Genomic DNA, 121896 nt, shown 5'->3' with positions numbered 1-121896 from the left:
CTACAGGACCTTTTGCTGGAATATTTTTCTTGGGGCAATTAAATCTTCAGCTGTCTCCTCCAAGGGAGTGCCAGTTTGCATTTTAATTATCCTCAAAAGAGGGAAGTAGGGGAAAGGACACAAGGCAAAGAATGAAAAAATAACAACCTGCTTTATAAACACAGTGGTTTCTCCCCCATCAACTCCACCGTGCCCTTGACCTTTAGACTCCTGCCTCCCGATACCCGTGGAAGAGCCTCTTTAAGGGGAAGAAGGGAGAGGAGGTAGGAGAGAGCATTCCTTGAGTGTGACATAAGTGTTAGTGCAGTGCATTATGCCTGGTTAATTTAAAAATTTTTGTTGTTGTTGTTGAAGAGACAGGGTGTCCCTATGTTGCCTAGGCTGCTCTCAAACTGAGCTCAAGTGATCTTCCTGCATCAACCTCCAAGTAGCTGGACTACAGGTGCATGCCAACGAGCCACTAATTTTTTAAAAAAATTTGTAGAGACTGGGTCTCCCTATGTTGTCCAGGCTGGTCTTGAATTCCTGGGTGCAAATGATCCTCCTGCCTCAGTTTCCCAAGGTGCTGGGATTACAGCCATGAACCACTGCTCCCAGCCTCATGGAAAGTTCGAGAACCAGCAAAACTCATCTCTCGGGTGCTGGGAGAGAGAGAAGGAATTGACTAAAAGGGACAAAGGGAACGTCTAGGGGCCTGGAAATGCTTATCTCGATTGAGGTGGTGCTTACGTGAGTGTATATATTGGTCAAAACCCATCGAACTCTGCACTTAAAATGAGTGCATTTTGTTGTTTGAAAGCGAATACTTTAATAAAACTGATTTTAAAATAAATAATAAATACGAGTTAATATTTATCTAGACCTTACTATGTGCCGTCCTAATTGTGCTTCCTACGTGTTAAGCCCTTTATCCCTCACGATCAATCTGTGACATAGGCACCCAGATGAGGAAATTGAGGCACAGAGAAGTGAAGCAACTTTCCAAAGTGACGCAACTAGTAAGAGGCAGAGCCCGTGTTCAGATCCAGACAGGATGTGAGCCTACAGCCTGAACAGCGAAGTCCAAGATTACCCAACTGACTAGTGCTAGAGGCAGGATTAAATCCCGGGTCTTTCCAAAGTGGTGAAACTGGTGGAAGAGGAAAACGCATTCATTCATTAGGGAAATATTTACCCAGCCTCTACTGCAGGTCGAACTGTAGACACCAAGAGCGACAGACAAATCCCAGGCCCTTGTCGGGAAGGAAAGGGATCATGAAATAATCAGAAAAATAAACGCGAAATGCGGTCAGCGATGAATGCTCAGAAGGCGAGCTTGCCCCGGACCAAAACGCGCAATACTAACCGAGAGTGTGCGGAGGCCACGCCCTCCTCGCGTATTTGTGCCCAAATGAGCCGCCTCCCCAGCGTGCACCAAATTCCTGAGCCACCTGCTCCGAGCTCGATTTCCCTTTCAAGCTGTGTGTTCTGCGGGGGCAGGGCGAGCTGCAAGCGCTCATCTTTCAGAACATGCCGCAAAGGACTTTTGAAGTCATCCGCCCTGCTCTTGGCACCTGGCGCCTGGAGCTGCGCTCTTCCGTAAATGACCCCTGCGCATTCCCCTGGCCCTGACGCCCATCCCAGGCAGTCGCGGTCCAGAGCAGGGCAGAGCAGCAGCGAGGGCGACAGCTGAGAGCACTGGGGTCTTGAGGGAGGATCCTGCGTCAAGCCAAGCCACCAGACCCTGTTCCCCCACCACCCTGCCGTGTGACCCTGGCGCGAGGAACCGGGACTGGGCTTTTAGGCCCTGAAGGGCAGACCTGCTCCACCAAACATTCCCATCGTTGATGGGGGGCCCCCCAAGCTGGGCTCCATGGGTACATTATCCAATTTCTTTCTCTCGGTAGCCCTGCACCATCGCCTCTGGTTCCCAGGGGAGCACAGAGAGGCAGATGACTTACCCAAGATCACACAGTACTGCAGAAATAGAATTGACGTCTGGACATCTCCCCTAATATCCCACGGCCTCCAGAATCTCACCTCAGCCCCTCTGCAGGCCCTGAAATAAATACTCTACGCCATTTAGTGAATATTCTTTCAGAAGTCAGACCCTATAAATTTATTTCCTCGCTTCTCCATTTCCTGGCTGTGTGACCTTAAGCAAGTTTCTTAACCTCTCTGTGTCAGCACCTTCCTCTGTAGAATGGTGCCAAAAACTGTACCTATCCAGAAGGTTGCTATGAAGATTAAATGAGCCAAGACAATAAAATGTAAAAGTGGTTAAAACTGTGCCCAGATGATAGTGAGCCCTCAAAAACTAGTCACTACTCTAATTTATAGACTCGATTCATTTCTGGGTTTTCATAAGTGGATTTATATCTACTTTATACATTTAAGACACCTTTCCAGGTGAGACATACAGGTCTACCTCATTGTTACAAGCAGCTCCATAATGTTCTTATGTTCATTCATTCATTCATTCACCAAATGTGTAGAGCAAGCAGCTCCTGTACACCAGGCAAGGGCACACAACACACTCAGTCCTTGCTCTGAGTTCTGGTGGGAGGGATAATTGACAAATGCGTGAATAAATAGCTGAGAGCATTTCACCTTATGCTGAGTTCGAAGAAAATAAGATGGGACCAGGCACCGTGGCTCATGCCTGCAATCCTCGCACTTTGGGAGGCTGAGGTGGGCAGATCATTTGAGGCCAGGCGTTCAAGACCAGCCTGAGTTTTTAGTAGAGAAACTCCGTCTCTACCAAAAAAAAAAAAAAAAAAAAAAAAAATTAGCCAGGTGTGGTGACGCATGCCTGTAATACCAGCTACTCGGGAGGCCGAGGCACAAGGATTGTTTAAACCTGGGAGGCAGAGGTTGCAGTGAGCCGAGATCTCACCACAGCACTCCAGCCTGGGTGGCAGAGTAAGGCTCTGTCTCCAAAAAAAAAAAAAAAAAAAAGGAAAAGGAAAAGAAAAAGAAAAGATGGAGAGACATGGATTGGGAGAGGGAAGACAATTCACAGTGTGTGAAGCCCCTGGGGATATGGCATTTATGCTGCCACCGGCAGGAAGAGGAGGGAGGAGCATGGAGCAGTCCAGGCAGAGGGAGCAGCCAGCGCAAAGGCTGGGAGGCTGACTACGCTCCAGCGTGGCGATTCGACTGCAAGTCGAGAATGAGCATTTTTGAAATCAGGTAGGAGAGTCAGGCCAGGGCCCGATGAGGCAGCACATGTGGATTTTATCCGGAGAGACATGTGAAGTCCCTGAACCCGGGGTTCTGCAGCTCTATAGGAATGGATCAGAGAGGCACGAGTGGAGGAATGAGGAAGTTTGTCAGGCCACAGAATCCAGAGGCCCAGGCAAGAGGCAATGGTGGCGGGGACCAGGGATGCAGCCTCCAGCCTGGAACATTCCTCGGTGACGGAGCCCACAGGACCAGCTGACGGGGAAGACGGAGTTGAAGGAAAAGAAGAAACAAGTTGCCAGGGACAGATGTCACCATAATAATTTAATTAACGAATTCCCTATTGATGGAGAGCTGGATTGTTTCTATTTTTTCCCAACTTGCAAACAGTTTTGTCTTAAACATTATTGCATAGATATCCCCAGATGTGAGATGCTTGGACCAAAGGCGCGAACGTTTTTTTTTATCATATCCAGATGGCCACATTGCCTCCATTCCACTTGTGTCCAGCATGAGGAGTTCCAGTTTCTACCCTGGAACTTTCTCCTCCTGCTGTGCTCCTGGGAACATTCTGCCCAACCCCTCCGCCTCTGGCACAGACCTGTTCTCCAGTGCATTTGTATTTCTTGCTGCTATCTGGAATTACAAGTTGTTAAGAAAACCTCAGAACCAGGCTAAGTGGCTAAAAAACTGCCCAGGGGCCTCTTTTTCCAGCAGGAGGCAGAGAGAGGCTTCCAACACCCTGAAGAGGGCCAATTTACCCCTATTCTTCCAAATACAAGGAATTGGGCTTTTTTAAAATTTTTATTTATTTATTTATTTTTCCTGTTCAGCCTGAAAACAAGCCAGGACATTGAGATGGCCATGAAAACAAGGGGTGAAAACAGGCCCTGCCGTTACAGGAAACCCTTCTCCCCACCACTCTCTGAGCAGCGGGAAGGATGGGAGCTGCTGTCCTCTGGGACCTCTGCCCTTCAGCCCCTCTGGAGCCCACTGGCCCTCCCCATCTCACATCTGATCAATGCCCCCTGGTTGTGGCCACCACCTGCTGCCTGACCCCTATTCATGCCAGCTTTTGCTACAGGGGTTTCCTTTTCATAAGTGGCCTTTTTAAAGGAAGTGTTTTCTTTTAATCAGCAGTCACTGTGTCTGCAACAGTGCTGAAGCAGAATTTTGTTATTTTCCCATCACTTACAGCTTATTTGCTCCATTTATTTGGGAGAAGGGTGACTACGATTTCAGAGATTCATAACTGGCTTGTGCACGATATCTGATTTTCACTTTGGCATTTAGAGATGCTCTTGAAGAAGGTTTATGTTATCTTTCCAAGACTTACCTGGTAAGTTACTTAATCACCAGAGGATTTGGAAACATACTGCTTCTTAATATCTTACCTTTTGTTTTTGTTTTGTTTTGTTTTGTTTGAGACGGAGTTTCCTTTAGGAGTTTTGCTCCTGTGGACAAACTTTTTGAAACAAGGGAAACTATGTTATAGTTAAAACTTCAAGTCAATTTCTAATCAGTGCTCTTTGCCAAATTTCTTATAAGATGACAAGAATGATAAGAATTTTTTTAAAAAACAGAGTTTCACTCCTGTTGCCCAGGCTGGAATGCAGTGGTGCAATCTCGGCTCACTGCAACCTCTGCCTCCCAGGTTCAAGTGAATCTCCTGCCTCAGGCTCCCGAGTAGCTGGGATTACAGGCATGTGACTCCTGGTTAATTTTGTATTTTTAGTAGAGATGTGTTTTCTCCATGTTGGTCAGGTTGGTCTTGAACTCCCAACCTCAGGTGATCCACCCGCCTCAGTCTCCCAAAGTGCTGGGATTACAGGCATGAGCCACCAAGCCTGGCCTGTTTTGTTTTGTTTAGACAGAGTCTCGCTCTGTCACCCAGGCTAGAGTGCAGTGGCATGATCTTGACTCACAGCAACTTCTGCCTCCCCGGTTCAAGTAATTCTCCCACCTCAGCCGCCCAAGTTGCTGGGATTATAGGCACACACCAGCACATCTGGCTAATTTTTGTATTTTTTAGTAGAGATGGGGTTTCACCATGTTGGCCAGGCTGGTCTTGAACTCCTGACCTCAGGTGATCCACCCGCCCCCACCTGGGTCTCCCAAAGTGCTGGGATTACAAGTGTGCATTGTGCCCGGCCTATCTTGTCTTCTAAAACAAGTGACTTTTTTTAAAATAGAAAATGAACGGATAGCGACTCTTCGACATCACTAGTAACTATCATTAATCGGCTGCTTAGGAAGTGTCAGCCGCCAGGCTGGGCTCATTCCCACTGGATCTTCTCCGCACCTCGCTCAGGGAGGTGTGAGGTTTTGTAGACATTTTATGTGAGAGGAAATCAAGGCATGGAGAAGTTGGCTATCACTAGTAACTTACCCGAAGTTCCAGACCAGGGCAGAACTGGGGTGCAGGTTCCATACTCCCCAGGGCCCTTCCTTTGTAACCATGGTTACAAAGCCTCTCTGAGGGCAGGCTGCAGGCTCTCCTGCAGGTCACTGTGGCAGTGACATGGGTGGGCGTGGCAGACAGACACACGTTTCCCTTTGTCCTTACTGTTGTCCGTGGCAGCTCTTCCTTCCTACTGCTGGTCCAGCCGACCCATGGGCCTTCCAGATCCACACTAGAAGCAGACTCCCTTGTTCTAGATGACTCATAAAGGCTCTGTATCTCTGATTCTCTAATGGGGTGCTGACTAACACTCAGGCGTTTCCGTTCTATTTGGGAAGTGACCTGTTCCCTTCCACCTAGACAGGACAGATTTCACAAATAAAAATACAGGAGCCCCAATGACATTTCAATTTCATAAAAATAATCACTACGTTTAGTATACATCATGCAGTATTTGGGATATAAAAATTACTTGCTGTTTGTCTGAAGTGCAAATGTAACCGGGCATAGGTAGCCCGTATTTTCTCTGTCAACCCTGTCTCCGTCTCCCAGTAGATGCCCTTCCAGAGGGACCTGCCAGACTAAGCTCTTCCATCAGCCAGACCTGAGAATAAGAGCATCTAGGTAAGTGCTCGGTCAGCATGGAAGAGCCTTGGGGCATTGAGTGGGACAGGCTGACACTGAGCCTTGCAGGGCCTCAGTTTCCCTGTCTTGGGCTACAATGTGGAGCTCAGCAATCCCACTGTGCACACATTGATGGTCACTGCTTTTAACATGAAGTCCAGCTTCCTCAGTTAGGTATTCAAAGGCCCTGTCTGACCCCTCACCTTACCGCCTGCCCAGCTCACACAGCCACCTGGAAGGACTTAGAGTCCCCCCAAAACAATCTCTTCTCACCTGTACCTTCACTCTTCCCCCTGCCTGGGGAACCTCTCCCTCCCTTGCGTGCTGTTATAACTCCTATTCACCCTGTATGCCTTTTTTTTTTTTTTAAATGGAGTCTTGCTCTGTCGCCCAGGCTGGAGTGCGGTGGTGTGATCTCAGCTTACTTCAGCCTCCGCCTCCTAGGTTTAAGCGATTCTCCTGCCTCAGCCTCCCAAGCAGCTGGGACTACAGGCACCCTCCACCATGCCCAGCTAATTTTTCTATTTTTAGTAGAGACAGGGTTTCACTATATTGGCCAGGCTGGTCTCGAACTCCTGGCCTTGTGATCCGCCTGCCTTGGCCTCCCAAAGTGCTGGGATTACAGGTGTGCGCCACCTTCCCTGGCCCTTTATTCCTTTAGTGCCATCTCCTCCCAGAAGCCTTCCCTGACCACTGCAGGAAGAGAAGTACTTGCTTTCACTTCCCTGTCTCTTTGGGCCTCTTGGACAGTTTGATCACACTAAAGTTACAGCTTATGCAAGTTTAACATGCTCTTCAGACAAAAGAAAAAAATACAGAAAGAAAGACAAAAAGAGAGAAAGAAAATAAGTAAGGGCCACGTGGCCCAATTGGCACACACGCTAAGTGTTATGAGATGGAGGCAGAATCTGCTCTCTGAGGCTCAGTCCCCATAGGCCCCTTATCCCGCAGCTACCTAAGGACACATCTTTAAAGAGAAGCTGGAAAGAAAACTTGCAGTACAGTGGGAAAGAATGAGGGATTTGGCAGACCGGACCAGCCTAAATTCAGACTCCACCCCACGCTTCCCAGCTGTGTAACCCTGGACCAGTTGCTGACTCCTCTGTGCCCAGCTCCTTATCTGCAAAGTGGGCATAATATCCTCAGAGGTTTGTTGAGAGATAAAATGAGCTTAACGCCTGTGAAGGGCTCACAGCAGCTCCTGATACACACTGGCATTAGGTGGTATTACGATCTAATACTACCCCAGCCAGTGCCCTCTGTGGAAGGAAGAGGAACCTGCTCTGGGCTGCAGGGAAGCCAAGCTGTGCTGGACTCGTTAGAAGACTGAGTATCAGTCCTCAACCTCGTGTCTCTGAGGATTTGCCAGGGGTACTTTCTATTACACTTGATTTTTGCTTTCCAAGCTAACCTGACTGAGTAGCACCCTCAGAGAAATCTAACCATCAGATAGATAGTCTGAGGTGAAAATTCCCATCCACCAATTCTATAATAGTTGTGTGACCTTGAGTCAGTCGCACTTTGCATGAGCTGTGCTCACTTCACCTGTCAGAGGAGACATGATACCCACCCCCAGGGCATGAGGAGTTAACACCTTTGCTGATGCCTGCTACCTGGTAGACACCCAATACCAAGACTTCTGTGACTAATTTACTCTTTCCACAGCAGCTGTGGTTACACTGTGTTTCATTTTCAGTTCATATGCTCTTCACCCCACAGCCTGGGAACCCTCGAGGACAGGTATTAGTTCCAAGTCAGCTCAGGCTTCCATGGTCAAGTCTACACGGAAAACCAGGAGGCACTCAGACATAGGGAGGGTGGGGCGGAGGGAGGGCGGAAGGAAGGAAAAGGAAAAGGAAGGAGGAAGGGAGTGAGAGAGAGAAGGAGAGAGAAGGGGGGGAGGAGGAAGAGGGGAAGAAGGAAAGGAAAGAAGGAAGGAGGAAGAAAGGGAGGGAAGAAAGGAGGAAGAAAAGAAGAGAGGGAGGGAAGAAGGAAGGAAGAGAGGAAGGGAGGGAGGGAGGAAGGGAGGGAAGGAGGGAGGGAGGAAGGGAGGGAGGGAGGGAGGGAGGGAGGAAGGGAGGGAGGGAGGGAGGGAGGGAGGAAGGAGGAAGGGAGGGAGGGAGGGAGGAAGGGAGGGAGGGAGGGAGGGAGGGAGGGAGGGATACAGAATTAAACTCTTCATCCTCTGGCTCCAGGCTCGTCTGACTGATCAGAGGAATGGATCAATAGCCACCACTCATTCTCTATCTCTTTCTGGAATCACAATTTAAGTTTGTAGCTGTCTAATTTATTATTATATGGTGCAGTGCAGGGTAATTATACACTGTGGTATAATTTGTTATAACTTGGGCTGAGGCCTATAACTGTATAATTTATTATTATACAGTACAGTGCTGAATAATACGAAGAGTATATAATTTATTTCAGGCTTATGAGCCTAACCTGTAATCCAAATGCAGCACGCAGCCTATGCAGATGAGTTAATGTTTCTACAGAAACCTCAACTTAGGTATTTCTTCATCGCTAGCTCCTTTCTTTGGGCTTCTCAGAACACCTGTGTTACCAAGTTCCTGGTACTTTTTGTTTGGTGCAAGGCTGAAATGTTGGGTGGCCCTGGCCGGGGCTGAACCTGTCTCCCACATTGGGTCATAGGAAAGAAGGGCCCTGAGCTGTCACCCTGTCAAGTGATAGCTGCCATCACAAGGAGGCCACAGCTTGCCAAAGGTATTGCTGGCAGCAGATACAGAACCATGACCAGAGCCCCCATTTCTGGGTCCTCTGGAATGAGGAGGCTTGCAGCATCTCCATTTATTTATTCGATAACTATTCTTTGCTCTGTTCTCAGCACTGGAAATCTGTCGTTGGACCAGGTCCCTCGCGAAGCTTGCATTCTGGAAGTCAATAGCCTACATCTCTCTGGTCTCTTGTTTCTCCAGGTGTGGACCCCAGACCAGCATCATCAGCATCCTCCGGGAATGCAGCATCTTAGCCACAAGCCCCACTGAGTCTGCGTCTTCACAAGACCCCCTGGCAATTCATTCATGCTGGAGAAGCACTGCTGGAGTTGTATATGACTTAGGGGAGTCATTTTCTTCTCTACTTCCCTCCTACCCAAAATATATGCCCTCTCATGGAGTTTTCAGGCAGAGTTGTTCCTCCTCCTCCTCCTCCTCCTCCTCCTCCTCCTCCTCCTCCTCCTCCTTTGTTGAAACGGAGTCTCTTTGTGTCCCCCAGGCTATAGTGCAGTGGCACAATCTCAGCTCACTGCAGTCTCCGCCACCTGGGTTCAAGCAATCCTCCCGCCTCGGTCTCCCCAGTAGCTGGGATTACAAGCCTGTGCACCACACCTGGTTAAATTTCCTATTTTTAGTAGAGATGGGGTTTCACTGTGTTGGCCAGGCTGGTCTTGAACTCCTGACCTCAAGTGATTCACTCACCTCAGCCTCTCAAAAAGTGCTGGGATAACAGGTATGAGCCCCCACGCCTGGCTCCTTCTTATTTTTCTTAAAGAACATGTATTTTTTCTTTTACCTTGGTCACAGAAGTTTATTATGTACCTTTTGGAATTATAAAACAAGAAAGAAAAATATCAAAATCACCCAGAACCCCATTATCCAGAAGTGACACTGTTAATACTTTAATAACCAATCCATCAGACTTTTAAAATATATATCTATACTATTTTTCTTTTCAAAATTTCAAGAAAAGATGCAAGAATGTTGTGTTCAGGCTCAGAAAACAATACTCCAGAATCTGGTGCTTTGGCATGCTGTACTGAAGACGTGGGTTCAAGGTCTTTCTCTGACCTTCCCTTCCTCCCTGTCTCTCTGATGCTCTTACGTTCCCAAAGCACCAGGAGAGACCCTCTCTGGAATTTCCTTATCTGCCTAAGAAAGCTTCTTTCTAAGAGAAATGCAATTTCTTAAAACTCCCCCTTGCCTAGGAATCTCATAAAATAACCTGGAGAGATTATCCACTGGGAAAGACACTACACGTAGTCACCATGCTCAGGCAGACTTTCATCTATTTTTCTGAGAGCAGCTCCTAGAGATTACATAGGAAGCTTTATCTGCATAGTAAGACAACCTTTGTTTACAGTGCAGTTCTGCCCCTCACCTTCCCACCGCCTCCCCAAGAGCTCAGAAGAATTTTGTCTCAGGCCTGTCGTTCTTTAAGCTCATCCATTTCCCCTAAAAGTCACTTACTCCTTTACCTCCCACTTCTCCTTCCCCAGTGATGAAGGGCGTGTAAGTAGCCCGAGCTCACTGGGTTATTGGGTAATCATTCTCCTGCACTTTCCCTGTGTTTTTCACATTAAATAATTTTATTCTTATTTTTTTGGAGACAAAGTTTTCCTCTGTTGCCTGGGGTGCAGTGGCACAATCATAGCTCACTGCAGCCTCAAACTCCTGGGTTCAAATAATCCTCCAACCTCTGATTACCAAGTAGCTGAGACCACAGACACACATCATCATGCCTGGCTAATTTTAAAAAAAAAAATGTAGAGACAAGATCTTATTTTGCTATCCAGGGTGGTCTCAAATTTTTGGCTTCAATGATCCTCCCACCTTGGCCTCCCAAAGTGCTGGAATTACAGGCATGAGCCACCAGGCCCAGCCTCATTAAACACAATTTCATATGTCTTTTTCCTCTATTAATCTGTCTATTGTAGGTCATTTTCAGCAAACCTTCAGAGGACAGAAGGGAAGATTTCCTTTGGCCCTTATAATTGCACAGTGGCTCTCAAAACTGAGGTGCATTCACCTGGAAGGGTCGTTCAAACATAGACTGCTGGGCCTTTGCCCCAGAGCTTTTGATCAGAAGGTCTGGGACCGGGCCTGGGATCTGGCACTTCTAACGAGTTCCAGGTGAGATAGTGCTGCTGGTCCAGGGACCACAGCTTGGGAGGCACTGGGTTCAGTGTTCTAAGATTTCCTAAGCATCAGTGGTTGGAATCCAGCTCCACCACATACTACCTGCCCATGGGGAAGTCAGGTTGCCTCCCTATGATGCAGCTTCTGAGTCCACAAGAACAGTACCTGCCTCATAAGGTTCTTATTATTATAAGGATTATATGAGCTAATTAAATTAGTAAAACACAAAGGAAGTGTTAATGATGATGAATATGCCTATAATTGTTTAATCAAGATTTCTTACCAATTGTTCAAAAACATTTTCATGTCACTATTCTTCTGTGTATTTGCTTTCAAAGACTGTGGGCTTATCCTTCATAGCGATGCATTTATCTAGTGCACAGTCTTCCACTAAACAGTGCAGCAATGAGCATTCTCACGGATAAATCACAGTGCACCTGTCTGCTTATTTCCTTAGGATATAATGCGCTAAATGTGAAATTGCTAAGGCAAATTACATGAACATATTTAAGACTTTTGATAAGTTTTGCTAAATGGCGTCCCAGAAAAATTATACTGATTTAAAATGCTACCAGCAGCATATGAGGCCATCCTTTCCTTACATTCTTATTAATATCCCATGTTATTGGTTTTTAAAAAAATGATGCCAGTATTTTGTTTGTTAATTTGAATTCCTTTGATGAATACTGAAGTTGGATGTCCCCACGCCAATATTTCAGGACTAGAAATCCCTCAAAGCTTGTGTTTACAGAATGTTAACCAGCCCTTTTCTCCTCTAACGAACCAGCTCTCCGTCTTGACTTCTCTCTTGCAGGAGCAGAGGCATCATCTCACAGGTAACAGCTGCCTGATTTAAATCCCACCTGTGCTGCTGGTAACATACCTCCCATTTAATAGACAGGTGTGGACTAGAAGAGGCATGAAACTTTCAGAGAGCAAACAGAAGGAGAGAAGTTATTTGTTTGGCAAAAACTCCCTCACCATCTCCCACGGATCAGGCCCTCTGTTAAACTTCGGGGATGCAAAGGTCCAGGGCGGTGGGATGGCGAATACACACAAAATCACCTGAAATGTAACAGTGCAAATGAGAGCAATGGAGTAAGAATCTCATGTAAGAAATGATGGTATCTTTGAAGTCAGAGAGGACCTGGGTTCAAATCTGGTTTCTTTCAACTTTGGGCAGTAAAATGCAAAGACTATTTATTTTAGGCTTAAACTAATTAAAATAACAGATAAAAAAAAAATTCTGGAAACAGATAAGGCTTCCTGTTTCCAGGAATCTCACAATTCAGCCCGAGGGCCAAATATGGCATATAGAAGGTCTTGTTTGGTGCATCCAGTGTACTTGAAAAAATTTCCTAGAGGAATCAGGATGGCTTAGATCAATAGTTCTCCATCCTGGTTGCCCAACTGAAATACCTGGAAATATATTGGTTCCTTGAGAAGAGATCTGGCCTCATTCACTGACTTCTTTTGGCCGAGATGCAATAACAGAGAATGGGTTTATCCTCTTACCCGAAACAAAAAAATCTAGGGAAAATATATGAGTCAACAGTTTTCAAGACATTGGACATCAGGAAACACAGAACAGTGATACCTGAGAGAGAGAGAGAGAGAGAGAGAGAGAGAGACAGAGAGAGAGAGAGACAGACAGAGAGAGACAGAGACAGAGAGAGAGACAGAGAGAGAGAGACAGAGAGAGAGACAGAGAGACAGAGACACAGAGAGACAGAGACAGAGAGACAGAGAGAGAGACACAGAGAGACACACACACAGAGAGAGACAGCGAGAGAGACAGAGAGAGAGATAGAGACAGAGAGACACAGAGAGAGAGACACACACACACACAGAGAGAGAGAGACAGCGAGAGAGACAGAGAGAGAGACAGAGACAGAGACAGACAGAGACAGAGACAGACAGAGACAGAGAGACAGAGAGAGAGAGAGAGACAGAGAGAGAGAGAGAGAGAGAGAGAGAGAAAAGAGAGCCTAGCAATTGCCTCTGCTTACTATCTGGAGAGAGTTTGCAGGTCATGGCACAGGACAGGGAGTCCAGGTAGAGCCCAGTGGTCTTCCTGAATTGAAGAGATAGAGCTGGGCAGCTGCTATGGTTAGAATGCTTTTATCCACTGTAAAAATTCATGTTGACACTGGATTCAGTGGCTCATGCCCGTAATCCCAACATTTTGGGAGGCCAATACAGGACTGCTTGAGGTCAGGAGTTCAAGATAAGCCTGCACAACGTAGTGAGATCCCATCTCTACAAGATAATTTTTTTAAATTAGCCAGGCATGGTGATGCACACCTATGGTCCCAGCTACTCAGGAGGCTGAGGTGGGAGGATCACTTGAGTCCAGGAGGTTAAGGCTGCAATGAGTCATGATCACACCACTGCACTCCAGCCTGGTTAACAGAGCAAGACCCTAGCTCCAATCAATCAATCAATTTATGTTAAACCTTAACCCTTAATGCAGTGGTGTTGGGAGATGGGGCCTTTTGGTAGGTGTTTCAGTCATGAGGACTCTGCTCTCATTAATGGATAAATGTTGTTATAATCTGCCTTCTGCCCTGTGAGGACACAGCATCTCTCCCCTCTGGAGGACACAGCATTCATGGTGTCATCTTGGAAGCAGAGAACAGCTCTCACTAGACACCAATGCTGACATCTTGATCTTGAACTTCCCAGCCTCTAGAACCATGAGAAATCAATTTCTGTTCTTTATAAATTACTCAGGCTCAGGTATTTCTGTTGTAGCAACACAAACGCATTACTCCAGAGGCCAAGGTGTCTGGAGTTCACAGGGCAGAGTATCACGGAGAAGAGAGCTTGTGGGGAGGACCAGGTACAAGAGCACAGGTGAGCTCTGGAGATCAACAGAGAACCCCTCCAATCTCCTGAGTACTAATGAACATGAGCATGTATGAAACCTACCTGAGGCCAGCAAAGAACCGCCTGAAAGGATTACAGGGAACAACCCCAGGTACCTACACAGGGCTGGAAATAGTCTCTGTTCTTAGAAGCCAAAGTGAAAAACCTCAAAGGGCTTTAGGCAGAGGATTCATTTGGTTTTTCTTTTAGTAGTTAGACAAGATTTGCCCTAAACTAAATATTGATATGGTCCCATCTAAAAATGTTTAAAAGCAAAGATTAAACTAATTCTAAGGAACTTAACTGTGTCCCAGAAAAAAAAATCAAACATATTTATAGAAACACACACAAAAAACCCTAGCACGTGGTGATGTAAATTCAGTGTCTGGTATCATTAAAAAATTGCCAGGCATGCAAAGAAGCAAGGAAATTCAACCCATTAATGAGGAGAAAATTCAATCATTCAAAACTGACCCAGAAATGACACAAATGATAGAACTGATAAATAAAGACATTAAAATCGTGATTATGGCTGTATTTCTTATGTTCAGGAAACTAGAGAAAGAACTGAGTATACTAAATTGTGCCATGGAAGACAGCAAAAAGACTCAAATAAAAAAGATTCGTGAACTTAAACATACAGCAAGAGAAACTATCCAAAATGAACTATAGAGGGAAAAAAAGACTGAAAAAAAAAAATGAACAGAGCATCAGTGAACTTTGGGACAACTTCCAGTACAATACACACATACACACACACACACACACACACAGAGTCATACATAGATATGTATATAACCAGATAGATATATTTATAAGCAGATAAATATATACGTGTGTGTGTGTATGTGTGTGTGTGTGTGTGTGTGAGAGAGAGAGAGAGAGAGAGAGAGAGAGAGAGAGAGAGAGATCTTGAAGGAGAAATAATGGTTGAAAATTTGCCAAATTTGATGTAAACAAAACTCACAGACCCAAGAAACCCAATGAACCCCAAGCACAGTAACTTATCACAGTCTACCTCCTACTTCCTGGTGCTATTATACCACTTTGCCTCACAAGATTATACTTGAGAATCTCACATTAGACAAATGACACCAAGGGCCATTATAAAATTACTCAAAACTAGACATAAACAAAATATCTTAAAAGCTGCCAGAAAACAAACAGCAACCCAAGTGATAGAGAGGTTATATATACAAATGAACAAATATAAGGCCAGCATCAGGTTTCTCAAAAGAAGCAATGCAGGTAAGAAGACAGCAGAGTAGCATCATTAAAATGCTTAGAGAAAAGAAAGTTCACCTAGAATTCTACATCCAGAAAACATGTCTTTTTAAAAATCAAAGTCTGGGCAACATGGCAAAACCCCATTTCTACCAAAAAAAAAAAAAATACAAAAATTTTCCAGGTGTGGTGACACATGCCTGTGGTCCCAGCAACTTGTGAGGCTGAGATGGGAAAATCACCTGAACCTGGGGAGGTTAAGGCTCTAGCGAGCCAAGATTATGCCACTGCACTCCAGCCTGAGTGGCAGAGTAAGACTCTGTCTCAACATTTAAAAAAAAAAAAAGAATCCAACTAAAGATGTTTTCAGATATCCAAAGGCAGACAGAATTCATCACCAGCATATTTGTATACAAAAAAGTGTTGATTACTCCTTTAGAAAAAAAATAATAAAAGCTACCAGATGGGAGTCTGAATCTACACAAAGGAATGAAGAGTGCTGGAAATGACAACTACGGATAAATAAAATCCCCTGTTTCTATTACTTTAAAAATCACTTTAAAAATAAATTTGACTATTTGAAGCAAAAATAACAATAGTGTACTGAGGAGTGTAGAATATATATAGCAATACTATGTCTAACAACAATTACACAATGGGAGTATAATGTCGTAAGGTTCTGGTTCTATAAGTGAAGTGGTATAATATCACCTGAAAGCAGACTGTGGTAAGTTAAAGATGCGTATTACAAACTTCAAAACGACTGCTAAAATAATTAAACAAGAACTTATAGCTAATAAGCCAACAAAAGAGATAAAATGAAATCATAAAAAATATTAATTTAAAAAAGAACAGAAAAGAACAAATAACAAATGGAACAAACAAAAAATAAATAGGGTGGATGGATTTAAACCCAACCATATCAGTTATCACATTAAATGTAAACGGTCTAAACACTCTCAATTAAAGAGGCAGAAATGATCAGACTGGAACTTGTGAGGCCACCTCCTAGACAGCGGTGGGAGTGGGCAGCCCCTGCAGCTGTGCTCTAGCATCTCATTTTGCTGCCTCTTGGACATGTAGTCCCTTCTCTGTGGGTCCAAATGGAAGGCAGGACCCTTTGTGCCAGGAGCAGAGAGTACGAACTTCCCAGCATGTGCTGTGGTAATGTCAATGCAGAGCAGCACTGAGTTAACCTCAGAAAGCAGCTGCTAGCACCTCCGAATGAGTCTTCGTCCACCACCACCTTCTCCCCCAGATCATTGGCTCTGATTCCACGGTTCATCTGACTACCATAATCCTAGCAGCTGGGTAACCTCTGGGCGGCCCATCCCACCCTCAGGACAGTGATCTGCCAGCCAGCATTAGAGAGAGGATCTCCCTGTGAAGACAAACCCTTGGAAACCAGCCCTAAATGCCTAGCAACCAGCTTGTTTTCCCCACTTGATGTCATGTGAGCCTTTGTCCAGTGTCTGCAGAGCTTCTCCCATGGCAGGGTAAGTGGCCAGGCTGGACACACAATCTCAGAGGACCCAGGAAGGGTTATTGGTTGAATCTAAACCCAGACATCATAGACGTATTGTGTTCATTCATTCATTTGTCCACAGAGTGTTTATTGAGTGAATATCTTCTGTATGTCAGGCACTATTTTAGACACTGAGAAAGCAGTGAAGACTGTGAAAAGGCTTGTACCTCCCAGGGGCTCAGGGTCTAGCAAAGTAAGACAGACAGACATGCAATAAAGTATGATGACTGGTAAAATAGCAATCCTTACAAGGTCTGGTGGATGCACCCAGGCAGGTTTTGAAGGATGAGCAGGAGTTTTCTGGGGAGACAAGCCAGGGAAGGCCACCGCAGGCAAAGGTCCAGCAGTTACAAGGTGGGAACGGTGAGTAGAAGTGGGATGTGCTGAGAACGCCTTGGGCTCTGGTCTGCATGGACGGTGCATGTGAGGAGGTAACAGCCAGGCAAGCCTGGAGAAATAGCATGTGCCGGTTGATTAAAAACCCGAATGCCTGGCCAGGGAGGGAGTTTGGACTTGACCCCCTGGCCTGGAACAAGGTGTCTTTGAGGGATTGTATGCAGGCATGAGGATATTGGTGCTTCAGAAAGGCTACTGTGGAGGCAGAGGAATGGGCATGTGGGAGCTGGAGGAAGCCGCTAGAGGCAGAGAGGTGGAGACAGGGCTGCTAGGGAGAGGCTGGCATAATGGGGGCCAGAGTTAGCAAACGTCTGTCTCGACGACAAGGAGGAGGTGACGAAGAGGGCCTGGAGGCCTATCAGACACGGAGGAGGCGTGGAATTTGGGGAGGGCTGTGCTGGAGCTGATCTAGAAGATACTTCTGCGGGGGCACCACAGCCCCAGGTATTAGCACAGAGGAAGCGGAGAAGCGGGGGCAGTGTTCCCTTGTATCACCACAGGGGAGGACGGGGCGGGGCGAGGGGCGGGGTTCTCTTCTCTTTACTATTGGCTCTGACAGTGATGGGGAGAGGTGGGCCCAGTTACCAAGGACACTATGAGTAGCCTGGATTTCTTGCAATCCTATGGGGCTGTCCTCTCAGAGCCGATGGAGGCCAGCTGGGGACTGGGGTAGACAGAGCAGCAAATGTGGCCATCCTCACAATACATAAAGCCAAGAGTCTCAGGAAGCAATGCCTTGGAGAGTAATAGGTATGATCTCTCCACTGCCTCGCCGCCCTTCCTGAGCTCCAGCCACCCTTGCCTGTCCCGATCACACTGTGCTCGCTCTGCCTTCAAGCAACGTATATATGCGATTTCCTCTGCCTGAAACTCCTACTGCCTCCATCCTGCTCAATTTGGCTCACTTTTCCTTTAGGACTCATCCTGGATTTCCCAGCCCTCAGGTGACTTCGAGTTTCTCTGTGCTACCCTCCCCCAGCCCTTGGTCACATTTCTAATCACAGCGATGCGGTGGCCTTTCTTCTTGTCACTCACCACTACTAGATGGTGAGTGCCTTGGAGGTTGGAATTGGGTTGTATTATTTCTTCATGTTCAGGGTCAACATGAGGCCTGAAAGAATGGAGAGGCAGATGGAGGGATGGATGGAAGGAAGAAGGGAGGGATTGATGGAGGAGTGATTTGAGGAACCAATAGATGGAAAGAGAGAAAGAAGGAAGAGAGGGAGGAAAGAAGGGAGGGAAAAATAGAAGGAAAGAAAGAAAAGACAGGGAGATGGGGGTGGACAAAGGAATGGATGGGTTTATGAGGGACTGATGGATGCATAGGAGGAAGGAAGAAAGGAAGATGGATGGACGGATGAATGGACGGATGGAGAGGTTTACAGACACATGAGAGTATGACTTAGTGAAGGAATGAGTAAACGATTGGTGGAGTAGGAGAGTGAGCAAATAATGAGCAGGTGAATAAATAAATAAATGATCAAAAGAATGAATGAGCAAGTGAATTGATGTTTGAGTGGATGGATGAATAAGTCAATAAGAAAATAAGTGACAGAGAATGGATGAATAACTAAATAAGTCAGTAAACTCTTTGCATAACATAAAAGAAAAATAAATAGATTGGTGAATGAGCTGATAAACAGAAGTAGTAAAGAAATAGCATTGGTAACCTGAGCTTCCCTGCCCAGCAATATTTGTAGCCCTAATTTCTTCAGCCTGTCGTGGACACGGCTGTATCCCCAGTGCTTATAACTCTATCTGGTGCATGGTAGATAGTCAATCAACATTTGATGAATAAATAAATGTGCGAATGAATGTGGATAGACCAGTTGACCCAGTGCTGTGGCAAACACTGAGGTTGATATTAGGAGATGGGTTTCTAATCCTAGCCCTTTGCCTTTCAATGATGTCACTTTGAGCTCAGCCCCTTTCTTCTCTGAGCTTCTGTTTCTCTATCTGTAAAATGGAATAATTGCCTTTTTTCTGTCAAGGATATGGTAAAGATGTAATTGTGACCAGAAAGGGGTCCTGATTCAGACCCCAAGAAGGGATTCTTGGACCTCAGGCAAGAAAGAATTCAGAGGAAGTTCATAAAGCGGAGGCAAGTTTATTAGGAAAGTAAGTAGAGCAATGGCATGGGCTGTGCTTAGTTATTTCTTGATACAAAGGGGTGAATTATTCATGAGTGTTCTAGGAAAGGGGTGGGCAATTTCCAGAACTCAGGGTTCCTCCCTGCTTTAGACCATATAGGGCAACTTCCTGATGTTGCTGTGACATTTGTAAATTGTCACCGCACTGGTGGGAGTGTCTTTTACCATGTTAATGTATTATAATTGTGTACACTGAGCAGTGAGGACGACCAGAGGTCACTTTCATCACCATCTTGGTTTTCGTGGATTTTGGCCAGCTCTTTTACTGCATCCGGTTTTATCAGCAGAGTCTTTGTGACCTGTATCTTGTGACACTAATCCCGTCAACCTATCTCATCCTGTGACTAAGATTGTCTGACATCCTGGGAGTGCAGCCCAGTAGGTCACAACCTTATTTTACCCAGCCCCTATTCAAGATGGAGTCACTTCTGTTCCAATCCCGCTCATGCAATAAGAGCCACACGGCAACAATGAGAGCTCAACAATGTTTGTTCACTCCAGTCCTCCCCACTCTTTTGTACTACCTCAAATCCCTTCTGGATTTTTTTTTTTTTAAATTATAAAGCCCACGCTATGTGTCTTCTCTCACGGAAGCACACTTTCTCATTTGTACATCTGAGCAGCCGAATTTCACCCATAGCACCTCCTGGGTTTGGTCAAAGGAGACAAAGATTCCCTCGGACACAAACTAGTCTGTCTCCTCTGAGTCCTCCACTTGACTAGGCATCTCTGTCCTTGTCAACTCCAGCTGGAGCAAGAATCCGACTAAATCAGTTTAGCAAAAATCCCCACTCTTGGTATCCGACTACTGTAGATATCTGATCAGCTTGGCCTGCCTTCAGCAATAATCCTATCACGTTAGTTTAGCCAGAAAATCCCTGAGGTTTCCTCCTAGTAAATTTTCCATCCATGAGCCCCTGCCCTGCTCCTTGGTTATAAATTCTCACTTGTCCCTGCTGGGGTCAGAACTGAGTCCCACCTCTCTCCCCACTGTGAGACTCGATTGCAGCGATCCCCATACCTATCGCCAGGGCCCCTTGAATACAGTTGACCTCACCACTTTCAGCGAGTGCCACAAATAACGTTTTTTGTTTGTTTGTTTTTGTTTTTGCCCGCGAGACAGAGTCTTGCTCTGTGGCCCAGGCTGGAGTGCAATTGCGCGATCTCGGCTCACTGCAACCTCCGTCTCCCAGATTCTAGTAATTCTCTTGCCTCAGCCTCCCGAGTATCTGGGATTACAGGCACCTGCCACCGCACCCGGCTAATTTTTCTATTTTTAGTAAAGACGGAGTTTCACCATGTTGTCCAGCCTGGTCTTGAACTCTGACCTCGTGATCTACCCGCCTCGGCCTCCCAAAGTGCTGGGATTACAGGCATGAGCCCCCGAGTCCGGCCATAAGGTTTGTTTTGTTTTGTTTTGTTTTTTTAAAGAGGTCTGGATTCATGAAGAGCCCTTCGTCTCGACGTTCCAACCTTAGTTGAGAGCCCTCAGCATTTATAGGTTACTATTTTTGCTTTTATCATCATCATCATTATTGAAAATTTCTCCCAGAGCTTCAGGCAGAGCTAGGTAGACAAAATACTTCGGGCCTGTTTTCATCTTCGTTTTTAATTTTAAATTGAGAAAACATGGGATGGGTGGAGGAAGCAAAAGTGCTTTCTACTCGATTGAGGTTTACATTTCTGAACGCCACGATCCAAGCTCCTTCCCCACTGGTTGCCAGGAGAGCTGAAGCAACCCGTATTTCCCTTTCTTTGCAGTGAGGAAATTGCCTAATCATTGGCAGGCTAGGAGAAAAGACCGCACTGCAGAACAACATGTTTTAATAGGAAGCTCCAAGACTTCTCATCTTAATGCTAACGACCGTCCATTTATATTAAATGGACCCCTGAGCGCCCTCCTTAAATGCTTGTTTTCTTTTTGTCTCCTTGAGTTTGAACCTTTAAGACCACCTGGACGGTGGGGACATCCTCCCTCAACGTGCATTGCTCATCTCGCCACGAGGGGGCGCTCCCAGATCAGAGACAGGCGGCTGCCGCCCACCTGCCTCGGGCCGCCACCTCCTGTGCAGGCATCAACCTCGTGCACCTGCCCACAGGGCGGGGCCGGCGGGGGGTGGGTGTCTTCTACCCCATTAAGACTTTATGAAGTCCAGGTGCAGCCCTGAAAGCTAGAGCAAGGTCACTACCGAGGAACAAGATGTTCCTTGAGACTTCCTGGGATCTCTGCGAAAACTCTGGACCTCCGGGAAGTCAATGGGACTGCACTGAGGGCCTACTGTGTGCCAGGTTTTATTCACTCCACAAACACTGAGGGCCTGCAGAGGCGGCTGTTCAGGAAGGGGAGGAAGCTGAGGGTGAAGAAGGGAGCCTGACCCTCACACCCTGGCAGCCAGCAGAGCGTTCCACAACGTGTTGCCAAGCCAGCAAGTGGTCTCAGCTGTGGACTAGCTTCAGCCTGCTCCCAGGGGAGCTCTGGAGTGGGAACTGTAGTTCCACGAGGTGAGTGACTGGTCTTTTGCACCCCAAGATTTGGAGTGGGGGGTATGACAGCCAAAATCAGGGGCCTGGGTGTGGCTCCCGTAGCATCTACGCCAAATGCCAGCAATGATTGTTTTTGGGTTGTGGTTATGTTGAAGATCCGTCCCTTAAGCAGAGAGCATGGAGATAGTTCTCAGAGACACCCTCTCTTCCAGGGCTCCCCAGGGCTCCTCAACGTCAGCCCCAACTCTTTCATGAGAGTCGGCTAGAACTTCCTTCTCCAAAAGAAACTCTCCAGTGGAGATCAATGTGTATCCTTGGGCAGCTGAGATGAGTGAGATGATGAGATGGTATGGTAAAGGTTGTGTAGGGGTCCCGAGACCTGCTAGCTCTCTGCATACACACCTGTGCCCAAACTGCACCAAGCTCATCTCGACACTTTTCCTCTTTCTCTCTCCCAATCCAGTCATGTGCCTCATTTTACCAATTCCATACCCTTAACGTTTCCTACCCAGACTGGCAGTTACCACGTAGTTAGGAGACAAGCAAGGACTTTGAGGGTTACCCCCAAACCCCAATTTAGCTCCTGAGTGAACTCAGGAATGTCAATGTGGAAGGGATTTTTTGGATGCAGAAAAGGTTTCTTGCAAGTACTTGTTACTTAATATTCAATGTAATACAGTAGCTTTAATTAAAAAAAAAAAGCTCTAGTCATTCTTAAGCCTTTGAGTTCAATTTTTCAAAACTTATTATTCGATTTCTATGCAATCAGTTTCAAGGGGCTTTTGATTAATGGTCAGGCAACTCACACTCGGTTAAACGATCCGTCCCATTTGCAAACTTGGTTAATTAAATTATCTTCAACACTTTACACAGGACTTACTAATTTAACATATTCAGTTTCCTTTTTTAAACCCTTTCGTTGCCTGACCTGACAAGCAAAACTTTCCAAAGTACTTAAACCACTTTGGAAAATCTAATTTAAAAACTTATACAACAGTGAATCTCAAGATCTCTTATACATTCTGGAGTCATTTATAAATTTAGTATAAAAAGATTCGTGTGCTTCTCAACGGAAGAATCACAAGTCTAAACTCAATTACACATTTTAAATTGGAGTCACAAGGCTAATTTGTTCATACTCTAATATGTAAAAAAAAATCTTCAATGTTATGAATACTTTAAATACCAACTACACAATAATATGAGTTTGACTTCTAAACCTTTGCAGGGTTAAAAGATATCTGCCCAGTGATGGAAAAGTTTTCCATTTTAAGGTAATTGGGGTGACGTCTTTTAGTACCTTAGGGCCAAAGGTTCCATATTGTGGCAGAAACTGCTGGATCCCCAGTATCCATGCTCCTCTGCCTCCTTAGACATAGAACCCCAGACTCTAACTGGGCCAATTGGCCACCTTGAATAAAGATGACGTTTCCCAGCCTCCTTGCATTTAAGTGTGGGCATGTGACTCATCTGGCCAGTGAGATAAACAGAAATGTTATGTAGCAACTTCCAGAAACCTTTCTGAAAAGACAGCTGGCACATATGTCCATTCTCTCTCTTATTCATTCCTCCATCTTGCCACCTGGACCATAGGGGTTGATATAGTTTGGGTATTTGTCGCTGTCCACATTTCATGTTGAATTGTAATCCCCAGTGTTGGAGATGGGGCCTGGTGGGAGGTGTTTGAATCATAAGGGCGGATCCTTTGTGAATGGCTTGGGTCATCCCCTTGGTGGTTAGTGAGCTCTGGCTCTGAGTTCACACAAGATCTGGTCGTTTAAAAGTGTGTGTGGCACCTCCCCCAATGCCCATCTCTTGCTCTCTCTTGCTCCTGCTTTTGCCCTGTGATGTGCCTGCTCCTCCTCCACCTTCCACCACGATTGTAAGCTTCCTGAGGCCTCCCTAGAAGCCGAGCAGATGCCAGCACTATGCTTCCTGTATGGCCCACAGAACCATATGCCAATTAATCCTCTTTCTTTATAAACTACTCAGTATCAAGTATTTCTTTGTAGTAATGCAAGAACAGCCTAACACAGGTGGGATGGTTGGATTCCAGTCACTGGCTTGGATTTGGAGGCCCATAGCCCCTCTCTAGGACTGGTGGCGGGATGGGCTAGAAAAATTCTGAGATTCTGACAACTTCATGGAATACAGCGTCCACTTCACCCTGTGAGAGAGTGTTTGGGAAGATCCCTCCCATCCCAGCGCTTCTTGACAATGTGACTCCACCCTCTTCCCATCAGGAGATGAAGTCTGTTTCCCTCCCTGGAATCTGGATGTGTCCCTGAATTAACCCAGCACTGTGCTTCCACCTCCATGTGGCAAAATTGGCGCCGGGTGACTTTTGAGACCTGACAATCCCATGTGAGAAAGCCAGCCTAGTCTCCCAAAAGGTGAGGGTCTCCAGCTGGGAGTACCAGCTGCCGGCAATGGAGTGAGCTTATGTGGGACCCTCCTGCCCGGGCCACGCTCCAGCTGCCTGCAGTTTCAGGAGGGAGCCCAGGAGAAACCCACAGAGGAAGTTCACCAATGTGCAAAATACAAAGTGTACATTGTTGTTTTCGGCCGCTTAGTTTTAGGGTAGTTTGTTGATGAAGTGAAAGCGAAATCAATGCAGCCCTGGGCTGCCTACCTCTGACTTTTTCATGAGAAAGAAACTTTGATCTTGTTTAAGGCATGATGGCATTGGGTCCTGGGTGAACTGAATCCTGATGCACACATGCACCTCTGGAGCAGAGATTTTGCTTTGATGCGATACCTCAGTGGCCAGGGTGATTCTCTCTTGCTGCTGATGGATGTGCTGAGCGCTTTTTTTTTTTTTTTAAATCAGTTGCTATGACAACAAGGGACTCCATTTCCTTTAAAGACGTTGGAATCTTGTGTGCAATTAGATTCTGGCCATACCGTTACCTAATTCTTCTTTCTGATCTGAGACCAGAGTTCCCCGCCCCACTACCCCTGACACTCCCCCGCTTGCCCTCCTCCTGCCAGGAGGTCAAAGCTGGCTTCCTTTGCTAATCTCCTTATTGCCTAATTGAATTCTGAAGCTGTTTCTTGCCCTTGCTGTCTGCTCAGGCCACAGCTCAGACATTTAGAAGCTTCCTTTCGGATTGGCATCTCCCCCTTCCTGGACTCTGAGCTGTAACATCCCCCTAAGTCAAGTTAGACAGAGAATGAGAGCTTTCTCCTGCTCCAGGCCTCTTGTTTTCTTATCTGCAAGGTGGAGACAGTTTACTAACCTAACAGGTAGGCTGGGAGGTCTCTGAGACTCTGTCTACAAACACCTTGCCATTCTCAGCCCCCTCACTCCCTGCGAAGGCCCCACATGGGCTTCCTGGAACGTTGGTAACGACATCGCAGATGCTCACTGTATCCTCAGGGACTGCCTGGCTCTCAGCTCCCGCGGTCCTCACCAGCCTTGACCTTCCGAGGGTCCTCAGGCCAGCAGCGCTCCTGCCTCTGGGTCCTTGCTCTTGCTCCTCTCTCTGCCGAGCGCCCACCCCTCAGCTCTTTCTTGGCTGCTCCTTCCCCATCCTTCAGGTCTTATTTTAAACCTCATCTCCCCAGAGAAGTTTTCCCTGACTACATCACTAGAAGAGCCAGCCCATCCCATCAAAAGTAATAAAAACAACATAATGAAATTATAACTTTAATACATAGTTTTTAGCTGAAAACTTATGTCCCGCACATGAATGTTTATAGCGGCTTTCTTCATAATTGCCAAAACTTGGAAGCAACCAAGATGTCCTTTGTTAGGTGAATGGATGAACTGTGCCACACCCATCCAGCAGAATATTACTCGGCGCTAAAAAGGGATGAGCTGGTGAGCCACAAGAAAGCATGGAGGATGCATATTGCTAAGTGAAAGAAGCCAATCTGAAAATGCTACATGCTGTGTGACTCCAAGTATAAGACATAGTGGAAAAGGCAGAACTATGGAGACAGTAGAATGATCAGTGGCTTTCAAGGGTTTGAGAAGGAGGGATGAATGGGCAGAACACAGAGGATTTTTAGGGCAGTGAGACATTTATTTATATATTATATTACATATTGTATATAAAAGTATATTTTATATAACATATTTATACATATTTATATATTACATATTAGTGGGACTAGTATTTTAATATTATTCTGTATGTTACCATAATGGTAGATACATGTCTTTATGAGTTTTTGTCAAAACCTATAGATACAAAGAGTGAAGCTCAGCAACAGTGCATCAGTACTGGTTCATCACTGCAACACACGTTCCGCACTAACGCGAGGTGCTGTAACAAGGCAAACTGCAGGTGGTGGGGGGAGGTGAAGAGATGTATGGGGAGTCACCGAACTTTCATTTGAGTTTTCTGTAAACACAAAACTAAAAAACAGGTTGGGTGCAGTGGCTCACGCCTGTAATCCCAGGTCGTGGCAGGCAGATCACCTGAGGTCAGGAGTTCGAGACCAGCCTGGCCAACATGGTGAAACCCCGTCCCTACTAAAAATACAAAGATTAGCTGGGCATAGTGGCTCACGTCTATAATCCCAACTACTCGGGTGACTGAGGCAGAAGAATCGCTTGAACCCAGGAGGCAGAAGCTGCAGTGAGCAGAGATCGCGCCACTGCACTCCAGCCTGGGTGACAGAACAAGACTCCTTCTCAGAAAAAAAAAAATGTATATATATAAAATCTACTAATTTTTTAGAAATTAAAGCTCGTACAGCCCTTAATGTATAGAAACTTACAGTGGGGTTTCTTTGCTTGTTCCTGTCTCCTCCCCTCGAGAGTGAACTAAATCTGAGAGGAGGAAGCTGGTCAGTGAGTCCCTGTAATGAGTGGATGAGGGACTCGATGCATCAGTTGATGGCCCAGGGCTTGGTGCGTGGGCAGCATTTGTTAGGTGGTAAGGGGATATATCTGGGCCACTCCTGTGCTTAAAATGCAGGAGTAAATTCCAAGCTCGTTACTGTGGCACGTAAAGGCTGTCCTGACCCAAGGCTACCTTAGCTGTTCATGCATACAACTCCCTCGGGTGATGTTGGGTCCAGATCTGCCACCTGGGACCCCAGAGGTAGGAAGTTTTCAGTGCTCTTTAAAGCCTTCCACTTCTACTAAAGAGAAAAGCTCTGTCTGAGACCAGTAAGTCTTGTAACACCCTTCTAATGCTTGCAAAGCTTCCTTTTGTCCTGTCCCTACCAGACTTCGGCTTAGAGCTGCTTCCTCGTGGTATTGTTCCTTGAATTGTTGTTTGAATTCATTGTTATGCCACTTCTATTAAGGGAATATGATACTGGTTTTCCATTCATGGTAATAACATTAAGCTTCCTTCTTAAATCAGCTCATTCATGGTTTTTAAAAAGTAAGTCGAATTAAAGAAAAATGTTAAAAGATGGTGTCGACTGTGGCAGATTGCATGTGAATGTCTGAAATTTAAGAAACGACATAAATTCTAGTCTTTGGAGCAATGACGTGATTATTTGGTTTTTAAGCTGAAGTATATTTATCACAGGGTTGTTTATGACAGCACTAACAATAGTAATGAAAGCAACTCAAATGTTTATCCCATAGGAAGGGTGATCACATAATTTTTCATCCAGGACTCTTCCAAAAGTGAAAGAGGGGCTATTAATATTGACACCAGAGGAAAGGCACAGCCTTGGAACATTCTAGGCCAACCATCGTGTTCATTAGGAAATGCTGAAGTGAACTATGCTATATCCAGTTTGCAAACTATTAGGATTATGCAGATGTATAACTGACAGTTATAATGAATACATAAAAATGCTTAAGATATTATAATGTTAAACAAGAAAGGCATATCATCTGGTGTTCAGAGATACCTGGGGAGAATACATGTTAAAATGTGAATCATAGCTAACTCTGAGAGGTGAGATCAAGGGTGATATTTGTGTTCTTTGTTGGAGACTTATGTATAAATATGTATACCTCAGTTTGTTCTAGAACACTCTATTCGACACACCTGACCATGCCGCTTGTTCTCTTGAACTTCTCCACTTGCTTCTTTTGTTCCTGAGTCAAAGTCCACACATCACGACCGCAGCCTGCAGGTCTTGTGTGGTCAAGCTCCCCGCTGTGTCTCTGCCCAGCCACCAAAGCCCTCCCTACACTCACCCTGACTCACAACAGCTCTGTCCTGCCCTCCACAGGTCTCAGTGACTTCCTCAGGAATCCTCAGCCTTCGCCAGGCCAGGTCTCTGCTCTCGATACCTGCAGCAACCTTTGCTGTTCACACGTCCCTTAAGTAACTCTTTTTATTTGCCCTGTGAGGTCTTTCCTGCTGAACTGCAAAATACTTGAGCACAGAAGTCATGTGCTAATCTCCAATTTAGCCCCATTAGTGCGTTAATCCTCACTGTGCCTTGGCCTGAGGCAGGAGCTCCGTAAGTGATCTTATCTGAACCTCTGATTGTTGGTTAATTTCATGGGAACCTTCTTGAAGCGTTTCTGGGTTTCACCAATGCTCCTTAATGGACAAGAGATACTGTTGCTATCTGTAAAATCAATGAGGACACTGAATAGCAACATTCCCCCGAGGATTAAAATACAATTCGATTTGCAAAAATTTGATTTATACACTTTCCAATGATCTATCTTTTGTGTAAAGCAAGTCCCAATTCAGAGATTTTTCTCCCGAAAAGCTCAAACTATGAGGCGACATTTTTCAAGGCTGAGACGGGAGTGGGGAGAGGAGGGCTCCAGGCTGGCTTCTGCAGACTAGCTTCTTAAATGCCATCTACCACTTCCACTGGCAGTGTCTGAGAGTCCTGATGCCTGTGGCTGCGTATTAAGGATAGAACACTGTGACTGGGGCTTTGATCTCAACAAAGAAAAGCTCCCATGTCACTCCTGGTACCTCTGTCTCTTGTGTTCACTTTGGAGAGTGCCATTTGCTGACAGGGACGCAGAATGTTCCCTCGTGCTCCCTGCAGCCTGCTCTTTGTACAACGGCCGGCACAGTCCCTTTAAATCTGGGTCAGATCATGTCCCTCCTGTGCTGAAAACCCTCCGGTGGCTCCCATCTCACCATGGGTCAAAAGTCAACATCCACGGCCCATAAGTGAGGCATCAATACTATAAATTATCCAAACCAGGATCCTTTGAGAGTAAAAGCAGCTCCACAGTCACACCGGGTGACAGTATAAACCGGGGCGATGCAAGGTGCGGGACGCCCTCCGCCATCTGATCTCTTCCACTTCTGCGCCCCGTTCCCCACCCTCTGCTCTTACTTATTCCCTTAGCTCTTTACTCTTCTCTACACAAGCAGCCACCAACCCTTCTCAAGACTTTTGCATCCGCCATTCCCTCTTCCTGGGAGCCTATTTCCCTCACTCCCTTGCCCGGAAACATACAGGCTTACCTGCTGCACACCTCTGGTCAAACATCACGTGCCAGAGAGCCTTTGTGCCCTCTCTGAGTGACAGCCTCCCTGCCCCCCGTCACTTGCATCCGCCACCCTGTATTTTCCTTCACAGCACTAGCAAGCGCCTGTGGCCTGGAGACCTTTGTTCATTTGTAGGCAACTGGTCTCCCCTGCTAGAAAGTGAGCCCCAGGAAGTATGGCCTTGGCTTCATCGCTGCTGAATCTCCTGCCGCTAGTGCAGTGCAGGGCACGCAACACAGGCTTAGCAAATGTTCATCCAAGACTGGAGGACTCTGGGAGGGGAAGGCATTAACACTGACTATGCAACAACTTTGGGCTGGACACTGTCCCTGTATCTTCTTGCAGGACCTCCCTCTATTCATCAGGGCAGAAACCACCACCCCCATTTTGGGATGAGGCACCTGGGGCCTTGTTGCTTAGTTGACTGACAGGTACAGAGTAGGTGTTACGTGTCAGCTTCTGAAAGGACAAAAGACTTTACCATATTTCACCATCATTTTCTCTACCAAAGAGAAAAGTGTTTGGGAGAGGCCGAAGCCCACCTCCAATGACTGGTTAGCAGGGCTGGGACCATCCTCATGCCTCCAGGTCAGACTCTCAGGCCAGTGTTCCTTCTTCAAGTCCAGACAGAGCATGGATCTTACCAATAACCAGAAAGCCCTTTCCGATTTCCCAAACCTAAGGACAGGCCTGTAGGAGCTCAGCAGGTGAAACGGGTTTAAGACTGAGACAGACGCACATTTTCAGAAGGCACACTTCATGTCAAAGGTGATGAAGAATGAGGAGAGCCCTGGGAACAAAGAATAACAGGGCTTGGTGTAAGTTAGACGGAGACGAGACAAATCATGGGGGAACGCAACAGAGATGCAGATTTACATATTAGAGGGGTGATTATAAATCTCTGTTATAAATCTGCATAGCTAATGGGAGGCGACACGGAGCCAGGGCATGAATCAAGAATGCCAAGATGACTTCTATTAGGGAACCATTGTTCCTGACACTGTCGTGGGGATTTTTGTTGTTTTCACTTTGGGGCCTTTAATTAACAGACAAGCCCCATGGCTGGGCTCATTTGTGTGAAGAGCTTGGAGCCGGCAGTGGGGGTGGGGTGATCCAAATCCGAGGGATCGCAATGATTGCCGTGATCATTATGACAAGACTTTCCTCGCTAGTGATGGTGTACGGCGTTGTCGTGGAAACCGTGTGCTTATTAGTAACGTGCTCTTTTAAGGTTACCGGGATGTTGGCATCCCTTAACCAATGCCCGCTCTGTGATCACTGCACAGTGGCCTTTGTGGCATGGACAAAGAACCGGTACTCCGCAAAGCCGTCGATATTTTTATTCCAATTCTAACTCTGGCTTGCTCCACATGCCCCACAAACAGCTTATTAAAATGATCTCCTTAGCCGGGCGCGGTGGCTCAAGCCTGTAATCCCAGTACTTTGGGAGGCCGAGGCAGGTGGATCACGAGATCAAGAGATCGAGACCATCCTGGTCAACACGGTGAAACCCCGTCTCTACTAAAAATACAAAAAACTAGCTGGGCGTGGTGGTGCGTGCCTGTAATCCCAGCTACTCAGGAGGCTGAGGCAGGAGAATTGCCTGAACCCAGGAGGCGGAGGTTGCGGTGAGCCGAGATCGCGCCATTGCACTCCAGCCTGGGTAACAAGAGCGAAACTCCGCCTAAAAAAAAAAAAAAAAAAAAAAAAAAAAAAAAAAAAGATCTCCTTGAGCCCTCTGGGTGCTGGAAATGTTCTATAGTGTGAGCTGAGTGGTGACCACACAGGTGTATGCAAATGAAAGGCTCCATTGAGCGCCACACTTAAGAGAAGTATGCTTTTATAGCATGTACGTTACAGTTCTATTTTTTTAAAAAACTTAAATTTCACCCTTTTCTTACCATCAGCATAATTTTGTCCCTTCAAAAGGTGTGTGCCTCACTCAGGTGACATCAGAAATACCATAATCAGAGGCATACCCCTTTAAGAGGGATCAACAACATGAAAATAGCATGCAGGTATAACCCAGACCTTCTGCCAGTCATCTGAAAAGCACATAGAGCCTTAGAATGAACCCAATACAGAGAAGAGAGCCTAGTGATGCAGAGATTGTGATATCCTTACTGAGTCCCTTGATCAAACTCTACCTGAAGCTAAATATCTCTAGATTTTTCATTTATGTGAAGCAAACATCAGAACGTTTGAGATACTGGTAAATATCTAGAGATATTGGTAAATATCTCTAGATTTTTCATTTATGTGAACCAAACATCAGAATGTTCTGATGTTTGGTTCACATAAATGAACCAAATATGTTTGTTGTTGTTGTTGTTGATTTGTTTAACCCATTGGAGATAGATAGGCGTCCATTTGTTTTCAAGTGGCAGACAGTTCTTCCCTAGAGAATCTCCCAGGCTAGTGACAACAGGATCAGGACTCAATGGGTAAAAATAACAGAAATCTGAACTTCAGTCTGACATAAAGGTGGAACTTTCCAACACTGAATCACTGAGAAGTCTGAATACGTTGTGGAATCCGAGTCAAAAAAAGTATCCAAGCAGTTAAAGTTTATTATCAACGTGTAATTTTGACACAGGGTAGGTGGATGGATAAGATGAACTCAAGCCCTAGGTTCCTTTCATCCTGATGAAAGGACTATCAAGAATGACACAGTCCTCAGATAAAGATTTCCTAAATACCCTAGGGAGGTTTCTCCTCTACCCTTGTTATCCTTTATCTCCATATCCCAACTATTTCCCAACAATTACCATTATTTCTAATTTTTGATTTATATTTTTGTTTAGGTGTTTATTTCTCTCTCCCCTACTGGACTGTTAGTTCCATAACAGCAGAGACCTTGTCCATTTCATTTTTCTGCACTTTTACCACCTGCAAAAGGCCTGCTAAACACAGTAGACCTTTAATTAAGAATTTGTTGAATGAATGAGAGAATGAATGAGACTTTCCTCACCCTGAGTTTTCTATAAAGTCACTCAGAAAACCAGTGTCCAAATGGAACCCATGAGGTCTGTTAAATCTCACACTCATCCTGTTTAAAGACATCTTATTGACGCCATTTAATGCAAAATATCATTTTAGTAAAGGACATTATGCCATTCAATGGCTAGAGCATCGTTCATCCCTAACTCACTCATCCTTGTCTGGGAACATGGCTGTATCTCCTGTCCTTGTCACCTGGCATAGGAAACAGCCCATGGGAATTATGTGGGACGCAGACTCCTTCTGCAGCACCTCTCCCCACTCTCCTCATTGTGTTACTCAATGCTCAAGCTTTGTCACCATCCCTTAAGACAATGTGGGAAAGAAAACTCATTTACTGAGCACTTACTGTGCACCAGGACCTTTGCATCTATAAGCTCATCTAACCCTCACAGCAAGTCTACAAAATCGGCACTATTAGTCTTTATTTGATGGAGGAAGGAACTAAGGCTGAAAGAAACAAATGGCTTAATCAAGGTCGCACAGATTCAATGTTCAAATTTAAGGCTGTGACACTCTACAGTTTTTGCTCTTTCTGTTATCCCACACTTGGTTTTCCAACCTGAAGTGTGTGTGTGTGTGTGTGTGTGTGTATGTGTGTGGATGTGGATGTACATGTGTGTAACTCTTTATTTCCTACCACTCTTTTCTGCAAATGTTTTTTTCTCTCTCTGAGGAATGAGGCTCACACACATGTGCACGTGCAGGTACACACACACCCACCAAATCATCAGCGTATTTTATTTATTGTACTGGAGGAGCAGGAAATTACACAGGCCCATTAAAGAGTAAGCAAATTCCAAGTAAATTGCATAAATGGGATTTTTTTTTAAAGCACACAGCATAACTGAAACAATCTATCCATTTCAGAACATCATCAGATACCTGGGGACTGCACATGAAGAGATGTGCTCAGCAGCATGTTATACAAATTATCCAAATTCAAGCCTGTTTCCTCTCCTATCCAGCCCCATCTCCTGGAGCCATAAACCAAAATAAAGTGCCCAGGAATGAGAGCGCAACCGAGAGACAGAGAGAGGGCTTTGACTGAAACCGAGACATCAGGAGGTCTCCGCCTCTGATTCAGGGTTATTTGAATCAAGGGAACTCATTTGGCCTCAATCACTTAATCATTTTATTCCTCTTTCTGATTTTATTTTGAGACATTAAGAGGAAAGAAGCATCATGGGGGTTGAAGAGGGCCTTTTTCTCTTTCTAGCTGCTGCTTCTGGAGTCCCTTACCCAATGCCCAGTGCATATGTTGGGCCAGATGGCTTGGACTCTTGGCAGCCAATTCAGCTGCTCAAGAACATGGTTGTGCTTAACTTCATCAACTTGACTCTGCTTCAGTTCACCATGGAGTAGAAGCATGATACCGATCAATTTAATTAGTTTAATGAGGGCTGAGGGAGCTGGTCCACATTGTGAGTGTGTTGAACAGAACAAATTGGTTTGCCCTGCTCCCTCCTTGATCATTTAAGCATTCAAGAGACCGCGCTCAATCATTTCTGAAAGGGGTTTTCACTCCCGTCTGTAAGGAGTTGGGCACTGTCCAGGGTACCAACATGACTGGGAGCTCAGGAAGTCAGTTCTTCAAGAGGTGCTTTTCCGAACAATGAGGACTCAGAGTACACTGACTAAACATTAAACCCACCAGACGACTGGACCCTCTACTGTAAGGGTTCCTGATCCAATATAAGGCAATGTTTAAGCTTTGTACCTAAAGCATGGTCTCCGAAGTGGGGTGTACAGGAGATCTTTTGAGATTTGGGAATACGATGTTAGAATTTCTGTGTATGATTATTGACCTTATTTTAAAGCTCTACTCTTTGTATGTTTATCAAGCATATACTATCTGCATGAGGGACCATGCTCAATTTCTTCTGAGGGGGGCATGTGATCCATTAAGTTTAGAGATTATAGATACAAAGAACACGTCGCTCTGGTTCCCTGAAATTGGAGAGTCATGTGAACAGGTTGAAAGGACTGACATCACAAGCTGCTGCTGCTGCTGGTAATTTTAAAGTCTAGGCATCTGAGCCAAGCACTATGCCTATTGTGGGGAGGGGACATCCACCCTTCCCCATCACAGACCCCGGAGAAACACCGTCCTCCCAGGCAGAAGACAGGTGGGCTGAGCTTGGATATTTTGTACACAATGCTGAGCTGAGCCTGGGGAAGGGGCATATACAAGAGGATGAATGAGTGAACTCCAACCTGAAAAGGTGTCAGGGGATGCTCCTGACTCTACTCCATGATGAGAAGTGCTTACACATCAAAAAGCTCTCCAGAGTAAGCATTGGGATCTTCCTGAGACCGAGTCACCACCTTGAACTGGCGCCGGAGAAAACCGCCATAGCGCTTCTGGTTGTCCCACTTGAGCTTGGGACGGATGCGCCGCAAGAAGCCCCCATAGCGTTTGAACAGGTCCTCGTGGCCCATGCTATCTCCGTCCCCCTCCCCTGCCACCTCTGAGCTCCTCTTGGGGTATTTGCGCAAAAAGCCCCCGTAGCGTTTCACCTGCTCCTTGGGGTCTTCCTCAGCAAAATCGAGCATGCCAGTCTCCACGGTGCCGTCATTCAGCTGGGCATCCCTCACCAGCTCAGACTCCGCTCCCTCCCCGAACCCGCCAGAGAGACCCCTGAGCTTCTCCTGCAGGCTCTTGCTCAAAGCATTCTCCTTTGCTGAGATACTGGGGAGGAACTTGGTTTTCTCCAGCTCCTTCAGGAAGGACCTAGAGAGCCTGGCCAGCTCACTGTAGGGCCCCTCTCCTACCACCTTGCTGCCCAAGTCCTCCTTGTCATTGAGCCCAAGGGTGGAGGGGGTGAGAAAAGACAGAAAGCTCTGGCATCTCTCCCATTCCTCAGAGGGCAGCAGGGCAGCCTCGCATTCCAGGGAGCAAATCTGCAAAAGACCCAAAAAGACCACAGTGACAATGTCACCCCTATCAAATGATCAAAACACATGCACTGCTCTGCCCCAGAGGCCAATGTCCAGTGTCTGAGAAAACCAAAATGAGCACCACTGCTAAGCCCTGGGCTACCCATGTTCATACTCCTGGTGGTGCATAAAGGGAGGGACTTCGTGCCTGTGAGAAAGAGGAGAAGACAGACTTGGAGATGTGAAATGGCTTTAGACCTAGGACACGTGGCTGCAGGTGGCAATTGCCAGAATTGGAAGTAAGATCTTCCCACAGTGTTCTGCCTGCTCACCCTTCCCCTTCCACGTCTGACTCCCAGACAGGAAATCCCATCTCCATTAAAAATACAAATTCTCGGCGGGGCGCGGTGGCTCAAGCCTGTAATCCCAGCACTTTGGGAGGCCGAGGCGGGTGGATCACGAGGTCAAGAGATCGAGACCATCCCGGTCAACATGGTGAAACCCCGTCTCTACTAAAAATACAAAAAATTAGCTGGGCATGGTGGCACGTGCCTGTAGTCCCAGCTACTCAGGAGGCTGAGGCAGGAGAATTGCCTGAGCCCAGGAGGCGGAGGTTGCGGTGAGCCGAGATCGCGCCATTGCACTCCAGCCTGGGTAACAAGAGTGAAACTCCGTCTCAAAAAAAAAAAAATACAAATTATCTCCCAGGCTTCCGCAGCTGTGATGCCCGCGGCTAACTCCTGGTAAAGCAGGACAGAGAAGTGCAGAATGGCAGAGAGCACACACGAAAGGACGCGGGAGCGTTCATCAGGCCGGGGTGGGGGCAATGGCATCACTTCATAGGGCCCTTGGGAGCATTCAATCATAATGACGATGACAATAGCAGACAATACTGGAACTTGGACTCAGGCCGTCCAATGCCATGAGTCTTTGTGCTTAAACATGCTGCTCTTTGAGACTGAGCATGAGCAAGACCTGACCCATTTTGTGTATCTCTCAGTGGCTATAATTATATATTAAATAACTTATTTTGCCAGGTGCAATGGCTCATGCCTGTAATGCCAGCACTTCAGGAGACCAAGGTGGGCGGATCACTTGAGACCAAGAGTTTGAGACCAGCCTGGCCAACATGGCGAAACCCTGTCTCTACTAAAAATACAAAAATTATTTGGGTGTGGTGGTGTGCACCTGTAGTCTCAGCTACTCAGGAGGCTGATGTATGAGAATCACTTAACCCAGGAGGCAGAGGTTGCAGTGAGCTGTGATAGCGCCACTGCACCCCAGCCTGGACAATGGAGCAAGACTCTGTCTCAAACAAATATAAACAAATCAATAACTTCTGGCCAGGCATGATGGCTCACGCCTGTAATCCCAGCACGTTGTGAGGCTGAGGTGGTCAGATCACTTGAGGTCAAGAGTCTAAGACCATCCTGGCCAACATGGTGAAAATACAAAAATTAGCATGCATGGTGGGGTGCACCCATAGTCCCAGCTACTTAAGAGGCTGAGCCAGGAGAACTACTTGAACCCAGGAGGCAGAGGTTGCAGTGAGCTGACATCGCGCCACTGCACTCCAGTCTGGGCTACTGAGTGAGACCCTGTCTCGGAAAATGTAAGTAAATAAATCACTTCTTTCACTATCTCATGGGATCACCTCCATTTTGCAGAAGAAGAAACCGAGGAGATGCTAAGACCCAGGAGAGGGGTCAAGGCTTTGATCCTGTCAACCAGATCCTGTCAATATTTGCATTTAGGGGTGTTGGAGACAGCTCCTCTCATGGAACTGTCTAGATTTGGAGGTGCCCAACAGCCCAGGAATAAGGAGCCCTAAAAAGTCAATCTAGAGCTGCTGATGGCCGAAGTCAGCACCACCTCGGGGGTGACTCCCTGTTGCCAGGCATCACTCTCCCTGGAAACCGGAGTCTCTGCCCTGGCCTGAGTGAACCCGTGCTCATGAGGTCTGGGTGGGGACGGGAGAAGGAAAACAGCAGTGCCTCGTTTCCAGGCCGTCTACAGGGCAGGATGCCTGCCGCCCTGCGCAGGTGGGACGGAGCTACAGGACAGCATGCAGCTGCCCAGGCCTGCCCCTCCCCTCTCTGAGCTCCCTTGAACAGGCCCCGGGACCTGGGCATTGAAGAACCTTGCCTGAAACCTACCAGGGGGTTGATGGGTTTGGGCCCATCCTGAGTCTTTACAGCACAGAAGGAGCACCGCGACAGGCAGTCCGCTGTGGCGGAAGGGAGCACGAGGAGGCAGCCGGCCAGCACCAGCCCCTGCCAGGCCATCCTGTCTCAGCGCTTCCTGCTGGGGAGGAGGAAAGAGAAGAAATCCGTGACCACCACTCTGTAGGGTGTGTTCCAAGCCCACAAAGTCGTCTCTTTAACTCCCGCCCGCAGCACGGCAAAGCATTCTGATCCCCAGACTACAGCCAAGAAAACAGAGGCCCAGGGAGGTAAGGTGGGGGCCTTGAGGCCAAGGGTCGAGGAAGGGAATGAGCACCTACTGTATGCCCAGAGCTTTCCTGAACATTCACTTCCAATCCGCACAATAGTTCTTCAAGGTGAGCTAGGCTAGTTTCGTTCTACAGATGGAGAAGTTGAGGCGTAGAGTGGGGAAGTGCTTACACACAGCTAGGAAGGGGACAAGTCAGGCTTGCTCTGGGTCTTTCAGATTCCAAAACCCACCTTGGCCACCCGCCAAGTCAGAAGATACTTGGCTATATGCTTTTCTGAGTTCTTCGAGGTCTTCGTCCTTGTGTCTCAGGCTGTCCCGGGTCAGTCCTTTCTGCTTTGTGAAGGCTCCGGAATTTTTCTCTCCCACTCTGGTACTGTCAGCTCCACCTTCACGCCCTCTCCCTGCTGGCCTCCTGGCCTCCAGTCCCTTCTCCGATCTTTCCTTCCCACTCTGAAATGGCCTTCTTGGCGATTTCAATTCTGTGATCGGACCCACCGGATGTGGCCAGGCCTGGCCCTTCTGCCCAAATGCCAGGGCACCTTCAGTCCCGTTCCTCTAATCCCACACTTCAGCTCTGGGCTCCAACCACATCAGCTTCTTGCAATTCCCTTAATAAATGCATCAGGCTCTGCCCCACCCCCGGGCCTTTGCACATGCTATTCCCTCTGCCTGGAGAAACCTTCATTGCCTCTTCTGTTACCTGTCACTTAGGTCCTGGATTAAATATTACTTCCTCCAGGCAGCTTTTCCTGATTGCCTAGGCTGGATGAGATACTCCTCCTTCCTATTCTCCCAGTGATGTGTGCCTATTCCATAAAAATAGTCTATTTGGTACTTAGCTATGCAAGTTTTCAGGCTCCGGTTCCACATCTTGTCTTTTTCTCTGAGGCAGTCGCTCTGTTCCTCAAACATGCCAAGCTTGCTCCTGCCTCAGGGCCTTTGCACCTTCTGTTCTTCTGCCTGCAGTATTTTGACCTCAGACGTCTACATCACTAGCTCCTTCTTTGTGATTAAATTAATTGCCACATTGGTAGAGAGACATTTACTCATCACTCTGTCCAATGACGCTTCCTTGGTCTCTCTTACATCACCTTTCTTTTTTGGCATCAGAACACTCCCACCTCATAGTCTCCTATCTATTTGACTATTGGTTGTTGGTGGTGGTGTGTATGCTGTGGTTATTGCCTCCGAAATAGAATGCTGGCTCCTTGAGGGTGCGGCCCCTGTCTTACTCTCTGCTGTATAGTGGCTCCTAAAAACCTAGCCAGCACATCATACATCCTCAACAAATTGCTGGCAGATGAAGTAATGCTTCATAAATATTCTGTTAAAAGTTGTCTATTTGGCTGGGCACAGTGTCTCACACCTGTAATCCCAGCACTTTGGGAGGCTGAGGCGGCCGGATCACCTGATGTCATGAGTTCGAGACCAGCCTGGCTGACATAGTGAAACCCTATCTCCACTACAAATACAAAAATCAGCTGGGAAGAGTGCCATGCACCTGTAGCCCCATCTACTCAGGAGGCTGAGGCAGGAGAATCACTTGAACCCAGGAGACAGAGGCTGCAGTGAGCCAAGACTGCCCCACTGCCCTCTAGCTGGGCGACACAGAGACTCCATCTCAAAAAAAAAAAAAAAAAAAAAAGTTGTCTGTTTCATGGTCAGCCCTTTGTAAATCAAATATCAAGACTCAGAGCCTTGCTATTTGATTTATGTGGGCGCAGTGCAGTTCTCCCAACTGGAAGTTCCTAGCTCCCCTGAGACACCCCCACCCACCTCAGCCAGGCCAGGGGCTTCACTCTCGGCCTGGCAGGGGCTTTGTAACCTGACACCACCAATCCGCTCTCAGAAAGGGCTGTCCCCTTTTCCTCTGAGTTTCCCTTCCCGTTCCTGCAGACTGCCTTGTTTGCTCAGGTGTTCAGGGTGTTTTGAAGCTTCTGCTCTGCGGGCCCCAGAACCCCATGCTGTAGCCCAGAGCAAGGTCTCCGGTTAAAGCACGAAGTAGGCAATCCTACCCCGGTCGCCATTTATCGAACCCCTACTGCTCTAACTTCTTCAGTTCATCACCTCATTTACTCCTGCAGGGAAGTGGGCACTTCTGGTCTGGTGAATTGCCCAAGTCCTACCTCGAATAGTGAAGCTGGGTGCAAGGCCTGTTCTGTGTGTCCCCCTACCCCTAAAGACTACAATTTCTAGAGCAACTTCAATTCATTAACAGCTGCACCCTCTGTGAGATCCAAGGGGCTTTATATACAAAGCCCTTGACTTGTGTATTATACTCAGCCCACCCACAAACTGTAAGAGATAGGCATCACTAGCCCCACTTTATAGACGAGAAAACTGGTGCTCAGAGAGGCTTGGTGAATCTCTTGAAGTCACACAGCAATTCAAGGCACAAGTTCCAGCCCATGTGCCTTTCTTGAGGCTGGCAAGGTCTGCTCCCCTGAACCAGGAAGGCTCAGTGGACAGGTCAGGGAAGCGGACTTGTGTCTACCCTGTGTCTTTCTCCTCCCCTTGAGTTTCTTTCACACTCTTATCAGCTGTGGGGTGGATTAGCGTTCCCAGCCAGCAAGCCGTACAAAGCAGGCAGCTCATGTTTTCTCTGATATCGGCAATGGCTGGGCTGGCCTGTTAGAAGATTAGCAGTCAATTAACCCACTGGGGAGGGGGCGTCTACCACACCATCCAACTCCTGGCTGAAGGCTTCCCACACAGCTTAGCTGCTAAGGCAGGGGACTCACTTTAAGATCTCGCTGTCTCAGGCAAAAAATAGTATTGACATCCTCGTCTTTTATCCATTAACTTTATATTTAATGATAATTCTGGTTGATCTGATGGTAATTAAGTACTCCTGATGTTCTGAGCAATTCTCATGGGTTAACTCATACATATTCACAGAAACTCTACCACATCAGTGCTATTAGCATGCCCACGTTACAGATGAGAAAACTGAGTTAAGATTCCAGAGCCTGCCAAAATTCTACAGTGAGCAAGTGGCAACCGCGGGGTTCGTGCCAGGCTGTCTGGCTCCAGAGGTACCTTCGTAACCTCTGTGTACCGCCCAGGCCCCTTCAGTCCCCTCATCTCCAGGGTCCATGTCAACCTCCACCTGGTTTTGGAGTGGCCTGCAATCTTTCCCTCCCTAGATACCCTCCATGCAGCAGCTGGAGGACCCTTCTGAAATGCAGATCTGACTGGACCCCTGCCCTGTGTCACCTAGCACCCCAGGGCTCTCCTAATGCCAACAGCTGACACGAGTGCTCCCTGTGTGCCTGGCCCTGTGCTCAGAACTGTGTGTGCCTCAAGAACAGAAAATCAAACACCGCATGTTCTCACTCACAGGTGGATGTTGAACAATGAGAACACATGGACACAGGGAGGGGAGCATCACAAACTGGGGTCTGTTGGGGGAAACAGGGGAGGGACAGCAGGGGGTGGGGAGTTGGGAAGAGATAGCATGGGGAGAAATGTCAGATACAGGTGATGGGGAGGAAGGCAGCAAATCACACTGCCACGTGTGTACCTATGCAACAATCTTGCATGTTCTTCACATGTACCCCAAAACCTAAAATGCAAAAGAAATAAAAGAACTGTGTGTGCCTTATTGTAAGGTGGTCCTCATGACAACTCCATAAGGCTTGTGTGTTGTGCTTGAGGATAACAAAGAGGCCGGGGTGGATGCCGGGACATAAGGGGAGAGATCGGGGTGGAAGAGCAAAGAGGTGGACAGAGGATGGGTAACGTCGGTTCTCGTAGGCCACGGGAGAGTTTGCATTTGATCTAAATGTGTCCAGAAGACTAAGGAAGTGTGAGTAATTGATGAATGAATGAATGAATGAATGGTGTCCCAACAACTCATACAGGGCTAGAATGAGGGCAGGAGCTGCACATCAATTGCTTATGAAAATAAACAGGCAATATTTTAAAATTGGGGAATTTTTACATTTTAAAAACATCTCAATTTTCAATGTGTCTTGAAAAAACAAAAGGCCTGGGGACATGGAGCCTCCGTTCCAATATGGCAGGGGTCACAGAGGAGGAACCAGGCTGCCCATCACCACTGTCACCACCCGGGCTTCCCTCACTGCAGAGTGCCTGAGAGGCACGTGAGTCTGCAGCCCCTGAATCCCCCACTCTGACTTGGAGAAGCGGCATGGGGTGGGAGGGGCACACCTGGTGAGAAAGGAGAGGTGGGACCTCAAATCCCTTCCTGATCCAGAAGCAGGATCACCAAGTGGTCAGCAACATGGTCTCAGGTCCCAGCCCACCACTTACCTCCACTTTAGGAAAGTGACTTAGCTTTGCCGTGCCTCAGTTTTCTCTGTAAAATGGGGCCAATAATAATGCTTCAGAGGGTGGGCAAAGAATTAAATAAATGATCACATTTGAAGCACCTGGTACGTGCTTGAAGCGCCTGGCACACAGTAGGTGCTTTACAGGGTGGAGTATGAAGGCTCCAGTCTAGTTTTACTTGAAATGTAGGAGATAGAACAAGAAGAGGACAGAAAGGTGAGATCATAAAGGGCTTGGCACACTGCAAAAATGAAAAATCCTGCTGCATGAATTCACTGCATGTACAGAGGGCCTACTGGGTGTCGGCCTGAGCTGAGTGCCCTTCACCCATGAGCTTGTCAGCCCATCAACAGCCACCAATTCTCAGAAGCCTACTGGGTGCCAGGCTGTGCATTACTGCTTTGTACATATTAGTTCCAATCCTCACAGCAACCCCAGAGGTACATGGTTTTTTTTTTTTTTTTAATACCCATTTGACAGAGGGCCAGACTGAGGCTGGGAAAGGGGATCTTGCTTCTCCATGTTCACCTGGACTCATGAACAGAGGAGTTGGGCTCCTGTCCAGATCCCTCTGGAATAAAAGGGGACCCTAATAGAGACACACTGGCCCTCACATTTTCCTAGGAGAGCCGATTTCCTTCCTTTTATTGGATAAATACATTACTGAACAATGTCAGATGGGCCCCAGGGGGAGGCATTTCGACCTTTCTGATGGGGATTTGCCAAGGCATGGAGCTGGGAAGTCACATAAGAGAGAGCCCTGCCTGCCTATCATGTCCGATTAGGGATGGGCTGAGGAGGAAAGGAACTTTGCCGATCATCGGGGTGAGGAGTGGGAAGCAAGCCGCCACTGGTAAGCGGGAGGCGTGATGTCGGCGTCCGACCCTGATGGAGGACTGCATGGTCCTCTTTCACAGACTCGGCCGAGGACCAAGAGACCACACCAAGAAAAGTCCTTTGTACTTGGCAGTCTGGGAGGCTTTTTCTCAGCCTCTACCTGGGGTGCTTTGTAACAGCCAAGTAGGGGAAATAGGGGCTGATGGGGCAGTGGGGTGATTCTCCCCCAATGGTGGGGGTTGTTTCAGACTCACCAGCCTCCCTAATTGCATGAGCCAGTTCCTTACGTAAATCTTTCTGTGGATGGGCACACCTCATCCGTTCCGCTTCCCTGGAGAACCTGGCTAACGCGACACCCACGCCCCTTTGTTTGCGTCTATATCTGTGGTTGTTTTCATGCTGCGAAAGCCGAGTTAATTGTTGAAACAGGGTCTGGAGGGCCCAAAAAGCTCAAAGTATGTCCCCTCTGGTCCTTTACAGACAAGGTTTGCTGACCCTACTTTCACTGGTTTTATAAACATTTTATGATTCTAATAGTTTTTAAGCTAATGTTCTTGAGTCCTCGGGCACGTGAACGTATTATCAGATAATAAAGCATTTCTTATGCCTTGCTAGTGGATGGATCTCTTACCAGGTCAGGTGGGTTTCCCAGGGGAAGAGGCAGGAAGCAACTGGCCTCATTCTTCAGCTCTGAGCCCTTTTTAGTTGCCTGGGCTGCTCTCCCAGCAAATACTGAGAGGACCTGGGGAGCCTTGCCTTAGGATTTTCCTTTTCCTTGAGAGGGAAAGACATGGGCTGTGCAGTCGGATGGTGCCACCTCCTCCTCCAGCCTCAGTCTTCTCATCTGTGAATGGGGTGTATCATCTTCCTGCACTGACAAAGCATGGCTTAAAGGGTCAGCACAAAGTAGACCCTCTTCTCACCCAGGGCCCAGAGTTCCTTGAAAGGGAATGATCTTTTTACTCTCTTAGCACCGCGATGATACTTCTATATTGTAGACATCTGAGGACTCAGAGGAGCCACAAGCGTTTTTATTTAAAAAGCCAGCACGGAATAATAATGGCTTGATTTAACATCGCAATTATCTCTCTGAGCACTTTAGCGCATATGATTATCCCTATTTGATGGAAGAGGAAATGGGAAAAGGTAGAAATGAAATCACTTGTTTAAGGTCACATCATGAGTCAGGAGGGAAATGGAGACAGAACTCCAGCCGCCCACACCCGAACCATGACTCCCACTAAAGAGATGGCATTGTTTCAATGACCCTGCAATGACAGCCATCCTAACAGGCAGCAAGGGCTGAGCTGCTGCTCTGTACCAAGCCCTGTGCCCTCCAGATGCTTCCCCTGGACCCCATGGGACAGGGGCTAATATGACCGGCTTGGGATCCAGACGGGAAGGTGAGGATCAAGTGATGAAGCGCCCCCTGCGGTCACGGAGCATGGCAGAGCTGGAACCCTGAGTCTGTCTCATTCCCCATTTAGGGTGTAGCTCTGAGAAGGGACAAGCTCTTTGCTCTCCACTGTATCTCAATTATTTCATTTTTGCCTTGAGGAGAATCCAGTGCGCTGGGAACTATCAGTTCCATTTTCCAGATAAGGAAAACGTAGGCTCAGAGAGTCTAAAAGACTGCATCAAGACCAAGAAGCAGGGAAACAGCAGAACAGAACAAGACTGCAAAGTCAGTCTGCTGACTCCACTCCACAAACCATCCTGAGGCCTAAATATGTGTCAAGTGTCTCTCGGATAACCTCCCAAACGCTCACATTCCTGACATTGAAACCATTTCGGGAACTTACCCCACACTCAAAAATCTAAAGTTCACCCCTGTGGGCCTCTAGGAGGTTGGCAAAAGGAGCCCCCTGAACCTGGAAACGCAGTGCCCCTTGTTAGCTGCTAGCATCATAACAAAAGGCCAACGATCAATGGGTAGGGAGGAGGCTCGGGTTCTGAACAGGAAGTAAACCCACCCTTGAGCCTGGCAAAGATCAAAGCACAGGATCGGATGAGGGTCCCGTTTGGTGGCTGGCTGCATTTGTGGTACAGAGACCAGAGGGAAAGATGGCCTTGCAGGCGACGGTCGTGGTGGGATCATTCACTGCATATTTAAAAGAACGTTTTTCAAGAGCAAGGTTTGGCTAGAACCACCACCCTTTTTGTTACCTGGTGCAATCAAGGGATGGGGAGAAAGGCAAAAAGAGGGTGAACCAGAGAGATACGATGAAGAGAAACAGAGAGACGTAAAAAGAGAGAGTTAGAGACATGGACACAGAGAGAAAGAGACAGGCCCAAAAGAATGGCAGAGGTGAGCCTGCACACACAGGAAAAGAGACCGTGACACCGAGAAAAAGCAGAGCCAGGTGGAGGCTCACGTGGGAAAAGAAAAACAAGATGAGACATAGAGATGGGGAGAGGACAAATGGAATAGAAGGGGGGTGGCAAGGAGGAGGAAGAGGAGGGGAAGAAGAGGGAAAGAAGAGAAGGAACGTGAACATACCAAGAGAGAGAAGCAGGGAGGGAAGGGAGATTTTGATTCAGGATGCTGACCTGCTGTGTGAATCACGGACACCAGTTCTCTCCTCTGCTGCTCTGAGTCTGCCCTTTGTTCCTAGGGACCAGCCGGTGAGAGACCCTGCCACATAATAACTGCTCAGGAAACTGCTGTCAACTTAAATCAAATTGTCCAGGAGGAATAGGACAGGGACCAAATGGCAGTTCAAGCCAATGGATCAACAAATTGCCTCAGTGCATATGTCTGCAGCTTGTGGCCAGCCGCTCTGGCCAGCCAGATGACCTGGATGGACTCTGGGAGGAGCCTCCTGAGCCACTGTCCTCCTACCAGGAAAATCAGTCTGGATCCAGGTTGGAGAGATTGATGAGGCTGCGCTTCAAAGCACTAACAGACCTCTCTCCATATCGAGGGTCTGATCCTGGGCTCACGTGGTTGTCTCCAGCCGATGTTACCCAGAGTGGCTAGCTCTATCTCAGTGAAACAGGTTTATCACTTTGTCAGAGCCAGCAAGATGAGCTGAGATGAGTGAATATGGTGAGAGAAATCAGCTGTGTAACCACACTTTCTCAGGCATGCATTGAAATTGAACCAGTAACTATTGATCTCTCTTACAATGATGGAAGAGATCTAATAAATACAACAACTGTACAAGAATGACCCAAGGAGGTGGGCAGTGGGAGAGGGAACTAGGGAGTATCGATCAAAGAGAGACTTCATGATCCCGATGTAGCAGATGAAGAAATAGTCTTCTGTTGGGATGGGGAGGGGAAAGGAGCGCCAGCCCCACAAATGAAAATATTAGACATTAGATGGTATTTCCTGGACATAGCACACAGCATGATGGAGTGGGATGATCGGTGATATTATAATAGATGGAGGGAAAGGTCTACCCTCACCACTCTGGAATGGTGAAAATCTGAGCAGTCATACCAACATTTATTGAGCACCTACTGAATGCCAGGCATATTGCTGTATACCACTGGAGGCTTGCAATAACCTTACGAGGTGAATATTACCGTTATTCGCATCATACAGGTAAGAAAAATAAGACTCAGAGAAAGACAGCTACTGTTCCAAAGTCACACAGTAAGTGAGTGGTGGGATCTGGGATTTCAGCCCAGCACTGTCTCAGGTGTTGTGAGACACACGTGTGGATGACAGATGGAAAATTCCTGGCCCTCGGAGTTACTTCAAGAAAACCTAACTCCTTCCACGTGTTTTGAGATCACAAATTTCTCAGCCCGAGCCGATCCCTTTGCCTGCTCCCTTAAAGTGTGCTGCCTTCCACCACATAGCCTCAGGAACCAGGGCGGCATCCCACTCCCAGATGCCACGGAGACACAGGGTTTGCCTGCCACCCATCACACCTCTAACGCAGCTGGGGCAAAGCAGTGGGCTTGAGATCCCGTCAGTGAACGCAAACCACCCCCAGGCAGCATAACTCACCGGGTTGGGCTGCTGCAACAGCACCCCCACGCAGATCTCAATGCCTGGAGATAAATGACCTGCAAAAATAGAACAAAGGCAAGGTGTGGTGGGACTGGGGGGAGAAGATGAGGGGAAAAGAGAAGGAAGGTGCCACAGGGGGATGGAGTGAGGCCCTGGGTGAGAAAGAACAGAAGAGAATCCACATTCTGCCGTGCTTTGCAATGGATCTCGACTGGGATGCCTGTCAAATTCAAAAGGCAAGCCTTGTACATTTCAGCAACCCTTGGAAGAAAGATGATAATGAAGACTTTCGGTCTGTGGGAGGGGAAGTGAAATCAGATCCAATAATCGAAAGAGCTTGTTTCCCCTGGGAAGCCTGGAGACTTAATTAAGTAATGTTTGTAGAGCTTGGAGGGATTCTTGATAAAAGATACCCACGAAAAAGTAAGCGTTGCAGAATTTACTCTTCAACCTTGGCATAGTCAGCAGGCTTTTTTTTTCCCCCCTGAAACTCATCAGCTTTTAGCTAGAATCAAACTTTGAGATCTGATTTTTTTCTGAATGTGGGTCTCGGGACCAGTGAGCAAATGGCTTTCCCTTTGAGCTTCCTCCCGGACTTAGACTCCTCTGGCTGTAATTAATAGGAGAGCAACAAGTTCTTTCCAAGAAAAATCGACACAATAATGCAGGCTAAGCCTGGGTCTCCAGGGATGTTGTCACTCCTTTTTCCCATTCCCTCCCAACAAAACAACCCCAAACTTCATCCTGTGTCAAGTTCCACTGAAAGAAGCCACTCAAACCAGCACCCTGTCAGCAATTAAACACAATCCGAAAAGAATGAAAAGGCTGAAGCTGGCTGTACCTCGATGTACATGTTACGTGATAAATGCCAGAGCCTTGGCTCTCATTAGTGTCCCCAAGCCCTTGTTCTCTAAGTCCAGTGAGACTCATTGACCTTTAAAATCACCCTGATTAGAAACCTCTCACTTCTCCCGCCCAGGGTGTCCCATTCTCCCCGGACCTGGGAATGGCATGGGAACTGCTGTGCGGGAGATTGCACAGGGGAGGCGACCCTGGAGCCAAAGGCAAAGAGCGGTCCTCTTGGGAGAGAGCTTACCACCTGTTTAAGCCAGGACTGTGCAGAGAGGGAGATTCCAAAGAGCGGTCAGTCTCTCACTGCTCTGGCTTTTGTGAACTAGCCTCCTAACTGTAACTATCTTTGCTAGATCATCATACCCAAACCTAAAATCCCCAGCCCGAGCTCCCACCACCTCCAGGTCCAGAAGACCAGGAATAAGCAAATAAAACCAAGACAGTGAATTCCAGGGCCCTTCTGGATATTACCTGTGCTCTGCTTTGTCCCTGGGCAGCTTCTGGCTGAGCAGGTCGGAGGTGGCAGGTGGCGGGTCCAAGGCTCAGGGGCCTCCCTGACTCCGGCTCAGGAGGAGGTGCTAAAGAGGTTCCTGTGAGCACCACCAAAGCCCCTTCGAATGGCAGTTCTGGTGCCTCTTCCCCCCTTTTATGGACGAGAGCCTCCCCTGTTGCTCAGCCCTTGCTGAGCACAGGCTGCTGGGAGCCAATGGGGAAGTGGCTGAGTGCAGTCAGAGCTCAGACCCCCAGGCCCTTCAACTCCAACTCCCTGGGCCCGACACAATAGGCTTCTCTTTGTGACAGGGATGTGGAGGAGGAAGGCAGCCTTGTTGGGGAGGGGGGCGGATTCTGGGTGTAGTGCTGTTTGTCACTTGAAATCCGGCCACTTCATTTTCTGATGCGTTTCCAGGAGAGTGTCACAGGAAAACGGAGACAGGGAAGGAGAGACAGAAGAGTTAGAGAAAGACAGAAAGACACAGAAAGAATGAGAGAGAGTCAGAGAGAAGAACAGATAGAATCAGAAATGGAGAAAGGCAATGTCAGACCTAGGGAGCGATACAAAGGAGGGGAGAAAGAGAAAAATAGAGACGGAGAGAGTGGCAGAGACAGGGAGACAGGCAGAAGCACAGGGAGAGAGGGGCAGAGCAAGAGAGAAGGACACTAACCAGGAAGACGGTCAGACCCAAAATGTACTGATCCACAGAAGGACAGACACGGAGACAGACAGAGGCTGAGAGTCTTCTGATCATGGGAGAGCGGAGGGAGATGGCAGTGCAATCCGCAGGCACGTGTGCGGCCCGGTGTTGTGTGCCGTGGCAACTCTTGTGTTGGCTGGTGCACGCGTGTGCTGGAATCTTTTTGTGTGTACATTTGCCTGCAAACGGCATTCGGCTCTGGTACATGCCTGAGTTGGTGCCAGGCACACGAGCCCTGGCAGAAGCACAGCTCTTCCCCGACAGCCAGGCACTGCAGTTTAGTTTTCTCTGGCAGCAACACAAAATGAATAGCATGAGAAACCCCCCAAAATATGGGCTGCGGTGTGCCTCAGCACACGCTTTGGGTGAGGGACACCCCTACCTCGATGTACCCGTGGCCTGGGCCAGCGGCAGCTGGAAGGTTGTGCTCTTCATGACTACAAATACCTCACAGAACATGGGGTCTCTGAGTTTGGAAGAGAACGTGCTTCTCTTCTCAGTCAACAGCAGACAGTTTGTGGTGGGAGGCACAACTATTTCAGAAGTCTGGCAGGGCCGCCTGTTTTGTGGGCCCCTGGCTGCACCAGGCACTTAGCTGGAGTTGTCAGATCTAATCCTCATGACCCGGCCAGGATGTTGGTATTTTCCCCATCTTGCAGATGAGAAAACAGAGGTTTGAGCTCTGAGAAACTGGCCTAAAGACAGAGCAAGTAAGTCATCCAACTAGAATCCAAAGTCAGGTTGATCTCTCCTCCAAGTTTCTGCTCCCTCCCTCACCTCTCCCCAGGCTTGAACCTGCCCACACTGAGGGGTGGGGGCCAGTTTCCTTCTTTGGGACTCAGCCTCTGCATACACAGGCTGTGCTCAACGGCATTTAAGATGTGAGTTTGAGTTTCAGATCTGCCACTCACCGTCGGAGAGAACTTGGACAAGCTGCCAACTTCAGCCTCTAATTGCTCATCTGTACAATGGGGACAACAGTATCATTGGGCTCTTGTGAGGGCGAAAGGAGGAGGTGTCGACAGCACCTAATGCAGCCGGCATGAGCAGGTGTTCCGCTCCCGTCATTCCTGATAAGCCACATGGCTCCAGCTCTGACGCGGCAGCTTCTCCTGCGCAGCCTCCTCTCCCCGCCTGGCTCACTACACGCTCACATGAGGAGGAGGTAGAAGGGCTGTTTGCCAAGCACCTACTACGTCTCAGACACTTCCACGTTCTGTCGCATCCTCACAAGAAAACCCGTGGCGTGGATCTCACAATGCATCCTCAGATGGAGAAGGCAGTGGAAGTTCAGAGAGGCCCCAGCCACCCAGGGAGGGAGGAGGAACTGAGGCCCATCCCTCAGGCCCTGAAGTCACAGACCCCCCCACACACTCCCCTCCGGACCCACAGCCTCGTTTCTTCTCCCTTCTGTCTTCTCTTCCCGAGGCGGCACAAGGAGTCTAACTGGCAGGTGCAAACGACTCCGGGTGCCCTGTGCGGAAGCCCCTGCCTGGCATGTGACAGCCACAGAGCAGGGTCAGCGGGTGCTTGGCCACATTTCAGGCTGGCTTCCCGCCTGGCAGCTAGAGGACTTGGGTGGAGTCTACTCATTGCCACCCTGGGAATCTGGGAGCCCAAAAGTGAGCGTCATCTTCATCCCCACGCCCAAAGCCTCACTCCAGCCGCTCTCTATCCCCATTTTTCATTTCCTCCTCCTCCTCCCAACTTCTGCCTCTACAAGCTCTTGATAATAACCTTCAAATAGACAGTACAATGGCTCCTGTGGCTGGAAGTCAGCAGACACTAGAAGAGCAGAGGAGCAGGGGCCTCTCCTGACTGTTACTCACCAGAGAGAAGTCAGGGTGGTAAGAGTAGAGACACTCATGGATAATCCCCATTAAGCCACTGATGTTTAATGTCCTTCACCCCGAGTCTACTGTCACCTCAAGAGCAAACAGTTCCTGCATTTGCTTTTCCTCTCCTTCCGCAGCATCCTTTACACACGCACACACATAGGAGGAGGCCAGGAGCAGCCTTCCCTGTCAGTACTGGAGAACTCTGCCCTAAAGCCACCCTCTTCCGGGCTCGGTGATGTACCAATCATGGTGCAGCCCTGCGGGCAGCAGCCCGGAGGGTGGGTACCATGGCTCAGCCAGGCTCACTTGGGCTTAGATCCCGATGCCACCGCTTCCTCACTGCGTGACTACTATGGATACTTCGCCTGAGTGCCTGAGTCATCTTCTGAAGACAAGAGGATGCTGCTAGCTTTTATACAGATGTCAACGCTCATTCTAAAGCTCTAGCATGCTCCCTTCCCTGCACGTCCTCCGCATGACAAGTCTCTACTGCAGATCTCGAGGTGGGCAAAAGGCAAATAATAAAGAGAAGGAAATACTTAAAACAACCAGCCCTCAAATCATTCCGTCAGGTAGGATTCAGGAAGCACAGGGTGGAAGATGGAAAAGTTAAGAAACAAAGCCAGCATTTCTGAAGGGCTGTCTGCTACCAGGCCCCTCTGTAAACCCTGGATACCAATCGACACCTGATTCTCCCCGCCATTCTGCCATTAGATGCAATTCCTGCCCCCACCTTACAAAGAAGGAAACAGAGGCTGGGAGAAGTTATGTCACTTGCACAAGGCTGTGCAGCTAGAAAGTGGCAGAGCACAGCCTGATCCCAGGCTGTCCGACTCCAGGCTTGCACCCCAGCCATGAGCTGCGCACTCCTGGGCTTCCCCTCCCGGCTGTGCTTCATGCACGGAAGCCTGTGTGCGTTCTCTATTCACCTGTCAGCCTGGAAAAGCGGTGGCAGGTGTCATGGATCACTCAGGAGGACTTCAGTGGGACTAAGGTCCGGTCCTCTGGTCAGTTTCAAGTCTCCTGAATCACTTTTCATGCTGCAACGTGTCCAGTGTGAATGTCCACACTGGGGCTGAGTATGTGAGAGACTCCCACTGCCCGAGCCATCGCGTCTGTGCCCTGCTGCTGCACTCTCTCTCTGTCTCTTATTCTTTTTTTTTTTTTTTTTCTGAGATGAAGTCTCACTCTGTCAGCCATGCTGGAGTACAGTGACACAATCTTAGCTCACTGCAACCTCTGCCTCCTGGGTTCACATGATTCTCCTGCCTGCCTCAGCCTCCCAAGTACCTGGGATTACAGGCACCTTCCACCACACCCGCTAATTCTTTGTATTTTTAGTAAAGATGGAATTTCATTATGTTGGGCAGATTGGTCTCGAACTCCTGACCTTGTGATCCACCTGCCTCAGCCTCTCAAAGTGCTGGGATTACGGGCGTGAGCTGCCACTCCTGGCCTCTTATTCTTTTATATTGAAACATCCCAATGTGCTATTCTCTGTGCTAAGCCCTTAGGCTTAATATGCCACACACAACTTTGCCCTCTTTGTCCTCACAAGCTAGGTTGAAGGGCAGATATAAGGAACAGCCACTCGCCGCAGTGTGTCAAATACAGGCTAGGATACCTGGAATACTGTGGGAACAGAAAGGGGCTCCCAAGCCAGCCTGCTGAGGCGGTGGGAGAAGGCTTCCTGGAGAAAGTGAGAGTGAAGCTGAGGACTGAGACACAGGTGGGGGTTTTCCAGGCAGAGGGCAGGAAAGGGCATTTCGGGCAGTGGGAATAACTTAGGCAAAGTCCTAGAAGCAAGAAGACTTGAGTGGGATGGTGAGGGTCACTCCTGACTCCCCTCTTTCTCTTGCACTGACACCGCCTCAGCATGTCTTCATTGCTTCTGGCTCTATTGCCTGGGCCCCGGGTGGCTGTTGCTTCTCTCCTAGATGGCTGGCTTCCACCCTACTATTTGCTCCTCTGCAGCCAGAGAGGTTCCTTTAAATGCAACTCAGGCCAAGTACTGTGGTTCATGCCTGTAATCCTAGCACTGTGGGAGGCTGAAGCGGGCGAATCACCTGAGGTCTAGAGTTCAAGACCAGCCTGGCCAACATGGTGAAACCCCATCTCTACTAAAAATACGAAAATTAGCCGAGCATGGTGGCGGATGCTTGTAATCCTCGCTACTTGGAAGGCTGAGGAAGGAGAATCGCTTGAACCTGGGAGGCGGAGGCTGCAGTTGTACTCCAGCCTGGGTGACAGGAGTAAAACCCTGTCTCAAGACAAAAACAACAATAAAAAACAACTCAGATTGTACTTTGCCCCTGCTTAAAACACTCCAGTGGCTTTCACCTGGCTTAGAAGAAGGTCCACATGCCTCACGTGAAGGGTCTGCTCTCTGCTGCCTTCCTGTCCTCCCTGCTCTCTGCTGCCTTCCTGTCCTCCCTGCTTTCTGCAACTGCCCTGGCCTCCCTGCTGCTCCTCAAACACACCAAGCACGTTCCTGCCTCAGGGACTTTGCCATCAACAGAAAAATAGACAAACAACAGGTGGCAGAGGCACAGACAACATATTAGTATTTAGTTATCAAAAGGAAGAAAGTTCAGATGTCCGCCGCAGCCTGGGCAAGCCTTGACAACATGACGCTAAGTGAAATAAACCAGACGCAGAAGGACAAATACTGTACGGTTCCACATCTATGAGGCACCTAGAACAGGAAAATTCATAGAGAGGAAAAGCAGAGTCAAGTTTGCCAGGAGCTGGGTGGAGGGGGATGTAGGGAGTTACTGCTTAAATGGCACAGAGTTTCTGTTTGGGGTGATGAGAATGGCCCAGTAGTAGATAGTGGTAAGGGCTGCAGCAGCATTATGAATCCACTGAACTTCCCGTTCCCAATGGGCAAAACTTTGCCTTCTCTCCTATTTTGCCTCAGCTGGCAGCACAACTTCCACACTCTGGGCTGATAGTTATTGTCTGTCTACTTGGTGCCCATCACTCTGTTAATTCGTCTTTATGTATTATTATCTCATTTAATCCTCACAGCAAACTAACAAGGTAGGTGCTATTTTTGTCCTCATCTGCCCGAGGAAGAAACTGAACTCAGAGATGCAGTCACTTGCCTGAGGTCATACAGCTCATAAAGGGAATAGATCCCAAGTTCCTCTGACTGCAAAGCCCATGCTTTGCATAACTACCTCACAGAGGCCAGCTGAAACCCAAAAGCAGCACATACGTACATGTTATTATCCACTGAGAGTGACCCTGTGCCAGGCAAAATGCTAAGAACCAGGATCTATGATCTTTAGTAACCTCTCAGTAGCCCAGTTAGGCAGGCACTGTAGTTCTACTTTGCAGATGAAGAAACTGAGACACTAAGAGGTGAAATGACTTCCCAAGTAGCACAGCAGGACAGGGACAGAGTCAGGACTCACATCAAGATCTGTATAGCTCCAAAGTCTGAGCCCCTTTCTGCTTTGTCACATCCACCCATGATGCTCCCTTGTCCCTTCCAACCTTCTGGGACCAAGACCTGAACAAGAATCCAAACAACACATGGCAAGGAGGGACACCTGTTTACTGAGCACCTACTATGTTCTGGGTCACATTTATGTCTACGTGTCTGAAACATGTACTTGACCTCTGCTGCCAGTCGAACAAGAGGTCAGTGGCAGGATTGGATGCCTGGTTTCATCTTCACTGGGTAATGCTGTGAAATGTTTTTAGCCCTCCGCCAAAAAAAGAGAAAAACTTTACATCTCAAATCACTAAAATCTAATCACAGCCTCCATGCATCGAGTCCTTGCTAGGTGCCAGGCACATCTCCTAAACTATCTCATTTAACCATCACAACAACTCCAAGCAGTAAATATCATTAGCTTCACTTTGCAGACGAGGAAGCCAAGCTGAGGGCCCAGTCACCTGTCTGAAGTTGCACAGTCAGGATGTGGTAGACCTGGGATATCAGCCCTGGTCTGTCTGCCTCAAAAGCCAGGGCTCTTTTCACTCATCAAGCTACCTCTCAAAAGCCACCAGCTCCTAATTCCTCAGCAGCAGCCTGGGCATCAGCAAGAGGATAGACCTGCCCAGAAATCCCGGGTATATCTGAAATGAGACCTTTCATCTAAGAGCTGCTCCTCATCATCCTATGAGCCCCATAAGATATATCACTCCTAATAATAGCTCTTTATGCCAGGTGAGTTTCTTTTTGCCAGAGGGGGAGATTAAATGGCTTTTTTCTCAGTCATAAATCTTACAGATTCTCCTAAATCCTATTGAACTGACAAATTGTGGCCTTTTCTGTATTCATTCCACAAAACACCTGGAGTATATACTACAGGCCAGGTTCTCTGCTAAACACTCAGCTGCATGGCTGAGATGACCCAGTTCCTGCCCTCTGGGAATCACAGGCTGGCGGGGATGACATCAAGTAAACAGTACTTCCAGTAATTTCAGCACCACCTGGACAGGGCTGAGCTAGAGGTGTGGATACATAGGAGAAGTATCCAAGCCAGTCTGGTCAATATGGGAAGTCATCTTGGAGCTCGAGACCAAGGCTAGGTTTTGAAGGCTGAGTAGGAGTGCTCCCTGGTGATTAGAAAGGGTTCTGTGCAGCCGAAAGAAATCATCAAGGCTTTTTAAAACAAAACCTGATTGGAACTTTACAAGGTGCTAGGGGAGGGAAGGTTCTGGAGGAGCAGAGAGGGCCTCTGGAAATGACTCCCAGAGCACTACTTGACCAATCAGCCATGCAATCAGAAAGTCAGGCAAACAGGAGGCCACCCCTGCAAATTGTGAGTTCAAGAACTTACTGTCCCACTCGGGTCCAGGGATCTGGAAGCTGGGACTGGGGAGCCACTATGACGTCATCACAACTGCCTCTCAACACCCATGGGGGTGGCCACAAGACTCTGAGATGCTGCTGCAAAAACTCCCATGCCACCATAATGGCTCTTGCTGGAAGAAAGAGCCGCAGCAGCAGAGAGATGGCCTCTGTTTTAATTCGAGCCAAAATCTCACACAGTCTAGCTAATTGGCAGAACATAATTGACATCGAGAATTTTAGCTGCAAGGGAGGCTGTGGGAAATAGTTTTCAACTTCCATCTCTGCAATACAGGAAAGGCACTAAGGAGAAGAGAGGGAGTGGATGGGAATGGGGGCTGAGGCCCAGGCTGGCGTATCCCCCACAACTGGGAAGGAAAGGAGTGAGTGCCCTAGGCCAGGTGGACACATATCTTGAATTTCCTCTTCTGTCTCCACCCAGAGGCCCCTTTCCAGGTCAACACTCCCAAGGTGGTATAAGGACCACCCACAAAGACCCCTTCCCTGTGGCCCAGTCAGAGCGGACACAAGTGAATCCGGATTCCCACTTTAGTGATGAGGAAGTGAAGTTGCAGAGGGAAGACTATTGTCTTAAGGCCACACAACTCCATGGACCAGTGGGGCCTAGACCCTCATTCTCCCCTCATGTTGTGTCTGTTCTGCCATCCTCTTCCTCACGTCCCAGGGTTGGGGCCCGGCTGGAGCTGGGGGTGCTGGCTGGTGTAGGTAAAGAATTGCAGTCTGGAGAGGGAAAAAAACTCAGCCTCTAGCATCACTGATGCCTGAGTTCTCCTCCGGGTTCCACTCCTGCTAACCGTGTGGCCCTGGGCAAGTTACTCAACCTCTCTGAGCTCCAGTTGCCTCCTCAGTGAAATGCGCATAGTGAGAAGCAGAGTTTTCATGAGAATGGCAGATACTAAATATAATGAAGCATACAGTAGGTATCTCAAAATGGGAGCTGCTATGACTGGTTCCACAATACTATTATTAATTATCAATGGTTATTACCATTAATAGCAGCTGATCCTTAGGAAAACTTTCTAAAGGTTTTATATGTGGTTTAACCTCACTGCTTTTTCTTCTCCTACCTCATTAGCACCATCAAAAGACCCACACTGTAACTGCTTCCATTATCCATAGCCTACCTGCATTTGACAATTTCTAACTAAACACCTAGGATTCCTCCCTGCATAGAGGTTCTCACCCAGAGACCCACAAGTACCCACAGACCAATATACATAGATTCACACCAAACAAACACTCATATACACATCTGGTGATGAACAGATGCACACAAGCATGGTCAAATACACAGACCCTCACTGGTACTCAGATTCACACACAAATTCATAGAAGCACAACCTCACCCAAATATGCACAGACACATACATGCACACAGAAACAACAGCAGCGCACATGTACACACCCTTGGCACACTCCACACCCTCCCAGTTTTGTGACACATTCAGGAATATTAAAAGTTGTGGGAAATGGAAGTAGCTGGGAGCCTTGCTCCTGAGTTCTCTTTAAACTGGTCAGTGTCAACTCAGGACTCCTTGAAGCTCTCGCTGAAGGGCCTTTATCGGTCTAAAGCTAGGCCTTCAGCTTGGGTCCCATCTTGGATAAGATCACTAATTTTCTATTATAGCTTCCCTCTCTCGCTCTGAGTCATCTTTACAAGTCCCTGAAATAATGGCATTTAAGAAGGGAGCTTTCTCAACACCCCAAATCCCTACAGAAAGGTTCAGCTTCCTTGGTAAAGCATTTACGTGCTGGGGGAGGGTGCATGGAGTGACATGGTTTTCACATTTGAGAAAGGTAAGTGGGAGGGAATATCAGACAACTGCACAGTGCAGATCATCATTTAAATAAAATCCCCATGGGGCTCGCTGGCAGCATTAAAATTGCTCTGTGCCTCTGTGGGGGTGTCACAGAACTGCCTCTCTCCTTTATTCTGCTTTACCATAGAAAGAGGCAGTGTGGTGCAGTGGAAATATCCTGGGGCTTAATCCTAAGATTCAAGTCTAATCCACCATTTCTGGGCTGTGTGTAAGTAGGCAAATCACTTACCTCTCTGAGTTATGATGTTTTCATCAACAGAATTCAGTAATTAGGAACAATGAAGGGCTCCAGAGCCAGACTACTTGGCTCGATCCTGGACTAGCTCTGTGATCTTTGGCGAGTTGCTTAATCTCTCTGGGCTTCAATATTCCTATCAGTGAAATGGAGTAATAACTTCACTTTCCTCAAAAGGTTGTTGCAAGCATGAAATTAATACATGTAAGTGCTTAGAACAGTGCCTACTACATATGCAGTGATCAGTAAATGATAGCAGGTGCAGCAGTAACTGTCATTTTGTATTTCTCGTATTCCAGGCATCCTGCTTTGTCCTCCTCAAGACTTACAGGATCTCATCTTCATGTCCCCTAATGTCTCATCTGCTCCACTCACACAGGCCCCCTTGCTGGTCCTTGGATATGCCATCTTGTTCCCATCTCAGGGTGTTTGCTCTTGTTGTTGCTTCTACCTGGAATGCTGCCCTCCCCTGATATTTGCATGTCTTATTCTCTCAGTTCATTCACATCTATGCTCAGTTGACCCCTCCTCAAAGAGGCCTCCCATGATCACCTTATCTAAAAGAGCATTCTCTATCATCATCTATCCTCTTACTTGGAATTATGCTACACCTTTGAGTACTTGTTTATTCTTTGTCTCATCCACTGGAATGTAAGTTTCAGGAAGCCAGAAACCTTGTCTTTCTTGTACTTAACTGTATATCTGTAGCTCCTATAATAGCTCCAGGCCATGGAAGGCACTCGATAAATAATTATAGAATGCATGAATAAGTAAAAATATTATCACATTAAATATGGGTCATTATGAAACACTCACCCAGCTTCCACCTGTTAATCCCAGACCGATCTCTCTTGAGCTACTATATACCATATATATGACTCTACCATATACATCTGAGTCAGAACTTCCGCAGCCAGTTCTGACTCAGAGCTGCCTACGTTCTTGGGTGACATGGATGAAATCAGCTGCTGAAGGCATTGATGACTGCTGCCTTTTCCTTGCTCAGGAAGAGTCTGAAGAAAGGGGCCACCACTTTTTCAGAACACTTTAACACAGGGCTTTATGGGGCTAAGGACTCCCAGTACCTCCCACATTATCAAGAGTATCATCCTGCATGGTTATTAACACCAATCTGCCCAGTGCTTCCAGCTAGCAAGAAATGCAAAGTGGGGACATCTGGAAAAAGAAATATCAGCTTTGGATTCCAAGAGATGGCAAAATGAAGATGTCACTAATAGTCAGTGGAAAAGCCTGCTCATTCCTCCTCTCTCTATTCACTTCCCCTGGGCTCCATTTTCTGCCTCAGCACCTGCGCCGCCTCATGCCCAGCAGCAGGAATTTGCTTTTCAGCACCACGGACAGCGATTGGCTGGCAGCCGGGGAGGCGAGGAAGCCAGAACGTAGGGCATTCATGCAACCAAACAAATATTTACTGAGCACATCCTGGGGCCAGGCATACTGAAGAATACAGAGATTTATGTGGTCTTGACCTTTAAATAACTTAATCTCTTAGAGTCATCAATATTCCTAAACTAATACAGCTGGGGCAAAGCCCCAAGCCTGATATTTGGAAAGTGTGGAAAATCAAAGGGAAAATGCTTCCCTTCTCACCAGTTGTTGAATTTATGCTGTGCATTTGCATATGTTATCTAATACTCTCATTAGACTGCCACCCTAAAAACAAACAAAAAGCAAAAAACAGGTACTGCAATGTTCTAGTCACCATTATACCACAAGTCCGCAGCACGGTGCCTGGCCCATAGCAAACACTCAATAGGTTCTTAATAGATGTGTGGATGAAGGAATTCTCACAAAATCCTATTTTATCCATTTTTGTTTTACCCCTGTTTCACAGATGAGAAAACTGAGGCTCTGAGAAGTCCCGTTTCCATGACAGCTGTTAAGTGGCAGAGCTTAGGTTTGAATCCAGGACCTCTCAATTTCCATGCTGTGCTGCCAAGCAGAGCCACTTACTACGCGAAGGGCACTCTCGGAGCCTAGAAAAAGTGCTAGCCCGGGAGAGGCTGATTGTAACAATAGCACTGACTCACTATTCAACCTTGAGTAAATCATGTTTTTTCTTTCTGGCCTCAACTTCTCCATATGTAAATGTGAAAAAGAGATTGTGTGGCTAAGGGCTCCCCTCGCACCCCACAATTAGCTTGTAAGGGGCTCCCCCGAAAGCTTGGATCCTGAGTCTGTTGCAGCAGGACAAAGCGACCAGCAGGGGGCGCTATAAATGAATTTAAACCATCCTTCCTTGCCTCCGCAGGGCGTCAAATGAGAAGTATATTGATATCCCAGCAGACCTCAATATTCTTTTTCATCTTCCCGCTATAACCAGAATATGTGCGCAAGCAGTGTAAGCGCTCTTCTTTTTAGAGTGCAACAAATGAACTTCAACCCCTCTCGAGAAGTGAGTAAAGAGGCAGCCCCAGGACACAGAGACAGTGCAGTGAGGCAGCGGTGACTTATCGCCCAGGAACCCACTGATTGAGTAACTTTGGACAAAGCCTCGAGCAAAGATAACTGTTTAAATGGCGCAGCAGCGGAAAAATCAGTTTGGCTGATTGATGTCCTGGGTTTCTAGTTAGTGGGTGGCTTCCAGCCATAGCTCTGCCTCAGCTCCCAGAATTACTCCAATAAGTGATTTGCTCATCCCTAACTCTTCCCGGGGGGTGGGGAGAGGGAGCTGAATCAGCCCTCTCACAACCTTGATTGGGATTTAATAGGAGACCAGTGGGCATTGGTGCACTGGAGGCAATGTGGAGAGAGAAGCAGATTTGTCAGGGTTGGCACAAATATCTGGCTCCTGCCTGTGGGTGTGGAGTGGAAAATAAAGTCAGAAACGAAGTGACTGCAGAGTGAACGTCTTTCAATTATTTGAAAAGAATGCAAATAAAATGTGTCATGAAGGCTGTTTCTGTAACCAAATCCTAGTCATTGAAATCTAGATTAACCAAAGTGGGTCTCCAGATTGAAGAGCAGTAATGGGGGAGCTTGGGAGATTTTGTCGGGGAGCTTCACTCAGTGTAGGAGTCACCTGGGATCATCAGAAGGGAGCAGGCTCTGCGATTAACCAGACCTTGATTCAATAGTGGCTCTTCATTGACTGCCTGCAAGACCTGGATCAGGTTGCTTAATCTTTCTGAAACCCAGCTTCCTCATTTGGAAGATGGGAGAATACTAATAATATATCTACTCTTTCAGCTCTCTATTCTTGCATAATAAATCACATTAACCCTTTGTGGAATAACAAAGCAATCATTCAATTATGCTCACAGAGTCTTTGAGGGAAATTCAGACACAACGTAACAGGTATGGCTTGTTTCTGCTACATGATGTCTGGAGTCTTAGATAGGAAAACTCAAATGGCTGAGAATAGGAATAACCTGACGTTTTTTTCACATAGTCCCAAGCAGAGTTGCCTCACAGGCTGGATTCCGCTGGAACAGTGACTTACCTGTGGCCTCTCCAGCAGGATTCTAAAAGCTAGTGTTCCAGTGAACGGGCAGAAGTTGCATGACTTTCATGACCTAGCTTTGCAAGTCACATAGTGACTTCCTTTGCACTCTGTTGGTCAAAACCATCACAAGCCCACTCAAATTAAGGGGAAGGGAAAAATATCCTTTTTTTTTGAGACAGAGTTTCACTCTTGTTGCCCACGCTGGAGTGCAATGGCACAATCTTGGCTCACTGCACTCTCCACTTCCTAAGTTCAAGTGATTCTCCTGCCTCAGCCTCCTGAGTAGCTGGGAGTACAGGTATGTGCCACCATGCCCAGCTAATTTTTATTTTTATTTTTTTAGTAGAAACAGGGTTTCTCCATGTTGATCAGGCTGGTCTCGAACTCCTGACCTCAGTTGATCTGCCCACCTTGGCCTCCCAAAGTGCTGGGATTACAGATGTGAGCCACTGCACCTGGCATAGACCCTATCTCTAAGTGGAAGGAGTATCAATTTATTTACAGCCAAGTTTGAAAACTACCCCACCTCCCATGCATGGATATTACAATAATTAAATACATGCCAAGTCCTTGACAACAGCTGCTCCTGTTTCCTTAAAGATCAAACAGTTCTTGGTGAGAGCTTTTCATCATTCTGAGATAAAATCTGTAAATTCTTATCATGGCCTTCAAGGCCTGGCATGGTCTGGGCCTGCTTGCTTCCCTAGCCTCTTTCTGCCCATCTCATCTCTCAAATGCTTTGCCATTTGCCTTCCTTCAGCAACTAAAAGGCATCATGCTCCTTCCCATCTGCCAAGTCCCTTTTCTCTGCTGCTCCCTCTGCCTGGAACACTCCTTGCGCATTTCATTGCCTGGCAAAATCATGTATACCTAAGCCACTGTTCAGGGAAATCCTTTCCAACTCTCCAGACCTATGTCAGGCCCCTCTTTATATGCTGTTAGAGAACCCAATACTTTTACGTCATAGCACTAATCACAATTGCTGTGTCATTATTTAATTAACAGCCATCCCTTGCCCCATGCTCAACCTGACCACCATCATGTTAACTAACAGACAGGGACCCCTGTCTGTCTTGTGTTCTCAGCACCTGGTGCAGAGACTGTCACAGAGTAGGTGCTCATTAAATATTCGCTGAATAAAGAGTGAATGGATGATTAGGCCACCAAGGCTTTATATTTGGGCTAGAATGACATCTACTAATAGTAATTAGCTCACATTCATCAGAGAACTGGTTGGCTTTGATGTCATCATAGGGCTTACTGATATTCCAGGGAGAAGTTTCTGGTATTGAAATGAGACTTCCTGGGGTACACTTTTGAGGGTTGGTCTTCTGGAGAGGCCACAACAGCTCCTATCTTAGCTGTTGCACTCAGTACTACCTGGGACGGCAGGGAATTTAGAGGGTGTCCATCTGAATTCTGTAAGGTGCAGTAAGAATTCTTGTGTCCTAATTCATCTGAGCCCAGCTTCTTTTTCATGCAAGTGGTGCCAACACCACCATAAGCATTAAATGAATAATTAAACCATAGAACTGTACACACTCAACACACTCTGTGTGCTAAGGACTGTGCCAGGCAGTAAAAACACTGTGAAAATGAGGGCAGATATATTCCCTGTTCTCCTGGGCCGTAAAGTCAAATGGAAAGAAGGAGTTAACGCAGGTAACTAGAGAATGGTAAAAGTTATAGAATAGAAGCATCCCAAAGACCTGTGAGAGGACAGAGCTGGCAATGATTCTACCTGTGATGGGGCACAGTTAAGGAAAGCCTTATTGAGAAGGTGATACCCAAACAAAGATCTTAAGAATGTATAGGCAGTATTGGTGAAGGTGATAAAAAGGAGCTCCAAGAATGGGAATAATGAAAAGGACCGAAGGAGAAAAATAGCATGGCCTTGTCAAGAAAATGCAGAAAGGGAGTGAGAGAGGGATGAAATGAGGCTACAGAGCAGGCAGAAGCCCCAGAGTTAAGGACAATCTCTTGGCCATGTTAGGGAGCTTGTATTTTATCCTGAGAACAACGGGAAGGCACTGAAGGGTTTTGAGCTTGGGGATGATAGGCTTCAATGTGGAGAACAGGTTATACGGGAAGACATTTGAAGCAGGAAACCAGTTGGAAGGTTGATCATTGTCCACACGGGAGGTAATGGTGACCTGTACTTGAGAGGCATGGTGGGGTAAGAAGAAACTGACAAGTTCCAGGGATGCCCGGGAAGAATAATAATGATTCATTTTAAAATGGGGAGTGGAGGAGAGAGAAGAGTCAAGGAGACCTCCGGAGTTCTGTCTTGAGCACCTGGATGGAAGAGGAGTCAGAGTCTCAAGAATAAAAACAGGTTTTGGCAGGGGAAGGTGATGAGTTCACGTTTTGAGGTACTGGGCTGGTGGTGCCTATGAGCACCCATGCGGAAATGTTAAGCTGGTCCTGGAATTTCCTGGTCCTGGAATTCCCCAGAGGATTTGGCTTTATTTAGGGAGTGGCCAGAGTTATGAGGAGGGGGTTTCATTTTGGCCAAGAGCCTTCTTAAAACTCAAAACTTGACCTAATCTTCTGAGTGTCCAAATCCAGTCAGCTCCCTCTGGGATCAGCTCAGGACGCAGACAATCTCCTGGCACGTGTCTGCCCTGTGGTATAAGAGAACTAGGTGTAAAGAATGAGACTCTCATTTGAGCTGGGAGCCGAGTTCTCTCCCAGTAGATGCACTTAAGCTTGGGCTTCAGAGAGCTGTTGTACTGGAGACTCAAGTACTAGACAAGGAATCAGAGCAGGTGACCTTTAAATATCCTTAGAGCCTTGACCTCTACTTACTGTAATTCTGCATCTGTCACTTAAAAAAACAAACCCAAAAACTAAGTAGCTCATTGCCTCACTTTCCTCATCTGCAGAAGAGGGTGTAGAGTATGATTTCAAAAGACTCTTCTAGTGTGGTAACTACAACTGTTTTGTCAACAGCCTCATGTTGACAGATCCCAAGGGCCCTTCTCAGTTCTTATCTTGACTGATCCCTCACAAGTACTTTACACTGTTAATTACTCTCCATTTCTTGACTCACTCTCTTTCTAGGGCTTTCACCACAAAGAACTCACCTGTGTCTCTAAGCACTCCTTTCATTCTCTTCCACAAGCTCCTCTTCCTTACCTGTCTTTTAAAATAGGCTTCTATTTTCTTCCTTCTTTAGACACATCCTTATTCCACAATCTCATTCACCACCATGGCTGCCATGCTAACAAGAGGCTTACACATTACTCAGAACTTTTTCATTAGACCTGATCTCACCTAGTCTAGGAAATTAAAAAGTTATTGACTCAACTGATTGAGAAGTCTGGAGACCAAGCATAGATTGGCCATGCGCTCAAACAGTATCTCCTAGACCAGCTAGGGATTCTCAGCATCCTCAGCTCTAGGCTCTAGGTGCTCACCTGCTGATGTTTCTCTTTCTCTCTCGCTCTCTTTCTTTCTTTCTCTCTGCCACTTACTCTCAGAGAAGGCAGCTGAAGAAAGGGATCTAATAAAGTAGTCTATGTATTCCTGGGCTTATTGCTGAAGTAACCATATATGCATCTAATCCTAAACATATACCAAAGACTTTGAGAACCTAACTAGAGGATGGATAGACCACCGCCAAGATCCCATACTGGCCAGTGGACAGTAACTATGCAGAATACATCTAACTAGCACCAGAAATCCTTTAAAAACTAAACTGATAATGAAACTACAGCCCACAGAAAGTGGATCAAAACTTGTAGCCCAAAACTAAGTGGGTCAATTTCCTGGCTAAAGTAATAATAACAATAATCAGCATTCTATATAGGATTTAAACAAATAGACACCCAGAGTCTCATACCATGATACTCCAATGGCCAGGATACAATACAAAAGTACTCCACATATAAAGAATCAATAAAAAGTTTAACAATTTCAGGTAAAAAACACAACAGATGCCAATGGCGAGAGGGTCTAGATATTGAAATGATTAGACAAAGACTTTAATGTAAGTATTATAATCCACGAAGGCAAGCGCTGTTGAAATGAATGAAAAGCTGAGAAGTCGCAGTAGAAAAATAGAAGCTATGAAAAAGAATCAAATTAAATTTTAGAATTTAGAAACACAATAACCGGCCAGGCATGGTGGCTGACACCTGTAATCCCAGCACTTTGGGAGGCCGAGGAGTGCGGATCACAAGGTCAAGAGATTGAGACCATCCTGGCCAACGTGGTGAAACCCTGTCTCTACTAAAAATACAAAAATTAGCTGGGCGTGGTGGCACGCACCTGTGGTCCCAGCTACTCGGGAGGCTGAGGCAGAAGAATCACTTGAACCTGGGAGGCGGAGGTTGCAGTGAGCTGAGATTGTGTCACTGCACTCCAGCCTGGTGACAGAGCAAGAATCTACCTCAAAAAAAAAAAAAAGAAAAAAAAAAAGAAAAGAAACACAATAACAAAAATTTTAAAATGTGGCTACTTGATAAACTTGATAGCACAATGGAAATAACAGAGGGAAGTCAGTGAACTTGAAAACTGATCAATGAAAATTATCTAATCTAAAAAAAATGAACAGAGCCTCAGGAACTTATAGGGCAATACAGAAATGTCTACTTTCATGTTATTGATGTCCCAGGAGAGAGAAAAACATGGTACAGAAAAAAGAAGTATTGAAAATAGATTGGCTATAAAATTCCCACAGTTTGTGTAACACACAAACTTGATTCAAGAAAATAAACAAGCCGGGCGCGGTGGCTCAAGCCTGTAATCCCAGCACTTTGGGAGGCCGAGGCGGGTGGATCACAAGGTCAAGAGATCGAGACCATCCTGGTCAACATGGTGAAACCCCGTCTCTACTAAAAATACAAAAAAAATAGCTGGGCATGGTGGTGCGTGCCTGTAATCCCAGCTACTCAGGAGGCTGAGGCAGGAGAATTGCCTGAACCCAGGAGGCGGAGGTTGCAGTGAGCCGAGATCGCGCCATTGCACTCCAGCCTGGGTAACAAGAGCGAAACTCCGTCTCAAAAAAAAAAAAATAATAATAATAATAATAATAATAATAAACAAATTAAAACAGAAATTAAGAAATCCATGCTCAAGCATATTACAATAAAAATTGCTGAATGTCTAAGACAAATAAAAAATCTTGGCTGGACACAGTGGCTTATGGCTATGATCCCAGCATTTTGGGAGGCTGAGACAAGAGAATCACTTGAGGCCAGGAGTTTGAGCCCAGACTGGGTAACATAGTGAAACTCTGCTTCTACAAAAAAGTTAAAAATTAGCTGAGTGTGGTGATGCATGCCTGTAGCCCTAGCTACTTGGAAGGCTGAGATGGGAAGATCGTTTGAGCCCAGGAGGTCAAGACTACAGTGAGCTATGATCATGCCACTGCACTCTAGCCAGGGCAATAGAGCAAGACTCTGAGTCTTAAAAAAAAAAAAAAAAAAAACTCAAAAGCAGCCAGAGAAAAATAATGCATGGCATACAGAGAAACAATTATCCAAATGACTGCAGATTTCTCATTAGGAATCATGGAGGCCAAGAGGCAGTATAACAACATTTTAAAGAGATAAAAGAATTGTTGACCCAGAATGCTATATCCAGCAAAAATATCCCTCAGGAATGACAACAAAATAAAGGCATTTTTGGATGAAGGTAAACTAAGATTTTGTCACCAGAATACCATTCTAAAAGAATGGTATTAGAAGTTCTTCAGAAAGAAGGGAGATAATACCAGAAGGAAACTTAGAACGTGAGCACTGAAGAAGGAGCAATAAAAATGGTAAATATCTGGATAAACAGATTGTCTTTCTCCTCTTAACTTTAAAATAGGCTGGGCGCAGTGGCTCACGCCTGCAATCTCAGCACTTTGGGAGGCCGAGTTGGGCAAAATCACTTAAGGCCAGGAGTTTGAGATCAGCCTGGCCAACAGGGAGAAACCCCATCTCAGCTAAAAATAAAATACAAAAATTAGCCAAGTATGGTGGCACATGCCTATAATCCCAGCTACTTGGAAGGCTGAGATATGAGAATCACTTGAACACAAGAGGCAGAGGTTGCAGTGAGCCAAGATCACACCACTGCACTCCAGCTTAGGCAACAGTGCAATCTGTCTTAAAAAAAAAAAAAAAAAAAAGACAGTTGAAAGCAAAATGTTATAATATTGTGTGGTTGGGTTACATACAGATGTAGCATGTATGAGAAATACAATAGGGAGGGCCCAGGAGCCTGTTTAGGCAACCATTAAAAACTATACACAAAAAGATGTCATAAAATAAAAATAGAAAAATTTTAATGAATTACTAAAAAATACTCAAATACTCCAAAAGAATTCAGGAAAGGGAAAATACAGCAAAGAAAAACAGTCAAAAACTAAAAAAAAAAAAACAAAAAACAAAAAACAAAAAAAAAACATAAAATAGTAGATCTAAATTCAAACATTAATAATTACAGTAAAGGAAAATAGTCTAAACACACCAGTTAAAGAACAGAGATTGCTGGATTTGGACCAAAAAAAAAAAAAAAGAAAAGAAAAAAAACAAGATTCAACTATACATGTCTACAGGAATTTCATTTTTAATATAAAGACATAGGTGATTAAAAGTAAAATGATGAAAAATAATATACCATGGAAATACTAATAAAAAGAAAAGCCACTGGAGTAGCTCTGTTAATATTAGACAAAGTAGACTTCAGAGAAAAGAAAATTACCAGAGATCAAGAGGGTATTAAATAATGAAAAAGCATCAATCACGAAGAAACCATAACACTCTTAAAGATGTATGTATCTAACAACAGAGTTTCAAAATATGTGATGCAAAAACTGCTAGAATTGAAAAGAGAAATGAACAAGCCCCAAATCAGAGTTGGGGATGTGAACACCACATACTCAGGAGCTGATAGGACAGTACACAGAGAATCAGCAAGAGCAGAGAAGAACTGAACACCACCAGCAGTGAACTCATCTAGTTGACATTTGCAGACGACTCCATTCAAGAACAGCAAAATTCACATTCTTTTCAAAGGTTGAAGGAACAGTCACCGAAATAGATCATATTCTGTGGCATAAAACAAACCTTAAACTTTTAAAAGAATTTCAATCATCCTAAGAATGCCTCTGAGCATAATGGACTTAAATTAAAAATTAACATAAGAAAGTTATCTGGAAAATTCCCCTAATACTTAGAAAAATTTTAAAAAAGACCTTTCTAAATAATCCATAAGTCAGTGTGACAGTCTCAAGGGAAATTGCAAAATTTTTAACGGAAAGAAAATGAAAATACATCTCGAAGTTTATAGGATGCTGCTAAAGCAGTGTTCAGAAGAAAAATGTATATCATTAAATGATTATATTTGAAAAGAAGGAAAGTGTCAAATCAACAATCTAAGATTCCACTTTAAGGAACTAGAAAAAGGAGCAAAATAAATCCAAAGCAATCAGAAGAAAGGAAATAATAAAGATAAGCCCAGAAATCAATGAAATTGAAAACAAAAATAATAGAGAAAATCAATCACACCAAAAGCGGTTTCTGTGAAAAGATCAATAAAATTGATAAACCTCTAGCCAGACTAACTAAGAAAAATAGAGAGAAGACACAAATTACCAATCTCTAGAGTAAAAGTATCGGAATATTACTACAGACCGCACAGACATAAATGGATAATAAAAAATACTATGAGCAACTCTATCCACTTAAATTTGACAACTTAGCTGAAACCGACCAATTTCCTGAAAGTCACAAACTATCAAGACTCACCGAAGGAGAAATAGATGACCTAAATATTCCCATGTCTACTAAAAAATCAAATTAATATTAATAGTTAAAAACATTCAACCATATAACTCCAAACTCATACATATGGTTTCAACAAAATATCAGCAAATCATATACTGTCATGTACCACATAACAACCTTTTGGTCAATGATGGACCAAGCGTGGTCTCATAAGATTATAGAGACAAAAAATTCCTATTACCTAGTGATGTTCTAGCCATCCTAACGCTATAGTGAAACACCTTACTAACATGTTTTTGTGGATGCTGACATAAATAGGCCTACACCACTGTCAATCATATTAAACTAGAGCAATACAATTATGTACAGGACATAATACTTGGTAATGATAATAAAAGACTATGTTATTGGTTTGTGTGTTTATTATGCTATGTTTTTAATCCTTATTTTAGAGTGCATGTCTACTATTCATATTAAAAAAAAAAAAAACAGTTACCTTTAAAACAGCCTCAGGCAAGTCTTTCAGGGAGTATTATAGAAGAGGCACTGTTACCGTAGGACATGGCAGCTCCATGTGTGTTATTGCCCCAGGACACCTTCCTCTGCAACAAGATATGGAAGTGGAAGACAGTGATTTTGGTGATCATGACCATGTGTAGGCCTAGGCTAACATGAGTGCTATGTTTTAATTTTTAACAAAAGAGTTTTAAAAAATAAAAAATTTTTAAAAATCGCACACACACATACATACACACACATACACACACACACACACACACAATATATGTTTTGACCAAGAGAGGTCTATCTTGGGTGTGCAATGACAGTTCAACACTTGAAAGTCAACGTAAATCTAACATATTAACACAGTAAGGAAGGAAATGAAATAATCATATTAACTGATGCAGAAAATATGCTTAACCACACTTAATATTCATCTATGATTTTTAAAAATGTCTCTCAGCAAACTAGGATTAAAAGGCAGCTTCCTTAACCTAATAAAGGGCATCTACAAAAAGCCTACAATGAACATAATATTGAATGCTGCAAGAAAAAGTTTTTCCTCTGAGATTTGGACCCAGGCAAGGAGGTCCACTCTTACCACTCCTATTCCACATTGTGCTGCAGGTCTTAGCCACTGCAATAAGTCAAGAAAAGAAATAACAGGCATACACTTTAGAAAGTAAGAAATGAAACTCTCCCTATTCCCAGACAATCTGATTGTCCCAGACAATAGGAAATTCCAAGGAATCCAAAAACAAAAAAGAACTAATAGGTAAGTTTGGCAAGGTCACAGAATACAAGGTCAATGCATAAAGATTAATCATATTTTTGTATACCATCAATAAACAATTAGAAACAGAACATTTAAAAAGAGTACCATTTACAATAAACCCCCAAATTATAAAATAAAACTAATAAAACATGTATGAAATCTGTATGTTGAAAAATTACAAAACACTAATAAAAGACCTAAATAAACAGAGAGACATACCATACTCAGTGATTGAAAGACTCAACATAGTTAAGATGTCAGTTCTCCCAAACTAATGCAATTCTAATCATAATCACAGCAGGAATTTTTCAGTAGATACAGACAAGCTTATTCTAAAATTTATATGTATAGGCAAGGGAATTAGAAGAGCCTAAATAATTTTGATGAATAAAATAATGTTAGAAGGCTCACATTACCCAATTTTAATATTTGCCTTAAAGCTATAGTAATAAAGTCAATGAGGTATTAACAAAAAGAAAGACACGTAACAGTAGGACAGAAGAGAAAGTTCAGAAAGGGACACATACACATGGTCCATTAGTTTTTGACAAAGTTGCAAAAGCAATTCAATGGAAAAAAAGACTCTTCAAAGAATAGTGTTGGAGCAATTGAACATCTATGTGCAAAAAAAGCTGAATCTCAACTTATACATCATGCCTTCCATAAAATTAACTCAAAATAGTCACAGATGGAACATTTGAGACAAAATCTCTAAAAACAGGAGAAACCATCATGTGCTTTGGTTAGGCAAGTTTATAGATATGGCACTGAAAGCATAATCCATTAAATTTTTTTATAAACTGGGCTTTATCAAAATTTAAAATGTTTGCTCTGCTAAGAGAGTGAAAATACAAGCTACCTGTGGGGACAAAATATTGGTAAGCCACATATTTTACAAAAGACTTGTCTTCAGAATATTTAAAGAACTCTCAAAAATCAACAAGAAGGCAAAAAATGTAAATAGCCACTTTACCAAAGAAGATACATGATTTAACATATAAGCACATGAAGAAATGTTCAACATCATTAGCCTTTATGGAAACGCAAATTAAAGCCAAGAAGAAACCATCACATGCCTACTAGAATGGCCAAAATTAAGAAGGGAAAATCTAGTATCACATACTGATAAAGATGGAGAGTAACTGGAACTCTCATTTATTGCTGGTGGGAAGGAAAATGGTATCACACTGTCCTTTAATAATTGATTATCAACACAACACAATAAAAAAGAACACATTGTTGATACACACAACAGTATGGATGCGTTTCAGAGTCATTATGCTGAACAAAATAGATCAGTATTAGAAGGTTACATACTGTATAAACTCATTTATATGACATCGATATGGCAAAATTAAAGGGACAGAGAATAGATTACTGGTTGCCAAGGACTACAGGTTAGAGAAAGTTTGTAAAGGGGTAGCATATAAAATGTTCAGAGAATCATGGTACTATTTTGTATTCTGATTCTTGTTATGGTTATGTGACTATTGGATATACTAAAATTTATAAAACAGTATACCAACAAGTCAATGTTACAATATGTAAATTTTTTAAAAACCCAATGACAGAAAATGGTAGAGGAATGTTTACAGAGTTCTGAATGTAAATCACAGAATTGTATACCTAGCCAAGTTTCCATTTGTATAGAATAGCAAATCAGAGACATATTCAAGCATGTATGAACTCAGGGAACATAGCAGCAATGAGCCATTCTTGAGAAAAGTTCCTATTTAGGATATCTAGCCAATAAAGAGATAAGTCAAAATAAAGAATTCAGGAAACAAAAGGTCTGGTGGTATGCACTGAATGTATTTAAATATGTAATTAAGATTAAAAACTCCAGCAATAATTATGATTGCCAAAAAAGTATGTAAATGTTCTAAATCTTGACAATATAAAAATAATTATCAGCTTGGACAACATAGTGAGATCTTGTCTCTACAAAAAAAAAAAAAAAAAAAAAAGATGAAGAGAAAAATGTGGTGACATGCACTTGTGATCGCGGCCACCTACTTGGAGGTCTGAGGTAAGGGAATTACTTGAGACCAAGAGGTCAAGGCTGCAGTGAGCCATGATCACATCACTACACTCCAGCCTGGGTGACAGAGCAAAAGTATCTTTATCTACTGTCTCAATAATAATAATAATTAACAGAAATTGACAAGTTGGGGGAAGAGAAAATAATTATAAGGGTGCTAATATCATATCTCATTATCTCCATACTCTCTAGAATAAAAATATAATTAAAAACTATAAAATCTTTTATTTTATAATTTTTTTCTTAAGCTTAAAAGGATCTTTTGAAAAAGTTTTATTTTGAAATAGAATAGATGAAGAATTTCAGAAAAGCTGAAAATGTAGTACAAAGAATTCAGTATGCCCTTCATCACTCCCCCTAATGTTAACAATTTACACCACCACAGTAAAATTATCAGAACCAGGAAATCAACATTAACACAATATCACTAACTAAACTACAGACCTTATTAAAATATTGCCAAATCTCCCACTGTAGTCTTTTTTTCTGGCCTAGAATCCAATCCAGGATCCTATATGGCATTTCATTGTCCTATCTCCTTAGAAAAATTTTTAGAGTGATATTAGGAAATAGCAACTCTTGGGTAAAGTCTCCTTCAGCAAATTTTGCTTCTAACTCTTTGGCCAGAACTATCACTCCTAAGTGCAAAAGAGGCTGGGAATGTGAGTGGTTAACCTGAAATAATGAACATGGCAGATACAAATAGAATCATGATTCTTTCAGTATGGAAGAAGGGAATGCATATATTTTCACTATGCAGTTAACAATTTGTGCTAGATAGGCATAAGATTAACATCTCCAAACTATGTCAGTGAATGGGAGCTACAGATGAGTGCATACATTTGAGATATCCAGGAGGTAGGACAGGCAGAACTTCGTAAATGATTGGCTGTCAGATGTAAGGAAGAGCGATGAATGAAGACTGTATCAGATTTCTGTGTTGGTAGAATACTTGAATAAGGATGCTAGGATAGGAGGGAGAAAATGCCGCCTGCTATTTCTCTGGGGATCCCAATATATTGAGCAATATTGGAAAAGTTTTCCTTAATTAATTTTTAAAATAATAATCAAAACTGCTACCATCTAATAAGCCCTTATGATGAACTAGGCGTGTTAGCAAATGCTTTATACGCACTATCTCATTTAATCCTTGTAACAACTCAGTTCATTTAATCTATTTTGGTCATTGGAATTTCACCAGCACCCAGAACAGCACCTGACATATAGTAGGCGCTCTATGAATATTAGTTAAATGAAGGTCAAAAGGAAGGAATGATTATCATTATTTCATAAGTGAAAAAATCTGCCAGTCAGAGAAGTTAAATGTGAGGCGAGTGCCTCACTAAGCCTGGGCATCTGCAGAATGGAGGAGCTTAGAGTTCAGCTCAGCTCTGCACTTCTCCACCATGATGTACCACCTTCCTGTTGAAGTCATGAACCTCCATCAGAGAAAATGGAACCACAAGGAAGTTAGAATCCTTCCAGATACCAAATCCTTCCACAACCTCCAAAGTCCTCGGTGATCTTGCCACCCAGTGCCTCCCCAATCCCGTCTCCTTTCACTCTCCTCCTTAACGCACTAAAGCCACTTTGCTCCTCGCTCACACTGAGGTTTTCTGAGCCTCCAAGTTACCCTCAGGATCTCCTCTCTGCCCTGAAAACTCCACCCTGCTCCTGGTTGGATGAATGGTTCCTTCTTATCCGTAACTCTCAGAAGGTTTCCCTGGCCACAAGACTAGGCCAAGTTCCCTAGGTACAGGGTCTCTTAACACCATGTAACTCTTTTCTATAGCACTTCTCAAAGCCTCTGATTAATAAGTTATTGGCATGATCATGTGTTTATTGACTGAACCCATGCTAGAACATAAGCCCCATAAAGAAAGGGGCTCTGTTTGACTTGTTCACCATAACCCCAGTGTTCAGCACAGTGCGGGCAGATAGTGGCTCCTCAGCACGTATTTTATGCATGCCTGATGGATGGAGAAATGAATGTGATGGATGGGTGGGCATAATGGATGGATGGACAGGCAGCTAAGCACATGGATGGATGAATGCTATACATGAATAGATAGATGCTATGTATGGGTAGAAGGTAGATAGATAAATGGATGGGTTAACGGCTTTCTCTAGATCACCTCTCCCAGAGCGTTCTCCATCTCGTATTCCTAAGTTTCCTGGCTGGCGGGGCCCCCTGCTGCAGTTTTGATTATTCCTTCCTGCACCAACGAAGACAGCTGGTTGGATCTTACCTGGGCCCACACTGCTAGGAAAGAGGCCAAGAGACTCCAGATCCGACTTGGGTATGCAGCAGCAGGAGATTGTGGGCTGATGTGGAAATATCCTCTCCTGGGGAGAAGGTGGGCCCATAGCAATTATGCAACAGAAAGGGCTCTTGAAGTAAATCTGTCTTGCACAAACAGGTTAGAAGTAAATTTGACCTGAGCATGAATCATGCTGTCAGTTTCCCATTCAACCACATCACGGAGCTAGCAACCTCTGTGAGTGCTACTATTTATATAGATAAAAATACATGTATTTATACAGACAGAGGTATGTGCGCAACTGAAGCTTTCTGATTAATTGTATCCTTGGAGAGAAAGACTTCTTTTTATAACTCCTCCTTTTGTGCTCTGTAAAAGCTGGTTCAAGGCTATGGAGAGGGAAGCCCTTTGAAGGACTAGGGGGTGCCAGGAGTGGGAGGAAAGATCAACGATTCATTCAGCAAACATTTCCTGATGCCTACTCTGGGACAGGCATTTAGAAGTGTTAGTGGGGTGGTGAAGGGTGTGAAAATTAATAACATGCTTTTCGCCCCCATGTTATTCAAGTCTGGTGGGGCTGCTGACTGACACATGGAAGGATAGTGGGTGGTTAAGGATTTAGACTTTGAAATCAAATAGATGGGGATTCAACTCCCAGATTCACCACGTACTTGCTGTGTGACCTTGGCAAGTTATTTAAGGTCCCTGAGCCCAAGCTCTCACCTCTATGGGTAATAGATACAGATATTGTGTAGATATATAGATAGCATCTACCTCCTAGAGTTTTTGTGAGCCTGGTATAAGACAACAAACATGAAGCCTGGTGCAGAGTAAACACGCAAGAATTATCATCATCATTGTTTCATAGCTGACCTTTTTCAGTGTTTAGGATGTGCCAGGTACCAAAAGCACTTATAGGTATTAAACCACTCAATTCTCACAACAACCCTCAGAAAGTGATATTATTCCCCACCCCACCCCATTTTTTCAGATGAGAAAGTATGACATGAAGATGTTAAATGATTTGTCCAAGCTCACACCCTTTCTAACTGGTCGAACCAGCCTTTGAACTCAGAATACAAACTCAGGTCTAGATGGTTACAAGTTCACCTCTGGGTTTCTTTAGCATGCTTTTGGCATCCTTTTCAGAACTGTGATGATCCTCTGGCCAGCGCCTTGAGTACAGAGGGGAAATTGCTTCTTTGATCATTAATTATTGCTACCTGCCAGGTGTGTTGTATATAGGAGAAGCAGTGTTGTGTAGTATTTACAGTTTGAATCTATGCCCTTATCCCACGTTAAAGAAAAAATAGAAACAGTAGTAATAAGACGAACAATTTAACTTAAAAGGCATCGTACAGGGGAAAGGCTTTAGCTTGGATCAGCTTCTGACGCCATCTACCTGCTATCTGACTTTGGGAAGTCAAGTCCCCTCCAATGCCCTTTCAGCCACTCTCAGCGCTTTGCTTATTTCATAAACACTTTTCTAGCCATTCTTCTGAGCATGCTGCTAATATTAAGTTTCATAGTAATCCTACCAGGTGGGAACTTCCTATATCCCCATTCTACAGAAGGCAAAACTGATACACAAAGAGGTCAGACAACTTGCCTAAGGTCAGACAGCTGGTCAAGGGCAGAGCCAGGATTCAAACCAGGCAGTCTAGCTCCATGGTCAGTCTTCTTAAACATGACCCTGTCCTATCCCATGGACCCTATCACATTGCATCCTCCCATCAACACACTGTGCTTAAATAGTATCATCCCCATGGTACACACAAGGACACTGACGCTCAGGGAGGAAAGCCACTCACCCAAGTGCTCTGACTTGTAAGTGGCAGTACCCTAAGACCAAGACCAGGTCTGCCATGGGCAAGGTGTTCACACAGCAGCCAGCAGGATTTTTTTTATCAGTCCACTTTCCCAGTCAGATTCCTTGGCTTCTCCTTGCCTTTAGGATTAAGTCCAAGGGCTTTAATCCAGTTTACCAGGTCCTAAAAGATCTGGCCAGCAACCTCTCCCACCCTGTCATGCACCACTCCCCTCACACTACCTGAGCCAAACTGAATAACAGGCAGTTTCTAAAAGTGCCAGACTCTCTTTCCCAGCGGAACCAAAAGAGCAGAATCTGCTCTTTCCCTCAAAAAGCCTGGGATCTCCCACCACATAGCTGCCCCCAAATTCCTGTGACTTCCATGGGGCTTTGCCTGGTCCACTCTGCTGACCATATGTGCTGACCATATCACTGTCTCTGACATCTCCATATCCTCCCAGACCCCATGTGTAGCCCCTCAGTGGGCTCCATGGGCAATCCAATCACAGAAAGTTTTAAACAAGATCTATGGGTGAGTTCATGGGGAGGTGCCCTTAAGGGATGGTACAGCAGCCAGTAACCAATGTAGCCCCAGCATCTGGGACAGACAGGGTCTGACCATGGAAGGCTCTCCATGGGAAGGAGCAAGCACAGGCACAATGGCAGCACCCACCCCGCCACTATCCTAAGTCATTTTGGAACCAGAATACACTCCTCTCTTTGTCTCAGTTTCCACATTATTGCAATCACCTCTTAACACTGAAGCAATGGTCTTGAGAGTCTCCTAATACATGCCCCCTAGAAGCTTATCAACTTACATCAACTTATTATTTTAATTACACTCTCTGAAAACAGATCATGCCCCCCCCCAATCCAATAGAAACCAAATCTGTGCAGTGGGACCCAGGCATTGGTAATTCTTGTCTACCTGCTCCCACCTCACTCCCCACTCCTAACCATTTTCACTCCTCTTTTGTGGTTAAGCGTCACTGGCCTCTCAGTCTCTTCTTCCAGAAAGTCTTCTCTGCTATCACTCCTCCACTCCAGTGGGATGTCACTCCTCTAAGCTCCCATAGCACTTACTTTTTCTTCTACTCTGAATCTCGAGTTTTTAAACTCCAGACTAGTCTTATTACCTGTGAGTTTCTCCAGAGTCTAGAATGATGCCTACCATATTGTAAAAGAGCTTAATAACTGGCATACATGGGTGAATTCAACCTTGAGGATGCATCTAGCTTTTCACTCTTCTAGTTAACAGTGAGTCTCTCCATAAATATGCCTTTTCCTGTGTTTTAGAATATTTCCCCAGAAGTAGGGCTCCTGGGACAAGGACAAAGACTTGTGTGTCTCTCCCTAAAATGTAGACATCTCACTCACACTTTTTCCAGTCTCCTTCCTGACTCATTCCTGACTAGGTCACCCATAGTGTTTGGGCAAGATTTACACCCTTGAGTGAAAGCCCTGATTTAAATCCAACTAGGATGTCCTATCACTCCCCACACTCACACCATCCACACCAGCCACACTCCACGTATATAAACATAGAGTGATGGACTTAGGGGTGATCACATGAACAAAGCTAGGCCAATCAGAATCAACCAGATTTGGGTCCAACACTTCTTTTTAATTGACAAATAAGAATTGTATATATTTACTGTGTACATGATATTTTGAAATATGTACACAATTGATGCTCCATATCCATGGATTCCACATCAGTGGATGCACCCAACCACGAATCAAAAGTAATAGAAAAAAGGCAATAAAAAATAACAATAACAAAAAATAATATACATAAAAATAGGATATTTACATAGCATTTACTTTGTATTTGGTACTATAAGTCACCTAACGATAATTTAAAATATACTAGAGATATGTGTAGGTGTCACAGGATCCTTGAGGTGTCACTTTTCCAGCCAGAAACCTCTGTGGCTGGTGGCACCTTTGTCCAAGTTTTGCTCAGGCCTGCTGGACTCGTTCTATCCACTCAGCCTAGCAGGCTGCGCTCAGCCCATGCTACCAGCCTGGATCCCACACCTGCCAAGGGCGAGCCAGTCATGGAGTAGTGAGGGGTGTATGAGTGAGTGTGGGGTCCAGCCACTGTGCACAGCCAGGCACGCCAGCTGCAGTGGGGCAGGCAGCTCCAGTCACTGGCATGGGTGCTGGCTCACTGCAAGGCTGCAGCTGAACCAGGTGTACTGTAAGCAGCTTCCACAGCTGGCACCAGAGAACATAGTGGCACATAGAAGCTTGGAGACACCAGGAACTGCAGCACACCAAAAAGGGTGTCACAGTCCTGGTTCAGGGGGCTACTAGAGCTAAGCTCTCTGAAAGGCTGCAGGTTTTCTCCCTTCTCATTGCCTGCAATGTGGCGAGCAAGGGGCATGTTGCATCCCATTTGTGTTACAGCTCTTTCAGCCTGCCATTCAATACATTACAAATTCTTGTCCTGTGTCCAGGAAGAATGAGGTCCGTGGACAAGTGGAGAGTGAGCAAGATGAGGAGGTGCTTTACTGAGTGACAGAACAGCTCAGAGGAGCCCACAGTGGGTAGCTCCTCTCCACAGGCAGGTCATGCTGACATCTGCTCAGCTCTCACCAGACAGGAGACTTGCAGTGGGTAGCTGCAGTGGGTAGCTCCTCTCTGCAGGCAGGTCACCCCAGCGTCTGTTCAAATCTGGCTGAGTCAGGGGTTTTTATGGGCTTCAGAGGAGAAGAAGTGCGTGCTGATTGGTCCACTGCCAGCCATGGGTGGCACTGAAATAAGTTCTTACTCTGGTCTGCAAAACTGGCAGCACAGACCCCAGGCCTCTGGCCATCCCTGGGCTGAAAGTGGGGTTTCACCAGGGACCTACCTCTTTCCACTCAGGAGCCTGTCTACCTCCTGCCACCATTAACCTGCCATCCATGGTGCCCACCGTGCCCAGGCTGTTCATGCCAAGGGATGCCTGCAGGCCTGTGCCAAGCTGCCCTAACTGCTCCCCCCACCTCCCTTCCATACTTGTCAGCACATAAAGTCCAGAAGGCACTGAGGCAGCAAGGGGCTGGCATGTCAGTGCTGCCCCCAAGAACACACATACCTGGCCAGGTCGTGATAGCACCCAGGCTAGGCCACAACTTTGCTCCAAAATCAGAGTGGGCAACAGGAGCAGGAAGAGGCCAGGCAGTGGAAGCTTCTGAGCCTGTGTGGGTAGGAGGGGTTCCCAGTCCCCAGAGAGTGCAAAGATTCCTGGGGCCACAGCCATGGCTGGGAACCTGCAGCTGTGCCTAGGAGGGCAGAGCTCTCATCCCCTTAACTTGCATGGGAGCAGGGTCCCCGCCTGTTCCTGGCTCTGTGGAGTGTACAGCCCCAGACACACCTCCCTGACTACAGCTGGTGTCATGGCAGTGGCCACCCCAGACGGGCTGTCACTGCCATCATAGGCAACATGCAAATATAGTTGTCCCTCAGTATCCTCTGGGTATTGGTTCCAGGACCCACCTCAGATACCAAAATCCGAGGTTGCTCAAGTCCCTTATATAAAATGGTGTAGGATTTGCCTATGACTTACAAACACTCTTCCATATACTTCAAATCATCTCTGGATGACTTATAATACCTGATACAAATGTAAATGCTACAAAAATAGTTGTTATACTGTATTTTTTATTTGCATCATTTTTATTGTGTATTGTTATAGACTGTTCTTTTTTTGAGTATTTTTTGATCTGTGGTTGGTTTAATCTGTGGATCCACAGAAACCGCAGACATGGAGGACTGACTGCAACTGTCATTTAATACAAAGGATCTGAGCATCCCTAAATGATGATGTTCTCAAGGATCCTGGGACAAATACCCTGAGGATAGTGAGGGGTGACTGTACCTTGCAGATATGCAACATACATATTTGCTCATATACAGTACTCATCATTTTTTATGCTAAGTGTTTGTGAGAACACAGTATCTAATCTCTTGGCAGTTTACAAAAATATAATACATTATTATTAACTATGGACACCATGTTGTACAACAGATCTCTTGAACCTACTTCTCCAATCTGATTGAAACTTTATATTCTTTGACCAACATCTTCCATCTCCTACTGTCAGTCCCTGTGACATCCTTCTCTCTGTGAATTCAACTTTTTTAGATTCCACATGCAGGTGAGATCACATAGAATTAGACTTTCTGTGCCTGGCTTGTTTCACTTAGCATAATATCTTCCAAGTTCATCCATGTTGTCAAAAATGACAGGATTTCTTTCTTTTTCAAAGCTGTATAGTATTCTCTTGAGTATACATACTATATTTTCCTTACCCATTCATTCTTTGCTGGATGCAGGTTAATTCCATATCTTGGCTATTGTGAATAACAGATGTGGGAGTGCAGGTAGGTATCCCTTTGGCATAGTAATTTCATCTTGTTTGGATACACACCCAGTAGTGGTTTTAATTTTTGTTTTGCTTTGTTTTTTACTACCTGGAAAACATACTTTTCTGAGTGGAGCCAGAAGACATAGAACCCTGCTGCCAGTGATGACCATTTTGTGGCCACAAATGGAGATCCCGCTGCTCAATGAGGTTTAGCTCCCTCCACACCAAGGGAGCAGAAGAGAGAAATACTTAAAGAAAGACATCATGGTCACATTGCTGCTGGATTCATCCTCATATGAAGCTGGACCTATCTCTCAGATTTTATTTATGTGAGTCAATAAATTCCCTTTCTTGGATAAGCCACTTTAAGTGGGATTTTTGCTTTTACTTTCAAATATAAGCATCCTAGCTCTGGTACAACACCCTGCCAAATTGCTTTTCAAAAGAGTTGTCAACATTTGCAATTAGGCTGAAATTGTTTTGAACCTATTAGATGAGACAGTTGCTTCTGAGAATTCAGTAATTCAGCATACCAGGGGTCACAAAGACTCTAGGATGTTGACTCATTCAGTTTGGACCTTCAGTGAGCTATGGAATGGGAAGTCGAGTGATTTCTGTCACCCTCACCCCCACTACCTAAAGGACCAGGTAAATCTTCCCAGATGGTGCAGTGAATTTTTTTTTGTGTCTGAAAACTTTCAGAGTAATTTTTGCCAGTTTTAAAAATACGAAACAACTCTTGTTCATTACAGAAAAACTTTAAAAAAATTATGTTTCAACTATCTATTTTTGTGTAACAAACCATTCCAAAATTTGGCAGCTTAAAATAACAATTTTATTATGCTCCCACATTCTGTGAGTCAAGAATTTGGAAAGCGAAATGGGGGGGTGGGGTGGGCAATGGCATTTATTTGCTCCACCAGGGAACCTCAACTAACACAACCAAAGGCTGGGGCTGACTTCATCACCAGGGGCAGGATCATCTGGAGATGTCCTCACTCTCACGTCTGGCTATTAAGGCTGGCAGTCAGCCAGGGCTTCAGCCTGGGCTGTGGACTGGAATACCCACATATGACCAGTCCATGTGGCCTGGGCTTTCTCATAGCATGGCTACCTCGGACTCCTTACAAGGAAGCTCAAGGCTCCAAGGCTTGTACATCAAAACAACTAGCTCCTAGCATTTGAAGTCACATGCCATCACTTTCACTGCATTCTAGTGGACATTTAGTCACCAAGATTACTCCAGATTCAGTGAGAGAGGATGGAGATCCCATCTTTTGCTGGAAGAAGCATCAAAGATCAACTTGGAGGCATATTTTTTAAATACCCCAAGATTCCGGCAAAAAGCGGACAATAAGCAGCAATGCAACCCTGCCCACCCAGAGATCATCACGATCGACATCCTCATATATACTTTTCTGGATACTGCTTTGTCGCTGATTTTTATAAAACTGAAATAGTTTTAGTGAAGACTCTTACTTGAAAGTGTGAGAAACCCAATTCAAACTAACGTAAGCAATAAAGAAAATACATTGGCTCATAGAATTGAAAATCTCAAGGGGCTGTCTTCAGAAGCAGGTGGATCCAGGAGCTCAATAATATTATCATGGATCTGTCCCACTCTGCCTCTTGGCTTTGCTTTCCCTTGGTCTGTTTTATCTGAAGTAGGTTCCCCCACATGGTGGCAAAGAAGGATATGACAGCTCTTAGCATGCATGCTTTTCAGTCTTTATGTCTGCAGAAAGAGAGCTGTTTCCCTCCTGAGAGGTTTACCATCATCCTGGGATCCTTCATTGACCCAGCTTGAGTCATAAGCCCAAGGGGTGCACTAATAACATGGCTTGCCCAAGAATATCTTGAAGAGAGATGAAAAGCTCATATCCACACACAGACTTTTGTCCCTTGCTTTTTCAATTAACTTTATATTTAGGCCAATAGATATGCTTCCAACAATATCATTTAGAATGATTGCTTTTTAGTCCTGTGTGTGGATGTACCATTATTCATTTAATTAAATACTTGTTGTTGAACAGTTAGCTATTTGCAATTTTTCACTGCAACAATCAGCATAGTATGACTTTCAACTAAACCTTTGCAAACATCCACTACATATTATTTCTAGGCATGGAATTGTAAAGTCAAAGGATAGGCATGTTTTTATTGCTCATACTGCTGTTTGTCAAATTGTCTTCAAGAAAAATTGTAACAATTTATACTCCCACCTACATGATTTAAGATTGCTGATCTCCCCTTGACCGTACCTAGACTAGGTATTAACACCTGAAAAACAAAATATTCACCAGACTAAATAATATTGTGTGGTTTCGATTTGCTTTTTTTTTTTTTTTTTTTTTTTTTTTTTGCTAGTGAGGCTCAATGAATTTCAGTTCCTTCCGTACAAATTGTATTTCCTAATAGAGGAGCAAAACACCGGTTAGAGTGAACCGGCTCAAGGCTCACAGGCCCAGTCCCTGGAAGACAGCAAGGAAAACAAGTGTGCTCATTATAATGATTCTTTAAACAATAGTAACTGCCACTCACAGAGCAACTGTTCTATCAAGCGTTGTGTCCAGTCCCATCCACTTATCATCATGTTTAACTTCCTCAGATGCCATCTATCAGGGTTGCCTCTTGCAGATGGAGAGCACTGCTCAGACCTTAGTTTTATGGCTATGAAGTCTTCCCCAGGATTTCTGCAAAGGGATTTTCTTTACTACGCCCTCTGCAGGAATGTCTCTGTAACTTCTCTGTCTACTCGGCCTCTTCCCTCATCTGTCCAAGAACTCCACTCACACTGAGCATTTTGTGAGTTTTATCAACTTGATTAAACTCTTGGGAGCTGCAGTAAGTAGGCAAGAGGCTTACACACACTGTCTGACCAGCTTCATTCTTCCTTGTTGCCTCCTTCCCTCTCAGGAGCAAATACACTCCGCTCCCCATCCGCACAGCAGCATGGGAATCATCTTTGGTGGCTATATTTCCTGCAAGGGGTGGGTGTATATCACTGACCCTCCACAAGCATATCAAAGTATTTTTTCCAAACATATAACAGAAAAAAAAATGTTCCCTCTGGCTTTTAACATCTATATATAAGGTAGAGTGCTAATGCTGTCCCATTTTGTAGATGAGAAAACTGAGGCTGGCAGAAATAAGACAATTTATTCAAGGTCCTAAGAACTTCTAAGGGATGCTGCCCTAGCAACAAGAACTACCTACTTGCCCTAAACTTGCAGCTTGTCTTCTTGCCCGCCTGCCTTCTCTGCTGCTGTTTTTCTGCTTCTCACTGACTGCACCACAGTACCCCATTATCTCAACGTCTGCTGCACAAAAAGACCATATCCTCATCCTTCAACCTGGAAACAGAGCTCAGCACGTAAGAGCCAGAGAGATCAGTCTCTCTCACACACACACACACACACACACACACACACACACACACACACTGTCATCATGGAATGTAAGGCAGTTGTGACCTTAAGCTCTTACCCTCCAGCACCCCCAGCACTCAGCCTTGAGAACAAGGAGACATGGGGCAGCTCTGGAGTCGGGACAGTTACCTGGGCCATGGGTAGAGATCAGCCTGTACCAAGGCTGACGACTGACTCATTCACCCAGACACATTTCCATTTTCTCAGCTCAGGCAGCTCCTGATGCAAAGCTGAAAATTCTCCTCTGCCTCATTGTGTGCCTGCTTTTGCAGGCGGGGGCTTTGGGTAGGTTTCTGAAAAGCAATTATGCTTATTACTGGTTAAGATTTCAGAAGCCTTCTCTGTTTGCCAAGTGCATTAATTCTCAGCTCTTTCCATCACTCATTTTTCCTGACAGCCCCATTTTGCAGGTGGAAAAATGTGCAGATGGAGAGCAATGGAGAAAGCCTGTACAAAAAAACCAAAGATGCAGAAGAGAGAGTCAAGGTTGGAAAGAGAGATTCCTAAGGACGTTATTGGTGTCCGTGGCATTCCCAAGGCGTCACTGTGGATGCCTCAATTACGTGAACCAGTAAATTTCCTCCTTTCCTTAAACCAGTTTGAGATGAATTTCTCTCGTATACAATCACGAGGCTTCTGACTACTATGCCTCTTAGATGTGGCATGTTTGAAAACAAAACAAAAATGTTTTTATTGCATTTCAATTTGTTTTACAAAATATAGGCTAATTTAAAAAACTGAAACCATATAAAACTGTGTATGCTATAGATTTACAGTTAAGCATAACCAGTGAAGCACATAGTTACTGCTGTGCCCTTCCACATTCTCACAGTAATTTAAGAGATCAAAGAGATGATCCACAGGATAAGGAGAACGAGAAGGAAGACAACAGCCATGACACCTTGGTGATGCTGCGCAGCAAATGGACCAATGGCAACTGACTTGGCAGACCTAGGAAAGCTGAAGCCTATGCAGACAGTATAGAGCCAGAAAATCCATCTAACTGATGCTATGGCTCCCCCCAAGTCTCAGGAATTGGCAGTGTGATGTGCCTCTTTAAAAAACGTACAGTTGAAGCAAGAAGCTCTGGCCTTGAGGTGTTCCATCCCAAAACAGGGAAAGGGCTGAGTTAAGTGAAAGGTATCACTTAAAGGCTGAGGCCTCATTCTCCTCTCCACTGTGACAGCCTCAGGCTTACACTCCACCTGTCGAGAAGATTTCACTCTGGGGAAAATCAGCAGCCCGGGAGAGAAGACCCGGGGATACTCACAGCTGGGGCTTACTCTAAGCAAACAGCCCAGCTGTTATAGATCAGGTTTTTACCCACCAACATCTCTCTGCCACATATTTGTTAATATGTACAGTAGCTCAAAAGGAAGGAAGGCTGTAATTGCACACACGGTTCTACCTCTTGCTTTTTAAATTTAATTCTGTACTATGGGCACGTCAACATCTATCCACATGTCATTAGGTGCAGTGGAATTATATGTATGAAGAATAGAATTTTCACACCATCTCCAAGTATCACCCTAAGGGTTGTTTACTTACAGAGGTGGGAGGGTCCGGATCTGATGACCACTGCTTAGCCCAGGGATTGAATTTAGCAGCACCAATGATGGACAAGGGAGAAACTGATGCCACATGCCTTCTCGAGTGAGTCACTAACAAGGACATGACATCACTTCGGAGGCATTGCCATCAAAAATGCACATCCTGAATCTAACCAGGAAGAGGCAATCAGATGAATCTAAAGCATGAGCCATTTTCCTAGCTTCTGTAAATATGTTAGTGTTATCGGGGGAAGCAGGTACTGGGAAAGGGCCAGGGAACTCTTCTAGGTTGAAGGCAACTACAGAGATAGGACATCTAATTACAGGGCACGGTCCTGGGTTGAATCCTAGATGGGAAGGAAACTAGCTGAAAAGGAAATACTTGGGAGACAATTCGGAGAATTTGAATACAGAATGTGGATTCAAATATAGAAGGTAGCTAATGTGTGGTATTAACCTCGAATTTCCTGAGTATGGTGCAAATGTGACAGATGTGGAAGGACCGGTGAATCTAGACGAAGGATATCTGGGTATTCATTGAACTTGTTTTGCAACTTTTCTGTAGGTTTAAAATTTTTTTTAAATAAAAAGCTAGGAAAGAAGAGTCGGCCTCTGGAGTGTGCTCCACCCGAACCATTTGGGCAGGTGACTCAACTTCTCCAACTGTCATTTCCTCCTCTGTCAAAGGGAGATAATAATAGAACCTACCTCACGAGGCTGTTGAATTAAATGAGATAATGCCTGCAAAGTGTGTATCATAGTTCCCAATAAATGTTAACTGTCATTATCATCTGCTCACTCTCTTTAATGGATGCATAATTCCGTTGTCTTCAGTTTCTCTTCATCTGGCAGCAAAGTCATCACCCAGCTAATGAGCTCTGTGGTTTTCTTGTCAGTGCAAGACAAGGTGGTCACGATTTGTGCTGTCTGCTACTGATTGAAGCAGAACAAGGTCTTGCTCTCACTGTCGACTTTGGATGCTTGACTATTGACACCTGTGATTTGGAGCCCCTGTCCCTACCTCCCTAGGAAAATAGAACCCCCTTCGCTGTGTACGGAACACATTCAATGTGGTTCTCCACCCCCACAGTGGAAGCCACTCACCCAGACCTGGACGAAGTTCTCTTTTTGCCTGGCATCGTGGTTACTTTAAGGATAAGCATCATCTCAGACAGAGTCATCTCTGAGAGACATTTGCCAGCACAATCTGGAATACCTCGATGAGCCAGAAATACACACGTGGATGAAGCCAGCCCTGGTCCCAGGAAACCCTTGCGTCTAGGAAGGGGAGACAGATAGCACGCCAATCCAGCTTCCCAGGACCCCAGATCCCAAAAGTACTCCAAAAATACCAGCGCTTTTTCACCTCTCTGTCACCTTCAAATGAGGCACCAAAATTGAACTTCTAAGAAACTTGCTCCATCTGCAAGAGCAGAGATTTAAGGTTCACTCTGAAACACTGGAGGAGCGATTTCCTTCCAATTACCACTGGTTTCTCGTCAACACCATCCCCCCCGGGAGCCATTAATAGAGGGAAGATAGTACCGGATGATAATGTCAGGGACCCAGCACTATTAAATAACTTCTGGAAATCCCCAAGGTCTAATGAAAATGGTGTTCCTTTTAACTCCTAACTTCTTCTCTTCTTTTTTTAAGCACTCTCCAGTCATTTCATTTTATTGTGTTTAGGCCATCCTTTGACGCAAATAGGACGAATATAGTCATATCCATCTCTCTAACAGCAGAGGGTGGTTCCGTTCACAGAGGAGAGCAGTCTCTGGCATCAGACTGCCTGCATTCCCTCTTGGCTCTGTCAATTCGCAGTTTATAACCAGTGACTCTGCATCTTTAGGCCTCAGTTCCCTCATCTGTAAAATAGGGGTAAGAGTACCTACCGCATAGCATTGTGGTAAGACTAAGATAAAATAATGAATACAATGCAAGACCTGGCACATAGTAAGTGCTCAATAAGTATCAGCTTTATTATTATTATAGACAGTCCAGGGGCGACAAAGGTAGACAAACAATTACGAAGAACTGCTAGGCAGAAGCATAGCGCTAGACACTGAGGCAGATCCAAAGGGCCAAGAAAATTGTCCCTGCTCTCAAGGCTCTCACAACTAAGTTGAGAAAAGAGACAGAATGTAGGGGTAAATGAAACAATAATAAAAGCAATTAGAAAAGAGTCCCCTGTAAGGGATGTTTAAGGTGACTCCAATAGTTAGACACACAGTAGAGGCAATTGGGTGACTCCTGCAAGGCAAGGACGGAAACCATTCCATCTCTGTGGCTGGGAATCAGCATAGAATCAAGCCCAAGGAGACGCTCAGGTGAATGGCTATATAAATGCTTAGGTGTTCAGAATGAGAAAACATGTTAAAAGACACATGTGGTTTGAGAAATATCTTGCCACATTCTCACAGCCAAGTAATGTTAGAGGGTCACAGAGTTGGCCTGATCTAGAAGCCATGTCTGCCTGATGTCTGCTCCTGATCTTTCAATGACATCCCGCTGCCTTTATTGATGTGTCTCTAAATCTCTACAAATTCTGACAAATAGGTGTCCACTCCATATTGGTGGAGAGGAGGTAAGGATGAGTAGATGGTGTTTGGTGCAGAGACAGTGGAGAGATGAACTGATGAGTAGTAGGTGAGTGGGTGATTAGGTGGATAGTAGATGAATGGACAGGTATGTAGTGAATGGTGGGTGGATGAATTGCAGGTAGATGGATAGTTGAGAGATGAATGGATGGTGGTGGGGAGAAGTATGGATCGTGGGTAGATGGTCAAAGGTACAAATTTGGATGGACAGTAGCCCAAGTAAAGTAGGAATAAAGCATCAGCCACATATAGTCAAGTACTTAAGAGCCCAGTTATCCCTTGTTAAAATAACAGCTACTTAATACTATACAATAAATACTATAATTCAGTACTTAGGTGCCAGCGCCTGTGCTAAGCTCTTTACAGAGATCATCTCCTACAATCCTCAGAAAAATCCCAAGGTCATCGTTATTATACCCACAAGGGAACTGGAGCTTATGGAGGCAGGTCTCCAAGTTGCTCGGCAAGTAGTTGGCAGATTGAGGGCTCAGACTCAGACTGCTCAAAACTCTAAATTGCTCTTAATGTCTGTGCCAAATAGCAGTGATTGACCTTCTTCTTCCCAGCAGAAGTTCATAATACAAATCAGGAATCAGGAAGTATTTCCGAGGGAAGGAGACACCTGAGCCAAGTCTTAAGCGCCAACAGAAAAAAGGGCTTTTAAGGCAGAAAGAATAGAGAGCCTGGCACCATTCATTTAAGAATGGGGCAGAAATAAGGACAAGGCTGGACAGGTAGGCGAGGAGCAAATCACGGAGGCCCCTGAGTGCCACATATAGAACAATTAATAACAATACGGTGAGTAGAGAATGCTGCCAAGTCCCTTGTATTATCTCATCTCATTCTCTCAACTATCTGAGAATAGTTGCTACTATGAACCCATTTTGCAGCTGAGGACACTGATCCTCCAAAAGATTCTGTACCCTGCCGAATGTCGCAGAGCTAGTAAGCAGCAAAGCCAAGATTTCAGCCCAGGCCACTCTGACTCCATGTTTTTTGTTTTGTTTTGTTTTTTGAGACGGAGTTTCGCTCTTGTTACCCAGGCTGGAGTGCAATGGCACGATCTTGGCTCACCGCAACCTCCGCCTCCTGGGTTCAGGCAATTCTCCTGCCTCAGCCTCCTGAGTAGCTGGGATTACAGGCACGTGCCACCATGCCCAGCTAATTTTTTGTATTTTTAGTAGAGACGGGGTTTCACCATGTTGACCAGGATGGTCTCGATCTCTTGACCTTGTGATCCACCAGCCTCGGCCTCCCAAAGTGCTGGGATTACAGGCTTGAGCCACCGCGCCCGGCTCTGACTCCATGTTTTATGCTTTTAACCAGCAAGCTGTACTTCCCTATGTCAGCTTGAACTTTATTCATTACACAAGGGTTTGGATTCATTCTGCCTGGTGGGAAGCCATCGAAATCTTTGAATCAGGAATACCCTGATAAAGTGTGTGCTATTAGGAATATCCTCTCTGATGACTCTGGAAGTTGGACAGTGGAAGACAAGGCTGGTGTATTTTGTAAGCCCCCTACGACTGGCCTCTGCAAGCCTGCCTTTGCCCCGAGAGCCTGCATCCTACCTCCCAGGCCCTGGAACCCATTCACTGAATGGGAGGTCAAGACGCTTGATTTTGCTGTGTGATCTTAAGCAGGACCTGACCCTTGCTGGGCTTTCTTAGGTGAAATAAGAAGAGACTGGACTCACAGTTCCTTAAAAACCTCTCCAGCTCTGACATTACAGCTTTCCTCTGATGTTCTCTGGGACTGTGCAGCTAAATGTACCACTTTTAGCCACTTAGCCTCAGGAAAGTTGACATCTGCATTTTTTTTTCACTACCATGAATTTTCGATGGCTCTTCCTCCCAATATAAAAGAGGTATTTTTGGCCACTGTTCAATATAAAGCTTTTGTTCTCCCAGCCCTTGGGTGTCATCATCAGCTTGTCTCTGCAGAATCTTCTTCAAGACACCTTTGCCTTCCAGAGCCACAGCTCCAAGGGGGAAGCTATTTATAAACCCCTGACAGTGTTTAATCACTGATTGCGTGTAGCTGAGGAGTTGTCAACAATAGCATGATGCCAGAAGTTGGCTCCCGAAATGCCAGCAGAGGTGTCAACTACCACTTGCTGGAGACACTGGGGAAGGTTTGCATCCCATTTCAATGTGGCCCAAGACCTAAACTGGGGAGAGGGGAGACTAATTGTAAACAACACAGGGAACCTGACCTCTAGACCTGCCCTGAAAAGTATTCAGGCAGGACTGGCCCTGTCAGTGTTGATGGAAGGGCAGGCGCTATTGTGAGCAGTGGGCAATATTGTGTGGTATTTGTAGGTGTGGGTGTTAAAGCCAGACTGCCTGGGTTCAAAGGCCAGCTCCAACTCTTATGGGAGCTACAACCTTGGGCAAATTATTTAACATCTCAGTGCTTCAGTTTCCCCACCTGGAAAATGGGGATATTGTGGGTTTCAGTGAGGTGTTGCATGTGATTTCATTAGAACAGTATCAAGCACATAGTAAATGCTCAATAAGATGTTGGCTGGCATTATGAGTAGGACTCTGGGGCAGTGAGAGGCCCCACTGACCTGAAGAAGTAAGCATACCATAAGGTAGTAGTTCTCAAATTGTGGTCCACAGGTTCACCAGGAAACTTGCTAGAAATGAAAATTCTCAGACCCCATCCAGCCCACTGAATTCGAATCTCTGGGGGTGGGAGCCATAAATCTGGATTTTAACCAGCCCTCTGGTGATGTGATGCTCAACAAACTCTGAGATCCCCTGCCAGAGGCATCCCTCTGTCCCTCCAAACCACTCCTCATGGGTGAGGGAGAGCAGCAGCACCGGCTGTCGGGCACGCGACAGATCTTTCTCTTTACCTGTGCCTCACTTTTTCCACTGTAAAATGGGGTAAAAATACAGGACTGTTATTAGGAGTCAATGGACTAATGGATATGACAAGCTGAATATCCCATCCCATCTGTTTTGTCTTCTCAGAAGACCTTAGGAAAATATCCCTGGGACAAGAGGCAGGCCCCAGCAGACTCAACAACTGGCCCAGCCATCTGTAAACATGGGGGCTGGGGCTTCAGACCTGGTAACTAAGGGAGGGAGAATGGGTAGGGATGACCAGGACTTAAATCTTGGCTTTGGCAGAGCAACAGAGGCAATTTACCTCACCTTTCTGAGACTTTCTGTATAATGAAAACAATCATAGTCCCATTCAGGGCTGTTGAAACAACTAAATGAAATCTCTTGCCCAAGTGAACCTTATTAAGCATCTACCCATGCAGGCTCTGTTCTGGCCCTGAAGGTACAGTAGTGAACAAGACACGCTCCCTGCCATGGCAGAGCTGACGCTCTAATGAGGGAGACACATATTCAACATCTCACTATAAAATTATTATCTTGTTACAATTGTGATAGATGCATGGTGACCTAAGAGGGACCCACCTAAAATGGGGGGTTAAGGAAGGGGGAAGGCGTGATGGTTGAGAGCATGAATTTAGAAGCAGAATAGGAAGGTCAGGGGTGACATTCAGTCAGAAGGAATAGCACATACGAAAGATGGGAATGAGCACTGGCACTGGCAACTGCAGGATCTTTTTTTTTTTTTTTTTTTTTGAGACAGAGGCATGCTCTGTTGCCCAGGCTGGAGTACAGTGGTACAATCTTGGCTCACTGCAACCTCTGCCACCCAGGTTCAAGTGATTCCCGTGCCTCAGCCACCCGAGTGGCTGAGATTACTGGCGTGTACCACCGTGCAAGGCTAATATTTGTATTTTTGGTAGAGACAGAGATTTGTCATGTTGGCCAGGCTGGTCTCAAACTCCTGACCTCAAGTGATTCACCTGCCTTAGCCTTCCAAAATGTTGAGATTACAGGTGTGAGCCACTGCACCTGGCTGACAGTTGCCTGATCTTCAAGGCCACCTTGAGAATTTTGAGCAATAAGAAGCAATCAGAGGATTTCCAATAGGGGAGTGGCATGACTAAATTTGAAGTGTTAAAATCCTATTTTTTAAAAAAGAATCAACCATACCAAGTGTTGGTGAGGATAAGGAGCAACTGAAACTCTCATCTGCTGCTGGTGAAAACCTTTGATGAATAGTTTGACAATTTTGTATGAAGTTAGAAATATCCTCTTAACATCCAAACCCACAATCCCACTTCTAAGTATTTACCCAACTGAAATTTAAATGTATGTTCATGTCACTGAGTACCCTCATTTTTCTAAGAGATAGTTTAATAATTTTTTTCTCTTCTTTTCTCCTTTTTCCCACTTTCTACTTAGCCCTTTAGAAATGAAAATATAGCCTTTTCCTTCCCCTTCACTAGACACTCCCTACAAGGCAAAGTCATCTACAACTACGTGCTTGGGAGCTCCAGCAAGGAACTCTCATCCACCAGAAGGTTACCTCAAGAGATAACAGTAAATACACAACCCAAAGTATGCCTGCTCACAAAAACACCAGTGGTCACCAGCATGACAGCCTGGTAGATAAGGCACTGTGCTAACACGAAGAACCCTTACCTGTGCATTTCTCCCCACCCCTCCTCATGCTGTTCATGTTAGGCCCCCTTTAAAAGTACTCACTTTCTGCTCTAAAAGTGAGTGATACCCTTAAAGCAGGAAGCCTGTATTTCTTCCCCTAAGCTGGCTTTGGAATGAAAAATGACTTTATACCAGACCTCACTGTTAATTGGACTCTGCAAGCAGCAAGCAACTGAACCAGCATTTCAGTTACATTCACACACAAGCACAGGCTGGAGGTAAATGTTTGTATTAAATAGCAGCTTTCTACATAATCGCCAGAAACCTGGAAACAATTCAGATGTCCATTGACTGATGAAGGGATAAACAAACTATGTACATCTATTCAATGAAATACTACTATTCAGTCGCAAAATGGAACAAACTACTGATACACACAACAACACAGATGAACCACTTAATTATGCCACGTGAAAGAAGCCGAATTCAAAAGAATCCTACATTACTTTATGTATATTATCTTTTAAAAGCCAAAACTATATGGATAGGAAACAGAAAAATGCTTGTCAGGGGCTGGAGTGGAGGAAGCAGTTGCCTGCAAGGAGCTTCAGGGAACTTCTCTGGGTGACAAAACTGTTCTGTTTGTTTTTTAAATTTAAAATTTTAATTTTAAAAATCTTGGAATTGTTCTAAATTTTGATCATGGTGGTGGTTATGCGACTGCATGAGCTTGTCAAAATCCACAGAACTATATATGAAAAAAGGTGAATTTTGCTCTATATGAATTGCATCTCTTTTTGTTTGTTTGTTTTGTTTTTGAGACAGAGTCTTACTCTGTCACCCAGGCTGGAGTGCAATGGTTGGTCTCAGCTCACTGCAACCTCCGCCTCCCAGATTCAAGCGATTCTCCTGCCCCAGCCTCCCGAGTAGCTGGGACTTACAGGCACATGCCGGCACACCAGGTTAATTTTTGTATTTTTAGTAGAGATGGGGTTTGACTATGTTGGCCAGGTGGGTCAAATTGCACTTTTTAAAAAGACAACACCTTTGCTGTAGAGAGGAGAACTGATTTGCTTGGAGACCAGTTAGAAAGCCTTTGCAGATAAGAGATGAGATGATGTGTCTGCACTAGGATGTGGCAGTGAGGATAGAGAAGCAGGCAGATCCAAGAGCTATTCAGGAGGTAAACATAACATACAAAATCCTATGCTGCATAAGGCTGGCTCCTGGTAGGCGCACTCTAGTTGCTTTCTCTGTCAGTTATATGAGCCATTTGTATCATAGACAACTTCCTAATCCATATCTGCAACTTCTGCCAATCATAGCATGCTGTGGCCTTGTAGTTTCAGAAGGGGAAGGAGATAGGGACAGGAGTCAGGCGAGTAGGCAGAGGAACCGTTGGAGAGCCAGTGGAATAGAAATTCATAGGACTGCAGGGCAAACTGGAATTAAGGCATGCCTGAGATATGAACAGGATCTCAGGTGATGGCTGCAGAGAGTCAACCATCCCCCATCCATGAATGAGGAGACCAAGGCAAAGGTGGCAAGTGACTCTGGCCGGCTTGTCGGGGGTTGCTGACTCTGCTTGAATTTCCCTTCTCATCTGAGGCTTTGAGCCCTGTCTTTAGGACCTCAGAGGAGAGCCATGAATCATGGGTTAAATTTCTGGTCTAATTATTTCCTCGGGTGACGTTACCCTCGATTCTTGGAGACAGAGATTGAATTCTGTGCAGTGAGACCTGGAATGGGAGTCATAAGACCTGAGTCATCATCCTGGTTCTGACTCTGTGACTTTGGGTGACTTGCTTTCACTTTCTGGGCTTTGACTTCTTCATCTGGAAAATGAACTAGTTGATCTCTAAGGACTCATCTGGCTTTAAAAATAAGGGTATTCTCCTTGAAGGATTTTTATTTTACCCATCCTAATCCTGCAATGTATGTAAATTTTACAAGTTTACTGAAAGGAATAGAGCAGGATAAAATGAATAGATTAGGAAATTGAGATGAAGAGAAACTAAGAGGAGGCCACGGACTTACATTTTGCTAGAGAGTTACCCTATCCTTAACCTTGAAGATGAAATTTATATTCAAGCTTTCTAGCAGCCAAATCGAAGAGATGGCCAAGAGTTGTTGGAGCAACACTGCTAAACAGAAATTTCTGCAATGGAGGAAATGTCCTATAGCTGCAGCGTTCTAATCTAGCAGCTGCTACCCACATGTGGCTATCAAGCACTTGAAATGTGGCTGACATGACTGAGGACTGGAATTTTACATTCTTACTTAATTTTAGCTAATGGAAATTGTGAGTAGCCTCATTTGGCTAGTGGACTGCTATATTGGACAATGCAGTGTTAGATAATTTACAATGTTTGTTCCATGTGGCAATTATAAATTTACTGCTTCTCAGCTCCAAGTTCACCCTTTATTGCCTGGTCTGCAATAATAGAGTTGGGCCTTGTGAAGATGTTTTCTTTGCCAGGCAGGTCCCAGTAGCACATGTGGCTTCTCCAGTGCCTGGCTTCTGCAGTGCATGTGGCTTCTGCAGCACCTGACTCGACTCCAGTATCACAAGTGGATTCTCCAACATGCAATTCCTGAAGGGCAGGCACCACTCCCTACAGGGTGCAGCAGCCAGCAGTACCCAAAGGCAAGCAGGGCTTCCCAGAACCTCTTTATGCAAATTCAGAGTGGAATGCCACGGATGAGGTCCCTCCCTGTGAACAACCTCTGGGGGCACCCCTTTGGGCAGTTTTCTAGCAAGTTTCAAGGCACAGCATCTCTGCACAGATGCTCCTCACTGGGATGCAGGAGGGCAGATTTCAGCAAGTCCTGCTGGTGCAGTAGCTTGGCCACTGCTCCACTAGTCATCAAGCCACAGCCATGCTCTCTCCAACAAGTCCAGAGCCAGGGGATCTTCCGTGAGCACTCCATCTCAGCCCTAAGGGGCGGGGGTACTCCTCATACCTGCTATTCCTACATTCTTTACAGCTCTTTACTTCTTACTAGCCAATCCCTTATGACCCCAATTCTCTCCTATAGTTAATAGTGTTTATATTAAACTTTATCTGTTCAAATTACTGTGCATTTTTTATCCCCTGACTGGACTCTGGCTGACGTAGGAGTAGTCTCAGGAAATAGATCTGTAGAGATGGGACTTGCACATTGGTTTGGTCATGCCCTTGGGCTTGAGCACAGTAATGAGCTCCTTACCCATGGGAAATGGGATGTTAGCAATTCATTGCATGCAGTGCCAATTAAACAAGCTACAACCAACCGAAGCCAGTGCCCAGGAAGCCCAGGAGAATGCTTCACTTGATTGTTACGGCAATAATGATGACTATAATGATTGCAGTGTGGAATATATTCTTTGAGTGGACTTGAATGCTTACAGAAAGAAAGTGCCAAACTCAGCTCAAATCATGACCTGAAAACCAGAGAGGTTAAATGAATACTTTATTTCTTATAGATACAAGGCTGATATTGCTGAAAAGATAACAAAAATCTAATTGTGCAGATTGCCGAATTATAGTGTCAGTCAGATTTACAACCCTACTAAGTTGCTCAAATGAAAGCTGATTGGAAAAAAATGGAATCATAAAACTGGAAACCGGAACATCTGATTGGACCTAGATGAAGTTGATAATAGTGAATCCCAAAATCACTGTGAGCTTCTACTGCCAGTGGAAGGAGCTTGCCCTCTGCTGTATTAGGACACTAGCATGTCTTTGCTTGACAGCCCTGTGACAACCTCATCTGAGGCCAATGCCTTGAAAAGGTATGGTCATTCTCTTCCACACCCACCATGACCACCTTTTGTTGCCAGTAGACCCAAAACTAGGGTCAAATAACAGCATCCTTAGCTTAAACACCAAAAGAATAGCAAAAATTGGCTAATGCATATCAGCATTAACTTGGGTAACACGTTTGAGTATGGAATTGAAAGGTGTTAGACCAAGGAGGGTAGATTATAACACTGTAGTGAGCAAATTCACTGATATGAGTGAACTTACGAGTGACAGGATGTGGGGGAAAGCGTGAGAACATCATATTTTTAAGGAGGATAGCTCCAGCTCACGTAGACCTAATATTGCTGGAAGTGTCTCTAACTGCTTATTCAGTTGTTGACTAAAACTTGGGTTCAAAAGTGACTTACATTTAATGATGTTGAGATGCCAGAACTTCCCTAAAATTACACAGAGGAGGAAATTCAAAGGCTTAGGGAGACTGGAAGGTTTGCCTGGATGTGTCAGGTACAACCTGCCCACTCATCTACCAATTGTCTTAATAAGAAGGCCCAACAGACACTCACTTGACTAAAGCAATGAGAAATACTAGCTCTGATTATTTCCCAGGGTGGAAATACTTCAATCAGAGGACACAAAAATAAGTCCATTCAATTGGAAGGTGAGGTTGTCACTTGACCATTTTGGGACTGTTTATGCCACTGAGTTAATAAACAGAAAAGGGGGTTACTCTACGGGTTGGAATGATTGATCCTGATTAACAAGAGAAAATTGGATTGCTGCCACAAAGTGGGGTGAAGAAGATCTATGCCTGGAGTGCAGTGGATTCTATGGTTTGCCCAATAGTAAACATTAAGATAAAACCGGCCGGGCGCGGTGGCTCACGCCTATAATCCCAGCACTTTGGGAGGCCGAGGTGGGTGGCTCGCGAGGTCAAGAGATCGAGACCATCCTGGTCAACATGGTGAAACCCCGTCTCTACTAAACATACAAAAAATTAGCCGAGCATGATGGCGTGTGCCTGTAATCCCAGCTACTCGTGAGGCTGAGGCAGGAGAATTGCTTGAACGTGGGAGGCGGAAGTTGAGGTGAGCCAAGATCGCGGCATTGCACTCCAGCCTGGGTAACAAGAGTGAAACTCCATCTCAAAAAAAAAAAAAAAAAAAAGATAAAACTATAGCAACCCAAAAATAGGTAGAATAATTGAGGACTTGGGCCACTTGAGAAGGAAGGTTCGGGTTATCCCATCAAATAAGGAACCCCAACTAACTGAGGCTCTGTTGGAAAGCAAAGGAACACAAATTGAGTAGTGGAGGCTGGGCGTGGTGGTTTACACCTGTAATCCCAGCATTTTGGGAGGCTGAGGGCTGAGGTGGGTGAACCACTTGGGCTCAGGAGTTTGAAACCAGTCCATCTCTACAAAAAAATAATTAAAAAATTAGCCAGATGTGGTGGCATGTGCCTGTAGTCCTAGCTACTCAGGATGTTGATGTAGAAGATCGCCTGAGTCTGGGAGGTCGAGACTGCAGTGAGCTGTGATTGCACCACTGTGCACTCCAGCCTGGACAACAGAGCAAGACCCTGTCTCTTAAAAAAAAAAAAAAAAAAAAAGGTAATGGAAGAAAGAAACCATGGATATCAACTATGACCTCATGACCTATTACAGAATCCAAGCCTGTAGCCGCTCTGCATATGTTCCCTTTCCTTGGTATAAGAATGTGCTAACTACTTTATTCTTTTCCTTCTTATTCTTGTTTTATATTCAAATTTTTGAAGCTTAATTTTATAATTTACCCTCTGGATAACAGAATATTCAGTAGTACTATAACAGATTAAAAGACAATTAATATATCCAACAATAGATATAATGACATCAGGACAGTGCAATTCCTCATTTTGGGGAGAGGGTGAGAACTGCTTACACTTAGTGAAGATAGCTATATCTTGTCAGACGGGAAGATGAATTGTTTTATTATATGGGACTCTAGATGTGTGTAGAGGGTCCATGGAAGCTGAGTAGCCGTGGTGACACAAAAAGAGCATAACCTAGAAGACACCTGAACTGCAACCTGATGAGACCCTGAGCACAAAACCCAGCTAAGCCAAGCCCAGACTCCTAACCAGTGAAAACCAAGGTCGTATTTTTATGCTGGGTTTTTTGTTTTGGTTTGGCTTGGAGTTGTTTGTTTTTTTTATTTTTTATTTTTTTTTTATTATACTTTAAGTTCTGGGATACGAGTGCAGAACATGCAGGTGTGTTACCTAAGTGTACACGTGCCATGGTGGTTTGCTGCACCCATCAACCCGTCACCTACATTAGGTATTCCTCCTAATGCTATCCTTTTCCTAGGCCCCAAACCCCAACAGGCCCCAGTGTGTGGTGTTCCCCTTCCTGTGTCCATGTGTTCTCATTGTTCAACTCCCACTTACAAGTGAGAACATGGAGTGTTTGTTTTTCTGTTCCTGTGTTAGTTTGCTGAAAATGATGGTTTCCAGCTTCATCCATGTCTCTGCAAAGGGCATGAACTCATCCTTTTTTATGACTGCATAGTATTCCATGGTATATGTGCCACATTTTCTTTATCCAGTCTATCACTGATGAGCATTTAGATTGGTTCCAAGTCTTTGCTATTTTGGTTTTTTTAAGTGTACAATTCAGTGGTTTTTAATATGTTCACAATGATTTGCAACTATTGCTAGTATTAATCCCAGAGTATTTCCATCACTTCCCACCAAATAACACCATACCTCTCAATTTTTTGCTATACTCTTCTCTTGGTCACCACTAATTTACTTTTTGTCTCTATAGATTTGATATGCTGGACATTTTATATAAATGGAATCATACAATATGTGGGCTTTTGTGGCTGATTTCCTTCACTTAACATGAGGTTTTCAAGGTATATCCATGTTGCACCATGTGTTAGCACTTCATTCATTTTTATGGCTGAATAATAGGCTACTATATGAGCATACCACGTTTTGTTTATTCATTCATCAGTTGATGAACATTTAGGTTGCTTCCACTTTTTGATGGAACATTCAATCATATGACCATTCATGTACAAATTTTTGTGTGGATACATGTTTTTAATTCTCTTGGGTATATACCCAGAAGTATAATTGCTAGATCACATGGCAACTCTCTGTTTAACATTTTGGGGAATTGCCAGATAGTTTTCCAAACTGGCTGCATCATTTTCCATTTCTACCAACGACATGTGAGGGTTCCAATTTCTCCACATGCTCAACACTTATCTTTTTTATGACAATCACCCTAGTGAATGTAAAGTAATATCTCATTGGAATTTTGAAATTTGAAAATTTCCCTTATGTCTAATGGTGTTTAACAACTGACTTTGCCCATTTTTAAATTGAGTTATTTGTTTCTTTATTGTTGAGTGGTAAGAGTTGTTTTTGTTTCTGTTTGTTTTTGAAACAGGATTTCACTCCTGTTGCCCAGGCTAAAGTGCAATGGCGTGATCTTGGCTCCCTGCAACCTTCGCCTCCTGGATTCAAGCAATTCTCCTGCCTCAGTTTCCCAAGTAGTTAGGATTACAGGCATGTAGAACCACACCTGACTAATTTTGTATTTTTAGTAAAGAGGGGGTTTCACTATGTTGGTCAGGCTGGTCTCGAACTCCTGACCTCAGGTGATCTACCCACCTCAACCTCCTAAAGTGCTGGGACTACAGGTGTGAGCCACCGTGCCCGGCCAAGAGTTATTTCTATATTCTGATACCAGACTTTTATCAATTACATGATTTGTAAATATGTCCCCTCATTCTGGTGGTTATCGTTTCACTTTCTTAATAGTATCTCTGGATGCACAACCATTTTTAATTTTGATAAAGTTCAATTTATCCATTTTTAATTTTGCATTTTGTGCTTTCAGTATCACATTTGAGAAGCCATAGTCTAATTCGAGGTCACAAAGAGGTATGCCTGTGTTTCCTTTTAACAGTTTTATGGTTTGAGCTCTCCTATTTAGGTCTTTGATACATTTCGAGTTAACTTTTGTCCATAGCATGAAGTGAGAATCCAAAGTAATTTTTTTTGCCTGTGGATATCTAGTTGTCCCAGCACCATTTGTTGAAAAGACCGTTATTCTTTTCTCATTGAATGGTTTGGCACTATGTCAAAAAATCAATTGACTATAGATGTATGGGCTTATTTCTGGACTCTCAATTCTATTCCATCAATCTATATGTCTATCCTTATGCCAATACCCCACTGTTCTGATTACTGGTAGCTTTGTAGTAATGTGTGTTGCTTGCAGCCTCCAAGTTTATGATAATTTGTTACATAGAAAGAAAACTAACAGAGTAACCAAAGGGTAGACTCAATCAGTTCTCAACATATTACCTCTGAGCTCTAACCTTATCCTTCATTCTCTCTCTACGATGATGGAGCTGGGCTCTGTAAATATCTCCTTCTCAAGCTTTGTCCACAAAGAATGCTGTGGGACACTGGAGGAGGAAGAGATCCTCTTCCCGGCTCCTATGTGCTCCTCCAGGTAGGTTTCTGAAGCACTGCATGTTTGCGCAGCCCACAGGGCTTTTTTTTTTTTTCTTTGAGACAGACCTTCGCTCTTTTACCCATGCTGGAGTGAAGTGGCATGATCTCGGCTCACTGCAACCTCCGCCCCTCAAGTTTAAGCAATTCTCCTGCCTCAGCCTCCCGAGTAGCTGGGATTATAGGCACCCAGCACCACACCCAGCTAATTTTTGTATGTTCAATAGAGACAGGGTTTTTGCCATGTTGCCCATGCTGGTCTTAAACTCCTGATCTCATGTGACCCACCTGCCTTGGCCTCCCAAAGTGCTAGAATTACAGGTGTGAGCCACTGTGCCTGGCCCCACACTGGACTGTCTGACTTCTGCCTTCCTGTGAGATAATCAAATGCCTTCATGCTTAAGTGATTTTTACATGATTAATTGTTTACTTGCAGCCAAAGCATTCCTAACCAATATAGCTAGGACTGAATAGCTTTCCATCTTGTGAACTGGGCAACATGGGCCAAATCTCCTGACCTCTCTAAGTCTCATGTCTTAATCTGGGGTCCTTCACACGCTAAGATAAAGATTCAAGTGCAAGCAGTTTATTCAAGAAGTGAAGGGAAAGCTGGCAGGAGAATAGAGAGGTGAGGGACAGAAGAAAAGACAGACAACAGAGGGTGTGTGATTAAGGCGGCTGCTGCCATGGGCCACTGGAGCTCAGTCCCACTGGGGATTTCTGCGAGATAGTATAGAACGCACACCTCAGGGTTACCCCCGAGGGTCAAGGGAGATAGGATATCAATGCACAAGCTCCCATCAGGCAGTGTTTGAAAGCTGCGGGTAAATGGGGTTATAAATGCCTCCAGCTTGCTAGGCCAAGAGCAAGAGAAAACTCTTGGGCAAAGGAACGCAGGTGCTAGCTCTTAGTGTTCACTGAGTCGGTTGAGGCAAGAGGATATGAGCGAGGACCTGAACGTGTCTGTGACACTGCAGTTTCCTCCTCTGCAAAACAAGGAAGAGAATTCCTGCCTCACAGAGTTGCTGCGGTACTGCTGCACTGCAAACTCCAAGGGTTCCTATTCGTATCTTGGAGACCATGAGTTGCTGTGAAAACTAAAGGACATGGTGCAGAGAGAGCACATAGGTCAGTAAGTCCTCAATATGAGTCCACTCCTTTTTCTTTTAACAATCACAACACCCTGTCAGGGACTTACTCTGCGCCAAGCACCATACTCCGTGTTAGCCACGCCTGAGATTCAGATACTAGCCATCTTTTACAGAAGAGGAAAAGAGGCTCAAGGGGTTTCAGTTACTTTCATCAGGTCACAGAGCACATCAGAGCCATGTCCACGTGACTGCAGAGCCCTTGCTCTTAGCCTCTGCTATGCACTGAGTGACCAGGGCTGATACTGACACACTGCCCAACTGTGCTTAGTTCAGAGGTCAGGTGCCAAATGGCCTCCATCAGCATCGTCCTTTGTCAGACACAACCCAGATCAGCTTGGGGAGAAGCTGCGGCCAGGAACTGACATGTCTTCTACTGCGTCTCTTCCTGCTTAATTGGCGTCCCCCCCAAGATAGCTCAAGTGGGTGGGAAAAAGTCTTATTTCAAACTGAGGCTTTGGCCTCTTCTGCCCACATGTGCCCCACAGGCATCTCGTAGCACCACCTTTGGAGGAATTAATTTTGGCATCTTAAGCACCACCCTTGGGGGAGTTCATTTTGAATCTCTGCCTCTAGGCTGGCAAAGACAAGTGGCATGGCAAGGCCCTTTGTTCTGCCGAACGGATTCAGCTAAGCCCCAAAGAAACGAATGTTGTGCCCACTTTTGTCTTTCTGCCTTGGGAGGTCCAAGCTGTGACTGCTAACCTTTCTCTCCAGGGCTCCTAGGGTAACCAAATCTGGGTACCTGCACAGAGGAGATTATTCAACCTTCATGGAGTGCAGGCCTCAGGACAGGTCCTGACTGGGCTCTGGGAATAAAAGTATGATGGACATTGTGGCTGACTCCTTATCATCCCTTCTTCCATTCAGTCCTACTTGTCGAAAGACTATGGCTTTTGGGATTGCTCCAGTTCCAGAAACAGGTCCCGGTATTTTTGGCTATTCACAACATCCATTTTCCTTTCCTCTGGAGATGTAGCTAGACTACATTTCCCACATCCCTTTCAGTTACGTGTGGACACGTGACTAAGTTCCAGTGGTGTGCTGGTAAATGTTTAACAACCAGGTCACCTGGGTGAGTGGAGGCCCTGATTGTGGCATTTGGTGATTCCCATGTATGGTTGATTTCAAGATTCCAATGTGATGTCACTGAAAATGGAGTTAAGGATGGATGTGTGCTAGCATACTATTACAAAGCATTCCTCCATACAGATACAATGGTATTCGTAACTCTAGAGCATGAGTACTACTTGCCAGGTACTGAGTATGTGCTTTTCATGCTGTCACAGCTGAGGCAGAGTTTAGTGTGCAGGACACTTATTAAAAAGGGCCCTTGGATCAACGCTTGATGGCAGAGAGTGAACACAAATAGAATTCGGCAAAAGAAGTAGTCAAGCTACGATGCAGGTCCAATAACAGCACTGGCCAAACCCACAGACAACTCTGAAGCTAGAATGGTCCTTCAATGTTGTCCCAAATTGGGCCACTATGCTCCTGTGTCAGTCAGTCTTTGGATACGAGCCACCATGGGAAGATTAAAACCTTGGGCGAGAAGATTCTCTGCAGCTGACACTCTCCCAGCATCTGGAGCATCTGGAGCAACAAATATTAGAGGAACTCTGGGAAACATACACATTATTTTATTCAACAACCCTATGAAGAAGAGACCATTCACAATCACATTTTATAGATAAGTAAGTAGAAGTTCTGGGTGGTTAAATAATTGTCTTAAGCCACAGGTCTGTGCGATTGGCAAGCTCATGTTCACTTTTATTCTTTATATCCTGTCCTGCTTGCCTCCAGCCCTCATCTGCAAGGCAGACTGGGCAAATGGGGCAGAAAAGGCAAAGAGGACTGCCTGGAGCTCAAAGCACAAACTGTCCTTGGAATGTTGCAAAGTTCTTTGGAAAGTCCTTCAGGGCCTGGGGCATTCTTCTGAAGAAATTTCTTGATTAGAAAAATCCTGTGCTTTGAGGATGGAATTGGAGGTGTGGGCACAGCCAAAGGTCACTGGGAAAGGAGCCACAGTTGCAGGGAAAGGGAGCAAGCTCAGGGATACCATTAGAGATTGAGAGCCAGCCATGGCTATACAGAGAAAGGCCCAAAAGGACAGTCACCTCCATCAGGGCCATAGCGGTCTCCATGGAGGAAGTCCTAAGCTGCCCAGCGAATGAGTGACCCAAAGTTGCTCATTAACTGTGCAACCTTGGGGAAGTCACTCTACCTCTCTGATAGTCTTCTCATCTGAAAACTAGGGACAATGACCTGCTCTGCTTGAGGCTGCACAATGGAGCGATTAGAATTGCTGGCTTTCAAATCAGACAAGGAACCCTTGGCTCTGCCACTTATACTGTGTAATTTTGAGCAAGTTCTCCAATTTATCTGCGCCTGTTTCCACATGTGTAAAATAAGAGTAAGAGTACCTGTGAAATAGGGCTATTTGGCCAATTACATGAATTGACATAGTAAAAGGATTTTGAACTGTACCAGGCATACTGCAAACACTCAATAAATGTTAGCTATTGGTTTTACTACCTTAGAGTGGAGTATGAGGATTAAAGGAGACAGTATATGTGGAAGGTTTGACATATAATTTGACCTACAGGCTCAGCTCAGAAAATGGTGGCATTCTGGTATCGAAGGCTGCATCACAAGCCATTCCAAAGTTTAATGGCTTAAAATAACAACAGTCACTAGCTTTGCTCATAAATCTGCAATTCAGGCAGGGCTTAGCTGCGTTGGTTCATCTCTGCTTCATGCAATATCAGCTGGGGAGGTGTGAATGGGGCTGGAGGATTTGCTTCCAAGCTGCTCACTCACATGGGTAGCAAGTCAGTGCCAGCTAATGGCTAAGAGCTTGGCTGGGGCTATATGCCAGTGGCCTCCATTATCTCTGCATGGGCCTCCCTGCAAGCCTTCTTGGGATTCCTCACAACGTGGCAGCCAGGTTCTAATAGCAAGTATTCCAAGAAACAGAATGTGGAAGCCTCCATTCTCTTAAATACTAGGCCAGAAAGTGCATACAACTTCACTTCTGCAATGTTCTATTAGTCAACATTCACTGAATCTGCTCAGATTCAAGGGGAGAAACACAGACCCCTCCTCTTGAGTGAAAAGAGTGTCAAAGAATTTGCAGCCATCTTTAATCTACTATAGGTAATTTGCATTCTCACTTCAGGTACTAGCCCCAGGTAACTATGCTCAGACACAGATAGGTAAGTTCTTCTTTCCCAAACCATGTTCCAACCTAGAAGCAGATGATCCAATGGGGAATGGAGAATTTACTCCTCAAAATCGAGGTAAGTCCTACTTGTAGTTTAAGATTCAGTAGAAGAGAATTAGAATCTCTGATCTCCCAAGATCCCTGAGTCAAGTGCTCTCTCTGCACTTCCATATCCTGGCTTCTCTGTTCCTGGAGCTGGTCAGGGAGTAGACAGTGTGTTCAGGGCCTGCAAGTCAGAATGGTGAAGAGCACAGAGCTTGGGTGGGCTTCCTAAACTCACTGTGCCTTTCGTATCTCATCTGGAAAATGAGAATGATAACCTCTACTTCATGAAGTCATTCTGAAGATTAAATGAGGCCACAAGTAGGTAAGGTGAAAACAAATTAACAAGCAGCAAATCAAATGTATTTCTGTCAATGTGGCATTATTTTTTGTTTTAGAAACAGATCTCCTCTTGCTCTCCAGCTTTCTACCTCACTAGGTTGTGGTGAGTGGGCAGAGGAAAAGGAACTTTAAATAAGCAATTAAAAGTATGCCTTTCTCAGATGGGAAGCTGTATATATGCTTAGCATGATCTCAACTATGTAAAAAGATAGGAACTAGAAGGAAACGTGCCAAAATGTTAACAGTGGTTTACTCTCAGAGGATGATAAGATGACAGCTGATTTTATCCTATTGCTTCTTTAGACTTTTCTGGCATGTCTCTACATCTTACCAGTTTGTGTGTTACTTCTATAATAAAAAACACACACACATATACAATGAATAAATATGTGACAGCAGCCCTTCCACCTACACCCACACACTCCCACACAAGTTCATCCCTCTACAGAACAGGCTTTCTACAAATGGTGCTATTGGAGCTTTAGGCCTGACAGTTCTTCCTATCCTGAAGTCAACCACACATTGCAGGACATTTAGCCTCTCTGCCCTCTGTCCACTTAAATGCCAGTAGCACTCCTCGTGTCAACCAAGAGCATCCCCACATGATGCAGAAAAACGTTCTTATTTTTCAGAGATGCATTTAGGGGTTGAAATGTCATGCTAGTTGCAATTTGCTTTAAACTGCTTCAGAAAAAAATAGATAAGATGATTACAGCCAAATCCCCCACATAACTGAGAAATCCATGAGATAGATATAAGTGTATTTGTTCCAGGATGTTTTCTACTTTTCTGTAGTGGGTGGAAGATGCCCCACCTATTTCCAAATGCCCCCTCTGGTGTGATGTCACACCATGCCTTCATTGCATCTCATCCTCTTTCTCCTAAGTACTGCATCTGATTATCAGGTTAAAACCTCTACAGGGGATGCTTTATTTTTCTTCTAATGTTTTCTCCTCTGCTTCCTTCTCCTCAAGATGACATCAAGACGTAGGGAAATGTTTTCATGGCAATGGGGAGAGGTGGCCCTGTATAGTCCTTTGAGTCCTGGCTGGTTTCACGAGATGCCCCTTGCCTTGCCTAGCCAGTGGTGTCTTGATGGCACCCACTGCTAAAGCCCACACCCGCTGAAAGTTGCTGCCACCCCTCTCCTGGGTACCTGGGCACCCCTGAGCCCCAGCTGCATCCTCCGTCCAGCCCTGCCTCAGCTGGTCACCCCACAGCTCCCCAGGCTCCCTGGATTTCAAGCCCCTCAACAATCTCCCCCATCCCAGATCCACAGGGACTTCTAGATCTGTCCCAGGCCATGAATATCCATGACACTGTTCCTAATACAGGAGACAAACTGGGATGAGATAAGATGCAGAAATCAGGGAACCTCAACCCTCCACCAGTACATTACATGTATATGGCATCTTACACATGCCATGTCCACTCACTTTAAAATAACAAATGCTTTCTGGGTTCCCACTCTGTGTCAGGCACTGTACTAAGAGTCTGGGTGCCCCAGCTCACTTGAGATACATACCACGTACCTGCTGATATGGGAAAAGGCAAACCACTCATGATGCCCCTATGCAAGTTAATATTGGGAAGCTGTTGAAAACGATAAAATTAATTGACATGTGCTGATAAGGAAAGGTGTTCAAGATATGTTGTTAAATGAAAAGGTAAGTTTCTATACAATAGGTGGGGGTAAGATCTTTTTTTCCATGAAAAGATATGTATAATAATGAGAACTGTGAGCAACACACTTTCCTCCCCTGCCTTAAACAACACTGGGACCAAGTAACAATAATGTAGCTGCTTGCTCCAGGAAATGCCTGCTCTTGGAAGATAAGACTGAACCAACTAAACATCTTGCTTATCAAAATAGATAACTTGCTCATCAAGAATTACTTCAAGGCTCTTGCCTCTCTGGGCTCACCAATCCAAAGCAATTATGTCATAAATTCTGCCCAAGCCCAGCCAGTTTCCTGTCTATATCACTTACCTAAAAATCACCCAGAGCAGCTTAAACCCTATGTGTCTTTGACTTAATTTCTTTACTTTGAAATACTAGAAGAACTTTTCAAGGTGTTGTTCTCCCTTACTACAGTTAACTTAATAGGCTTAGCTTTGTTTGACCAACAGTTTTTTCCTGGTGGACTTTCAGGGAATTAGTAATCAAAAAGAGTCATTTAATATGTGATGAGAACTAGGCTGAGTGTTTTATACATTAATCCTACTGAGATTTTTAATGTCATTATTCCCATTTTACAGATGAAGAAAGTGAGGATTCAAATTTGAGTAACTTAAGGATATGAACAAACATTTCTTAAAAGAAGACATGCATGCAGTCAACAAACATGAAAAAAGCTCAACATCACTGATCATTAGAGAAATGCAAATCAAACCACAATGAGATGCCGTTTCATGCCAATCAGAATGGCTGTTACTGGTCAGGTATGTGGCTCATGCCTGTAATCCCAGCACTTTGGGAAGCTAAGGTAGGCAGATTACGTGAGTCCAAGAGTTTCAGACCAGCCCTGGCAGCATAGTGAAACTCCATCTCCACTAAAAAAAAAAGAAAAAAAATAGTACAGACTGCAGTCCCAGTTATCTGGGAGGCTGCAGTGGGAGGATCGCTTGAGCCTGGGAGACAGAGGTTGCAGCGAGCCGAGATCATGCCACTGTACTCCAGCCTGGGTGACAGGGTGGGATTGCATCTAAAAAAAAAAAAAAAAAAAAAAAAAAAAGACAGAAAAGAAAAAGAAAAAAAGAAAGAAAAAAATAGAATGGCTATAATTTAAAAATCAAAAAACAATAGATGATGGCAAGGTTGTGGAGAAAAAGTAGCACTTTTACCCTGTTGGTGGGAATGTCAATTGGTTCAACCATTGTGGAAGACTGTATGGCAATTCCTCAAAGACCTAGAGGCAGAAATACCATTTGACTCTGCAATTCCACTACTGGATATATACCCAAAAGAATATAAATCATTGTATTACAAAGATACATATATGTGTATGTTCATTATGGCACCATTTACAATAACAAAATCGTGGAATCAACTTAAATGCCCATCAATGATAGACTGGATAAAGAAAATGTGGTACATATATACCACAGAATACTATGCAGCCATAAAAAGGAATGAGATCATGTCCTTTGCAGGGACATGGATGGAGTTGGAAGCCATTATTCTTAGCAAACTAACACAGAAACAGAAAAGCAAATACCACGTTTTCACTTATAAGTGCGTGCTGAGTGATGAGAACACATGGACACATGGTGGAGGAACAATACACACTGGGACCTGGGGGGTGAGGAGGTGGGAGAATGGAATAGCATGGAGAAGAATGACTAATAGGTGCTGGATTTAATACTTGGGTGATGGGACAATCTGTGCAGTAAACCACCATGGCACACATTTACCTATGTAACAAAACTGAACATCCTACACATGTACACCTGAACTTAAAATAGGATTTGAACAACTTGCCAAATATTGCATAGGGAATAAGTTTCAGAGACCGCATTGAAACCCATGCAGTCTGGCTGCAGAGTCTGAGAGCTTAATCCCCTCATATTGCCTCTTTGCTGGTTATTATGACTATGTAACAAATTACTCAAAACCTCTATGACTTAAAGAAACACTATACTTATTTTGCTCACATATCTTCAATGTGGATAGGGCTTTAGGAGAATAGATTGCCTCTGTTCCAACTAGCATCAGCTGAGGTGGCTGGAACACTGAAAGCTGGAATCATCTAGAAACTCATTCTGGCAATTGATGCTGTCAGCTGGGATCTCAGCTGGGAAATCAGCCAGAACACTTGAATGTGGTCTCCGCATGTGACAGGGCTTCCTCACAACATGGTGGCTGAGTTTCCAGGGTAAGCATCCCAAGAAAGAGACTTCCAGGTGGAAACCATATTGTCTTTATGACTTAGAAGTCATACGGCATCATGTATGACACATTTTATCTGCCAAGGCCATCACAAAGCCCTCCCTAGTTTCAAAGGGATAGAAAACAAACTTACCTTGTGATGGGGAATGGTAACGTCTAGAAAAGCATACGAAATTAGAAATACTGCTGTAGTCATTTTTTGAATTACTATCTTCCACAGACCCATATATTCAGCGTATGTGTGTGTGTATATATATATATACATATATACACACACACATATATACATATATATATATATATATATATATATATATATATAACAAATAATTAGCTATGGTCATTTCTGGGGTGATAGTCTTTTATTTTTATGATGTTTATTGTTGTAACAAGTGTATAAAACACTGTGGCAACATTACTTTTCAAAGACTTGGGGTCTATTCTCAAAAGCTCAAACTAAAGGTGAGTATCCTAAGCATTACATGTTCCTTCTCCTGTACCCATATCTGCCACTCTCTGCCCTACTCTGTGTTCCAGGAGACTGAATGTTTTACAGTCTATCACCCAAGCTCCATCACCCCTTGACCTGTGGTTGGTTTCAGCCTATGGGAACAATGGAAGGAAATCAGATAGGGAGAAAAAAGAGAGGTTGTGGGTATTTGTTTTTCCCTCCCCTCACCCAATCCCCCGTCCATCTGTTGGGCAGTCCCTCTTCCACAGCTATAGGTATCACTAAATTCCAGTAATACTTCTTTCATCTTTTTTTTTTTTTTTTTGAGACGGAGTTTCACTCTTGTTACCCAGGCTGGAGTGCAATGGCGCAATCTCGGCTCACTGCAACCTCTGCCTCCTGGGTTCAGGCAATTCTCCTGCCTCAGCCTCCTGAGTAGCTGGGATTACAGGCATGTGCCACCATGCCCAGCTAATTTTTTGTATGTTTAGTAGAGACGGGGTTTCACCATGTTGACCAGGATGGTCTCGATCTCTTGACCTCGTGATCCACCCGCCTCAGCCTCCCAAAGTGCTGGGATTACAGGCTTGAGCCACTGTGCAGCCCAAGACTGGTAATGGCTTCTGCTTATGGCTAGGCCCTGGATGCTTCATCATCCAGCATGGGTTTCCTTAATCCTGTCTAGTTTTCTCTTCCATGAAGCCTGTAAGTGTGCTTTCTGTTCCCTACCAGTCCCTGACTGATCCAAGGTATTGATGGAGACAAATAGGCAAACAGCGGAATTACAGTGTGTTGATTGCTCTGAGAGGCCTGTATAGGACAAGAAAATCTAGATTTTTTTCTGGACAAGTCAGGGAAGCCTTCCTAACAAAAGTGACACTTAAATTGAGACACAAGAGATGAGGTGACATTCACCAGTTTGTTAAAAAGGGAATTTTCAATCCTGTGGGATTTTCAAGGATAAGGAAATAGGCCCAGAGAGGTAAGGTGATTTACCCACGGTCGCACAGTGAAGAGCACAGACTGAAGCCTTCTGCTTCATCTGTCACACTAAAGGACAAATTTATTGTATCAGTTGAGATGTTTATGGCTGTGAATAATGGGAAAAAAAGTCTTAATAAGTAAAATGCATTATATAATAATATGAAGACTAAAGTAAGGTAACTCCAGGATTGATTAAATTAAATCAATTGCTTAATAATGACATCAAGATGAGGTCAAAATAAATGGAATAATATACCATGGATTAGAAGACTCAAAATTGGTAATTAATTCCCTTGAAATTGATTTATAGATTTAATGCAATCCCTACCAAAATCCTATAAAGTGTAGAAATTACCAAGCTAATTCTAAAATGTATATGGAAAGCCAATGGACCTAGAAATAACCTAGGCAATCTTAAAGAAGGATAGACATCATCAGATATCAATGCTTACTATAAAGCTATAGTAATTAAGGCAGTGTCATATTGGTGCAAGGATGGACAAACAGACCAATGGAATAGAATCTGGACTCCAGAGTTGGACCCAAACATGTGTGGTCACTTGATTTACAACAAATACCACCAAAATTCAGTAGTTTGGGAGAAATGTTATGTCAATATAGAAAATAATCTATATGAAAAAATGAACGGATCATTACACAGTGCTCTTTTTAAAAAGATAAACTAGCCTGGACACGGTGGCTTATGCCTGTAATCCTAGGTCTTTATGAGGCCAAGGCAGGAGGATCACCTGAGACCAGGAATTAAAGATCAACGTGGGCAACATGGAGAGACCTTCTCTCTACAAAAAAAAATTTTAAACTACCAGGGTATAGTGGCATGTACATAAAGTCCCAGCTACCTGGGAGGCTGAAGCAGGAGGATTGCTTGAGCTTAGGAGTTTGAAGTTGCAGTGAGTTGTAATCATGCCACTGCACTCCAGCCTGGGGGGTAGAACCAAATCCTACCTCAAAAATAAATAAATAAATACAAACTACTGGTATACATAATTACATTAAAGAATCTCAAAAACATGTTGAGCAAAGGAAGCCAAGTGCAAACGAGTTTATATATATTATTCAATTCATATAAAGTTCAAGAACAAGTAACACCACGCAGATAGGAATTAGGACAGTGGGTTGAAAATGGACAATGGACTTGAACAGATAATTCTCTGAAGAAAATGGCCAAAAAGCACAAGACAAGATGCTCAGCATCACTCATCTTTCAAGAAATGAAAATCAAAACCACAATGTGATACCATCTCACACCAATTAGGATGACCAGTATCAAAAGAACAGAAAACAAGTATTAGCAGGAATGCAGAGAAATAAGAAACCTTGTGTACTGTTGGTGGGAATATAAAATGGTCCAGCAGCTATGGAAAACAGTATGGAAGTTCCTCAACAAAGTAAAAATAGAATTACCATATGGCTCAGAAATCCCACTTCTGGGTTTATATCCAAAAGAATTCAAAGCAGGATCTCGGAGATATTTGCACTCTCATGTTCATTGCAGTATTATTCATAGTAGCTAAGATGCGGACACAATCCAAATTTCCAGTGACAGATGAATGGATAAAGAAAATGTGATTTGTAGATACACAGGAACATTATGCAGTCTTTAAAAAGAAGGATTTGTTGGTGGGCTTGTAAATTAGTTCAACCATTGTGAAAGACAGTGAGGCAATTCCTAAAGGATCAAGAACCAGAAATATCATTTGACCCAGCAATCCCATTACTGAGTATATACCCAAAGGATTGTAAATCATTCTACTATAAAGACACACGAACATGTATGTTTACTGCAGCACTATTTACAATAGCAAAGACTTGGAACCAACTCAAATGCCCATCAATGATAGACTGGATAAAGAAAATGTGGCACATATACACCATGGAATACTATGCAGCGATAAAAAAAGAATGAGTTTATGTCCTTTGCAGGGACATGGATCAAGCTGGAAACCATCATTCTCAGCAAACTAACACAGGAACAGAACATCAAACATCGTATGTTCTCACTCATAACTGGGAGTTAAACAGTGAGAACACATGGACTCAGGGAGGGGAACATCACACACCAGGGCCTGTTGAAGAATGGGGCAAAAGGGGAGGGAGAATATTAGGACAAATACCTAATGCATGCAGGGCTTAAAACCTAGATGACAAGTTGATGGGGTGCAGAAACCACCATGGCACATGTATACCTATGTAGCAAACCTGCACATTCTGCACATGTATCCCAGAACTTAAAGTAAAATTTAAAAAATACAAAAAGAAGGATATCCTGGCACCTGCTACAACATCGATAAACCTCAAGGATATTATGCTCAGTGAAATCAGCTAGTCACAAAATGACAAATACTATATGTCTCCACTCATACGAGGTACCTAAACTAGTCAAAAGCATAGAAACAGAAAATAGAACGGTGATTGCCAGGGGCCAGGAGGAGGTTGGAAAGGAATTAGTGTTTAATGGGCATGGAGTTCCAGTTTTACAGATGAAAAAAATTCTGGAGATCTGTTGCACAACAATGTGAATATAATTAACACTACTGAATTGTACACATAAAAATATTTGAGTGTAAATTTAATGTTATGTGTTCAAAACCACAATTAAAAACAAACAAAAAAAATTGTTAAGGAATGGGAACACTGAGAATTGGAAATTGCCAGGGAAAGGGCATAAGACAGCCCTCTGCAGACCTGGAAATGTACTGTATCCTGATCAGGGTCATGGTTACAAGAGTGTATACACATAAAATCTTCCCCAAGCTCTTTGCTTAAGATGTGTGCACCTTATTGTATGAAAGTCTTACCTCCGGTTTAAAAATGTGCCACCAAAGAGGACCCAGTTCTTTTTATATTTTCACTGTGACAGCCCCAGCGTGTGGGCTTTGTCTTACTCATAAGATGGCAGCTGCAAGAGCCAGGCATTACATGTAATAAGGAATATGTCTGGGGTAAAAAGAGACCCTCTTTTCCTGTGTGTTTTTGAAAAGTAAAGAAACACGTCCCAGAGCCACCACCCCTACCAGCAGATGCTTTCTCATGTATTAATGGCCACAGCTGCATCACATATTCTGGCCTATGCCAATTACTGGCAAGGGAAATAAGACTGTCATGATCAGGGTTTACCTTTTCCCAGGTCACATGGACTGCTGGGTCAGTAATCAATACTATCGATACTATAATCTTTTTTTTTTTTTTTTTTGAGATGGAGTCTCACTCTGTTGCCCAAGCTGGAGTGCAGTGGTGCGACCTCAGCTCACTGCAACCTCTGCCTCCCAGGTTCAAGAGATTCTCCTGCCTCAGCCTCCTGAGTAGCTGGGACTACAGGCATGCACCACCATGCCCTGCTAATTTTTGTATTTTTAGTAGAGATGGAGTTTCCCCATGTTGGCCAAGTTGGTCTCAAACTCCTGACCTTAGGTGATCCACTGACCTCAGCCTCCCAAAGTGCTGAGATTACAGGCATAAACCACTGTGCCCGGCCAACTCCACAATCATAATATCAAGTCCCTGAACAAGGGACTGGACTGCCCCACAGAAGACAACTCCAAGGGCAAAGCAGCATCTCTTCCCCTGCACCTTCCTTTTTTGCTCTTTCTTTTTTAAAAAATATTTTTTCCAGAATAGGGTATCATTATTGTTTTTCTGATTATGTGATTAATGTTCATTGTGAAAGTTCAACTAGCAAGTGAAAATAATCCAAAATTAACCCTCCCCACCCCACCATAACAATCAGTATTAAAAGTCTGATCTATAGTCTTCCAGATTTTTTTCTTGTCATATATGTCATTTTATGTACTTAGACAATTCTTTAAACTGCAGAAATAGGAGCACAACATATGTGTCAAATGCTATCATTGGTCTACATACATAACAAATACTTCCCGATCATTTCCTCTGCTAACAATCCAGTATTCTTCAAGGGGGAAACCAGCACCTTCCCTAGTCCCAGGAGGTGAAGTATAATAAGCATAGAAGAGCCATTTTGAACACTGCTACCCACTGGAAATACTAAGGGAATTAAAAATATACACAAAGCCCAGGTGCCATCCCCAGAGACACTGAGCTACAGACTGTTGGTGTGTCGTGGACTCAGGAGCCTAGACCTTGCAGGTAGTATTGCTAACATGGGCTAGAAGTTAAGAGCTACTGGTCTCAACTCGGTGTTATACTCCTGTTCCCCCTACCATTGACCAGTGTAAGACTTGTTATATTCCTGTTCCCCTTACCACCTGATGGAGCTTCTGGAAAAGTTTTTCCCAGTCTCAAAAAGGGATGTGGTAAAGATATTACCTTCCGGAGCAATGGCAATCATCCTGGGCCTTGAAGGGAATAAGACTAAGACAGGGGTCCCCAACTTCTAGGCCACTGATGAGTACCTTTTCATGGCCTGTTAGGAACCAGACCACACAGCAGGAGGTGAGTGGGGTGAGCATGGCTTACTGCCTAAGCCCTGTCTCCTGTCAGAATCATCAGCAGCATTAGATTCTCATAAGAGCACAAAGCCTACAGAATCAGCAGCAGCATTGGAGTCTCATAGGAGCGCAAACCCTATTGTGAACTGCACATGCAAGTGATCTAGGTTGCATGCTTCTTATGAGAATCTAATGCCTGATGATCTGAGGTAGAACAGCTTCATCCTGAAATCACCAGCAGCACCCTCTCCCACCTTTCCCCCATATCCCTGGAAAATACGTGGAAAAACTGTCTTCCACCAAACTGTTCCTCAGTGCCAAAAAAGGCTGGACTAAGAGGATGAGCCAATGATCTGGAGATAGTAGAACAAGTATATAGAAAGAACTCAAATCCTTGATGATGTATCATAAGGCTGAATTCGCCAACCCTGGAAACACCCTACTTCTGAACCTCTTGAGTGACATAGCATTTCATTTGCATTTTCACATTTGTGTTATATACAGCCAAAAGCTTCCTAACTAGTAGTACAAGCTGGAGTACAGCAGCATAATTATGGCTCACTGCAGCCTCTAACTCCTAGGTGCAAGCAATCCTCTTGCCTCAGCATCATTAGTAGCTGGAATAGGCAAGTGGCCCCACACTCAACTAATTTTTTAATTTTACTTTGTTGAGATGGGGTCTTGCTATGTTGCAGGTCTTGAACTCCTGACCTCAGGCAATACTCTCACCTCAGCCTCCTGAGTTGCTGGGATTACAGGCATGAACCACTGACCATGGCAGTTTTTTAAAACTTCTTCCTATTTAACTGCTTCAGGTATTGTTTATTAGCTCATGATGTATTTTTATAACTTTGTTTTAGAAATAGAAAAAAAGGGAAAATAATAACCACAGTGTCTGGATTGTGTTTAGAAGCACATGGAAGAAGCTATGATCAAAAAATGATATAGATTAGCCGGGTGCGGTGGCTCACACCTAGAATCCCAGCACTTGGGGAGGCCGAGGTGGACAGATCACCTGAGGTCGGGAGTTCAAGACCAGCCCGGCCAACATGGCAAAAGCCCATCTCTACTGAAAATACAAAAATCAGCCAGGCATGGTGGTACATGCCTGTAGTGCCAGCTACTTGGGAGTCTGAGGCAGAAAAATCGCTTGAACTTGGGAGGTGGCAGTTGCAGTGAGCTGAGATCGTGCCACTGCACTTCAGCCTGAGCAACAGAGTAGGAGTCCATCTCAAAAAAAAAAAAAAGCATATAAATCACTAAAATACTGATATGTCTCATGTAATAAGAAGTGCTGGGTATGCTGTATGCCTCCTCTCTCTTTCCTCTCTGCACAGTGTGAAGACATCACACTGTGAAGACTCATCTTCAGGCTTTGAAGTCTCATGGCTGTATGCTGTTGGCTGCACTCCAGATAGCACTTCCATGTTCCAGGCAGAGAGAATGGGGAAGGGGCAGAAAGGAAGAAGAGAGGCAAGGAACAGGGTCTGTCCCTTGCATTAAGAGCGTTCCTCAAAGTCTCACCCAGTGACTTCCACTGCACTTCATCGGCTAGGGCTCCTTGGTACTGGAGGGTCTGGGTCACTCAGTTGTGTTTTTATACTTTTACATGTAATTCTGACCTTCAATAAAATTATTTGGGATATAATGAGTAACTTTTTCCCCCAAGATAATTTTAAAATATTCTATTGTGTTTTAGGGATATAAATATAAATGTTTTTCCTATGTAGGCATTTGCCAAAAAAGGCATTGTTCTTGAGAGATGTTCTTGAGAGATGTGTATTCTCTCAAGTTTGGGTATTATAAACTAAGAATGATTCCAATGAAAAATGTTAACCAGAGAACTATTCTGCAGAATATACGTGAATACCATGGAGGTTTTTCCTCGCCTCCAGCTGCACCTTATCTCTGGTGAGCTGTATAGTAAACATACCATTGTGTGGGTAACTAACATACCTTGTCCCCTACTGTTGAACATTTAGAATGTTTCCAGTATTTCACAATTATAAACAAGGCTACATTGAACATCTCTATACAAACACCCTTGACCATTTGTCTAATTACTTCTTTGGGATTCTTGAAATGAAATGCTGAACTGAAAGTTCTGCAAATTTTAAATTTTGATACACATTGACAAACTGCCCTCTGGAAAGGTTGTACCAACTCCACTGCTTCTCCATTGCTGGAATAATGAACATGCATCACAACGGCACCCTGGCCCTCTTACATGGAGAGGAGGATGGATAGTTCTGTTAACGCAGCCTTTGGAAGCAGAGAGCTTCATAATTCAGACACCAATTACATTTGGAAATGAGATTAGTACAAGGAATCTTCCCATTTATCTCTCTAAAAGCTTCAAGGTTCCATTCCTGGGCAGACGGAACAATAAAACAAAACCAGTGAAATGAAGTCAATGTGGAGCCAAGACACTTACTTTGATAAATGTTTCCATTTGGGACCAATTTTCAGGGCAGCTTGCTTAGCTCTGACTTGAAGGAGCATCACTACCATGCTCCACCCCCCGTTTCTCTCTATTAGTGATTTTTCTCCATAAAGCACATACATTGACTTCATCAGATCCCTTCTCAAAAGTATCTCATGATGCCCCACCCCATACATGCTCTCAAGAACAATGACCAATGTCCTAGTAGAAGAGTCACAGTTGTTTACTGCATAGTAAAAACAGCATCAACGATCACATAAAAGCTTGCAGTTACTTAACCGGGAGTTAGTGTTTAATGGATACAGAGCTTCAGGCTGGGGTGATAGAAAAGCCTGGAGATGAATGGCGGAGATGTTCGCACAACAATGTGAATGCATTTATTGCCACTGAATTGAACTCCTAAGGATGATTAAAGTGGTAAATTTTAACTTATCAATTTTATCACAATGAAAAAATAATTTTTTTAAATCACAGACTTCCGGTTTTCAGTTCAGCATGTGAGATGTTGGAAGTTGTGATTTCATCCCAACAAGTCAACAACTGAACAAACTGAGAAATCAACAACTCTGCTTAGATTTGTCAGAGAACTAAGTTCACAGGACAAATTGCTGCCCTCTAAATCGGAGAAAGACAGGCAGACACATAGAATCACAATTTACCAGAGCAAAACTCCTCAAGTAGAAGCTTGTGCAGGAATCAGTACTAGATAGGAAAACCTGAGCTGCAATGGACAAAGTGATAGAGGCTCAGTGTGGACAAGTCTGAGACATCAAAATATCAGACGGGTCCGGTCATAGGGAGGCCCCCCACATTTCTTACCTTTTCACCTTCAGGAGCTCTATGGGGTTCTCACAGTGAATAGTAAAGAAAAATAGTCTTCTTGCAGATGGAGTGGGGAAAAAACCATTATGAAATGCACCAGAGTATTCTGTTCATAAACAAGTCTGCCCTCAGGAGAAACTATGTAGCCAGAGCCTGACCTATTTGAGTTTTATCAGAGCCAAACCAACCTAGCAGAAGGGAAATACCCAACTCCTCCCACTCTAGCCATCTTGTCCCACATAAGGGGGCAGAGGGGACTAAGAAGCACATGTGAAGTTCACAGCTCATAGACACAGACTCACTGAAAGACTGATACCTAACCATAGGACTATAGAATGTTGCCCCTCATCCTACACCTTTCTGCCACACTACTTAAGACCTATTTATTGAAGTTCTTTTTATGCAGTCCATCAGACTTGGCTTTCAACATAAAATTACAACACATACTGAGAGGCAAAAAACAGTTTGCAGAGACGGCAAGTATCGGAATTGGATTTAGATATACCAGGGAGGGACGTTGGAAATTTAAGACAACTGTGATTAAAATGCCAAGGTCCCTAATGAGAAAAGACAGCATGCAAGAGAACACACAGGGCATGTGAGCAGAGAGAAGGAAGGTCTAAGACAAAGTTAAAAAGAAATTCTAAAGATTGAAAACACTGTAACAGAAATGAAGAATGTCTCTGCTGGGCTCAATAGTAGGCTGGATGTGGCTAAAGAAAGAATTCCTGACTTTAAAGGTATGTCAGTAGAAACTTCTAAAATAGGAAATCAAAAACAACACATTTCTGAATAACACATGAGTCACAGAGGAAATCTCCAGAGAAATTTAATACTATTTTGACCTAAGTAAAAATGAAAATACAATTTATAAAAATTTTTGAAATGCAGCAAAAGCAGTGCTTAGAGGGAAACTGATAGCACTGAATATATGCATTAGAGAAAAAGGCCAGGAGCAGCAGCTCACGCCTGTAATCCCAGCACTTTGGGAGGCCGACACGGGAGGATCACTTGAGGTCAGGAATTCGAGACTAGCCTGGCCAAAACAGCGAAACCTTATATCTACTAAAAATACAGAAATTAGCCAGATGTGATGGCGCACAACTGTAGTCCCAGCTACTCGGGAGGCTGAGGCAGAAAAATTGCAGGCGGAGGTTGCAGTGAGCCGAGATTGCGCCACTACACTCCAGCCTGGGCAACAGAGCAAGACTCAGTCTCAAAAAATAAAATAAAATAAAATAAAAATAAAAATAAATAAGCCTGTAGCCAGGCTATCTTAAAACAAAAACAAAAACAAAACAAAACAAGGAAAGACAGAAATTAATACTATCAGAAATAAAAGAGGACTCATCATTTCAAATCTTGTGAAAATTGAAAGGATAATAGAGGAATATTATTAACAACTCTACACCCACAAATTTGATAACCTAGAAGAAGCAGACCAATTCCTTGAAAGACACAGTCTGCCAAACGCACAGAGGAAAAAAGTAGACAATTTGAATAGGTCTGTATCTATTAAAGAAATTGAATCAATAATTAATAACCTTCCAAAACAGAAAGTACCAGTCCCAGATGCACTCTCTGTTGAATTCTACCAAACATTTAAGAAGAAATTGTACTGGCAAAGCACAGTGGCTCACAATTGGAATCCCAGGACTTTGGGAGGCCAAGGCAGGAGGATCCCTTGAGTCTGGAGTTCAAGACTAGCCTGGAAAACATAGCGAGACCCCTGTCTCTACAAGAAATTAAAAAATTAGCAAAGCGTGATGGCACACATTTGTAGTCTCAGCTACTCAGGAGGCTGAGGCAGGAGGATCACTAGAGACTAGGTGGTCAAGGCTGCAGTGAACCATAATGGAGCCACTGCACTCTAGCTTGGGTAACAGAGTGAGATCATGTCTCAAAAAAGAAGAAAAAGAAGGAGAAGGAGACAGTGAGGAAGAGAAAGAGGAAGAAGGAGGAGGAGGAGGAGGAGAGAAAAAGAAAGAAAGAAAGAGAAAGAAAGAAAAATAAAAAAGAAAGTAAGAAAGAAAGAGGAAGAGGAACAGGAATAAGAAGGAGAAGAAGAAGAAATTATAGAAATTCTCAAAAATCTCTCAGAAAATAGAAGCAGAAAGACTATTTCCTAACTCCTTCTATGAGGCCAGCATTACCCTAATACAAAAAAGGAAAATATATTAAAAAATCCTCAACGAAATATTAGCAAATCAAATCCAACAATGTATATAAAGGATTATACATACCATGACCAAGTAGAATTTATCCCAGATATGCAAAGATGGTTCGACATTCAAAAAACAGTTAATGTTTCAATAGCAGACAGGTACTAAAAGCAAATTAAAAATAAACAAATGTAATCCATCACATCAACTGGCTAAAGAAGAAAAATCACATAATCATATTAAGAGTCGCGGAAAAAGCCAGTGACAAAATTCAACATCCATTCATGATAAAAACTCTCAGCAAACTAGCTGGGTACAGAGGCACACACCTGTAGTTTCAGCTACTTGAGAGGTTGGGACAGGAAAATCACTTGAGCCCAGGAGTTTGAGTTCAGGCTGGGCAGCATAATGAGACCCTGTCAAAAAAAGAAAAGAAAAGGAAGAGAGAAAGGAAGCGAGGGAGGGAGGGAGGAAAGAAGGAAGGAAGGAAGGAAGGAGGGAGGGAGGGAGGGAAGGAAGGAAGGAAGGAAGGAAGGAAGGAAGGAAGGAAGGAAGGAAACAAAAAATTAACAAAGAATATCAACTTTCAGAAAACTAGTAACAGAGGGGAACTTCCTCAACTTGATAAAGAACAGATAGAGAACCTTACAGCTAAAAACATATTTTGACCAAAAAAAAAAAAAAAACCCTGCTAGAACTAATTAATGATTATAGTAAGAGTGCAGGATACAAAATTTATGTTTAAAAGTTAATCTATTTCCTATACGCCAGCATTGAACAAGGGAAATTTGAAACAGAATACTCTTTACATTAGCACCCCCAAAATGAAATACTTCAGTATAAATTGAACAAAGTATGTCCAAAATATATATTAGAAAAACTACAAAATTCTGGTAAGAGAAATCAAAAAAGAACTAAACCAATTGAGAGATATTTCATATTCATGGGTAGGAAGATTCAATATTGTCAAGATGTTGGCTCTTCCCAACACAGTTCAATGGATTGAATGAAATCTCAGTTAAAATCCAGGCAAGTTATTTTGTGGATATCAACAAATCGTTTATGTTAAGAGGCAAAAGATCCAGAATAGCCAAAACAATATGGAAAGAGAAAAACAATATTAAAGGATTTAATAGAATGCTACATACTTCAGAGGCTGGGGCAAGAGAATCACTTGAGCCCAGTAGTTCAAGGATGCAGTGAACTATGATCATGTCACAGCACTAAATAGATATAATCAATAAGAAGCAAATTTCTTTCCATTGCATGTGGTTCTGAGTTGTTGAAAAAAAAAAAAGCAGCAAATTGCTTTGTCAGATAACACTTTGATTGCTTGATATCTTGATAAATACGGCATCATCTGCATGAAAGGATCATTCATGAAATCTGTACTGTTGGAAAACGCTTCAAAGAAGCAAATAACTTCTGTGGC

The 121896-nt window shown here is 44.6% G+C and overlaps 1 protein-coding gene and 1 long non-coding RNA gene across 6 annotated transcripts; one reads left to right on the top strand and one right to left on the bottom strand.

The window, feature by feature from the left end:
• The first annotated feature begins 1415 nt into the window (after positions 1-1415).
• LOC104653403 (uncharacterized) lies at positions 1416-60144 on the top strand. Its single transcript, XR_746595.3, has 4 exons — positions 1416-1856; positions 6119-6187; positions 20986-21726; positions 59560-60144. It is a non-coding gene; the product is annotated as an uncharacterized LOC104653403 (long non-coding RNA).
• Positions 32821-69072, bottom strand: PDYN (prodynorphin). Of its 5 annotated transcripts, none has more exons than XM_010351766.3 (4): positions 68971-69072; positions 46519-46577; positions 37130-37277; positions 32821-34997 (listed from the first exon to the last, which is right to left on the bottom strand). In XM_010351766.3, exons 3-4 carry the CDS (start codon positions 37256-37258, stop codon positions 34362-34364), a joined length of 765 nt encoding a protein of 254 aa, XP_010350068.1. In that variant the 5' UTR covers positions 37259-37277; positions 46519-46577; positions 68971-69072; the 3' UTR covers positions 32821-34361. The 5 variants fall into 5 exon arrangements, with proteins under 5 accessions (XP_010350068.1, XP_010350069.1, XP_010350067.1 ...); XM_010351767.3 differs by lacking the exon at positions 68971-69072 and adding an exon at positions 47845-48758 and having other exon boundaries at positions 37130-37274; XM_010351765.3 differs by lacking the exon at positions 68971-69072 and adding an exon at positions 47845-48757.
• Between the last annotated feature and the right edge of the window lie 52824 nt (positions 69073-121896).

This window comes from Saimiri boliviensis, chromosome 9 (assembly GCF_048565385.1).
Source record: "Saimiri boliviensis isolate mSaiBol1 chromosome 9, mSaiBol1.pri, whole genome shotgun sequence".
Classification (NCBI taxonomy): Eukaryota; Metazoa; Chordata; class Mammalia; order Primates; family Cebidae; genus Saimiri; species Saimiri boliviensis.
Note: the sequence above shows the minus strand (reverse complement) of the source record. Positions and strands in the feature narration are given on the sequence as shown.

What these genes read in the sequence shown, in the direction of transcription:
- PDYN (XM_010351766.3), bottom strand. Translation starts at nt 37,258, where the DNA reads ATGGCCTGGCAGGGGCTGGTGCTGGCCGGCTGCCTCCTCGTGCTCCCT. An exon ending in CCAAACCCATCAACCCCCTG is followed by an intron (nt 34,998 to 37,129) that starts GTAGGTTTCAGG and finishes GGTCTTTTGCAG; the next exon opens with ATTTGCTCCCTGGAATGCGA.